Consider the following 144,179-nt stretch of genomic DNA (forward strand, 5'->3'; position numbering starts at 1 on the left):
GCAGACTTAGAGCCAATGCCAGCTCAAGAGAAAGAACCAGCTCTGGCAACAGCTCTAGCACCAACATCAGAGCTAGATCATGCTGTGCTACCAGCTCTACCACCGATTTCAGAGATGGAGGCAGCTCTATCACCAACCCCCCAGGCAGAGCCTGTGCTGCTCTAGTACCAGAATCTGCCCCAACACCAATTCCAGAGGTGGAGCCGGTGCCAGAGCTACAAACCAATCCACCACCAGTTTTAGCACCAGCTACAGAGCTAGAGCTAAGACTGGTTATACAACTAGAGCCACAAGAACCAGGTCTAGAATGAGAACCACAGTTAGAGCCACTTACAGCAATAACTCTACACCAGCTCCAGTGCAAGAGTTGGAGCCAGCTCAAGAGCTTTATCAAACTGCAGAAGCAGGTCTAGATTATCTCTGGAGGTAGTTCCAGCTCCAGTGCCTTCCCCAGAGCTAGAGATACTGGCGGCTATAGAGATAGCGCAACTCTAACACAGGCTCTCGCATGAGCTGCTGAGATTGAACCAGCTCCAGCTTCAGCTCCAGTTCTAGAATCAGAGCCATGTTTTGAGCTAAAGCAAGCTCCAGCACCAGCTCTAGCACCAGCGAGAGAACTAGCCCATGACATCACCATGATGGGTGGGGCCAGGTGTTGGGCTGAGGGGTGGGACATTTTCTGCCAGACAGCTCACTCCCAAGTACCTTGATCACATCCACTGCCAGCTCCTCGTCCTCCCTCACTCCATGAGGTCCCAGCCCCGGGGTCTCTGTGGCCCTGCTTTCCCAAAGAAGGCTCAAAGCTGACAAAGAGCCCTCTGGTGTTGGAAACTGGGGCCAGATCATTAAAAACAGTATACATTTTGACCCAGAAACTCCACGTCATGGATTCTGTCCTAAACAGAGATTTGTGGTTGCAGGTGTTCCCTTCAGCACGATTCAGAGAGTGAAAAACTGGAAATGGCCCCTGGTCCAAGCAGGGGGTCTTCATAAATTCTGATGCCAGGACAGAGAAAATACCAAGTGGAAGAGGATTGCCTGGTGGTGGCCATGCCTGGACAAATCAGGCTCTAGAAGAGCACACACCCTGGAATGCTCCGTTCCTGACACCCACAAGCGCACACACACATACGCACGCATGTGCACACACGTGCACACACTGTACAGACTTTCTGTGGGATGAAGTCCTGGGATCAGCACCGCCAACACAGGCGTGCCCCTGGGGGCTGTGATGGGTCCTGCAGGCTGGTCTCCAGAGAGGAGTGTCCTTTCACACTTGTCTCTAGGAGTCTGCTGGGGCCTCTGCTTCCTCACATTGTCACCAGGGCTGGTTGTCACCACACTGGAACCCTGCCCATCTGATGGGGCCCAGTGCCCTCTCCACAGTGTCTCCATGTACGCGTGTCCCCCTCGTGGAGCTCGAGCGTCTCTGACACATGCTGCCCCTGTGTATCACCTCTCATTGGCGTTGAGTGTGTTTGCTCTTTATCTCTTTTTAAAATACTGAATTTCAAGCATTTTTTGGAAGCGAGGGATGTGTAGCCTTTCCCTGGCCTTGGGTTATGAGGAATGCTTTCCGGTTTGTGGTTTGTCTTTCCAGCATTCTACCCTTGTCTTGTTTTTGTTTTGGCCACAGGCGTTTCATGCCTGGCTTCTGGCTCTGGTGTCCCACTTAGAACAGCAGTCTGTACCCCAAGATTATGCACATATTTACCGAAAGGGCTTTATTTGATACATCAAATCTAGAATCCACCTGGGATTTTCCTATCAAATTAGAGAAATTCTATTTCAAATAAAAACAGAAAAGGAAAACCTATAAGGCTCTGTGAAAATAAGAAGGCAGACACAAATGGCCAGTTATGGCATGATTTCACTTATAGGAAACATCCAGAATAGATTTAACAAAAAACAGTGACAGAAAACAGATTAGGGCTGGCCAGGGCCTGTGGGATAAATGGGGAGTGAGTGCTTTTAGAACAGGGTTTCCTTTTGGGGTGTGAAACTGTCTGAGCCCAGATAGCGGTGATGGATGCACAGCATTGTGAATGTACTTAATGCTCATAAAGTGTACAATTTAAAATGAGAAAACATAAATTTTAAAAAATCGAAACATTTAATTTAAATAATTATTAAGAACTAAACAATAAAGAAAAATCAAATAGAGCAACTAAGAAGGAAACAAACACATTAATGAGAGTAGGGAAGGAAATTTCTGGTGAGGGAGCAGTTTGAATGGGTGGTACAGGAGCTGCTGATGAGAGACATTGCAGAGCCAGCTCTCCCAGGCCAGATGGTTTGGCTTCAGGTGCCTCTTGGTCTCCTGCAGGACCCTCTTCAGGGAATGTGTCTCCCTGCTTGCATGGTGGGGCCTCAGTTGTCTCCTGGTCTCCTGCTGGAGCCTGTGCAGGGGATGGGTCTCCCTGCACGGAGGCTGGGGCCCCAGCTGCCTCCTGGTTTCCTGCAGGAGTTGGTGGTAATGATATTTGTCCGGGATGGATGATGGGTACTGAGGTAGCTCTGAGGCTTGTCCAACAGTCAGTGCAGACGTTCTCCCCACAGCTGCTGATGCAGTCTTGTGTCACAGCTGCTCATCCCTGGCGGTGAGGGATTGGATGTCCCCTTCTACCAGCTCCTCGCTGATCTCCTGCATGGAGCTCTGCAACGGCAGTGACCGGTAGCCGACCCAGAGGCATCCGAGCCCTGCCAGCTGCCCAGCTGTCCTTGTGCTGCTTCTGTCCTCGGGATCTAATTCTCCCAGATCAGGCACATACCTGTGTCTCCACAGAATTCCACCCCGGATGAAAGACATACACCTCAGGCAGAAGGGTGCCACTCTAGCACTCCACATCCCACCCAGCCGACCTTGACCTGGGCTGTGAACATGACCCACCAGGGTCATGTTAGAAGCCCACCAGGCTTCTAACACCTCAGCGACCTGCTCCTGCTCACGGTGGTCCACCCTCATGAAACCGCCCTTCCACACACACACATGGGGAGGGGATGTAGGGCTGCCCAGATGGGACCACAGTGCTGGTCTGGTCTGGATTGGCCTGCCCTAGGACTCCCTGTGTTACCTTTCTGTCCCTCCGGTTAAATGGCCACAATTGTCGGCCATGGGAAAGGAACCAGCATCTGCATTGCAGGTGGTCTTTGGGAGCTTTCCTGGGGCTCTGGTCCCTGACCATCGAGAAGAAGCAACTAAACACTTTGCTCCCACTAGACAAGTGCTAGACAAGTGAGCTGGCTTGGGGGCTGTCTCTAGGATGTGGGTGCCTAGTTACCAGGGTTCCAAGTACTCTTGGGCTCCATGAGGGTACTTCCTGGGGTCAACTTACCTAAGCTCCCTCCTCACACAAGACCTCCCTAAGGGCCCCCGGGGCTGCTGACTGCTCACTCTCCATCTCCACACCACGTCCAGACACAGTCACACCAACACAGTCCACCCCACAGCCTCTGGGGAGGTCTGAACGCAAGCAGGGCCCCAGCTTTGAGGACACAGAGTTGAATGCAGTCCCGCTCCTGCTTCTTGCCAGTGATGTCACCCTGGACAACCACGTGCCTCTCAGGGCCTCCTCAGTGTCCCCATCTGTGCAGTGGGGGTCATTCTAGCGTCTATTCCCTCGGGATGTCATCAGGTGCGATATAAGATATTTTATGTTTTCAAGTATATGTGGAAACCATTCTGGTTGGAACCTGATTTGGCCCGAAATGTATTTGAACCAAAGAAACCTGACTCGTGGCTTGTCAGACATGCATTGTCTGTGTGCTTTAATCATTACCCTAAAGTAAAGAATGTACTCTTTGAAGATAAAAAAGCATCCCTCCCTTCCTTTGATGTCAGCACCCTTTCAAGATAAGACTGAATGCCTCATTTACCCCAGCGCCGAGGCCATGGTGACTTGCTGTCTATGTGCTCATCAATAGCAAAATATCTCCTTGAATCCTTGAGAGAATGTGCACCTGTCATGCTTGATGTGTGTCTCTGTCTTTGGAAACAGGATGTAACTCTGCTGAAAAGCACTCTTCTTCACAGCGCTTTCTTCCCTTGCAAAGATGTGCTCCGGGCTAGAGTCCTCAAATGAAATTGGGCTCAAATAAAACTTTGTGCTACAGAACGATTATTGATTATTTGCGGCACCTTTTCCTGGCAACCACGAAGGGACTTCTGAGACACCCACATGAGACCAGGTGGAGCCTACTTTCAACCAACACTGGTACCACAGGGGACCGTTGCGTTCCACTACCCCTCCTCCCCTCGGCTTCACTGCACTTTTCAGGTGCTTTGGTGAGTTCTCCCGAAATCTGGACCTCCTTATTTAAGTTGACAGTCCTGACTTGTTATTCCAGCTGTTAAAACAGTCTGAAGACTTCAACATCTTAAGGGTGTGTTGGTACTCTTCCTAGGTAAGAGGAACCTGGGGGGGACATTTCCTAGGTGAGGGGAGCCAACAGGGAGACATTTCCTGGGTAAGAGGAACCAAGGGGGAAGTTTGGAGTGAACTGGGTTAGCTGACCTCTTTAATTTGGCTTTCAATTGAAAAAGAGACATGTTGATAAAGTCTGAACAAACTGACAGCAAAATGAGAGACTGAATTTTTTTCGTTCTGAAGAAAAGGGGCACTTGCTCTTTCCAGCCACAAGTTGTTCTCAGGTGACTGAGAACCTGGTGTAAGTGTCTGAGGACAATCTCCATGACATGTGGCAGTCCCATAGGGAACTCAGTCACCATCATTCACTTTAAATAATTAATGTCTTGTCGAGGGGCCCGCACACAAGGATTGTTCATCCAGTGCTCTGCACCCCTACGGTAGTTGTAGACTGCCCGCAGGAGAAGCTAAGACACGTGAGAGAGTGTTCATCACCTTTTAGGAAGTGACACTCACAAGCAGCACAGTTTTGACCAGCTACACTGTCCTTAGAAATTGTTCAGACTTGATATTAAAATGAAACTAAAAGAAAATGAGAAACCACACTTTCAAAGCCAACAATGCCAGATGGGCACCCACCCACTGGAACTCTGGCTGGCTCTGTGTACAATATGTATGGAGCCTTTACTTGCAAGTACTTAACCAAATGGGGATAGCTGTAATTGGCTGAATCTTTGGATCAGGGTAACCTGGGATAATTTAAAATTATACTGGCCACTTTGGGGCTCCTTTGAGCTTCCGAAACTTGTCTTTTTGTGCACTAGATTTGAGAACCGTGGAACAGACAGATTAAATGCAATCTTTAATCTCTAAAGAGTTAAGCATGCCACCTTCCAGCACACCTGCTCGAAAACTAAAGGTTGCAGAAGTTGTAAATATTTAAAACAACAGCAAAATCTTGCTACGCTTGTATTGTGTCCTGAGAGCTTGGCTTAGTAACCATCAGGTTGGGCGCCCCAAAATATGGTCAGACAGAATTGCGGGTTGCACCCAATTTGCAGTCAGGTATGGTTGGACAGAAATATGGGTTGAACTCCATTTGTGGCTAGGGTCCTACAAAATGCCACCAGCTTCAAGGGTGTTACATTGGCCATTAGAAGGAATGATCTAATTAGATAAGATTGCTTAAGATGTGCACTTAAAAGCAAAGCCTTCAAAATTCCAAAAGAGCCCTACTGAAAGTTTGGTTGCAAAAAGCTAATAAAAATTAAGCTGTAAAAGTTACCTAAAAGTCTATTAAATTATGGCTTTACAGACACCCCCATAATCGACCTTCAAAGAAGGGCCCAGTATGAGCCCCTCTCAGAGTTAATGAGATCATGAGAGATTTTCTGGGAAACTTAACGTTATTCCCTTAATCAGTCAATGGGAAACTTAAATTAAAAATTAATAGAGTTGTTTAATACTGCCAAAAACACAGTTTGGATCCAACTATTCTTTTTTAAATTAGTGAGTTTTGTATTGTACCTGATTCATAGGAAACATTTAATGAAAACTATTTAAGGTCTCTGCTTGTGTCTGTCTGTGTATCTATGTATGTCTATGTGTACGCGTTATATATATGTGATATTTTTCTACCTCTGGATGATGTAATTTCTAAAAGAGCTCCACTAGTAGGCTTAAAGTAAGCATTTATATAAATTGTTTCTAAATGTAATGGAAACTAACCCAAATGTTTTTCAAGTTAACATGATATCATCTTTAGTAAATGAAAGCTTATTTAAGTTTGTTGGTTTGATGAAAATAAGCATGTTTTCAGTATTCTAAAAATTATATAAAATTCCTAAAAATCTGATATGTCCTGGTATAATTCTAGTCGTTATCTTAAAATGTGGCTTATAAAATAACCAAATTTCCTTGTAATTACATTATCATGTTAAGTCTTTTGCCATTGCCAGATCGTCATTATTTTACTCCAGTGGTTTTACAAATACATTTCATCTTCAGAGAAATTCGCAACAAGGCCTCTGACACTCCCAACATTTGACACACATGGAGAGAAAGCTTCTACAGTACGTTGGTTGTGTGATTTATCCTTTTTTCCTGTGAAAAGTCAGTGTTGGCAGGCTCCGGGCTCCTGTCACTTCAGCAAGTGTGTGAGGACACCCTGAATGCAGTGACCACGGGCCACTGTGACGTGTCACCTGGCCGTCATGTCTTCTTACACTCAGACTCTGTCATTCCACCTATATTGGGGAAGAAGCGAGGCCAGTGCAGAGCCCGAGTGGCAGGCACAGCCTGAGAAGGTGGAGGGACTCTTGTCACACGGTGGCCACCACCGTCTCCCTCAGTGGACAGTCGTTGCCAGGGGCCTGTGTCTCCGTCTTCCATCCCCTGAGCCCCCGCCGGACGTGCAGGCTGCCACTCCATGATGACTTCTGGAGAAGGGGCTCTTGCTAGTACACAGACCCTGACATCAGTGAATAAAAGACACTTGGCCTGCCGTTCTCGTCAGGTCCGCCCCTGACACACTCAGGAGAGTCCTGTCCTGACCACGCTTGTTTCTTGAATATGTGGTTGGCTCACATTTTCAGGAGGTCAGGAAACACCTACTGTGCACTCACTGTGTTCATGTGACAGTCAGACGCTGAGAACCACGCTGCAGGAAGAGTGCTCTGACTTGGCACAGCAGGTGACAGTCTCGTTGAGCACCTGGCACAGGGTAGACACTCAGGCTGCATTTCTGAAGATCCACACTGTTCTCTCACAGATTACGCTCAGGTCCCAGCACCTCCTGACCAGCAGCAGAGTTACTCACACCTTCTGAGGGTCATTCTCCCCGCAGGGGCTGCATGGGAGCTGCTCAGGTGCCTCGGCCTACCGTGCAGCCTGACATTCCCACAGACCACTTCAGATGGCCTTGGCGGCCTTAGCACTGGGGTGGATCTGTGAGGCAGCCATTGTCCTGGGGCCTGTCCTGCCCCGTGGTTGAGCCCCAGGAATGTATCCCCTCCCCAAAGGATCCCACACTTGCCTTTCTCTCTCCCAGGGTGCATCACCCAGCTACCCTCAGACGCTCATGCTGTGGCGACCAAGAAACCCAGCCTTTCTTCCACACAAACCTTGATATTTCACACGGAGCAGCCCAGATTCAGCTTGAGCTGGAGACAGTGCTTGGAGTCCCTCTCGCTGTGCTTTTCTCAGGGGCCACACTGAGGGCATGCTGAGCAGTCAAGTTTAAAAAGAGTAATCCAGAGATTGTGGTCACCTTCTCAAACCAGGAGTCCATTGTCTTGCTAGGGAGGCAAACAGGTGGGATGTAGCTGGTGGGGGAGCTGCCCATGAGGAGCGGAGAGACTTGCTCTTGCTGTCGCTCTGGTAGGGTGGTGCCAGCTGAATTGCCAGAGAAGAGCACCGGAATCTGTGCCCATCAGAAAAATGCCATGTGTGCATCCACCCTCAGAGATGGAAAGTGAACAGGCTCAGGCTTGTGACCCGAAGCTGTTCCTCAGCTGCAGTCATCCACCTTCATTACAGCGAGAGAACACTGAAGATGAAGCAAAGGCCTGATTGAGTCCCTGTTCCTGACCGACTGTACACCAGGAGCTGCCAGGTGCTGGGGATGTGGTGGTGAGAAGCATGCATTCATTCCAGCTGGCGCATTTCGGGGCTGGCTGCCTCTCATGAGTCTGGCCTCAAACTAGGAAATCAAGATGAGGTCACCTGCCCCCAGAGCAGCCGAAGGAGGCCGTGTTCATGAGGGGATTCCTTTGGGCAGATTCAACCCCCCCCCCTGAGCTTCTCAACCTTGCCTGTATGATAGAATCATCTGGGAGGTTACTGATTGATTGTTTTGATGTACCGTATTCAACATTTGGTGGACATTTGGCTGGTTCCACATTTTGGCTATTATGAATAATGCAAGAACTTCATGTATGAGTTTTACTTGGTCCAGCATTTTATTTTTTGGATCATTCGCATACAAGTGTCTGTGTGAACGTGTTCTCAGTGTTCTCGAGTGTATACCTAAGGAGTGAGATCACTGGTGCCTTCATTTAATTTTTTAAGTTTGGACACTTTTACCACGTAATTCATGACACGCTCGGTGACCCTGAGTCCAAGACACCGAGTATTGATTTCCCTGAAGACACCTCGGGCTATTACCTACAGGCTCCTCAGAGGCTCTGCCTGCTTCTCTGAGGTTCTCCCTGGACATCAGGACCCTCCCGGTGCCCCATGCTCATCAGGGTGGCAGATGGGCTTGGGTCTCGCTGATGCTGCACAGCTTCCCGCTGGGTCAGCTCAGGTCCAGAGCTCCTGGAAAAACAGCTCAAATGAGATGCTCCCCCATCAACCTTTGCGAGGTGGGAGCTCCGGTTTCTTGCCTCCGTCCTCTTCCTCCTTCTCTGTGCTGCCTCCACCATGTTGATAGGGACTTCCTTTAAGCCTCAAGAGTGTCAGAATAACTTACATTTTTTCTTGGCCATCCTTCACACCCAGCATCCATTCCTGTTGGTTTTTCTACCACATTGATATTTTTAAAACATTGACATGTGAGTCACATGATGTAAGACCATTTTAAAGTGTACAATTCAGTGGTTTTAGCGTATTGTCTATGTGGTGCAACCACCCCCATGATCTCATCCCACACATTCCCTTTGGAGAGCTCGTTTTCACCATCATGAGCCCCCGTCCCCGCAGTGGAATGTCACATGATAAAACCAGGGGGGCCATGTGACCACAGAAGCTGCTCTTTCCTCCTGTAGCCGAGTTCTTTATGTTACCTTTTGAAAGAGGGTGGGGGAGGTTTTAAACAGATAGTTCATCGACGAGAAACTGAATCAGATTCTTGGGGGTGGAGTCCTGGCATGGGTAACCCCCCCACGGATCTGAATGTGAGCTGCAGTGAGAACCTGCTAAGAACCAGCCAGAGCTGCTCCAGGAAGAATTATACCCTGGTTGGGCGTGGGGCAAATTCATGATTCTGAGGGTTGGCTGGATATCTGCTGGTCCCCTGCATGCGCCACTGCCCCCACCACCCCAACTCTGCACACAGAAGACACTTGAACCACCAGGGACCCCTCCTGAGAACTGAGGCCAGGACCCTGGCAGTGCCCCTTTCCTCCACCTATCGGCCCTCTTCATAACCCAGATCACCACTCAGATGCTAAGTTTGGTCCCCTGCGTGGAAGTCCTCAGTGGCTCCCCATGGCCTGTAGGAGGGTGAGGCCCCTGGCAGACCTGAGCACCCACCTTGCATTTCAGCCTCAACCCCTACCTGCCCCATCCACTCCTCCCTCACCCGCCGCACTCGTCCATTCCAGCCAAGGTTCCCTCTGGCCCTCTATGACTTTGCTCCTCCCTCTGCTGGGTCCCCATCTTACCAAGCTCAACCCTAATGTCCTGGCTTCTTGGTCTGCCCCCTACTACTGGACAGTGGTCATTCCCTCCCCCTGGGCACAGCACACCTTTGTGGTCTAGCCTGGCCCTGCACTCCCTGGAATAGATCCTTTCCCTGTCTTCTCACCTCCTAGAGAGACTCAGGTGTAGGGGCCACAGCAGGTTCCTCGGGGTCCCCAGCACCTGGCACAAGGTCCAGCACCGCCCGAGTGACAGTGACTGTGAATGAGTGGCGGGAAAGGGAGGTCGGGCTCTGGAGGCCTTTGTAACTTTTGAGATTTTGGGGGAAATCAAGAGTCCCCGTAGATGTCCTAGCTCCAAGGGGGTCTCTGAAGGAATGAGGGGGGGCGTAGTCTGAAGACCCCAGATGGGAAAGCATTCACAGAGTCCAGAACTTTCTTGGGCTCAGGGTGGTGAGAAAGCTTCAGCGCCATTGTCACTCCCTTCAATCACCAGGTCTGCTTTTCCTGCGGACAAGGGTGAGGCGGGTGAGGATGGAGGTTGGGGGGTTCAGTGCAGGCTCAGGCCTTCAGCGCTGCCCTGCTCACACCAGCCATCCGTGGGAAATGTCAGAGAGGGGCAGTGAAGGGTGTCCAAGGTCCAAGACCTCTGTCCTGCCTGGGCATCCCAAGTGCCTGCCTGCCAAAAGGGCAGGAACCAAATGCCAGAGCCCTTGTGGGAGGGACGCTGGGCATGGAGCCCTCCCTCGTGCCCCTAGAGTATCTTGTTGGGAGGCATCAGCTCCTGGGCTTCTAGCACCAAGGACCTTCCTGGGGGTGTGACATCCACAGCAGGGCTCCAGGCTTGTGCCAGAAGCCCTGTGGCCCGGGATCCAGCCCCTGATCCTCCCCCTGCCACCAGCAAGGCCCTGTCCTGCTCCGCAGGCCCCCTAACCCCCAGGCCCACCTCTGCCAGAGGTTTAGGAGGAATGGTGGGCACAGTAGACAGTCTCCAAGATGGCAGCAGTGACCTTGGCCTCTTGGTTTCACACCCTTGTGTGTTCTGCTTCTGTGTCAAATCAGAGCAGGGCTGTATGGTGACAGAGTATGGTGGAGGCAGAGGGGTGTGAATTCTGAGGTTCGGGGCCAAAAAACCATTTTGGCTCCTATACTGGCCCTTGAATCACTTGCCCTGGGGGAATCCGGGCACCGTATTGTGAGGACACTCAAGCAGCCCCATGGGGAGACCCATGTGGAGAGGAACAGACTCCCTGCAAACAGCTGAGCCCAACTTGCCAGCCCTGTGAATAAACCACCTGGGAAGTAGATCCTGCAGTCCCAGCCAGGACTTCAGATGATCGCAGCATCCTGAGGGACCCTGAGCCAGCTGCTCAAACTGCTCCTGAATTCCTGACCCACAGAAACCGTGACAGGTATACAATCAATTTAATCCATTGCATTTGGGACAACTTGTTACCCTGCATCAGGTAACTAATACAGCCCCTCTCGCTCTGGGGATGTGTCCTCTCTCAGATGCTGGGTGTGGACGGGAAGGTTGTTCTGCCTTCCTCCCAGCCCCTGGCCATGTTCCTCGACCATGGAATGGAGAAGGAAAGAGATGAGATGTGGTCCTGGAGCAGCACAAAATCAGATGCCCTCAGCCAACATGATATTTTTCTCCGTTTTAATTAATACTTTACAAAGTACAAAATACATTGTCTTTTTGGAGAAACAGTTGGTATTTGTTTCTCTCCATCACACAGTACATGAATCTTGAGGGTTTCATGTTTCTTCAAGAAAGAAAGAAATCGTGAGTGTCCCCACCAGGGTGTAAGGCTGCCCACTTCTCCCCTCTCCAGACCTTGGGACAGATGTAAGTGCCACTGCTACTGCTGGTGACCTAGGGCAGGCCAGGTGAGGGCCAGACCCCCGAAGATGAGGTCCTGGGCAGCGTAAGGCTCCGCAGAATCCCACTATACCCCCAACTTCCCCTCACCCCATCTCAGGGTAACAGAAATGATCTTGGCATAGAGCAGGATCTTTTGTTTGTTACCCCCTGACCCCAGTTTTGGTGCCAACCCTGCTCAGTTCTTCCCTGGACCATTTCCTGAATAGCTAAACTGAGGCAGGGGACAGGGACACTCACTGGGCTTGGCCTGTGACTTGGGACATGAATTTGGCCTATTTTTCAAACCCCCTTCCCACCCCTTCTCCAACTTGCTGGACCCTCTCCAGGGACGATCCCCAGTAGGCGAGGGGGCACCAGCACCCAAAACCTCTCCCTGTGAACAGTATCCTCAGGACTGGACGCTTCTGAAGAGCCGGCTCAGCAGGTCTTGCCCCTTTGGGCTGCATGGACTGCCAGGCCTCGCGCTGCACAGCAGAGCCCCTGCTGGGGACACCTCTGCCCCCTCCACAGAGCAGATTTACACAGTCAAGTAGGCTGGGGCAGTCCTGCATGCAAGGCCTGCCACACCACCATCAACTCCATATGTGGCCCCCTGGTAAGAGTGCTACCGAGACCTCAAAATACTGGATGAGTCAGTCCCTCAGCTAGGATTTGGGCTCTGCACACGTGTGCTCACACACACACTAATGTGGATGACATGGCACATGCTCACACCTAACATGTGTGTGTTAACACACGTGTGGCTGTCCACAGAACACTGTCCTGACCCGAGGGCAGGGGCCACCTGCACTCCTGACTCTCTCAGCCTCCCACCCTCTTGAAGCAAGAGCCACAAACTCCCTCATCACCAGGCTGCCCACAGACGCCAGGGGCCGGGCCGCAGGCTCCTACCTCCACTCCAGCCACTCCTGGTGCCGCCTGCCTCAAGGCCAGAGGCTGCCTCAGCCACCAGCCCCTGCCTTTACCTTCCCAAGAGAGCAGGCTTCATAGGAGGGGTGGACATCAAAACTGAAAATATGGAAAGGGGATGAGAGACAGGTAAGCTTGTCCTTTTGCTGCCTCTAATTTGAAAATGAAAGAAAGAAAAGAACCAGATGAGCTCTGAGAGGTAGGAAGAGGTCTCTCTTTCAGCAGGGCTCCACTCCCCTCAGGACAGCCCCGCCACTCTTCCCAAGCCTGCCCTCTGCTGGGCCGATCACCATCCACCACCCTGGTTTCTCCCCTCCCAGGAGGCCTCTGTGAATGGAGGGCTGCTGTCCCTCCCTCAGCACAGTATCCAGGAACCTGAAAGGCCAAAGCTCATGTCTTTCCACTGCTGGGAGACTCCATCATCCTCCCCCAGGTTACACTCACGAAGCCACACCTACTTCATTTCTCCATGGATGTGACAGCAGTGGCTGGCTGCTCCCCGCCCTGGCATACAGTAGGCACAGATATATTGGGGGTATTTTCTTCCTACCCCTGCCCAGTGTCCACTCAGAGAGTGGCATCAAAAATTCCTCAGTCACGGGGCTGGAGTGCTCCGCTCTCATGTGGGTGCTCCCCAAGTCTCCTCTCTTCGCTGGGGCCGGCAAGGGCCCTAGTTGTCCCCACCTCCAGATCCAGAGGCTCAGATAGGCGGCCCAGGGTGGCCGTGGGACTCCTATACTTCTTCCAGGGAAATGCTGCCAGTTGGGTGGGCCAGTTCATCTTTGATTATCAGGCAAATGGTGCCTTGGCTTGGGGTGGGAGCCTGGCCCTTCCTATCTCCCCAGAGCCTTCTCTCCTGACCTCCATGGCCTCCTCTGTCCTCTCAGAGGGGACAAGCCCCACAAGACCAGTCATCTTCTTCTGGACACTACACTGGTCCCCGAGGCCGTGTTGCCTGGTGTGGGAGGCCACAGTGGGCAGCTCTGGGTCACCAGGCTCCCTCCTTCTCAAGGGGCCTGTGGCCTAGAGTTGGTGGGAGGGGGAGAATGCTGGTTCTTGAGGGGCTCTGGACCCCCTGAATCTTGGGGAGGAGAGTTCTACATGCCTCTCCAGCTCAGATGTGTGCCCTGGGCTGAGGACAGTGGCATGGGCAACACCTGCTTGGCGGCTTTGGAGAGCCCCGTGGAGTAAGGAGGTGCAGAGGTGGCACTGCCCGTCTCTAATGGATTAGCGTTGGGGGCTGAGGGAGAAAGGGGTTTCTTGGGAACCAGGGGAGGCCATGCTGACGGTTGAGCCAGAGCACATTTTTCTAATTGGGGGTGAGGGACAAGGGGTGGTCAGGGCTCCCTCGTCCCTCACTCTCCCCTCCTTGAGCTCTTATCACTCTGGAATGTACAGGGATGGTGCAGGGACGAGCGAGGCGTGAGGGTTGTGCAGAGGGTCTGAGCTTTCTTCACCAGGGAGAAGCACAGAGGCAAAGACACACCCGGGAGCCCAGGTGGGGGCTCCAGTCACTGGCCCACCCCGCCTCTCGGCAGCCGGACACAGGAACACCATTGCCCTCCCATGCACGTGTCTGTCCAGCCATGGCCCAGAGATGCTCAACACCAACAGGACACACTCCTCAGGCCTCCCTGAGCCATTGGCTGCCCTCACTGCCTTTGCCTTCAGCCAGTAGGAAATGTGGCCATGGGCCCTTCCACTGGGGAGTGAGGGCAAAGGTCATGCATGATGGCGGTGCCCAGGAGAACTGAGGCATGAAGTAGAGAATGGCACTGGCAGTCCTGGCATTTTGCTGATGTGGGATTTCCACCCCTGCGCAGATGGCTGAGCTTGCCAGATGCAGGTCCCCTTGTCAGCCCAGCAGAGTGAAGGAGAACAGCCTCAGATCACTGATGGTCCAGCTCAGGGCTGCCCCAGGTGTCCTGCACCAAGCACAGAGCAGAAGGGACTGGGGACCTCCCTAACCACCACCCAGATGAGAAATCTCCGGGAAAACCTTGGCCCTGAGTCTCAGAACTCCCTGGTCCCATGAATGGCCCAGAGTAGAGTTCACAGGGCTGTGGGGAGGACAGGATAGGGGCTCAAGGTGGGCGCTGGTATTTTAGATGAGTGGGAAGGCATGAATTTTACCACATTTTATCCTTAGGAGAGTTGGAGGAGCAGGTGCAGTCGTGTCTACATATCTGCCCTCCCTGCGTTGATTCTACTCATCTTGACAACTACCGCTGCACTGCCTGCTCCACGTGCACTGATCTCATTCAACGGCACAGAATCCCCACCCTGGGAGCAGCATTGTCCCCATGTCATATGGGGAATTGGAGGTGCAAAAAGTGTCACCAATGCCCTCCTTCAGCTAGCAAGTACACCTGGTGTGGAACTGACGGTAAGGAAAAGTGTTCCTGGAGTTTCTACCTGCTGAGTTTGGCCGGGTTCTCACACTGCCCTGGGCGGCACCGTGTCTCCCGAGTTTTGGGAAATGTGTGGAGGCTCTTTGGGCTGTTCCAGTGAACGGGGGAGACCACTGTCATTTAAGGAGGCAGAACATGCCACAGACTGAAGAATTGTCGCCACCCCCAACCCACACCCAGGGTGCCCAGGTAAGAACCCCTGGGAAAACTGGGGAAGGACATTCTAGCTCTGGCCTCGCTTGGTCACTGGGGATAAAGAAGGTGCTCCTAATCAGCACAGGGGGCTGGTCCCTGAGGGCATGGGCACTCTGCACTTGGAGCATATTAATAAAGACTTTGAAACACTTAGAACCCCAGGGTGTTCTGATCCTTTCACCTTCTGTAAGGAAGGATCCCCTTGGCCTTGGAGCTGGGTTGAAGGCCACAGGGCCAGGGGCCTTGTGTGACCTTGAGGGAGACTCTTGTCAAGGGCAGCCCTGGGAAGTTTCCTTGAGCCCCACTGACCCCACTGTGCTCCTCAGCATCTCTCAGACATAGCCCTGCCCCTTGGCCAACCCTTGGTTCCTTTGCTGGGACTCCCTCCCAGGCCCCTGCTCTACTTTGCCCCAGCCCCTGTCCAGCCTCCCACCACCACTCTCCAACTGAGCTACCAACCCTCCTCGGTCCTGCCCACCTGTGACCAAGATCACAAACTAGGTCCTGCTGGTCAGTCAGAGGCCACCACTCAGCTGGGTTTCACCCTGATGGGGGCCACCTGCAGCAGGAGCCCCACACTGGTGGGGCCTGATGGACACCTGAAAGGCTCTGGGGAAGGAGAACCTGGGCCAAGCAGGGTCAGGGCTGCCTGCACTGCCCACTGTTCTCCCTCCAGCCCTCCTGGGGCCAGGAGGGATAGGGGTGCACAATCTCATCTCTCCACCTTTTGTTGTGACTCACAATTGCTGCTGGTTTTCTCCTGGTGAAGTGAATGTGCTTTTAAAAAATGTGAGAAATTGAGAAAGGTGTAAAGAAGAAATTAATAATCGCTGCTAATCCCTGCCCGTGTAACTGGGCAAAGGCTCCTTCTGCTTGCTGCAACCTTGAAGCCAATCAATCACAAGATGAGTCGGTGGTGAGGAAAGGGAATTACTCGATTAGCTAGCAAAGTTGGAAGATGATGGACTCATGTCCCAGAGACCATCTTAAACAAGCACATAATCTGAGGCAGTTCTGTAGGGACTAGTGGGCTGTGAAGGGGGCTCAGGAACATTGACCATCTGGCATCGGAGACTGGAGACATCACACCAGGTCTTTCAGTTGTCATCGATGATGGATGCCGGTATAGATGATCTTCCTGAGGAGGTCGTCATGTTCCTAAGAAATTCAAAAGAATAAAGTTATCATCTATCACTCTTGGGATGTACGTGTGTCAGCCAGGATTATTTCCCAGACCTGTTTATCTCCTAGGCTAAGTGCAAGGTAAAACACACAGAGCTTGAGTGAGCTAGTCAGAGGTTACTCTAAGTTACAACACGGCTTCCCTCGAGTCAACTTGCTCTAGGCCAGTATCACCCACGGGTAACATTTGGCAAATTTTCTCCCAGGCCCTGCTGCATTTGTGCTTTCACTTCTTGTTTTCCTCATTCACATTAATTCGTAAGCATTTTCTGAAGTCAGCACAAATATTTTTCCAGCTGTATTGAGGTACGATTAACAAAGAAAAGTTGTATATATTGAAGGTGTACAATGTGATGATTTCATGTATGTGCACATTGTGAAATGAATACCACAATCAAGCTAATGAAGAGTTCCGTCACCTCCTGTAATAACTCCCCCTTTTTTTAATGCTGAGAACTCTTAAGATCAATTCTCTTGTGTATACAATGCATTATTATTAACTCTGGTCACCTCGTTCTATATTAGATCTTGAAAACATCCTCATGTTATAACTGAAAGTTTGTACCCTTTGACCAACATCTCTCATTCCCCTCGCACCCACCAACCTCCATCCCTTGTAGGCACATTCCACTCTCTGTTTCCACGAGTTTGACGTTTTTGATTCCACGTGTAAATGAGATCATGTAGTGATTGTCTTTCAGTGTCTGGCTTATTATGCTTAGCATAATGTCCTCCAAGTTCAACTGTGTTGTCAGAAAAGGCAGGATTTCTCTCATATTTAAAGCTGGATAATATTTAATTGTAGATACATGCAATGTTTCTTAATCTAATCATCCATCAACAGACACTTAAGTTGTGTCCATATCTTGGCTATTGTTGTCACCAACTAACTGCCCCGAGTAATTCAAAGGCAATTTCGAAAGCACTTAACTGTTTCTTTTTTGTTGTTTTGGTGAGGAAGATTAGCCCTTACTTAGCATCTGTTGCCAATCTTCCTCTTTATGCTGAGGAAGATTTGCCTTGAGCTAACATCTGTGCCCATCTTCCTCCGTTTGATATGCGGGACGCCTGTCATGGCATGGCTTGATGAGCGGTGCATAGTTTGGCACCATGGATCCGAACCTGCGAACCACAGGCTGTTGAAGCGGTGCGCCCAAACCCAACCACTACGCCACCAGGCCGGCCCCTTAACTCTTTCTCAAAGTTGTTTCTCTGTTACTTTAAGAGACGCAATCACCAACCACCCTGAACCAGTCCAAACCGCACTGCAAAAGCAACGCCTGCACAGATGGGCCAAGAAGTCTCCAAAGTTACTTTTGCTTCATTTTAATGTTAAGATCTCCACCCCAGGAGGAGCTTAAGCCTTATTAGCATAACATGAAAGGTAGGGGAAAGCACGTTTTCAAACTACGCCTGGGCTGGCTTATACCCACCTCTATACGTGATGACGAAACTTTCCTTTTGAATATTTATTCCCTACCAAAAATAAAAGGCACTTGTTTTCCCTTGCTGAGAGGGCCACAGCTTTGGAAGTGATTCCCTATGGTCCCCTTATTTGCGGCAAATGAATTGTACTTTGTGTGAGAACAACTTCTAGTAAAGGCTTTGATTTCAACTCACCAAATAGGGAACTCATTTTGGTTCGGTAACATTGTGACAAGTGCTGCAGTGAATATGGGAGGGCAGATATCACTTGAAGATACTGATTTCATTTCCTTTGGAACTATACCCCGTAGTGGGATTGCTGCATCATATGAGAGTTCCATTTGTAATCTTTTGAGAAAACTCTGATCTTTAATCTTTGAGAAAACACTGTTTTCCATACCGGCTGTACCAACAAAAATCAATTCCAGGTGGATTTTAAATCTAAACGGGGGTCTTTACAACAACTTCTCTAGTAAGTACCTTAGAAAAACAGTTTCAAGATCTTGGGGCAGCCAAAGATTTCGCAGAACACAAAGAACAGTAAACATAAGGAACCAAAAGATAAACAGGAAATTATTAAAAATGAGAACTGTCAGTGAAAAGAAACTTTTAAGAGAGGAAAAAGGGCAGGCACAAAGGGGATAAACACTTGCCATGTATTTATCTGACACAAGACTCTCATATAGGATATTTGACTAACTGGCATAAATTTATAAAAATATTACAGACAATCCACGAGAATAAAAGGGGAGATTTCACTAGGCACTTCAAAAAAAAGATAACCAAATGGGAACAATGAAATGGAAAAGGGCTCCACGTAATTACTCAGGAGGAAAATGCAAATTAAAACCACAATGAGCTACCACTACACATACACCACCACGGTTAAAATCAAACCTCTGACGGCACCAAGGGTTGGTGGAGATGCGGAGCAACTGGAACTTTTATACACAGCTGGGAGTGCAAACTATGTAATCTGCTTTGATACTCTTTGATAGTATCTCCTAAAGGTGGATGTACACATACTCCATGACCCAACAATTCCACGCTTAGGTATATACCCAACACAGATATGTTCATATGTTCACCAAAAGATGTACAAGATGTCCAGAGCAGCATTTTTTGGCATATCATCAAATTGTAGACAACCCATTCCGCATCAGTAGTGGAATGGATAAATAAAATGGGTTATATGTTTTATAGTGGAATACTATACAGAAATAAAAATTAACTACAGCCACATTCAAGAATATTGATGAATCTTACAAGCAAAATGAAAGAAGCCAGACACCAAAGAAGACACTCTGTATGATTCCATTTAAATCAAGTTCAAAGACAAGAAAAACAAATTCAGAAGTTAGAATATTGGCCCTCTCTCTCTTGGGAGAGAGAGGGAAGTGACCTGGGAGGGGCACATAAGAGGGCCGTTGGAGGGCTAGTCATATTCTATTTTTTTGTGGGTACTGGTTAGCGGTTTTGTTCCCTTTGGATAACTCACGGATCAATGCAAGTATGAATTCTGTACTTGCTGGTATGTATGCTATGCTCCAGTACATTAGTTCTCAGTACACGATGGTGACTCACGGTTACGTTCGTTACCATCACCACCATCTTTATTGTGTTGAGTCTGCTAGAAAAACCAGCACATTAATAATGTAGAGGATGTTGGATTAACTTGGCAGGCTGCGGCCTGGCTCCAGAGCACAGGTAGGGGGTGAGGCCTGTTTCCAGGACCCCAGGCTCAGGATTGGGGAGCTTGGAAGTAGGAGGGGAGGGAAGAACACCCACATGATGAGCATCTTGAAAACCAAATGACCTTGAAGTTCATTGTGAAGCTGAAGGGCAGCAGGGCTGATGCCACTTTTCCTCGAGGTTACTGGTCTAGCCCAGGGCTTTCTATACCATTTTCCTCAAAGCTGGAATAAAGGGATGTCTGTAATAAGGGCTTTAGGGAGAAAAATGCAAAAAGCTGATAGAACTGAGCCCAGATGTCTCTCAAATGACTAACATCGGAGCAGATGTGCATAGCTCAAGGAATATGGACTGTGAAGTTGGATGAAATAGGGAAAGAGAGATCAAATGGTTGAGGGAGCTGTGGGAGGCAAACAGCCATGTGTCCCCACACTTGGGTTCACCCTCCCATCTGATCAGCATAGGAAGCTGACACTAATAGGAAACGTCCTGTAAGATTTCCATAGGAGCTGCCGTGGCCCTAAGATCCTGAAGAGGAGGGGCAGTTAATGGGCCCTTTGAGAGGAGAACTCCAAAAGAAATTGGATACCTCTCAGAACTGGACATGCCCCCAATCCAGATCAAGGAAGGTGTGAGCAAGCAAGAGGAGAGGATGGAGCAAATGTGCATGGAGCTCACAGTGATGGTCAAGTGGATCTAGACCCCATTACTTTAGAGGTGTCCATGTGTGCTTTATTTATCCTGGCCTCATAGGTATCCATCGATCCATCTATCCATCCATCCATCATGCATCCATCCATGATCCATTCATCCACCATTCATTCATCCATTCATCTATCCCTCATTCATCCATCCAACGGTAAACCACACATCCACCCACCCATCCATCCATCCATTCACCCATCCACTCACTATCCTTGCATCAACTACCCTTTCATCCAACCATTCATCATCCATCCATCCAGCATCCATCCGACCATTCATTTAATTGAGGAACATGGGATGAAAATTATTATGATAATGTGTCCAGACCTTCCTTTGTCCTGACAGGGTTGAAGGCCTCAGGTCCTCTAACCATTACTATTGCCAAACCGTTTCCCCTGAAATCAAGTACAGTTTCATTCTGATGATGAGCACACATTGCATGATATTCCCCAGGTTTTGGGTGTGACCAACCACCAGGATCTGGTTTCCCAGCACCAGCTCCCACCTCACTCCTGGGTCTGCTGGGAATCACTTTCTTTGAGAGGCTGAGGACAACTCTCAGAACTGAATGAGACCAGTTTTTTCAGGGGTAGGGGAGATGGAGGACCTAGACATGGGCATTTAAGAAGGAAAAGGCAAAGAGACGGGAACTTGGGTCCTCAGGCCCGGGTGGACAAGACTGAGGCCGGCATGTTGACCAGCTCCGAGAGAGGGACAGTGGGCATAGGGAGGCAAATGGGCAGACAGGGGGCAGGAACCTTGCACTGTACAGTTGGGGATGCCTGGAGCCCAGTACTGAGTGTCAGGGATGTCCAGGTCACATGAGTACCAACAAGAGGCACAGAGGGCTCACAAAGAGGTGAGGCTGTGACGGTCCCTGTGGGAGGGTAGTGACTAGGGACTGGGTGGCACCTAGACATTTGCAGACCTCAAATATTGTTCCAACAGCACCATGGATTTTTGAAGTTGATAACACGTTTTGTAACAATGTGTTTGATTTTTAATGGCAACCCCAGCGCAGTAGTCTTGCAAAATATAAACACATAATAGGGACAACAGTCCTCACATTTATAGATGGGCTTATAATATGTAAAGTTTCTTCCAAAACATGACTTTAGCCTCTGAGGGAACTATGTCTTAGAAAAGCTACCTGACTTGCCTATAACTTCACCAGGAGTAAGGGGTTAGCAGTGACCCATTGTGGATGGAAATCTGTCCAAGGCCTCACTGAGTTCCCCTCTCCCATGCTGGGCAGGAAGATGTCCCGCTCTGCCTGGGAGACACCATCAAAGACACAAGAGAGCAAATTCTGGCCCAAGTCCAGCTGGGGTTCTGAACAACAGGACTGAGACCCTAACCCAGTGCAGGTGGCTGACCTGGGACACACACGTGCCCACTGCCCAGCCCACCCAGAGACTCTCAAATGACCTTCACAGTGTGGTTAGGAATAAACTGGGTCCCTCAGCTCACAGCACGAAGAGCAGACTCAGTCCAGCAGTCACAAGGGACAGCTGCAGGGCTGGGTGGGGGACCCTACACCTCCTCCCTGCTCACCTGTCTGGCCCTGGGCTGACCTGGAGACAGGATCCTGCCCCTCCCTCATCTTCATAAAGGCCCCTCATTTTGACTTGTAGGTGGTGATTAAATCATTTTTGGGGGGGATCCTGTGAATTTATGTTCTTAATTTTGCATAATTAGCCATCATTACTCTTGGGTTTGATTTCTTCTGAGAAAGCTTATCTGGAAGGGAGAATGTTATCAGAATGGGAAGCAGTACATCTCTGCATTAAGAGCTAGCAAGATAAAGCAATGGCTTCCTCGTATGTACCCCCTACTCCCATGGTCTTTGCTGCCCCAGCCCCAGGGATCCTGGACCAGCCCTGGTCACTCCAAGCTCCCCTGAGAGAGCTGGTCCTAGTCCAGGCTCCAGCTCCAGCCTTGGAGCTGATGTCACCACCCCGCCCTTTCCTACCAGACCTCTTGAACTACAAGCAAAGTGTCCAGCCTGCTCTAAATGCCCCCACCAGGATGTCCATGGCTCCCATTGCAGTCCCCTCACCCCTTGCAGGCTGAATTGATCTCCTTTCCCTCAAATGTACCCTGGCTCCTGTGTTCTGTACTCCCATCAGTGCCCTCAGTGACCCTGGGGGGGGGACCACATTGACCTTCATGTCTGCTACCCATACCACCAGGTCTGCTGGCCCCACACACGCCCCTAATCCACCTCCTCCCTCTATTACTGCTGCTCTTCCCCCGTTCCAGACTTGTGAGTACTGGGGTGACTGCACTGACTGACACACCCTGAGTGGTCTCTGCTTTCCCTGCCCCTCGTTCCTACTCCATTCTGCTCCCAGAACTTTCTACCAAATGCAAATGGCATCATCTTGCTCCTGTGCATGTGTGGGTGCATTTGTGTGTTTGTGTGCATGTGGGTATGCCTGTGTACACATGTCTTTCTGTGCATATGTTTCTTTCTATTTGTATGCAGCATGTGTACACGTGCATATGTCTTTTGTGCCTACACATATCCACGTGTATGTGCATAGACGCATGTGTGCATGTGTGTTTTCTGAGTGTGTGCATATGCAGAGTTGTGTATGTGTCTCTGTGTGTGCATATTGTGCTGCATATGTGTCTGTGTGTGAGTGCATGTGTATGTGTGTGTGCTAGTGCATGGCAGGGGGAAGGTTCCAGAACATTCCCACTGCTACCAAGTTCTTGCTCCAAGGGGTGGGTGAATCCAACTTTACCAGGCCCCATAACCTTCTGTGAACCCTCTAACCCCAACCATGCTGCACCCCTACTGGGGTGCATCACGCATATGGTAATCACAAAGCTCAGGGCTCTCTTTTATGAGACTTCTTCCAGCTGCTCCTGAGGAGGGTCAGCCACCCTGTTGTGTTCCCCTTTCATGGCTCCTCACACACCAATGACTCCATCCATGGCTGCTGTAGGCAGGAAGGTATATTTGCATTCTGTGTGCACTGCCCTATCCAGAGGCCCTTGGAATTGTTCATGTCAGAGAGACGGATCCTCACTGATTCTCTAACAACACTACATGCAATGCCCTTCCCATCCAGTCAAGGGCCAGAACCTCTGAATATGTTAGGTTTCAAGGCAAAGAGACATGAAAGTTCTCATGGATTAAGGGGCTGGTCAGCTCACCTTGAGATGGGAGACATCCTCGATTGTCCAGGTGGGCCCGGAGTAATCATATTTCTTACAAGTGGAAGAGGGAGTCAGGAGGGTCAGAGGAGAGAAGACGTGAGGACGGAGGCAGAGTCAGAGTGATGTGATGTGAGGAGAACTCTGCTGGACACTGCCGGCCTTGAAGTTGAAGGAAGAGCCCAGGAGCTAAGGGATGCAGTGACCTCTAGAGGCTGGAAAAGGTGAGAAAATGGATCCTCCCCAGAGCCTCCAGAGGGAACCTGCATGAATTAGAAAAACAACACTGGTCTGTTGAAATTGGTGATTTGAGCAGCACCACTTCAGCTGAGTCAAGAAGGCGTCCCGTTGTCCAGCAGACAACGAGGCAGGGGTGGTCTGCACAGAAAAGGTACAGGAGGTGTGTCTATGTGAAGATACCTGGCCCAGCCCCTGCAGGACCACAGGCAGTAGTTGTTCTCCAGTCTTCAAGTGGGCGTTTCAATGGGTTGTGATTCAGCCTGAGGTGGAGAGCACTACCCCTGGGCATGAGATTGGCTTGTGTGAGTGTGTGTGTGTGTGTGTGTGTAAGTTTCTTAGGACTGTTGTAACAAATCACCACAATGTTGGTGGTTTAAAATAACAGAAACATTCTCTCACGGTTCTGAGACCAGGTGTCTGAAATCAAGGTGTTGTCAGGGAGCTGTGTTAACACAGCACACATCCCAATGAGTGATACCTGTGGCCTCAGCCCCATGTCTGAAGGCCCAGGGTGGCCTACTGACTGAGCTCTTCCTAGGGTGGGGCTGGGGTGTCCCACGGCCCCCTGCTTCCTGCACATTCTCCAGGCCGATTGTCCAGATATTTGTGAATTCTGTGAACTACAGGATCATCTCCTTGTAGTTTATTTCTGCTTAAATTAGCTAGAGTTTCCTCTGGTATTTGTAGTCAATTACCCTCATTGGTCCAGATGCTCATAAAGAAAAAATTCACCCCTGTGACCCTTGCACTTTGAGATCGATGGCAAAACTAGCTTTCCAGTGTCCTTGGACTGGGTCTGCCAGACAGTAGGACAATGAAACGTACAGCTTGTGAAGGGAAATAGAAAACTCCTAGAAGGTGCATTGAGAGCCTACAAAACTTGTGTGATCCAAAGAATTGCGACAGGGACTCAGACAAGTCCATGAATGAGCATGTTCATTGCAGCATTATTCACAATAGCCAAAGGGTGGGAACAACCCAACTGTCCACCAACGGAAGAATGGATAACCAAAGGTGGTCTCTCCAAGCAATGGAATATCATTCAGCCATAAAGAGGAATGAAGTTCTGACACACACTTATAACATGGATGAACCTTGACAACATCATGCTAGGTATTTTCATATTGTAGGATTCCATTTATAAGAAATGTCCAGAGTCAGCAAATCCATAGAGATAGGGAGTAGATTAGTGTTTGTCAGGGGGTGGGGAAGGGAGGGAGGAGTGAGAAGTGACCGCTAATAGGCATGAGGAAGCTTTATAGGATGATGAAAGTATTCTGGATTAAGACAGTGGGTGGAGGAGGTGTGGCCGGGGGCTGTGCATCTCAGAAGGGGCAGTGGAGGAGTTGAGTGGACTTTCTGAACTTGATGTGGAGCAAAAGTGCAGTGATCAGCGACCTTAGCTGGCCTAGTGGCCTTTGCAACCCCCATCTATGGCTGGGACCTCTCAAGGTTGACCCCAGCAAGGTTAGGGTTGAGGTCAGTGAGCCCCCACAGGGCCAGCTTCTTGGCTGTGGGTCATTTCCTTCTGTTGAGTTGGATGGCAGGGCCTTTGAAGTGCTGGGCAGACTCAAACTGAGTTCCTCTGGGAGGAGACCAGCGTGACTCCTGCTCCAGATGGTTCTTCCCAACACTTTCGTAACTAGACTTCAGTGGGCAGGCAGCTCGTATGTGCAGACCAGTTGCTCCTAGGCATAGTGACCATGAGTGGACATGCACCGCCCTCTTGACCAGCGTGTGAGCAGGAGGAAGTCTGGCATCACCTACCCGGGGAACGACTGAGATGAGGGGGTCTCAGGGTGAGTAGCATTGAGAAGGGACAGCTGAGGGGAGGCAGTGACAGTCAGATTGGCCCCAGGACCAGCTGCAGCAGGTCGGGGCTGTGGTTTGACCACTGACCTCCCTCTTCTGAGTGTCCCCTCAGGAGGGACATTTCCTGGACCCGGAGAATCTGCTCCCCAAAGGTGAGCAGGGGCATTTACCTGCACACATGACACGGCAGATGGGCTGTGTTGTCCTCACAGAGCACCGCTCAGAGCCTCTTCACAAGAGAGCTCGCCACTGAGCTGCAAGACCAGCAGCAGGCTGAAGGCCACCAGTGGCAGTGCCCCAGGATGGAGCACATGGGGAGATTTGGGGAGGAGGGCGCTGGGCTGGCCTTTCCACTCTGCAGGCTCGTCCAGGGGCAGCCATGGCCCCCACCTCCCTGCTGGGCCAGTGAGGCTCCTGGGAGGGTCTCCTGCCTCTTTGGGCTTCCTTCTCCTTCATATCAGGCCTCAGCCCCCACACCCCTCTCGCTCTCCTACACAGCTCAGCAGCCACTTTCCAAATGACCCAACTGAGTAAGAAACCAAAAAAAGGCGCCAGGGGTAGAAAGGGAGAAATAGAAATGTTGTGTCTGCAGGAAAGATGAACTCTACATAGTCAAACCCCTTGGGGTCCCAGTGTCTCCATGATGAGCTCTCTGGATGTCATGTGTGTTCCTGGAAAAAAGGCTTTGCTGTATTGCATGTGTAGGGAGTAACTTGTTCTTGCAGACATAGCGTGAATGTTCCAGTGTGAGAATGAAGAGTGCGGCCAAATGGGGCGGCCACAGAGCCTTCGGCCCCAGGATTTCAAAAGGCAAGCATATGCTTTGGTTCGTACTTTTTGAAGCTGAGGGCCAAGTTGTCACTGCTAGAAAAAGCCCCACCCCAAAACTTGAGAGTATGGGCGTTGACACCAAGTAGGTCAAGAAAGGATCGGATGCCCATAGACAGCACGTGCTAGCAGTGTGTCCTGCCCAACCAGCAGGCTCAGAACCCCACATCTTGGCATCTGGGTCCTCAGCCACTGGCAGCAAGTCTGGTATTTCTCAGGCCTGGCACTCGATCAAGGCCCTGCAAAGATGAGACCCTCAGATATGGAAACCCGTGAACACAATTCCTACAGGGTTATTTTGTCATATTGTTTTAATAATGCGGCACATTAGCACCAAAAGTCTGTCTTATTTAAGGACATTTGGGGACATATATTCTAAAGACTCAATCCATTCCTGAGAACTCCACCCTCTACTTTTCCACGCCTCCTGAGTAGTGCCTGCGATGGGTCTAAAGTATTCCTTAGCATCCTTTTCATCATTGCCCCTCTGGCACCTGCCACAGGCAGACACTCCAGAGACGCAGTTGCACTGAATCCAGCCCAGCATCTCGTCTGGGGTGGGGAAAGACAACAGCAATCAGAAGAATAATAATAAGTGAGCATCGGCACATACTATGTCTCCCTGAGTCCCCCTATCCAGGAGGCACTGGGCCCATGGTCACATAGCTGGTCGGGCCCGTCTGACTCCTAAGGTCCCAGCCTTGGCCTCTGCTCCCTGGGACTTCAGAGAGCCCAGAGCTGAATGGGAGTGAATGGGGTCACAGGAAGTGTGCTCTGGTGTTGCTCACACCGGCTAACCCAGCAATAGCTGTCATGCATCTCCAACTTCCCCTCTCCTCTCAGGACTCCTTCACCATCCATTTGGTCTCAGTTGTAAAGATGAAATGTGTCTAGTCAGGAGCAATGAATGACAGATGGAACATGTTATTTTTCCCCCCCAAAACATCCTCTGTTCTTTTGGAATCCCTGCAGTGCAACTTGGACCAGCAGGTTTGGGGAGCAGCTAAGCACCCTACTGGTTGCTGGTCTCCTCTTCCATCAGGCCGAGTGGAGGTGTTGGGGACAGACTGGACAACACCTGGTGTGGGCCAGGGACTCTGACACCCACTGGGGCCTAGGAGCACCCTCCTTCACCGTGCATCCACACAGACCAAGGCAAGGAACTGCCCTTGAGGATGGTGTCCAAGTCTTCATGGCTGGTTTCTCCTAAATTTTAAATGGCTCCAGGGGCTCAAATCTTCCCCCGGTGGCCCTCCCATGCCAGGGTGCAGGGTTTTCCAGTCTGATGTCTACAGCCTGCAGGGCTGCGTTTGGGCTCTGGATGGTCACCTGGATCCCACAGCAGCAAGTAAATCTCAGAAGGAGGTGAGGAGCTGTAAGAACAAAGGCTTATTTTTGTTCTGACATGTTAATTTTGTAAACGTGTATGAGCTGTGCATTAGACACCAGCTTTTAGTCACTCTCATCTGATCTTTCCACGTTTTTCTCCCCTCCAGATAACTCTTGTGTTGTCAAGCTACCAGACCATAGTAGTGTGTTTCCTCCTTCCAGGAGAGGTTCCTCTGCTGTGGGATCCCACCTTGCCTATGGGTTCAGAAGTCCAAAAGAGAGATTGTTTTTTGAGTGAGTTGTCAGTGTCTCTGCATTCTGCCTCTGTCTTCCCTGGGTGAGGTTGAGCTGAGGCATGTGGAGCATCCCTGGGGCTCAAAGTTCACAGAGACTGGTACCCGACACCTGTCCCAAGGCTCTAAAGGCAGAGACTGGCCAACTCCCAGGTCCTCAGGGCCACAGGGAGCTGTGTGAGGCTGTGCATGCTTCCCAAGCACCAGGCGTGAATGCTGGGAGGAGGCCTAGGCTGAGCTGTCTTCAGGGGGACTCTGCCTATGATGAGAGTGGACCTCAGAGGCCAGGCCTGAAGGGCTGTCACAAGCTGTCAGCTCAGAGCACCATCACCTCTGTCCGGGGCTTGAGGACAGAGACCATCAGCTGGGGGGAGGTCTGAAGACCCACAAAAGCACTTCCTTAGAAATGGGGTAAGCATTGGACCTCCACTGAGCCCAGTGGGCACCCAAAAGAAGAGTCAAGAAGGATTTTGCTTCTCTCTAGCCTTTCCTCTGTGGCCTGTGCTGGCCCCACAGGCTCATTTGGAAACCTGGTACGCGTGGGTGAGGGACAAGTACAGCAGCTGCAGCAGCACTGGTCTTTCCTTCTGTCCTGCTCCCTGCCCAGCTCCTGCCCCTCTGGTAACAGGACTAATGGGAGCAGACTCTGTTCTTCTGCTCCCTGGTGTGGGCATCGGCCTGGAATCATGTTTTAAACCTGTTACTTTCCCAGTAAATGACCAGGTTAAGTATCTGAAGAGGTTGGAAGGGACTAACGGCCAGACATAGTTGGGTATGAGATTGGACTTCTTCCTCTCTTCCTCCTGCAAAACTCACAGTGGTGGTCCCCAGGCTCACTGGCAGAGCCCAGGCAGGAGTCTCTGCAGGCTGGGGTGGGTGTCCACTACTCGCTCAAGGAGAAGGGTGGAAACCAGGTTGGCATCCAGGCAGGGTGAGTCACCAGCCAGATAGCCACCATGGACAGGCTGCTTAGAGCTAATGTCCCCAAATACGTGATCATAGAGCAGGGCGCCCTTGAAGACTCCAGGGAGGCAAGGCCAGTGTGCGCTTCTCATTGAGCTTCAGGTGCTGAGAAAGACAGGTGGATGGCACCCACAGACGCAGATGTGGCAAGAAAAATGAAGAGTCGAGAGCCAGGCAGGGCAGGGCACACTCAGAACTGCAGGACAAATTCCCTTTGATTCTACTATATGCAAAACATCATGTATCAGTTTCTCTGAGATTAAAACAAGCGAAATCAGATGTCCTGTGCTGCTGCGGCTCCAAAGACTCTCTGAGGCACCACATGTGAAATGTGGCCTACAAAAGGCTGCTGCTGGCCTTTTGTAGGCCTCTCCAACCAAAAGTGGACTCGGGTCACCCATCACCATAGCTGCCATCCTGGGTGCTTGAGCCCACCTGGGGGACTGTGGGGAGAGGGAGGCACCCCAGAAGGAGGAAAGAAGGAAATAACACCACCCTAAATCTTGCAGTTCTGCCCAGAAACCAGTGCTGAAGTGATATTTGCCATGACCGGCTTGCACGTGCAGCCTCCACCCTCAGGCCACACACACTCTGGGAAAAGAGGGGGTGTGCATTAGGAAGATCCTTGCTACTTGTTCTAAAACTGATCAAATCTCTGAAATCACTTAGTGAAGACTAACTAACTGCTCTAAGATTTCTGATGGATTTTTCTTTATAGTTTCAATCTCTTTTGTGAAAAAATTCCTGATTTCATTGAATTGTCTGTTTTCTTATATTTCATTGAGCTTTTTTATGATAGCTATTTTGAATTCTCTGTCATTAAGGTGATACATTTCTGTGCTTTCAGGGTTGATTTCTGGGTGCTTGTCGTTTTCCTTTTGGTCTGGAGATTTAATATATTTCTTGGAAATCTTTTCATGTCAGTACATGTGGATCTACCTTATTGTTTCTAATTGCTCTATAATATTCCACAGCATAGAATTACTATAATAGTTTGTGTAAAACTGTCATAGAAATAGTGATATTTTTGAAATTTAATTTTTTTAATAATATTTTCTTTTTTTTAATAACGTTTGAGTGTGGTTTTTTTGGTTTGTTTCCTGGAAGTTGGAATTTTCTTTTTCTTTCTGTGTTATGGTTGGTTTCAAGGAGGAACATGAAGCTTCTTTGGTCATCTTCAGCCAGGTGTCTTCATTTATTTACTCGTATCTTTGCATAATCTAATTGCAAAGAAATTATGTTGTATTTGGCAGCATTTGGGAACTGTTTTATTGAAGAGATTATGAAATGTAGATTGATTTGTACTATTGTAAGCAGTCACTTGTATGACTGTTTTTGGAAATTTTTTTTGTTTTGTTTTGTTTTTTTGTGAGGATGCTCAGCTGTGAGCTAACATCCATGCTAATCCTCCTCTTTTTGCTGAGGAAGACTGGCCCTGAGCTAACATCCATGCCCATCTTCCTCCACTTTATGTGGGACGCTGCCACAGCACGGCCTCAGAAGTGGTGCCTCAGTGTACATCCGGGATCCGAACCCAGGCCGCCAGCAGCGCAGCGCACGCACTTAACCACTATGCTGCGGTGCCGGCCCTGGGATAGTCTTCACTGTACACGTACTTGTGCATTGAGACTTTCGAACTTTAAAATTATACCACTTTTGATTGTTACTGTGTCTTTTCAAACAGAAACATCAATTTTAAGCAGTTTCTATGAGAAAGGAAGCAGATACCATCTCTACTGGGACTAAGCACTGGTAACATTTGATTTAAGTTGCATGAGAAGTTGATGATTGTATCTAAAGTACCATTGTTGCTACTAATATTATTACTAGTATACTTACAACTCTGATAACGATACTAGTAGTATAGTAACAAAAATATTTGTTAAGTATTTATGTGCCAAGCACTTAGCATAGTGGTATCTCATATATCTAAATAGGCATTTTTACAATATCATCATTTACTTTCTCATTATTGATATTACACAATAATAGTCATGAATAGTCAAACCATGGTATAAGCAAAAGGTTAAAAACAAGCATTAGATTTACAAAAAGGAAGCTTTCCCATTCCTTTGGGGCTTCCTTAACCCTTCTTGAAGGAAGACAAATGCATCCTCTTGTGGGTATCACCAGTACTGCTTCGACTGGCTGACATAATTAGCTGTGTGGCTTTGGGATATTAATAAATGTCTTTCAGCCTGTTTCCTTACAGTAGAATGGAGACAATATTGCTTACCTTGTAGGAATGTTAGGGTGAAATGAGAAAATATACATAAAGTGCCTGAGAACTTTTAGGTATTTAAAGTGAGCAACTTGAATTTTACCCATGTATAGCAATGATTGTCAACTGGGTTGGAGGAGAGGACATGTTCTCCTATAGAAACCTATCAGAATTTCTTTTTTTTAAATTTTTTTGGTGAGGAAGATCGGCCATGAGCTAACATCCTTTGCCAACCTTCCTCTCTTTTTTTTGCTTGAGGAAAATTGGCCCTGAGCTAACATCTGTGCCCATCTTCCTCTATTTTGTATGTGGAATGCTGCCACAGCATGGCTTGATGAATGGTGTGTGGATCTGTGCCCGGGATCCGAACCTGCAAACCTGGGGCCACTGCAGCAGAGCATGCAAATCACTACACCACTAGTAATCAGAATTTCTGAGTGAGGCCTTTTTAAAATCATATATGATCTCCCCCAAATGGACATTCTTTTCTCCTCTTTTTCTTTCCTCCCCCTCTCAACTCTTGAACTATGGCTATGTCAAACAACTTTTCCTGATGAAAGACTTTTATGTTGGGATAGAGTGGAAGAAAGCTTGAGAACTTTTGATAAAAGTAGTAGTTTCCAACTTCCCTGTATCAGATCACTTGGGGATTTTTATCTAAGCAGATTCCCTGGCTGAACTACCTAACAGAAATTCTCAAACTGTAGTATGCATGCACAAGAAGTGCAACTTCCTTTGGATTGCTGAGAGTGAAAGGGAGAAGGGAGGGGGAGAGAGGAGAGAGATGAGTTTTGTCTTTAAGAATGAAGAATCCAGTTGACTTTCTGTAAATTTTTAAGGGTCGCATTCTGCTTTACTATGTCTCCTTGTAACTAACTACTCACATTTATGCATTGTGAAAGATTGGATCTGTGAAGAAAAAATCACAGGGACTGACGCCCTGTTAAGGGAAATGCTCCTGACTAATAATGCCAAAAACCACTCTCCTAAACAACTCCAAGAAGGTATAGTAGATTGATACTCCTTTTTCCCCTTTAGTAGTGCAAAGAGATGTTAGGCTCATTGAAATCTTAAAATCATGCAGAATTTCCCTGGGGATATAATAATGTTTTCGTGAATATAATTTTAATAATTCTCTTTGAGTTTAAGGAGTTTTAACCATTTATTTCTGATATGCTTGTATCTGTTACCTCATAGGTCCTACGTTATATCACTGAACAGGTTGTGTGAAAGGTCGATAGAAAGAAGTCAGAAATAAGTGCCATGGAATAGAGCAACGGACTTGCGGTTACTGGATAGCGTTCTAGATCACCACTGTCAAATAGAAATAAGACGCAAGACACACATATAATTTTAACATATAATTTGAAACTTTCTATAGCCACATTAAAGTAAAAAGAAAGGCAAAATTAATTTTAATAATTGTTTCATTTAACCCAATATATCTAATATATTATTTCATCAGGTGCTCGATATAAACAACGATTAATGAGATATTTTACTGTTGTTCCATACTAAGTCTTAGGAATCCAGTGTATATTTTATACTTACTGCACATCTCATTTTGGACTAGCTACATTTCAAGTGCTCAACAGCCAGATGTGGTTAGTGTCTGTTCTATTGAAGAGCACAGGATTGATATTATTGAATAACAGCAATCTGCTGAGTGCTTATAACCTATAAAGGGGGCCACCTTTATAGGTATCAACAAACTCCCATCTTTCAAATGAATGTGACTACCAAAGGCAATACTTGTGTATATTTTCATATTTCAATCAATTTTTAAAATCTTTCTGAATCACCAAGGAAATGAACCTTGTCTTTGGGTCACTAATGTGATTTCTTAAATGAGATATGTTTTGTTCTTTGTGAAATAACTACACCTAAATGAATTTTTCTTAAGGTCCTTATTTTAAGTATGACCAAAACTATGGCTAGGATTGAAAGTTTTACGTTTAGAGCAACGTTGTTTTCTTGATTTGTTTGGCCTGTAGTCTGATAGAGCAATGTTACTTCTTATTTGCTAAGCTGTATAGAATTTAGATTATGACTGCTAAGTTTCCCCTTTAGCATTTTCAGCTGTCCCAGTAAGACATATGGAAACGATACAGATTCTAGAACGCTTGACTCTACTCTCTGCCAGTGAACTTATACCATAGGCAGAAGTATTAACATCCAATATGAACCAGCTATTGAATTCAGGGGTTCTGTGGAGAATGCTTCAAACAGTCAATAAACTATGGATGGTTCTTAATACTGTGATGCCTAGAAGGTAATTTCAGTGTATTGTTACACGTAATAGATAAGTGTATAGCAGTGATTATATACAGTAACCTAAACTTAATGGTTGAAAAAAATTGTTGAGTGTTTAACAATATAAATCCCCTCTGAAGACTACTAATTAAAGAGTCATTATAACTTTCAGAAAAAGCATAAATTTGATCTTAAGAAACAGAGAGAAACTATAAAGTATTTCCAACTTGAGAAACTTCCTTAAAAGTGAGTTCTCCTCTATAGGCATCTGTCATTTGTGGCTAATTGTGATTTAAATCACTGTGTGTCTTGCATCATTGTGGTGGCTCCAAATTTTGCTGCACATTAAAATCACCTGGACAGCTGTTAAAACTCTTGTTCCCCAATTGTAACCCATGCCAATTAAATCAGAATGTCTGCGGTTGGAGTCAAGCATTAGTATTTTCTTTTTTTAAGATTCCCCAGTTGATTCCATTATGCAGCAATGTTTAGAGAACACTTGATTAATTATTTCTTTAGTCAAATGGGTCTCTGCTGGTCCATAGATTGCATCAGAAACACCTGGTCAGCTCTGAAAACCAGGATACTGGGCTGGCCTTCCCTGAGATATCAGATGCTTAATGTTCAATCAAGTAAGTTCGATGTGAAAAATAAAAGCATACACTTAAAAAATACTGTAAGAATTTTCATATTTTTAAACAAGGCTGTTTTGTAGTCTTCTAAGATTAAATACAGCGGTTCTGTGTTTTTTTGTTTTGTTTTATTTTAAACTGAGGCTTTGGAATATTTTATGTGAGTAGGAAACCTCTAGGAGTTCAAAAAAGGTTGAAATAAATGGTTTCTAACTAAATGCAGCGCACATTCTTGGATCAGTTTTCAAAGGCTGATCAAAACCTGCTGTGTTTAAATAACAACATGCTGTTTTTCATCACATCCGTTGATGATGTAAACAAAATGTGTAACTATATTAGTAAATGTTAATATTCATGTATTTTAAGTTAAGGTTACAAAATTTGTCACAATGTGATTTTTTTATTCCAGTGAAAACAGATGTGTGCAGCTATTTTGAATATTGGTTTATAAACATGCATATTCTTTATCAAATGAACTTGTAGTTTATTTATGTTTTCTTTCACTACTGTTCACCTGAAAGGAACAGTTCAAGGGACTGGAATCCAGGACTGTCTGGCTCCAGAGCCTACGTGTATCCACTTCTGTTAACGCCACACACGTCAAATGGCCATACAAGGCTAGAGTCGGTTGGGAGCCTTAGGAATTGAGTGGAGGAAAATCGAAAATCGTAGTAGTTTCCCTGGAGCAGTTACTTAAAGGATTTGATATTTAAAAAAATTGTAAAAGCAGAATAAAAATTTGAAGATATTTTTAAGTATTGATAAATTATCCTTCATTCCACTGTTTTAACAGTAAGTTACATTTTTTATACTTTCCCTCCATCTTTGCTTATGCATATATATTTTCACATAATGGAATTCATAATACCCAGTAGGGAGTCTGCTTTCTTTCATTTAAATTTATATGAAATCTTTTTTGCAAGTTGTTTACTTTTGATAATTATTTTATTGGCTTCCTAATGATCAAACTGATGTATCATAACCGTATAGGGTGCTATTACTAGACCGGGAGGTTGATGACTTTTTTCAGGATTACAATAGGCAATGTTATCAATTTAGGTATTTTTACTTTTTCTTTCTTTTGGATTACTCTTTTAGGATGAATTTTTGAGCCTGAGATTACTAAATTAAAAGGTAGAATTTATTTTTAGCACTGTACATTTTGCAATTGGGGAAGATGCAGTAAAACTGAAAGGGAAGCAAACAAATCCACTCTCCTCCCGCTGCTCCGCCTGCATAAAACATCTCCCCAAACTAGTTGCTCAAACTTGAGAAACTGTCTCACGTTTTACTTTTTTGAGACACTAGTATCGGAGCCAAGCTTAGGCTATTCAGAAATTGACAAAATCACACTTTGGAGAGATCACGATTAACTCCCTACCTTTGAGGAAACTGAAGTGTACTTCGTGGCAAAGAATAATAACCCGGTTTTAGGAGGGACAGAAGGCGGATGAGCCTTGATGGAGCAGAAGTGACCGGGGCGGGAGCACTCTAGAGCGTTGCTCTGGTTGAAGTCGCTATCCGGGGAAGCCTGGAACATCCTGAGGGTCTGCGGCCACTCGTCAACCAGCCTTGTCGCCTGGCCGGGCTCAGGCTTCTGGCAGTTCCCGCCTCCGTCTGTGCGACACCCGGGCCGACGTGAAGTTCGGAAACGTGAGCTGAGCGGCACTGACGGGCGCTCTGGGAAGAACTCGGCAAGGTTTTCCTTTCGCTTGGTCTACAGACCTGAAGAATGAGACTGCGAGTTTTCAAGGAAACGGATACATGGGTTAAGTCGCCGGTTTCAAAATCTCAAAATGGAGAAGACTTTTCCTTTAAACGCTGCGCTCTGCTCCCATCCTTCGCTGTTCAAGCGTTCGCCTCCGGGCCACGAAATACTTTGCGTTGGTTTTCATTGCGGAGGCTTCTCTCGGGGGCCAGCGTTCTCGCCCCCTAACCTCATGCCGGGACTGGTTTCTTGGTTTCTGCTCTGGCGGGTGATTGGGTGCTGGGAGTCGAGGGGGCGGGAGGCAGGAATTCGTCCGCAAGAGCGCTTGCGCGCGGCCTGGAGAGAGCGGAGGAAGGAGCGGGTGAGGCGCCGGAGTCCCCACTCGGCCAGGGTGAGGAGGCGAGAGGTTTGGGGCTTCTCCTCTCTGCCAGGCTCCGCAGTGTGTGCTCGCAGATACCATTTCCTTTTCTCCCGGGACTCGGAGCCCAGGCAGCGCTGCCTCGGTTTTCCTCAGAACAGGCCAGCCTGTCTCTCCTGGGGTGGCGCGCAGCCTGCCCGAAGAGAGCCTTCTGCTCTCGCCTGACCGCCATGCGGGCAGTCGGGGTGACCGCGTCCACGGGCCTCGGGGTTCTGAACACGCGGAGGCCAGAGGGATCCTGTCCTGAACCCCGAGGAGAGGCCCCGGGCCCCCTTGAACCTCCGCTGACTCGTGGCAGCGGGGACGATGGCGGGAGGCGGATCGGGGCTCGTCCTTTATCCCCTGGGGGGTTGTGGTGAATGCAGGCGGGATGGATTCCTAGGCTGTATCTGAGGAACTAGCCGGCGTTGTGTTATTGGCTGGGGTGAAGGGGTTAGAGTCCACCAAATCTCTACTCAAGAGTTGCACAGATAGAATCACAGAATAGTAGAACTGGGAAATACCTCAGAATAGTGGTTCTTAGCTTGTTTTGGAACACGTAGGCTAGGGGTCAGGGTATAATTGGCTTCATAAGCTGTTGAATTACTCTTTTAACCATCCCTCCATCCCCAGGTCGAATTTGCCGTTTTTTTTCACTATTGCAAGGAAGTCCTCAGTTGATAACAGTGCATATCAGTCTCCCCTCTGTTTTCAGTTATTTTATTAGGATATAGTTTTGGGAATGAGAAATCCACGGACTTTCTCTTCAGAGAAACGCAGTCATGTACCAAGACTTCTGCATGCAATAGCAAGAGAGCACAGTCTCTGACTTCCGTCTCTGGATCCTAGATTAAGCATAGGTGGTTTAGAAGAGGTGGGGATTAATGTAGATCACCTCCTCTGTGTCAAATACTGGAGTTTAGGCACGTTCTATCCATTAACTTACTTAATTCTTAACTCAATGCCTGGCTAATTTTCGTCAAAACTCTATCGGGTAGATAATCTTATCTCCATTGCACAGATGAAGAAACAGACTGAGGTTCAGTGATTCACACAGTGGGACTCACACTTAGGCTTGCTTTACTCCAAAGCCCATCTTCTTTTCATTATACCCTTCTGACCTTTAAATCAGAATTATCAAGCACCTACTGTGTGCCAAGGCATTTTCTCCCTTACAACAGTTTTTCAATTAGGGATTATTACAGATGAGGATCCTAGTCTAGAGAAGTGAAGACATGATCAAGGAAACACATCTGAGTTGTGGGAACCTGATCTAGACCTCATACTTCTACCTCCTGGTCCACAGCTTTGGCAGAGTAGGGATACAAATCCGGATTTGTCAGATTCCGAGACATGTTCTAAACCACTGTGATGGTTAAGACTAGGAAATTCTTTTACTTGCATTTGTTTTGTTGATACATTTAGAAATCCCCTTTTTATTTCTAGACTTCTGTCCTAGTCTAGTTGGGTATCTGGTTTTCTTTGAATGGCATTGTTTCAGTCTTGATTTTCATTTCTGCTGCAGTTAGGAATCTAAGTAAACAGGAAAGCATGACTCTTCAATATGGTCTGAATGTACAGTTGGTGGGGTGAAGATGAACTTTCCTTGTAAAGCTTGTCCATCATAGCTTGCTATAATGAATTCTGCAAGTATTTTTCAGCAGTTAAGTCTTCATTAAGATAAAGATGCTGATAATTCATAACGTATACTGAATCTGTGACTACATTCATTTTCTCAGATAGTAAATGGATTGAAAATATTTGCTGGGTTCATGGAAGAACATGTAACCTTTCAAAAAATAATCCTGATCGCTATGAACTGTATGTGGCTAGGAGGCAAAGGAGAATATTCTGAAAACTATTCTCAGCTCATTTGGCACTTCTATTTACTTTACGGAATTACTACCTTCTACAAAGTATTTACTGTCTTTTACACAGAATACTATATTTCTCACCATATTTTTTGAGATGTTTCAATCATTTAGAAAATTAATAGACCAATGAGTAAGCCAACTTTCCAGAGTTGTTCAATCTTAATATTTTGCCATATTTACTTTATACCTTCTTTGCAAGTAACATTACTAGTATGCTGAATTTATTCTTTTTCTTTCCTAGACGTGTTGTTATACTTTTGTTACATATGTATGTATCCGTAAACAATATAGAGCATTACTTTACCTGTTTTTAAACTTTGTACAATGATATGATACTGTACCCATATTTGTTCGGAAGTGTTTTTAGTTGCTTAACATTATTTTTAAGAAGTAGCCTTATTGATTGTTCATCTATTTTAATTGCTGTGTAGTATTCCATTGTATGAATATACCAGAATTTTTTTATCCATTTTCCTTTTGACAGACATTTAAGTTGTTTACATTCTTTTGCAATTCTAAACAATGCTGCTATGAACTTTCTTATGCATGTTTCCTTATGTTCCTGTGGGAAAGCTTTTGGATATATACATAGGACTGGACTTCCTGGTGTTGGGTATCTTCAACTTTGCTAGAAATTGTTAATTTCTGTCCAAAGTGGTTGTAGCGATTTACACTCCCCTTAGCAGTATCCTCCATTAAGTTTTCATCCAAGATATTAGTGTACTCTAGTTTTAAAGAAATGACGGTGCTTGCATCATTAAGGCACAAATTGCTTTGTTCTTTTCTTTTATGCCTATATGCTTTTAAGTCCAACATAATTTTAGGGAGAAAGATAAAGGAATAAGGTCTAGATTGAACTAAATACTAATTCTCCCTTCTGCTGTTGTACAACCTTACTTCTTGTTGTGTTTGTACTTGTGATGGAGACAGACCCTAATGAAGTAAATTGTTTACTGAGTTTTTTTTATTGTTTTTGTGTCAATAGATTGTCCAAGGATTAAAAAGTAAGCAGCATTGTTTGTTGGAGAGCCCTACAGAAAGTGGGAAAAGCTTAGTCTTACTTTGTGCTGCTTTAGCGTGGCAACAGTCTCTTCTTCGTGGTAAGTATTTGGTTGATATATTCAGCTTGATTATTGGGACTTAAAAAAAATATAATAAAGTACTTTTTATCCAGAATGATTCATTTAAAGAAATAGCAGTAACTAAGAATATACTTTTGGTCTTTCTTTTAATCCTCCCTGCTTGATATTTTAATAAGTCTCAATATAAACGAATACTCAAGTGGTTGTGCCTTTATTACATTATTAATCTTTGACTATTATCTTTTTGTAAATTAGGCAAATTGATGATAATTTCTCTATAAATGTCTCTGACACCATAAGTGTTTCTCTCCTGTCCTAATTTGATGTTACAGATGGGGTGACCAACTTGTCCAGATTTGCCAAGTACTTTCCCAGGGTTAGCACTGAAAATCTTACAGCCTGGGAAACCTACCAATCCTGGGCAAATTCGAGTAGTTGCTCACTGTATCTGCAGAGGATGATTAATGTTTTTTGAATTAGAAATATTATAAATAGAGGTTCTTTCACTTTTAGGGAAGCCAGTGGATGAAAGCTTAAGCAAAATAGCTGAAGTACCGTTGTCGAGTCGTTGTATGTGCCATTCAAAGAATTTTACAAATGATGGCGAGGACCGAGGAACTTCACGTCATTTCAACAGTCCAAGTACGCCACCTTCTGAAAGAAATGGCACTTCATCAACTTGTCAAGGTAGGTTATAGTTTTGCCTGGGTCTGTTGGTATCTGTAACAGGAAACATCATTACTGTTGTTATGAGACCTAATTTGATAAATTTGATGAGCATAATTGATTAGGTACCTCCATCTAATTTCTCTGGAATTATTTTTAGATAACACAAGAGTGGTCAGAAATCCTTGGACTACTTTATTCTTGGTTTGGCTTTTAATTGATTTGGACATTTTGCTAGCTTAAATCATTTTTTGAAGCAGGCAAGACAAAACAAATGATATTCAGAAATTGATGTTATTTGTAGGCAGGATTGTTAATTATAGGTTAGAATTTTAGAAAACATTGATTTGTATTGTAAGACAAAATCTAGTTAGCCTCATTCATTCTTGATAAGTCTGCATGAACTTCTGAAGCCAGTATCCTGCATGAGGATGAGATATGTTTTAGGCATGATCCTTGACTAGTTCTAATTAGGTTTATTTAAGAGAAATATATTAAGAATAACATAAGACTATTCATTTTTAAAAAATATTTCTCTGGCTTTGACTATATGGAAAAGATTGATCTTTATTTGCCTAAGCCAGAAACCTAGGAGACATCGTGTACATGTTACTCTACCTTATTTCTCCGGGCAAATCTCTATCTCCATTGACAACTCCCTGGTCCAAACTACCATCTCTTGTTTAGAGCATGCAATAACTTCTTTTCCTGCTTTCACTCATGCCATTCTTTAACTAATCACTGGCAGGGAGAAAAGAGGTGGCCATGACTGACTTAAGTCGCAACAGTATCCACTTCCTAAAATCAAGAATGGAGTCATCTTCCTCTAAAGCACGTGACTATGTGTGGAGGAGGGTGGCTGCTGGAACCTAAGTGTGATTCTGTTAGGAGTGAGAAAGAGGAGATGGGATAGTACTGGAGAGGTGACCAATAGTGTTGTCTACACTGTTTTGACCCTTAGCCCTTTTGACTTTCTTTCCATTCCTTCAAAGGGTCATGCTTTCTTCTGCCTCAGAGCCTTTGCTTGTGTTAGTGTCTCTTCAGAGGAAAGTTACATCTTCAACTTGTTATCCTCCTCTTCCATTAGGTGTTGCTTAAATGTCGCTTCCTTGAGGGAGCCATACTGACCTTTCCGTTAGATCAGATTTGGTTTCCCTGTTATTTTGTGTCATCTCACTGTGCTTGTCTCCTTGACAGCACTTGTCTGTGAAGTTTTTATTATCCATGTGTCTGTGTGCATCTTTTATTAATCTCTGCTTCCCCTAGCAGACTGTGTTCTCCATGAGGTCAGGAACCATGTCAGTTTGCTCACCATTGGAACCCTGGAACCTAGCAGAGTGCTTGGCATATAGTAGGTGCTAGATAAATATTTGTTGTGTGAATGAATGGAGTTGATTTTGAGCTAATTATAAGAACTCTGGTTTACAATATTTATATACAACCTGTATTATTTTTAGAAAAGCTTTATTGTAATATACTTGAGAAAACAAACTGCATTTATTTAAATGGTATGCTTTGATAAGTTATGACCTCCACCATAAGGTGTACCTCTATGAAAATTTCAGTCAGTGTCAAGATAGTGAACATATCCATTACCTTCAAAAGTTTTCTCATGCACCTTTGTTATCCCTCCTTCCCACCCCTCTGTGACTTCCTCTCCCCCAAGAACCACTGATTTGCTTTCTATCACTGGAGATTAGTTTGCATTTTCGAGAGTTTATATAAATGGAATCAGACAATTTGTACACTGATTTTGTCTAGCTTCTGTCACTTAACATAATTCTTTTGAAATTCACCCATGTTGTGTGTATCAACAATTTGTTCCATTGTGTTGCTGAGTAATGTTCTGTTCTGTGGATATACTACAAATTGTTTATCCAGTCACGTGTTGATGTATATGTGAGTTGTTTCTAGTTTTGGGTTATTGCAAATAAAGCTGCTATGAACATTTGTATGTAAGTCTTTGTTATGGACATGTGCTTTCCTTTTTATGGGCAAATACCTAAGAGTGGAGTGAGTGGATCACTTATGTTGAACTCTTTAAGAAACTTCCAAACTGTTTCCCAAAGTGTTTATACATTATACCATTTTACATTCCCACCAGCAGTGTCCAAGAGTTCCCATTTCTCTACATCTTTGCTTACACTTGGTATGGTCAGTCTTGTCAGCCATTCTAATAGGCATGTAGTGTTGTATCTCATTGTGGTTTTAATCAGCATTTCTCTGATAACTTATGATGTTGAGCGTCTTTTTGTGTGCTTATTAGCCATCTGTGTATCTTCTCTGATAAAATGTCTGTTCGAATCTTTTGCCTGTTTTTTTTTTCTTATTGTTAAGTTTTGAGAGTTCTTTATATATTTTGAATACAAGTGTTTTTCTATCAAATATAGTTTTAGGTTTTACCATTAAGTCTAAAATCCATTTCGAGTTATTTTTGGTATATGGTGTGAGGTATGGATCCAAGTTCATTTATTTTGCCTATGGATAGCTCATTGTTCAGCACCATTTATTGAAACGGCTACCCTTTATCCACTGCATTGCCTTTGTGCCTTGGTAAAAAATCAGTTGTCAATATATACAAAACTTGCATTTTAACATCATTGTGAGTTAGGGCTAGAATAGGGTTTAGAATAGTCTCTTGAAGCATCAGATGCGGTAAATCAGGGTTGTATTCTTTATATTTTTAAGCAAATTCTTTAATAAGATATAAGCTAAATACAGAAAAGCATACAAATCCTAAGTGTATAGCTTGATGAATTTTCACAAAATAAACACACTCGTGTATCTACCACCTAGATAAAAATAGGACATTCCCAACACCCTACAGCCCCTTCTGATGCTCTTTTCTAGTCACTGTCCTTTCTCTGCGCAGGTATTTGCTCTCCTCCTTTCTGTCACCATTGATGAGTTTTGCCTCTTTATAGAAATGGAGTGATATCTGTACTCTTGAGTCTGCGTACTTTTGCTTAACATTGTATTTTGGGGATTCATTTGTGTTGTTGCATATAGTAGTAGTTCTTGTTGTGGTATATTATTTCCTTCTATGAACATATCACAGTTTATTAATCCATTCTGCAGTTATTAGACATTTGGGTGGTTTCTCCTTTGGGCTTTTAATGCTTTTATGAACATTCTTGTTCATTCTTTTGCAAATAGGTAAGTATTTTCTGTTGGATATATCCCTAGGAATGGCATTGCTGGTCATAGTGTATGGATATGTTCAGCTATAGTAGAGACTGCCAACATTTTCCAAAGTGGTTGAACCAGTTTATGCAACCCCTTCACTACATCCAGTTGTATATGGGTATTATGTTGTTCAGCATTCTTGTTAACACTTGATATGTCCAGTCTTCTAAAATTTTAGCCATTCTGGTGCATGGATGGTGTTCTCGTGAGTTTGAATTGATATTTCTCTGGTGACTAATGAGGTTGAGAATCTTTATATATGTTTATTGGTCATTTGAATATTCCTTGTAGTGAATTGTCTATTCAGATTGTTCATATTTCTATTGAGTTGTTTATTACTGATTTCTATGAGTTTTTTTTTTTAATAACTTCTGGCTATGTCTTGTTTCTTTATAACTTTGTATTTTAAAGACTTAACCCCTCCAATAAGCTTCCTGCCAACGTCACTGCTATAGAGAACAGGAAGATAAGCCTTTTGGTCAATGCAAATAATATGATTTTTTTTTTAATGAATTGGGGTAAATCTCATTGGCATATGGCAGTTCAGTTTTTCTAAAATTAAATTATTGTTTTTGGTAGACATTCCCTGGCCTTTAATGGGCACATGCAAATTTGCCCCTTGATTTATTTGGGACAGGGTTTCTCAAAAGTGGCACTATTAAAATTTGAATGGGATAATTCTTTGTTGTGGCAGCTGTCCTGTGCACTGTGGGGTGCTTAGCAGCATCTCCCAGGCCTCAACCCACTAGAGGCCAGTAGTACCTACCCCCCACTTTGTGACAACCAAAAATGTTTCCAGACGTTGCTGAATGTCCCTGGGGTGGGAGGTGGGGGTGTTAAAATTGCCCTGGTCGAGAACCACTGATCTAGATTTGTTTTGTGGGTATTTTACCAGTTTGCCAGGAAATTAGGGAGCTCAAAATTACGTGTGTTTTCTAAAATACATATGGAAATACAAAGGACTAAGAATAGTCAAGATATTTTTTAAGCAGCAGGTCAAGGTGAGAAGACTTGTTCTATGAGATATCCTGATTTATTATATATAAAGCTATAATAACTAAAGCACTTTGGTATTAGCACAGTATTAGACCAGTGGAAAACAGTAGAGAACCCAAATCCAGTTCCGTGTGTATCCAGAAACTTGATTTCTTTTAATAGTAGTGCTCTTACAGAGCAGAGGGCAAAGAAGGGGCGTTTCTATAAGTGGTCCTGGGACTATTAGATATCAGTATGGAAAAAATTCAAATTGGTATCCTACTTTACTCCGTACACAAAAATCCATTCCAGGTAGATTAAAGACCTAAGCATGAAAGGCAAAACTACTAAGATGTTAGAATATAGTGGTTTTCAAACGATGTTCTTAAGAGTCTTAGAAAAAACATGGCTTGTAGTGGGAAGGGGACAGTGGATCAGGGAAGTTCTAGGTCTTGAGTGCTCTTTTGGAAATTTTAAACGCTATTTCTTAAAAAACTGTAGTCCTCCTCAGAAAAGGCTTGAAAACCTGTGCTGTGTGGCATAGAATGCCTTCTGTGTTTTTGCAGACTCAAACCTTATTTTTTTTTTGAAAATAGTATTGGACTTGCTTATAGTGCTTTCTCCCCTAGTAGTCTGTAAATCCTTCAAGGCCAGGGACTGGTTTTTTTTCATTGTTTTTCCATGGGGTCTGGAATTGTATGGACTCAATAAAATAAATGCTTGTTAAATGAATTCAAGCACTGGGAGTGGAGGGAATGTATAGAGAAGAGCAGAGAGGAAGGAAGGTACTTTGAAGAACACTCTCATTTACAGGAAGCGAGAAACCACTGCATTGCAATAGTTAAGAACCGTGTTACAGACATTAAGGAAAAAGCAAATGCATTTATTCTGTTGCAAGAATACAGAGTGTTACGTTTGGCTGTATACCTAGAGGTTATGCTTATGGATTTTAGAATCAGACAGCAGGAGTCAGTCATATCTAGGCTCTGCCTCTTACTAGCTAAACAATATTGGGCATGAACTTGACTTCTTTCAAACCTAGTATTCGCACTTATAAAATGGGAATAATATTATTCGGTGATTTAAGAGGTCATTGATGACCTTGAGATAGAGCTTTCCGGATTGTGGGATTAAAAGCTAGATTATAGGAGCTTGATTCTACTATATTGTTAAGCCTAAAGAACATTGAGAAGCTCAGTAGGAAACAAACATTGAGACACTGTAAAGAACGATTTTTATAGAAATGAAATACATTTTCTTGAGAGAATCTTACAGTTATATTTTTTAAGCCACGTTATTGGGAGTGGTCTACAAAAGCATAAAGCTACAATTGGACTTTCCTGTTGAAAGTATATTTCTCAAAATGTTTGCTATATCTTTGTTAAGGTAAACTGAGTGGTAAAGTGCTTTTAAACATGTTGAGCATTTCATGTTTTAAAGTATGTTATGAAATTTTTAGAAATAAATCATACATCTTGATTCCAATTTTTTTCTAGAAAAATTTCCTGGAGCAACCCCTGATGGCCTAGTGGTTAAAGTTTGGCACGCTCCGCTTCGGCGTCCCAGGTTCAGTTCCCAGGCGTGAACCACACCACTCGTCTCTCATTGACTATGCTGTGGTGGTGGCTCATATAGAAGAACTAGAAGGACTTACACGTAGAATATAGAACTATGTACTGGGGCTTTGGGAAGGGAGAAAGAAGAGAGGCAGATTGGCAACAGATGTTAGCTCAAGGCAAATCTTTCCAAGCAGGGAAACGAAAAAGAAAAAGAAAAATTTCCTAAGTGTAAGTTATTTATACCCATTTTTTATGACTTCTTATATAAGACTCTCCCGAAAAAAACTATACTGGCTGCAAAGCTATCTGCCATTAAACAGGTATCCATATGGAGAGATAAAAATGGTGATTTTCAAGTAGAGAAGAATTCAACCCTTATAAACTACACAGCAGGTAAACAGAATTTGTTGGCAGTGAAATATTCCCGTTAGTTCTAGTAGAACAAGGTAGCCAAGCATCAATCAAGATTTCAGTGGTGCTTGTAGAGAGTAGTTGGTTCATGTCACAGACATAAATTGTAAATTATTGTAACTTCATTTTATATAGTTACTCATTACAAAGGAGTTTATTATTATACTAGATTATTGAGGCTAACATCATTAAAATGTAACTGCATGGTGCTTTCTTATATAAGAGGAATTTGACAATAAACTATTTACTTAAGGCATATACTGATAGTATAGCTACTTTCTACTTTTAATTCTTCTGTTGTTTTGATCTAATAATGGCATTTTGGGGGGTCAAAATACCTTTTTTTAGAAACCTTGATACAACCATATGTTGTCTTCAAAATCTTACTTCAAATAAAGCAATAGAGGCAAGTTGGAAGTAAAAGCATGGAATACATAAACAAAATAATAAGGGAATTATGGTGCCAGTTATCAATGGGTTGCCCCTGTGTAACAACATCAGAGTGTTGACCTCTATTGTCTGTTCTGCAATAATGGAGCTGCACCCAGTAGACATTTCTCTTTTGCACCTGGCAGGGGTTAAGCTTTGTCAGAGAAGGTTTAGGACAAAGGGCCTTCCTTCCTAATTCCAGGGTGCTTCCATTCTTTTCTTTTTCTTTCTCCTGCAGTACAACCAACAGTGGCACAATTCAGGGGTGTCTACAGGGACTCACCCACAGTGGGTGATCCACAGTGGATTCAGTGGATCCCCTTGGATGGCTTAATAAGGAGAATGAGTGGCACCCCTGCAAGTGGAATCCCAGTGAATCCAGTAGGCATCCCAGCCTCAGCCTACCTGCACCTGGGAGGGGACAGGGCTTTCCTGTTTGCCAGTCTCAGCCTGCTGTTCCCTACCTGCTGAGCTCTGCCCTGACCAGGGACCGGTACTGGCCTTGGGAAACATGACAATCTTCTCTACCATCCCTGTGCTGCAATCATTCCTTCTCCAACAAGCCCTGAAGGCAGCCTTGGCGAGGGGGGTCCTCTCCCAAAATTGTTTCTTTCTTAACTACTCTACTGTAATTCTGGGCTATTCTCTATAGTTCCCTTTAAAGGTTTATGGTTAATTGTTCATTATATAAACTGTCCCTGCTCAATCTATTGGTTGGTTTCCGTGTCCTGATTGAACCCTGATTCTTATCATTATATATTATTTTATAGGGTGTTAGTGCTAAGGGGAAAAATGAAAGGAGAACAAGTTGGATAGGGAGTGTCAGGACAAGAGGATAGTTTATATTTTAAATGACATGGTCAATACAGCCTCAGCAAGATGACATTTGAACACAGAATTAAAGATAGTGAAGAAGATGAGGCATGAAATCATCATGTGGAAGAGGATTCCAAGTGGATGGAACATAGAGTGCAAGTCTACAGGTGGGAGAGTGCCTGGCATGTACCAGGAGCATAATGGAGTGCAGAGGTACAGGGGATGACTGGCCAAAGATGATGTCAGAGAGAGTGTGGGACCAACTGTATGGTGCTTGAGGTCCAGCATAAGGACTTGAACTTTCCCCCTGAGAGAAATGGAGAGCCCCTGGAGAGATTTCACAATGTCAGGGTGTGACATCTGGTTTTAAAGGGTCACTCCAATTGGTGCATTGGAGATAGATTGTGGGTCAAATATAGAGGCAGAGAACCCAGTTAGAAGGATACAGTGATAATCCAGGCCAGAACAATGGTGCAATGTGGTCCACCCAGCCATCAGGGAGTAACAGGGTGTTGACTTACATACTCACCGCAAGCAAAGAAAAAACTAGTCAAAATACGTGATATGATTATTTTGCTAATGATCAGTCTACAAATGCAGTGGGTGAAAGTCCACAAGGCCAGAGAAAAGCAACCTTCGTGTAAAGAAAAATTCTGAGGAACTGTGAGTCACACCACCTGCAACAACCACAGATTCTAGAATTATTTGAGATGCCAGGACAATGAGGAGGGAATAATCTTTTCAACAAGTAGTGCTGGGACAGGTGGATATCCACATGTGAAAGAATAAAGGTGAACCCCTACCTACACCATATACAAAAATGTTACATCTTCTTACCATCAAAGATGTAAATGTAAGACCTAAAACTATAAAACTCTTGGAAGAAAACATGGCCCTGGATTAGGCAGTGTTTTTATAATTATGGCACCCAACACATAAGCAACCAAAGGGAAAACAGATCAATTCAACTTCATCAAATTAAAACTTGAGTGCTTTGAAAGACATGATCAAGAAAGTGAAAAGACGACTCACAGAAGGGGAGAACATGTTTACAGATCTTTACATATCTGATAAGGGTCTACTATTGACAATATATAATACATTCTCCCCTTTCAACAATAAAATACAAATAGCACAATGAAAAATGGGCAATGCATTTGGATAGGCATTTCTCCATAAGAAATACATGCCTGCCTGGTGCTGTGCTGTCACTGCCCGAGGCTGCAGTTCCTGTGCTGGCCATCAGGTGGCAGCCTTCTGTGTCAGTGGTGCCCACTGAGCTTTGTTGGAGCAATTGGAGAAAGGAGGAGTCATGCAGAAGTCATGCTGACCCTCCGCCTGCCTCAGGACCCACTTGCACTTCCTATTACTAGTGTTCCTCTTCACCGACTGAGTGGAGCAAAAGCAGGAAGGAGGGATCCAAGATGCCCCTATTTGTTCATTCGGCAGCTATGTGCCAAGCCCTCACCCTGGGCCGGGAGCCCTGGTGGTCCCAAGGGTGGTACTGAAATCTACCCAGTGGTCCCTGCCCACCAGGAGCTCAGTCTGGAGGCAGATGGACAAAAGCACAAAATCAGAGACACGTGAAAGAGAAGAGCATGAACTGGAATGAAAATAAAGAGTGTCCTGCAGGGAGGGTTGGGGTCTCACTGGGTAGGAGGGTCTGAAAGGCCTGACTGAGGTGACATTTGCTGTGACCAGAATGACAGGAGGACCCAGCGCTGCACTCACCTGTGATCAGCGTGCCAGGGAGAAGGCACTGCTGGTGTGGAGACACCCAGGCAGAAGTGAGTTTGGCCAGAGGAGGTTAGAGAGGTGGGCACTGTGGCTGCAGATAGCCTGGAGGGGAGAGGAGGGAGAAGGGCAGGCCAGACCCAGGAACTGGGAGATGGTGTGAGGTGTCTCCTCCTCTCTGAGAACACTGCTCCCCACCCTGCATCTTTAAACCGCAAATATTCTCTCTCTCTCCATCTCTGTGGACCAGGAATCCTGCACAACTGAGCTGGAGCCTCTGCTCATGACGACTTCCAGGTTGGGGCTGTGGCCTCCACTGAGGCTGGAACAGGGTGAGATGTGCTGTCAAGCTTACTCTTGTGGGCTCGGTCAGGAGCAGCTTCACTGAGAGCCCGGCTCCTTTCTGTCTGTTGGCCAGGGCACTCCCTTGGTTTTCTTCTATGTGGGCCTCTGCATAGGGGAGCTCAGGACATCCATGTATGTCCCCAGGTCCAGGGGTTAGACAGACTGAGAGAGGGGAACAAGGGAAGAGGGAAGAGGGAACACAAGAGAGCGAGTGAGAGAGAATGACAGCCTCGGTGATGGAATCTGAGAAGGGTCGTCCTGTCACTTGTGCTGGGTCTGTTGGTCAGAAGCCAGTGCCTAAGCAGTCAGTGGTCCACAGGGACGTGTAGAACAGGCAGGGAGATCATCCCTGCAGGGGCACGCTGACCTTGACTCGAGTGTCCTGGTTGCGAAAGGCTTCCTTCCTACCTGGGCTGATCCTGCGTTGAGCTTAGATCCTCCTCCTTGGGAGTGTTGCTCATCGTGACCCGGGTGTGCTCTCCCGGGTTCCCTGGGCTCCTGTCTCCTCCAGGAGGGAGATGTACACTGAAGAGGCTGAGGCCAGAGCAAGCAGGGACCACTCCACCCTCCCAGCTCATTTGCTTCCTTCTCCAGGTGGGCCAACCTCTCAGGAGCCTCTCCTCACTGCTCACCATCTTCTCTGCTCTGAGAGCACCTCGTTTCAGCCTCTGAAGAAGACCTGGGGAGAAGTTTGCAGGTGGGAAGGCCTCTCTCCATGGGAGCCCCAGAGTGGACAGGGACCTTCGACAGGGCTGGGCATTGTCCCCTCAGTCAACTTGGACTTCCTGGGAGGCAGCAACACCTGGGGGCAGGGCCTAGGCTGGTGGAAGGTCTCTAGCATCCCCACAATGCCCATCTTCCTGGTCTCACCTGATTGGGCACAGGCCTGCACAAGCACACAACATTTCAGACCCCCTGGGGTCATGTGCAGCCCATCAAGGCCGCTGTGTCTGTCTCATTGTGTGGTTGTCCGTCTCACTTTCCTGGCTGATTCGCTGCTCTGTTCTAGATCCAACCTCAGGCGGCTGCAAAGTTGACCTTCCACGTCAGCTTGCCACTGAGATGGTTACTGTTTCCAGAAATGCTTAGGGGCCGGGCTTTGCCCAACCATGGCGACATCAAGTGGGCAACCTCTGACAGTGAAGCCACCCCCTTCAGTCTTGCGCCACTCACAGGGCCGTCACACTGAGGGGGTGGGGACGGGACCTGCCCTGGGCCAAAACACCACGACTCTCACTGTTCTTCCCTCAGCTTCAAATGCTCCTCAGTTGGTTGTATGTCTTTGGTCTCTTCCCAGAAGTTGTTTTCTGACAGCGCGTCCAGTGTGATCATGGCTTTCCGGGAAGAGGATTGGCTGAATTCCTCACTCAACCATTTGGTGTGTCCTGCCGCCCCACCCCGATCACTTTCTAAAGGCTCATCCTTTCAGCAATCTGAGGACCCAAGATTGTGAGTCTTTGTCCCGGAGAGATTTTGAGAAGAGCTGGTGGGATGGCAGTATTGCAAAGCATAAAGTCTTGCTTCCAGAAAGCTCTCTGGGATCCTCATCATCTTGCTGTTTTGGAGTCAAAGCCCTGAGGTCTTTAAAAAGCCAGCAATGTTAGAACATGGGCAGGACAAACAAAAGTCTCTGGACTCCAACACCAACTAAAATATTCTGAATTTCTAGTAACCTGAGACGAGTGGAAAGGAATTGGGAGTATGGAGTGGAGGGGCGGTTTGGGCCAACTACGCATCTGGGAGGAGAAATGCCATGCAGAGCAGCCTTTCTGGGGGCATAAGTGTGGGACATGTGTGCAGACCCCCGCTGCAGACATTGCTGCTGCTGCCCTTCAGTTCCCTCAGCCCACTTGAGTCCCTGCAGTCCCTGGGAGCCAGTCCCCAGCAGGCCCACAGTGTTCCCCTGGAGCACCTGCATCCACTCTCTCTCTGAGGGCTCTCTCCTGCACCGGGAGCTTTCTCTCCTGCAAGCCTGTGCCAGCCTGTAGCACAGAAACCTTCATGACCCGGGGTAAACCCTCCACCCACAGGGACAGAGCCAGTCCGGGTGGGATCTCGTCTCCCAACAGGACTAGGATGGATGCTCACCTCAGTGCTCCCTCGTCAGGCCCGCACTGGCTCTCCTCCGCCAGGCTCCCTTCCCCCATGGTCTCCCTCGGGCCTCCTCCATCACCTGCAAACAAACCACTTGCCCTACAACCTTGTCTGCTTTGGGGGCCCAAACCCTGCCGAGGCTCCACGCTGGCTGTGACTTGGAGCAGGTCGTCCAGCCTTCTGGACTTGAGCTTCCTCACCTGTAAGATGGGGACAAAAGGCCTGCCTCCCGGAGTCTTCGGAGGAGACACAGCATGGGAAGATGCAAACCGCTGCAAAGAAAGATGCCAGGTGATCACCCAGTAAAACATCAACCTTGCCAAAGCAACAGGAGCTCGTGAGGCTGAGGGAGGAACGCGGGCAGCCTGTCCCAACAACGTGGAGATTCACTGACGAGTGTGGCCGTGCAGGGTAGGCCCCTGAACAGTGGAAGAGCCATTAACAAGGAGGGTGACAGGACAGAGGCTTCCAAGGAGAAAGATTTAAGTGTTAGAGGATCACAGAGGCCTTAGGAAAATCGTGAGGCCCTGGAACATGTTACTGAAATGCTATTATTGGCCGTAAAAATGTGTTACAAATACCCAGTCCACTCTGGATTACTTCTCATTGGTTGTAGGAATGAGTGCACACTTGTGATTAGAACCCACATTTTGTTAAATATAGGATATCTTTATTTTACTTAACTTTTAATTTTTTTTTTGTCGATGAAGTGCCAAGCATGGGTTTTCTCCGTTCTTTTCTTTGCATGGGTGACCTCTACTTTCAGAAGTGGATTCCTGGTGCTCATCACCACTACTATCCCAAAGGACAGCCCTCTTTCAGGTCACACCGTGGATGTGAGCTCCAGGTGGACAGGGACCACATCGGGTCATACTGGTGAAGTTACAGTGCTCGGCCCATGGCAGGGACCAGAGCGTATTGGGTGAATGAGTGAGTAAACAATGAACGAATGCATGAATGAGTACATGAGTGCAGGAGTGAGTGAGTGAGGGAATGAGTGAAGGAATGACTGGGTGAATGAAGCAATAAGTGAATAAACCACAGCAGCTGGATCCACACAGGAGGAGGCTTTATCTGTGTCGGGCTCACAGGGTGTCACAGCACAAGGCCTAGACGGTGGCATGGAGCATGTCCAGCTCTCCTTCCAGCACTGAGCCTCCGTCACCTGCAACACAGTGTGGTCCTGGTTCTTCTTCAGCTCCACCTCAAACAATGTTGAATGTTCCCGGGAGCAGAGCAGCAGGAAGGGAACCTGAGGAGGGACTTCCCAGACCCTGCGCCCTGGAAGACCACTGTGACAGCCTGGCAGGGGGCTCTTAACACGCTCCAGGCACCAGGCTAGAAATACTCAAGCCATTCCTCAGGGAAGTCTCCCAACAGCCCATCAGGAGGCCAAGTCATTTCCTCATTGTACAGATGGGGAAGCTGAGGCTGAGAGCATCACCTGCATCACCAGCTAGAAAGAGGCTGAGCAGGCACTAGGACCCCTGTTTCTCTGACTTTGGATCATTCCAAACCACTGTCCTGCACTGCGGCCTCCTCGGGCTCAAGGGTCCTGGCCTCCCTGGGACCGGCACCCTTCTGGCCTCCAGCCATCACTGAACTAAAGGGACAGGGCCACTCCGTCTGCCTGGGGCTGGGTATGGTGGCCGGGGAATGGCCAGCCGTGGGCGCTGTGGGATCTCCCAGTACCAAGGACCAGCCTATCCCCCCGCAGAGTGAGGTCTTTCTGGGCATCAGGACCAAAAGTTGTCAGAACTTTAGGGAAAAGAGGTCCCTCCCTCAGCATGGGGGAGCCCTTCTCAGGCAGGCCCCATGGGGTCTAAGAGGCACTGGGTTCAAATCCCGGCTCTGCCACTCTGCAGGGCACAGAGGGGGCAAGTCTCTTTGAGCCTCAGTTTCCTCATCAGTGAAATGAAGACAATAATTGCTCCTCCCCCAAGGAGTTGTGGGGAGGATTCAAGGAAATAGCTCAAGAGGAGAACAGAGTCCCCGGTAAGTGCTCATCACCGTGAGCTGTTCCTGCTGATGTCACCCCACTGAGAGGCCCCTGGGGCCCTTCGCCTCTGCCCACTCTGATCTCCCCCCAGGCATGCCCTACTCGCTCTGACTCCGCTGTTCCTCTGGAATGCCTTTCTCCACCCCATCTTGTCCCACGGGAGTCAGCCAGCCAGCTGGGGATCCAGGACCCAGCCCCATCTCTCCTCCCGTGATTCCTCTTCATTACAGCTAGTAGCTGTTGAGCTCTGAAAAGGTGCAGGACACTCCAGGTGCAGCCTGAGCAAACTTGTCTGACACCACCATGAAAGGTCGGCTGCCACCCCACTTCACAGTTGAGGAAACCAAGGCTCCAATGGCAGTTCCTCTCCGAGGTCACCAGGGCTCTCTCGCTCATCCCCACTGAGCAGGGGCCCTCCATCGCAGAGGCTGAATGTGCTGGATATGTGGGCTGGGGCTGGCACAGTGCCTGAGGCAGCCATCACTCCTGGAAGACCCTGAGGTGTGCTTTGGCACAATGACCTTCTCCAAAGCCTCCAGCCCCATGCTCTGACCTTCTGGCACCTTCTATGACACCTCCACTGTGTCTTGTCAAAGTCACTTCTGCTCACACAAGCTCAAGTGGGTCCTGCTGTTGCAACTGAGAACTCCCCCTGGAGGGAGTATGTTCAAGGAGGTCCCTGTGACTCACTGCTCTGTCCTAGATGTGCTTTCCCTACTGAGGATGGAGCTCTCTGCTTGGAGGGAGAGGGAGCAGGCAGGAGTGTCCAGACCCTCATCATCATCTGTCCTGGATGGCAGGCCAGGCTGCTCAGCTCAGGTGAGTTAGGGAGCAGGAGGGGCATGGGCAAGGCCAAAGCGGAGTCAGGTGTGGTAGGGGCGGGGCCAGGGGTGAGGGGAGTGGTAGGGCCAGAAGGAACAGGAGCGGGGCCTTCCAGCTGGGCAGGTCACCCCAGGTACCTTCATCCCCTGCATCCTAGCTGCTCCTCCTTCTCCCTCCCCCCCTCAGGTCTCTGCTTCAGGGTTTCTGGAATCCCCGTTCCCAAACAAGATCACAGCGTAGAAGGAGACCTTGGGTGTCAGACTGTGACCAACACCTTAACATCACGTTTACATTATGAGCCAGAATCTCCACCTCTAGGGATCGGTCCTAAAGAAGTAGAGATTTATGGATGCAGGTGTTCCTTTCAGCATGCTGACGGGAGTGAAAAATCAGAAATGATCCGTGTTGCCCAGCAGAGGCTCTTAGGAAATTCTGAGGCCGACGCAGGGGAGGAAGAGGATTGACTGGCCAGGGTCCAGCCCTGGGGAAATCAGGTTCCAGAAGAGCACACTCCCTGCAGTCCTTCCCACACGATAGCCGCAAGTGCACACCCACACACACTTGCACATAGACATACCCATGTGCATACAGATGCACACAGCTGAATGTGCACATGCACACACGTGCACACACACGTGCATACAAATGCAAAGGACTGAAACGGTGAACACTGCCTATTAAGGGCACTCCTCAGTTTCCACTTAATTCTTAATTCCCTTAGAATTCATTCTTTTACTATAATAAAAGTTCATTGTCTTTGTAATAAAAACTTTTACAAAGAAAAACTAAATAATGTACTTCAGTCCAAAGATGAGTGATAAATGGATAACATTAACCATGTGATTTTATTCTTGTTAGAATTATAAGAGGAATAGAGGCACATTCTATCAAGTTGAAACATCACGCAGGCCCCTAAAGGAGAAGAGAAGCGAGTGGGAATTCCCATCCCCAGAGGTGAACCCCGTGGATGATTTGGTGCGTATCTCTCTGGCTTTGTCTCTCTCTTTCTGTCTGTCTCTCTCTGTCTCTTGCTCACACACAGATTCATTTTCATAGATGCGTGTCTCCCGGCTGATATCACATATACGTGGTCTTACAGATGGGACAGATGGATCCCATCTCCTCGCCATGGACAGTAGCATTCCTTCCAATTGCTTGCTATTGCAACCAGTGCTGTGATGAATAGTCTGGAAAATACATCTTTGAAAAGTTGGGAAGGAATTTCTGTGGGATGAAGTCCTGGGATCAGCACCGCCAGTACAGGCGTGCCCCTGGGGACAGCGATGGGTCCTGCAGGCTGGTCCCCAGAGAGGAGTGTCCTTTCACACTTGTCTCTAGGGGTCTACTGGGGCCTCTGCTTCCTCACATTGTCACCAGGGCTTGTCGTCACCACATTGGACCCCTGCTCATCTGATGGGGCCCAGTGCCCTCTCCACAGTGTCTCCATGTGCGCGTCTCCTCCTCGGGGAGCTCAAGCATCTCTGACACATGCTGTCCCTGTGTAGCGCCTCTTGTTGGCGTTGAATGTGTTTGCTCTTTATCTCTTTTTAAAACTCTGACTTTTGAGCATTTTTTTGGACCACAAGGAGGCGTAACCTTTCCCTGGCCTTGTGTTATGAGGATACGTTCCAGTTTATGGTTTGACTTTCCAGCTTTCAATCCTTTTCTTGTTTTTGTTTTGGCCGCACGAAGAGCAACGCGTTTCGTGTGTGGCTTCTGGCTCTGGTGTCCCACTTAAAACAACAGTCTGTACCCCAAGATTATGCACATATTTACCAAAAGGGCTTTCTTTGATACATCAAGTCTAGACTCCATCTGGGATTTTCCTATCAATTTAGAGAAATTCTATTTCAAATAAAAACAGAAAAGGAAAAGCTATCAGGCCGTGTGAAAATGAGTGGGCAGACACAATGGCCACCTACGGCATGATTTCACTTATAGGAAACATCCAGAACAGATTAAAAAAAAAAAAAGTGACAGAAAACAGATCAGGGGTTGCCAGGGCCCGAGCGAGAAATGGGGAGTGACTGCTTTTAGAATAGGGTTTCCTTTTGGAGAATGAAATATTCTGAACCCAGACAACGGTGATGGATGCACAGCATTGTGAATGTACTTGATGCTCATGAAGTGTACAATTTAAAATGAAAAACAGTAAATTGTTAAAAGATGAAAGTTAAATTTATTTTAAATATTCAAGATATAAACAATAAAAACAAAGCAATGAAAGGAACCAAGAAAGAAACAAATACAATAAGCAGGGTGGGGAAGGAAATGTGTGGTAATGGAGCAGGTGGAACAGCTGTGATTGGAGGTGCTAATAAGGGAGGTTCGCGAGCCAGATCTCCCAGGCCGCAGAATTTGGCCTCAGCTGCCTCCCTGTCTCCTGCAGGCGCCTGTGCAGGGGATGGCTCTCCCTGCACGGAGGCTGGGGCCTCAGCTGCCTCCTGTTCTCCTGCAGGAGTCTGTGCAGTGGATGGCACTCCCTGCACAGAGGCTGGGGCCTCAGCTGCCTCCTGTTCTCCTGCATGAGCCTGTGCAGGGAATGGCTCTGCCTGAGTGGAGGCTGGGGCCTCAGCTGCCTCTCATTCTCCTGCAGGAGGCTGTGCAGGAGATGTCTGTCCCTGCACGGAGGTTCGGGCCACAGCTGCCTCCCTGTCTCCTGCAGGAGCCTGTGCAGGGGATGGCGCTACCTGCACGGAGGCAGGGACCTCAGATGCCTCCTCGTCTCCTGCAGGAGGCTGTGCAGGAGATGGCTCTCCCTGCACAGAGGCTTGGGCCTCTTCTGCCTCCTGGTATCCTACAGGATCCAGGGTGCGCCATCCCCCTGTACAGGGGTTGGCGCACCCTGCTTGGAGGCTGGGCCCTCAACTACCTCCTCTTCTCCTGCAGGAGCCTGTGCAGGGGATGGCTCTCCCTGCACAGAGGCTGGGGCCTCAGTTGCCTCCTGGTCTCCTGCAGGAGACTGTGCAGGGGATGACTCTCCCTGCACGGAGGTTGGGGCCTCAGCTGCCTCTTGGAGTCCTGCAGGCGGCTGTGCAGGAGATCTCTGTCCCAGCATGGAGGCAGAGATCTCAGCTGCCTCCTCATCTCCTGCAGAAGGCTGTGCAGGGGATGGCTCTCCCTGCACAGAGGTTTGGGCCTCTTCTGCCTCCTTGTATCCTACAGGAGCCAGTGCAGGAGATGGCGCACCCTGCTTGGAGCCTGGGCTCTCAGCTGCCTCCTGGTCTGCTGCAGCACATGGTGGATATGATTGTTCTCCCGGGATTGAAGCTGGGTCCTCTGGTGGCTCTGAGGGTTTTATCACTGCCACTGCAGACCCTCTCCCTGTAGCTGCTGATCCAGTCCTGTGGGACACCGGCGCCTCCATCGGGGAGATGGATGGAATATCCCCTTCCACCAGCTCCACGCTGATCTCCTGTCTGGAGCTCTGCAAAGACAGTGACTGGCTCTGTCCCAGAGGCATCAGAGCCCTGCCCAGCTGTCTTTGCTGCTGCTTCTGCCCTCTGGACCTAATTCTCCCAGATCAGGCACATACCTGTGTCTGCACAGTATTCCACCCCTGAGGAAAAACATACACATCAGGGGCTTGTGATAAACCTCAGGCAGAAGGGCGCCACCCCAGCACTCCACGTCCCACCCAGCCGGCCTTGACCTGGGCTTTGAACCTGACCGACCCCCCCCCAGGCTTCTAACACCTCACCGACTGCTCCTGCTCACGGTGGTCCACCCACATGAACCCGCCCTTCCAGGCACACATGAGGAGGGGATGTAGGGCTGTCGTGATGGGACCACAGTGGTAGCCTGGTTTGGAATGGCCTTCCCTGAGCCTCCCGATGTTACCTTTCCATCCTTCCGGGGAAATGGCCACAGCCGTCGACCGTGAGAGGGGCACCAGCATCTGCATCGGTGTTTGGGGGCTTTCCTGGGGCTCCGGCCCCTGGGCATCGGGAAGCAGCAACTAAACATGTTGCTCCTTCTAGACAAGTGCTAGACAAGTGAGCTCACTTGGGGGCTGTGTTTAGGATGTGGGTGCCTAGTTACCAGGGTTCCAAGTTCTGTTGGGCTCTGTGAGGTCACTTCCTGGGATCCCCTTACCTAAGCTTCCTCCTCACACAAGACCTTCCTAAGGGTCCCCCGGGCTGCTGACTGCTCACTCTCCATCTCCACACCCTGTCCAGACACAGTCACACCAACACAGTCCACCCCACAGCCTCTGGGGAGGTCTGGACACAACCAGGGCCCCAGCTTTGAGGACACAGAGTTGAATTCAGTCCCGCTCCTGCTTCTTGCCAGTGATGTCACCCTGGACAACCCTGTGCCTCTCAGGGCCTCCCCCGTGTCCCTGTCTGTGTAGTGGGGGTCATTCTAACATCTATTTCTTAGGGATGTCATCAGGTGTATAGACCTAGAGATCCCTTCAGAGCCTGTGAAACCATGGGCTGCTCCCACACGTAGCTCCTGCACAGACTTTGCAGTGCAAGGATGACAGAAAGGGCTGGCTGTGGCAGAGAATACAATGCAAAGAGGCTTGGGTCTGCTGGGCGTCTGGGAGAGGCACTTCCCCTCTTGCCTGTTTCCCAGTGTCCCTAGGGAGGGTTGAAATGAAATGACGTTCAGACATCATCTCCTTCTGGCTTGCAACCCTCCAGGGCCTACTGTTCTGTTTAGACTCAGGTCCAAGTGCCTGAGTGGCTGTCATCTCAGCCTATGTGGTGGGCAGCCCCCACAATGGCTCCCAGCGTTCCCACTTCCTAGGCACACATCCTTGGTAATCCCCGCTCCTCGAGGAGAATGGACTTTGCGGCTGGCTTCTAACCAACAGAATAGGACCGAGTGATGGGATGTCACTTCCATGGTCGGTTTAATGAAAAGTCTGTGACTTCTGCCTGCTTCTGTCTTTCCTGTGTTCATTCTATCTCTCTGTCTCTATCTCTCTCCCTGTCTTTGTCTCTCTCTGTCTCTGTGTCTCTGGCTTTCTGTATCTCTCTTGGTCTCTCCCTGTCTCTCTGTCTCTCTCTTTGTCTCTCCTCTCTGTCTCACTGTGTCTGTCTGTGTCTCCTCTTTTTGTCTCTCCTACCCATCTTTCTATCTCTGTGTGTCTCTGTCTCTCTTTCTCGCTCTCTTTCTGTCTCTCGGATCCACTATTCAGGAGAAGCCAGATCAGATATTATGAGCTTCCGTCCCTATGACACCCCCAAGTGCAAAGAACTGGCAGAGGGCCCCGGCCCACAGACAGAAAAGGCCTGAAACCCCCCATCCAAACTGAATCCTACCACTGCTCCGATACTTCCGAATGATCTCCGAGATGGCTCCTGCCTCTATCGACCTTCAGTTGAGAACACAGCCCCAGCCTCCTGCTAGACCTTGACAGGGAGCCTCCCAGCTGACCTGAGCCTGGACCCTGGTAGAGACATTGTCAGATGCTCAATGACAGGTCTTGTAAATGCTAAGTGAGGCTAATGCTGTCACCCAGCATAGACAGCTAGTACCTCCTTCCAGGCCTGGGTCTGGCCCTGCCATCCTCTCTCTCTCTTCTCTCCTCCCCAGCTCACTCTAGCCACACTGGCTCTTTTCTCACCTCCTCTCTCGTCAAATTCTCTTCTCCCTCCAAGTCTCTGTGCCTTTGAGCTTCCCCCCAGCACGCTGTTGGCAGACAGATGCAGGGCTGGTTCCTCTTGTCCTTCTGCTCAGGGCACAAATGTCCCCAGGGAGGCCCTTTACACCCACCTAGGGGCTCCAGGCCCTCCCTCCTCCAGCACCCTGCTTCATTGCCCTGTAGCACCTGCTCTTCTTTTTCGCATGGATTTGTTCATGATTTTGTCCCTTCCACCTCCAGGGTGTGAGCTCCTGGAGGGCAGGGACCATGTAGGTGCTTTCAGCACTACCCTCAGGACTAACATGGGCCCTGCTCAGAGTGAGTGCTGGGGCCACAGTAGCTGAAAGAATCATGAGAGGATCTCAGAACCCTCCCACCTCTGAGCAGCTCCCATTGTGAACGTGGATGCCAGTAATCAAAGGTTGCTTTGGACAGGGGAACACCCAGAACGAGGCCTGGGCGTCCCTTCCCTGCTCCACTTGCTCCATTGAGCACGAGTGGACACAGAACACCTCTGGTGGTCAGCCCTAGCCTTGCAGCCCCAGGCAGGAAAGCAGAAAGCAAAACACACACATTTCTTTGTTTGGGGTCCTCAAGGTAGTGGTTCCCCCAGGGCCGAGGGTGCAAAGGATCAGGACCCGTGGGCTCCAGGAGAGATGTGAGGGACCTCAGAATCCTCTCTTGCTCCCCACTTTCCTTACACTGGCCCTGGCGTGTCCCGTTGACTCACAAGGCATCCTCATCCCAGCCAGGAAAATGACTCCACCTCACTTCCAAAGGAGGACCCCGAGGCTCCAACAAGGATGACCTTGTCCCTGGTCCCCGGACAAGTCGACCAGTGCTCTGCCATGTTCTGCACTGCCTGGGTCCCCAGTCCCCAAGCTCTCAGGCTGCCCTCTGCAAAGCAAGACCTCGAGGGAATGGAATGCATTTTACAACGACTCAGAGAACAGTGGGTCATGGATGGAGAATGAAGGTCAAGAGACTCTTCTACAAGCCTGTGAGACCCTTAGAGTCACCCCATCTATGCATCCCAATTTACAGAGGCCGAAGATCAGGCCTTCTCTCATGTAGCCCCTCCCCCCTAGGGGGGGGTCATATCCTAGTTCCCGGTGCACAGAGTGGTGGACACAGGACGCCAGACCTGGTTCTCTGCAGGCTGCTCTAGGGATGGCCCGAACCCCTGCATCCCCCTGTGCACCTTGGGGACCCCCTGCCCACCAGTCTGGCATCTCTCCCCTTCATGCTATGGGCCTGGGCATGTGGCTAGGGGACCGGATGCCCCTGCCCTATGGCAGAGCTGCCTCCAACCTCTTTCTTCCTTCCTCCTGTCACCTCCCCAGTGTGCACTTCCCTTCTGACACAGGGCTGGGCAGTCAGAGTGTGTGTGTATGCTTGTGTGTGTGAGTGCGTCCACGTGGGGATGCATAGAGGAAAGGGCCCTACATGGGGGACGTTGGCAGGGGTCCCCCAGGATCTTAGGAGCTCTCATTCCCAAAGCAAACCCCTTGGAAGTGTTGAGGCTGGCCTAAGAGCTTGGAATGCTCTCTTCTCCTCTGGACTTTGCCCACCTCGTGGGCCCAGGGCCTGTCCCTGCTCCTCCTGGCCTCAGTTTCCCAACTATACTGTGAGGGTTGGACATGGAGCAACATCAGCCCCGATGAACATGGACATGACCCAGGATCTCTGCCCGCGTGAGTGTGGCAGGGATACCCTCATGGTCTCATAGGCCTCTCTCCTGTGGGGCAACCAGGCCTCCTGTCCACGGTCAGGCACACAGAGGGGCCCTGCAGACAGCACTTCTGGGTGACACAGCCCGCAGCACACACGTGTAACACAACGGTCCCCTGACATGGCTGCTTTCGTCTGTCCCCTCCCCAGCCAACTACTCGGTGACCCTCACATCCCCTACGTACCGGGAACACGCCACACAAGCCAGGTGGGCCACACGGTGCACAGTTGAGTAGGTTGGACATCTGGGGATGTGAGAGTCACTGAATATACACCGACCTCACTGTACTGGTCCACAGACTGCATCCCAGGGTCCAGCTCCATGCATGGCTGGTCCTGTGGACACGAAGACAGTGGTGGACACAGACCCTGGGCAGGGAGAAGGCCAGGCCACCCTTTTCCCTCCTCCTCTACACCCCATCCTGGCCACATGAGGTCCAGCCAATCCCTGCCTGCAGCCCTGGCGGGTGTAGGAGGAGCTGAAGGGAGCCCAGCTGGGCAACTATTGGAGGGAGTTACTGTTATTAGGAAGCCCCCTGGGTGCTGAGTTATTAAACCCCATTTTACAGATGACCAGTGGTCCCAGCGTTCAAGGTCACTCTGCTCTAAGTGACCAAGTCCAGACGTGAACAGGGGACTAGAAATCCTTACTTTTCACTACCATTGAGCCCAGCATTGACCATCGAGGCCTTGTCCTGCGTTGGGTCTCCTCCAGCCAGGCGACCTCCTGAGTCCAAGCACTTTGGGCACCTTCTTCTCCCTGCTTGAATCCCAACACACCCTCCTGAGGTTAGAGTCACTGACCCCATTTTTCATGGAGGAAACTGAGTCTCCGAGAAGACACCACATGAACTTGCCTGTCACAGGGCTGTGAGGTGACCCAGGTGTGGGTTTGACACCAGGTCAATCTGCCTCTAAAGGCTCTGCTAGCACAGGAGCCTGAGGAGGTGGCCTGTGAGCCCAGCACAGAGGTGAGTCCATCCTGGATGGGGGCTCGGGGGAGGGGCACTGCAGGCTAGGAGCTCTGAAGGGGGCAGGGGCTTGGCAGGGTCCTTGGGGAGGAAGGCTCTAGGGAGGGTGGGGTGCGGTGAGGGGTGCACTCTGGGGATGGTGTCTGGACCAGATCACCCAGGGCCGTGACGCAGGCAAGGAGTCGGGCCTCACTACAGGTTGCGTGGACTTGAACGAGCAGTCTCATCAGAGCCTCAGGCTGTTAGGACCTAGATTTGGAGGGAGCTTGGTGGGCACCTTATCCACCTCCACTCAAGCCCAGATCCCCAAGAACCAACAGGATGAGAAGGCTGCTTCCATTTCCTCCCATGTACAGTGGGCACTGTGGCGGTCGCCTACCTTCTGCCTGGGCTGGGGATGCTGCCTGGAGGGCCCAGAGAGGGCTTCTTGTCAAAGTAGCCATTCAGGACAGGTCTGTGCTCAGAGAGCTCTGAGTGATGGGACCAAGGGCATGTCCCACCAGTGGGCTAAAAAGACGCTCCTGTCCATGTCGCTGTTGTTTATTGCAGGTGGACAGGGATGATGCAGCATCACCCACTGGCTGGATGCAGAGGGCCAGCGAGGAGCTATGGTTGAAGAGCCTGAGACACAACGCTTGTGTGTGACCAAAGCTGCCATGGGTGTGGTGGAGGCTGAGGAGGAAGAGGTGCTGCTGGAGGCCAAGATGAAACCAGAGACCATCGGGGACCAGGTGGCGGTTGATTTCCATAACTGGGGGGGATGGCATGATCAGCAGAGTCTCTTGACCCGGCAGGACACCCTAGGCCGGCATCCAGCTCCTGGGCTTCTTGGCCCCTTTGTAGGTGTCGATGGGGAACAGTGGTCCCGGGCAAGAAGGGACTGGGAATGGGCTGTCAGGGAGAATGGGTAGGGCAGCCACCTTCTTTTCCTTGAAATCAGGGGACTCTGGGTCAATACTCATGTTGCTCTCCTCCACCTTGGAGCTGGAGGAACCAGCCAAGTGCTCGCTGAGCATTGGACAATGTCCCTGCCACTGATGTCCTGGCCCCACCTGAGGTGTCCCAGCACTTGGAGTGGGAGCTATCCCTGGTCCTGAAGCCTGTGTTGGGGCCTGGAGGCTTGGAGGCTGGATGGAAGGGCTGCATTTGCAGAGGTCACGCCCCCTGGGTGAGTGGGGACTCTGGGACACCTGAAGTCACAGATGCAAGTGACCCACACCTGGGAAGGTGTGAGGGAGGTGCACAGAGGGCAGTGCCTCAGTGGCAGGCAGGGCTTCATGCCCATGGGCAGCACTCCTTGACAAAGGTCAGCTAGTCCTTTGGACCCTAGAGGGCAGAAGGCACCTAAGGCTGCCAGTGGTCCACGGGAGGCCAGGACAGCCTGCTGACTGGCAGGCATCAGGCCTGCAGCAGGAGAGGTTCAGGGTGAAACTGCTCCTGGGTAGCCTGGGCCAGCAGGTTGGACAGAAAAGATGGCCACTTGGTTTTTGTCACTCTAGTCTGTACGTGATCGTCTCTCCAGCTAGCCAGACCCTGGGGAGGGTGGCCTGTGGCTGAACAGCACTAGGGACTGAGGAGAAAGTGCCCTTGGCAATATCGAGTCCCTCTTCTTCATGTGAAGCAGGGTTGAGCTGGCTCCATGCCTGACCTCACCCCCTTGGTGACAGTGGGCTTCTTCAGGTCAAAGTCATACTAGGCATCAGGTTCATGGCACTGAACACATTGGCATCCTCAGGGGTCTTCAACATGGAGGGGAGGGGCCAAAGGACTGTTGGCTGTGCTCAGGACAGCCATACCAGGGACAGGGAAATGCACAGAGACAGGAAGCAGATCAGTGCTTGTCAGGGGCTGGGAGAGTGGATATGGGGGCATGGCTGCTTCATGGGTACAGGGGTTCTGGTGGGGTGATGCAATGATCTGGAACTAGATAATGGTGACTGTACACAGCATAGAGGATGTAGTTAATGGCCGGCCCTGAATTGTACAACTTTAAGTGATGAAAACACTAAACTTTATTGAATCTAAATTGGAACACACAAAACATAAGAAATCATAAAACATAGAAAAGGGAAAAGACATCCTGCCCTCACAGGCAAGGTGAAGGACAGCTCTGGGGTGGAGCTGGAGCCGGCCGGGCCTTAGTTGCTGACGAAGAGGGTGGTGCTGCAGCTGCCGTAGTGCTGGAGCCACTGCTGTGGCTGATGCTGGAGATCCCACCAGCTCTGGCTATGCAACTGGCCCAGGAGCTGGACCTGATCTGGGGCTGGAGCTGGGTCTGTCTCAGGTGATGGTGCTAGACCTGCCTCTAGAATTGGCTCCAGTGCTGAGACCGACTCTAGCTCTGCATTGTTGACAGATTTGGTGCAGGAGCCAGTGATGGAAATGGCTGCTGCTCTGGAGCTGGTCAAGTGTGGGAGCTGGAGGGAGCTCTCCTTCTGGAGCTGGCCGCAACTGAGCTCTAGAGCTGGTGCCAGAGCTGTCACTAGTCCACAGCTGGAGCAGGATCTGGTGCTATGTGGCTCTAACTTTGTAGGTCGAGGTAACTCTGGCTCTGCTGCTGGTGACCGAGCCTTCTCTAGCTCCACAGCTGGTAAACAGCATGTCGTGACCTTTGGATAGGGTCAGTGACATCACCAACCAATCACGAGCTGTCCATCAGATGGTGGGAGCACTCCAGCAAATAACATATATTACATTAGTGTTATTTCATCTCCGTTCTAGTTACATATTTATTTTAAATATACTTAGAAGGAGAATAGGATAATAGAAACCATTTATTCTTTGCTCAGATTTAACAGAGCACACCTTATTAATGTCGTTTTTTAAGAAATATTACATACACAGTGGAAGGCACCATTCTTCTTCCTCTCTCTTTCCTCCCCAAAGGTAACTACTGTCTTGAAGTTAATATATGTATTCTATACACATTTTCTTTTGAAAAAAGACAGTTGTCCCCAATTTGCTGAGATTTTTTTATGTGTCTATCAAAGATATGTTTCTGAGCAGATGCTGTTAAAAACTTTGTCCTTTCAAAATAAAGATGACAAGTCAACCATTAGTTGAGAAAGTACCTGCTTTTTAGACATCATTTTTTAAAGAGAGGTTTGAAAATATCTCCATCATGTTACCATTGATCCTCCCTATTTGGAAGAGTTACAGTCTATCAATTTTTAGCAAACACTGCATGAGCCAGACTGAACCAGTGCTCCTAGAGGAAGGACAAGGTTAGATTCCTGCAGCCTTTGGTCGTGACATATTTGGGAACATATCAACACATAGCCTTGTTTTATGTTTGTCTCTTTTGAAAAGATCTTATTTAGTATACACTGTAGACACATTATTTGAACTCCCAGCCAATATCACTATCCATAACCCATGCCTGAAGGAATCTTATCTAACACAAGTGTTTTCTACATATGGCCCATCACAGGCTTCTTGTGCTTAGGAACACTACACAACACTTCAGCACTATGCGGATCATTACAAAGAGGAAAAACAGCAGCAAGAAGCAAAAAAGGTGAAAAATGTACCATTTATAATTTTATTTATTTATTTTTTCCCCCAAAGCCCCAGTAGATAGTTGTATGTCATAGCTGCACATCCTTCTAGTTGCTGTATGTGGGACGCGGCCTCAGCATGGCCAGAGAAGTGGTGCATTGGTGCGCGGCGGGATCCGAACCCGGGCCGCCAGCAGCGGAACGCGCGCACTTAACCGCTAAGCCACGGGCCCAGCCCCCGTACCATTTAATAGACCAGGAAAAGGACACTTGTTGACCTGAGAGCTGAAACAAGAGTGTCACCTTGTTCTACCTCAGCCGGGAATGTGCGCCTCAGGCAACTCCAACTTTCTGCCACTCTGCACCCATCCAGGAATTACTAGGAAAAACACAGTGTGTGTTGGGTTTGGATTCACCTGTAAATTTTAGTGACTAGGTGAATTCACGAATATCAAATTACTGAATAAGGAGGATTGACTCTGTTCTGTTGCCAAAAACAATGAGTGTATGAAACTCATACTTCAGAACTTAAACATGGAAAGCTTTCTAATCTGCTTTAAAATCTACATGAAGAGTTTCATTGTTTTGAGCCATTTGTTAAAAATGTCAAAAACATCTTCTGATTGGTTTAAAAGAACAACTGATTGACCTCAGGAATGGCTGTGTGTACTCACCATCTCTGATTTCTCTCATTCTCTCTTGAACCCATTCCAATGAACCCCCATCACTCCACTACAACTCTTTTTGCCAAGGTCACAAGTGACCACCACATTGCTAAATCCTACAGTCATTTGTCAGTCTGTGATTTACTTGATCTACCAGCACTTGACATAACGATTCACTATGTATGTTAATAAAGTCTGGTAATAGCCAATAAACGATTTTGAGACAATCAGATATTCATTTGACAAAACATTAATAAATATTCTATTTGGTCTCATACCACTCCTTAAAAATCAACTCCAAATTTGAATATAATAAACAATAAAAATGTAATGAATATTAAAAGTATTAGATTGTTTTAAAAAGATTATAGAACATCTTTATATCTTGGATAATAGACAGTCTTGCTAAACGAGACTCAGAAAGCAGAACTCTAGTCGATAAGATTCATAAAACTAACTACAGCAAAATACAACTTTGTAAGACCAAAGGCACCGTAAATTAAGTAAAAAAACAGAAGAAAACACTCCAACATGTAATCAAGGGTTTCTCTGCAGACTATATGAAGAACTCCTGTAAACTAATGAGAGATAAACCATCCAGTGGAAGTGTGGCAAAGGATACGAATAGCCAAACAATTCTCAGTGGAGGAAATATGAAATTCCAGTAACCAAGAAGTGTTCAACCTTCCCAGAGATGACAGAAATACAAAATAAATCAACAAAGAGACATGCCTTAGATATCAGATTGACAAACATTTACAAAGTTTGTTTCAGGTGTTGGTTACATGGAAAAATGAATCCACTCATACAGTACTGAAGCACAACTTTTGGAGAACAAATTGAAAATACCTGTTGAGTTTTTCAAATGAGCATTTTCTATGACTCAGCAGTTCGTTTATTAGTATCTGCCCAGGAGATACCTTCACACAGATGCAAAAAGAAACATGTATAAGAATATTATTCATAATATTGTAATAGCAAAAAATGGGGACAACCCAAATGTGCACCAAAAGAAGAATGGTTCAACAAGACGTAGTTTGTTCATAGTAACGTGTCAGAGTGACAAAGAATGGAGTAGATCCAAGCAAATTGTTACAGAATTATCTCCCATATAGTTTTGGGTGAAAAGAGGAGGCTGCAGAATGAGGTGCATATTATACCATTTTCTTTAAACACACAAAACAAAAAGAAAAGAATATTTTTTCTACAGCAACAGATATATGTGGGGCTGTGGTTAAAGGAGCCTTTAGCTTGATCCATATATAACTATAGTGTTTTACAAAGGTACTGCTTCATATATTATTTGTATAATGAAAAATTAAAATACATAAGACTAATTAAGTTCATTCTTTCCTACTAGAGAATTTCAGCTACCCCAAAGTAACTAAGAAATCAGAACAACCACAGGAAAATGTCAGCATAGGTGGGGGACAACTGAGCTTGGCTAACATGAGCAGACATTTTTCACACATTAGGGGAGCAGATATTTTGCTGTAGGACCATCTTTGCCATGCAAACCTTGGGACAAAAGTGCAAGTATTTGCCAGGATACAGCCAAGATATAAAACCAACAAGATCTTGAAAATAAAATGGAAAAGCCCAGTTGTCACTCTAAATCTACCTCTTCATTAGCCAAAACCAGCTTTGAAGCTGTTTTAGCCTGTTTCTCCACGAACAAGAGCCACAAAATTGACGGGCCAGCATCACCACCTCGTGGCTCTGCTTCCCATCGCAGGGTTCATCACCATACCCTTTGGCCCCCAAATCTCAAACCAAGAGTTCTGTCTTTTGGATATCCCTTCAAAGTTAAATGTTTTAGAAATACAAGAGACTCAAGTAGGGTTATGGATTTTTTAATTCTGACAAGGCAAGATTTTTTAAGAGACTACTATCTATCATCATTGCCAGTTTGTAAAAGAACAGCTATTTAAAACCAAGAAATCAGAAAGGCCATAAACTCGTATCAGAAGACAGTCCTGCTTATCAAAGAACAGTTGAAAGTGGTATACACATTTCATAAATACGTAAATATCCCATAACTATATTAATAATTGTGATCATTAGTTAGGCTGTTAAATAGGTCAACTTCACCAGGCCATGAGGTGCCCAGATCTCTGGCTAAACGTTATTTCTGAGGGTGTCTGTAAAAGTGTTTCTGGAAGAGATTAGCAGTTGAATTGGTGGGCTGAGTAAAGCAGATTGCCCTCCCTGTTGTGTGTGGGCCTCATCCAACCTACTGAGGGCCTGAACAGAACAAAAATGCCGAGGAACGTTGAATTATCTGTCTCTCTCTCTCTCTCTCTCTCTCTCTCTGCCTGAAGGTTTGAGCTGGGACATCAGTCTTCTCCCGCCCTTGAACTGGAACTTATACCATTGTTGTTCCTGATTCTCAGGCCTGTGGACTCAGACTGGAAGTACACCTCCAGCCTTCCTGAGTCTCCAGCTTGCAGACGGAAGGTCATGGCACTCTTATGTCTCCTAGTTGTTCTGTTTCTCTGGAGAACGCTGATTAACACAACCATATTTACATACTTCTCCTTTATCAATGTGTGTCTCAGCTTTATCAATAAAGGCAGAGCTGGAGACAAGGTCTTGTACATAGATACTTAATTTGGGAGGTACCAGGAGTGAGAGAGCAGGGAGAGGTCATGAGTAATACTGTCCTTCTCATGGAGAGGCAGCCTTCCTTTGATCCTCATTGATCAGACTGGCCAGACGGCTCTGTCGGGTTCCAGGCACCCCCAGGAAACCAGTGCTTGTCTGTCCTCACTCCTTCTTGTACATGGCCTGAAAATTGGCTCAGAGAACTTATGCAATTCACCAGAGATGTACTCAAGTCGGCCTGGCAGAAGAGGCATTGAAAAACAGGCTGACACATGTTCTGGTTCCTTTTACATCAGATTTTATTCTTCCCTTTACTCACTTATTCTTTCAATAAAAAATGTATCAATATCTACCATGTCTTAATAATGATAGCAACATTTATTGAGCGCTTACTATATGCCTGGTACTGTTACTGCTTTATAGGTATTATTTCATTTAATCCTCACAACAGTGTTATGAGGTAAGTGCTTTTAGTATCCCCCATTTTACAGATAAAGAACAAAACACAGAGAAGTTAAATAATGTGCTTGAGGCCACACAGTCAAGAAATGGTGACGCTCAAATATGACTCGGGAGTTTGGGCTCCTTCCTAACTGCCAGATGTCAACTGTGTTTCAGCTGCTCTGCCTCCAGGTTTCAGGCTCATGATGGGGCATAGAGAGAAAGAGAGAAAGGTGGGTGCCATCCCAACCCAACACAGTAAGTCGGATGGAAGTGGGCACCCAGGTGCCATCGGAGCATGGAGGGGTACTCTCACCCCAGAAGTTGGGGCCACTGAGCTGACTCTTGAAGGACAGAAAGTGGAGAAGGGGCGATGTAAGTTGGGGAGGAGTCCAGGCAGCAGAAATAACAGAAGAATACCACTGGGAACACCACAGAAGTGCAATGGTTTCAAATTTCAGTGCACACGCTCAGATGGCAAACCATGCCATTGCCTTTTTTCTTTGGGACCTTAAAGTCTATTAGGATCCCCCATTCTCTAGGTGTCAGAAATAATCTCCTTCAATTCAGAGGCTGAGTCCACCCTGGCCCTGGGACTGTGTCCTCAACTGGGGGCTTCTGTGGGGCCATGGTATGTATCTGCATGGAAGACAAAGGTGGAGAAACCATCGTTACTCATCATCAGTCCACATGTTTCTGCTGACACTGCCCACAAGAGGTCCTTGACACAGAATACCGACTTGCTTAGTAAGCCTGTCTTATCTCCTGCTTCCTTGACCTTCTGGCCTCCTTCAGTGATGGCTCTCTGCTCTCCTTCACTGACAAGCTTCTCCAAAGACTCTCATCACCATGTCTCCACTTCTTCCCCTCCCAGTCTTCATTCACTATTCAACACACAGTGATGTGTATTCTGTTCCTACAACACACCCAAAATGTTCTGCTAAGATCGCCACTGGGCTCCACGTTGCTAAATCCAATAGATGCTCTTCTCTTCATCTTAGCTGATTTCCTGGCTATATTCAACTTTCATGACCCAACACTTTCTTACTTTTCTTTCTACAACGTTGACCACCTCCAAAAGTCATCCCTGATTTTTCTCTCATCTCCTTGATTTTACCTCTCCCCAAACATTTAATCTATCAAGTTCTATCAATTGTATTGTCAAAAATTACACATCAAGTCTATCAACTTCTCTGCAGTTCCGCTGCTAACACAGTGGCATATGCTCCAATTCTCTCTCCCCTGGATGAGTGAAACAGTCTCTTCATTCATCTCTCTGCTTCCACACTTGCCTCCAACAATCCAGTCTCTGCACAGTAGACGTGGCATCCTCAGTTCTGTGCAACATCTCATCATGTCTGGCCCCAGGAAAATTCAGTTCTGTTTTTCTTATGAAAATCTTTGGTTTTGTAAAATATCCTTGATGTTTTCTGGCATATAGTTTTATTTATCTTCATTTTTACTGTCAAAAGACACATATAATCACACACACACAGAAACTCTCATTAAGGGCCTATTACTTGTAAATCATTAGCTTGATATAGTGAGACATAAAAAGTAACCTCATTCTTTTAAAAAGTAACTTGATAACAGGGACTCTGGCTTAAGGAGCTCATGAATTGTTTGGAGAAAATATAAAACAATGAAAATGTAAGCAAAGAGAAAGGTGTAAACAACAGTCCACCATAAAATATCATCACAAGATGGCACAAGATTAGTTGCCAAATTAAATATGAACAAATTATTTGCTACAGAAATTCACAGGAAGGAAAATACTGGAAGCTGGACTGGAAAGAAAAAACTTCAGGGAAGACAGAAAATAAATTTGAATTGGCCCCTGAAGAATGAGTAGGATTTATAAAAGCACAAAGAATTAAAAAGTCATAAAAGCTCAAGTAAACTAGTTTTGCTAAAGAAGAAAGTATGGTTTACTGAGTCATCAGAAAGAAGGCTCACAACAGAATGAGGTCAGCTCAGCGAGGACCATGAATGCCAGGGTGAGAAGTCTGACTGATTTTATAGGCAATGAGAGCCACATAAGCATTCGATGTAGAGCTTCCCATGATCAATGTGGTACTTTAGGAAGATTATTCTGGCATGGTGTGAGACTGAAGGATGAGAGGAAGCTGTCACTAATCCACTTAGCCTCCCTATAGGGAGCTCTCATTTTTTTTTACATAAGCTTTGTGAACAGTTATCCTCCAACAACAGTTTCTGGATGAGCATCTCCAGGATGGTCATGGCTGCACGTATCTTGTTTAATTGGAAGAGACCACAGATAACTAAATCACAGGCTGACACTTTTATGATGAGACTGAAGAAGACAAGTCTTTACTCAGCCTGTGTCCACTGGGAAAGCAGGAGGTGCCCTCCACTCTGCTCCCTCCTCCCTTACATCCAGACAAAACACCAGCATCTCCAGGCCACCTCCCTTTGTTCCTGTCAGGTTCATCTGATGCTGTTCCTTACGTTCTCCTTATATCTGACATCACTGGTCATGTTATTAGGTCCTAAGACTTTGGGACTTCAGCTCCTTTGGCCTTGCCTTTCTTTGGCTATGACAACAATGGTCATCACTTTACAGCTGAGACAAAGATCAATTATTTGCATCTTGGTCTCTCCTCTTTACCTTTTAGGGCTTCATCCTCTGGGGCAGATGCTACAGAAAGAAGAATGCTGAAATGCTTTTGCTATGTGATGACAATAAGTTATTTCTACTCTTCAAAGCCCTGTAGATCTATGGGCAGGTCTGTGCATTCCGTAGAACAATATCTTGAGAATGAAGCTCAAATTGCACTCAGTGCCATTCTGTGCCAGGCATAAAATATACCCGCCAGCAGAAAACTAGGGGATTGCAACTCCAACACTTCAGTCTCAGACTTACCTTTAGTTTATTAAACACTTTAAAGGATATAACAGTTAATGATGTATCTTCCTGCTCAAATATTATCAATATCTCCTAATATTTCCAAATAAAATCCTTTGAGAGGAAAGAAACTAATACTTTGGGGGATGTCTTAGGTACCAGGCCCTCTCCTAAGCAGTTTTCATACATTATTTATTTCATCTTCTAAACAACACTTTTAGGTGGGTACTATCCCCATTTTACTGATGAGGAAACTAATGTTGAAGAAGGTTAAGTAACTTGGCCAAGGTAACACAGAATGTAAGGAGTGGATTCAACTTAGCCCCATCTTCACTGTACCACCTGGTCCACTCTGCCTTCACATGGCATTCAGGGTCCGAAAAGTGTGGCCCCAAACTGCCTCTCCAATCTAGTACACATTTTCCCATCTTTTATTTTGTTATATATAAATCACAGTTGTTTGTCCAATCTAATTTCATGATTTCAAAAACATAACATCATAGAAAACCAACCAGCAGCAGTTGCTAAGCTGAAATACACATACTTTACAACCTAGCAATTCTACTCCTAGGTAAATACCAAGAGAAACATGCACGTATGTTCATCAAAGACAGGTACAGTACTCAGAGCAGCACTACTCACACGAGTCAAAAACAAAAACATGGGCATAACCCAAATATCTATCTACAACAGAAGGGACAAATATTTCTACAAGGAAAATATAAATTACAATGAGAACAAACTATAGCCATACACACGTATGAATCTCACAAACATAATGCTGTGTGAAAGAAGCCGGGCACGAAAAAGTATATGCTCTATGATTCCATTTATATGAAGTTCAGAAACAGGCAAAACTTAGCTGACCCACTGGAAGCTGGGACAGAGGTCATCTGTCCCCAGGTGGAGGGGAGCAGATATGACTGAAGAGAGATGACGCCTCAGCACAAATCAAGGTGGTGGCACCAAACTATATTAGAATCATCGTAATCTTCACAGGCATGACCTCACGCTGGGAAAAAAAAAAAAAAACAGTTTTACTAAAGAACATTCTTTTTTTTTGTGACGAAGATCAGCCCTGGGCTAACATCCGTGCCCATCTTCCTCTACTTTATATGGGATGCTGCCACAGCATGGCTCGACAAGCAGTGCATCGGTGCGTGTCAGGATCCAAACTGGTGAACCCCGGGCCGCCGCAACGGAGCGCACGCACTTAACCGCTTGCGCCCGGGGCCGGCCCCTAAAGAACGTTCTTGATGGAACAGTAACTATTATTTATTTTTTAATTTTATTTATTTATTTATTTTTCCCCCAAAGCCCCAGTAGATAGTTGTATGTCATAGTTGCACATCCTTCTAGTTGCTGTATGTGGGACACGGCCTCAGCATGGCCGGAGAAGCGGTGCCTCAGTGCGCGCCCGGGATCCGAACCCGGGCTGCCAGCAGCGGAGCACGCGCACTTAACCGCTATGCCACGGGGCCGGCCCGTATGTTATTAACTTTATTAAATCTTGACCTTGAATATACCTCTTTTTAGTATTTTGATATAGTACGTAGTATGTGATGAAATGGGAAGTAGGCGGGAAGCACTTCTGTTACGCACTGAAGGACAATGGCTGTCTTGAGGAGAAGCACTTGTGTGACAATCTGAGCTGACCTAGCCACTCTTGATAGAACGTCATTTTTACTTAAAAGAATGACTGACAAACTGAGGTTATTCAGTTTTGGGTATTTGGCACACATTTTCTCAAAAATTACCTCCAAGAGCCTATCACTTCAAGGAAAACAACTGACGGTATTTGTTGACAATGACAAAATTCAAGCTCTCAGCCAAAATTATGGAAAACTTACACTTGATACAAAGAGCTTGACAGCTTTCCACTATGTAAGACTTTTCTGATAGGTCGGGGGTAGTGTTAAGCACTGTATGGTATTTTGTTTTGTTTTGTTTTGTTTTCGTATAATGAAACGTGTCAACACTTGGAAGATCTGCAGAACTCAATGAGCAGAGGTCTAGAATAGTAAATCCTTAGAGACGGAACAGTGGTTGCTTGGGGCCAGGTCAAGTGATGGAGCAGGAATGGGGAGAGATGCTAATGTGCTCGGGGTTTCATTTTGCGGTGTTGAAAATGTTCTAAAATTAGACTGTAGTGATGGTTGTAAAACTGTAAATATACTAAAAACTACTGCACTGTGTACTCTAAGTGGGTGAATCGTATGGTATGTGACATATATCTCAAAAAAGTTATAAAATAAAAACTCTACCACCGTAATAATATTGTAACATCTGGAGTTTATTTAAAAAAAAAAAACAGGTTGTCAACACAAAGGCCACGGTTTGCTGACCCCTGTTTTATTGTACAATGTACCATCATCTTTGAGTTTATCATTCTAGAACATCTCTGGTGTCCAGTATTTCAAAGTCCATCTTTAATCTACTATTTTTTTATTCTCCCAACATGCCCTCCTTTTATCTGTGCATCAAAAAAATGTTCTTTAAAGTGAGAATTGCCTCTATTAGTAAAACGAGCTTACTTCTAACCAACACTCCACAATCAACACACACAACAACAACAATAAAAGATATCAGCTGAGGCTACAATCATCTGAAGACTTGATTGAGGCTGAAGGATCTGCTTCTAAAATCACTCATGTGGCTGCTGGCACGAGGCCTCGGTTCTTCACCTCAAGGATTTCTCCATCTGTTGCCTGAGTTTCCTCATGACATGTCAGCTGACTTCCTCCTGAGCAAGAAATCCAAGAGAGAGCAAGGAAGACACCTCAGTGCCTTTTCTGACCCAGTTTCTGAAGTGTACAACATCACTTTCACTTTCTTCTATTTGTTAGGAGTGAGTAGTCAAGTTTTGCCCACACTCAAGGAGAGGGGAATTAGGCTCCACCCTTTGAAGGGAATAATATCAAAGAATTTGTGGACATATCTTAAAACCACCATAGCCACCTTGGCAGTATACAAACAGGCTCTCATCTCCTCTGTGGGAAGGCAGAGAAACTGGGGACCAGGCCCAAGACTTAATGGTCAGAACAGCCAAACTCCAAAGATGGATAAATTCCCAACAAAGGTAGGTCTGCTGTACCAAGGTCAGGGCCCGGTTGGGAAAATATGGATGGAGTTATCTAGATTGATGTCCCTGAAGATCCTGAATCCCCAGATTCCCCTGAACCCTCTGAGCCTCCAGAGGCAGCCCACTCCTTTCCATTATGCACTAACCTCCTGTCTCCCACTTGCTTGGAGATGATGCAGAGGCTGCTTCCCCACAAGACAATGTTCACCCACCCACCTCCATCTCAGTGGGGTGTGGATATTCAGGATCTGCCCTTCCTGGCCACCAGGACTTTAATCCCTACAACTGTGATTTAATCTCAAAATTAGGATTGAGTCACAACATAAGCCAGCTGCTGACACATTGAGGCTCACAAGGGAGCAAAGGGACTGTGCCCCAAGGAGCTACAAAACCTACCCAGCATGGACCAGCATAAGTCAGGAGAGCGTGTGTGAGACTGGAGTCTAGGGTGCTTGATCAAGAGGACTGGAAGATAAGTTGAATAAGGGAGAGTTTATCCATTTGCAAGCTCTTTCCTAGGATCCAGGATTCAACATTACTCATCAAGAAAATGAATAGGCAAGCTACAGATTGGGGAAAATATTCTCAACACATGTATCTGACAAAAGAATTGTGTCAAGAATATATAAAGAACTTCTACAACTCAATAATAAACAGACAATCCAACTTTTTTAAAAGGACAAAAAACTTGAGTAGACAGTGAACAAAGAAGAAATGGCCAGTGAACACATGAAAAAGTTCTCAACATCATAAGTCATCAGTAAAATGCAAATTAACCCCATGAGATACTTCCACACACCCATTAGGATGGTTAAAATGAAAAAGACTGACAATACCAAGTGTTGGTGAAGATGAGAAACAACTGGAACTCTCATATTTTGGTGTGTAAAATGGTACAATCACTTTAAAAAAGTGTTAGTCAGTTTCTTAACTGAAACCCAGCAATTCCACTCCTAGGTATACATCCAAGAGCAACAAAAATTTACGTCCACAAAGCCTTGTACAAGAATGCTTGCAGGAGTTTCATTCACAATAGTACCAAAATTGAAAACAGCTCAGGCGTCCATCAATAGAAGAGATAAACTGTGGTATGGTCATATAACAGAAAACTACTTTGCAATGAAATGGATTGAATTATTAATACACACAACAATATAGATTAATCTCAGCAGTATTACGCTGAATGAGGAAAGCCCGACACAGACTAGTACATGCTGCCATTAGTACATACTTCCATTCAGAAATTCTAGCAGACAAAAGTAATCTATAGGGATAGAAATCAGAGTAATGGTTGCTTTTGGAGGAGGAACTGACTGGGAAGGGGCACAGGGGAACTCTCTGGGGCTGATGGACATGCTCTATATTTTGATAGGACTGTGAGTTACAAGGGTATATGCATTTGCCAAAATTGATTGAATTGTACACTTAAGATCCATGCATTTCACTATATGCAAATTATACTCTGATTAGGATAAGGAATAAAACTCATCATTTTTCCTTCCAAACCTCTTCCTCTTACCATTTATCTTAGTTAACACATCACCACCTATTTAGTATTCTTCAAGCCCAATTCATCCTAGACTTCTCTCTCCCTCTTCCTGCCACTGTCTCTCCCTCTATCACCAAACACTTTGGAATCCTTCTCCTAGAGAACTCTCAAATCTGTCACCTCATTTCCATTACTAATGACCCGGGCTTAGTTCACACCCCTGGACTAATGAAATAGACTTATAGCTGGACTTACCCTTTCCTAATTGACTCCTTACAATGCCAATAAAGTGATCTTCCTAAAATTCCTAATTTATTATGTCATTCCCTCACTAAAATCTTCTTCAATAGATTTACACTACCTGTGAAAGACTATCTAAATTCCTGGCAGAACAACATGGCAACAGTTACCTAGTCTAGTCTGTGAGCATGCCCAACAGATTTCATGTCCGAAGTAGTCTGGTCCCCAAGTAGAGGCCTGGCAGTCTCATCTTCTGTCTGATGAACTATGCATTTATGTGTCACGTTCAAGCATATAGCCTAGATTTCATAATCATCTCAGTTGAGTGACAAATTCTCATCCTCCTCCTTTAATGCCTCAGTGAAAGGAGTCCAACTCCAGCCACCAAGACTCAAACCCTGGAGGCACCAGTTCTCCCCACCCCTCATCAGCCACACCAGATGAGACAAAAAAGTCCTTCCAATTTAGCCTCAACAGCATCCATCGAGCTGACTGCCTGCCTTGTTCTAACGTCAGGACTGCAGCACCCCTCTGTAATTACGGCCGTTGCCTCTCAACCGGTTTTCTCCACTTTAAATGCAACTTAGAGGACTTACGCCCGACACATTAACATCTTGCATGGTTCAGATTTCAACATCCCAGAGATTCCCACTTTCCCTGGGTAGCACTATAACCGTTGCTTTCCTTGGAGTTTTGTATTACAAATTTCAAAAAGATTAGCTTAAAAATGAGGACTCCCAGTGATCAAATCAACTCTCCATTTTTATGACTCACTTTATCTCAAAGTTAACGTCAGAGGCTGGTCTAACATCCCAGCAAAGGCTTACTTTCATGTCATTGAAAATGTCTCAGCAAAAATTGAACTGCCTTTGTTGGGGCTGCTGTTTATAAAAGAAATGTCCACAGCATGGCAGGTGAGAAGATATTACCTCTGAGATGCCTTCTAACACAGATGTTTTTCTAATATTCAAGGTGGTAGATTAAAGATGGCCATAAATTGACACTCCTCCTATTAGAGGTGGGGTCTATGTCACCTCCTTTTAAATTTGGGCAGGTTCTATAACTGCTTTGACCAACAGAATACTTCAAGCGTGATGCTGTGCCAGCTTCTAGGCCCAGCACTTACGAGACAAGCAGCTTCCATTTCTTGTGTCTTGAAACAGTTGCTCTTGGAGCCCTCAGCCGCCATGTAAAAATTCCAACTGTCCTAAGGCCGCCGTGCTGGAGACACACATAGGGAGGTCCTGAGACCACACGATAGAGAGAGATGCCCAGCCTGCCCCAGCTGAGGTCTCAGACATCACGGAGCATAAATGAATCTTCCTCACTGTCTTCTGTCTGAATTCCTGTCCTACAAAACTGCAAGGAATATTTATTTATCCAATGAATATTTACTGGATATCTACTATGTGTCAGGTTCCACTCTGCATGCTAGAGTTACACTGGTGAACAAAACTAACAGCTCCTGTCCTCTGGGAGCTGACAATGAATGATAAATATAAAAAGAGAAAAGCCAATAAGCCCCAGTTGGGCTCAAGAATTAACAAATGGTCTCAGTGCACAAGGTACACATGTACGCAGTGGTGGCAGGAGGGCAGCCCCACGCCTACTGGGACCTAGGCATGGAGCCCAGCACTGGCAGCCATAACTCAATTCCTATGGGGTAAAGGAGTCTTGCTCTCTGCAAGACAATAGTCTCAAGCCAAACTTGAGGCTCGAGGCCCTTCTTCTTAAAAAGAAGCTGAAAAAGACAGCTGCCAACTGGGGCTAGGTGCCCTGACCTCACAGGAAGCCGTGGGCTTGGGGAGGCGAAGAACACAGAATCCGAACTAAACTGGGTCTGAGATTCCCAAATATGATCACAGAACAGAGCATCAAAATATCATAAGATCTGGTTCTGGGCTGGAGGCGGAGGACAACACGTGATGGCAACTATCAAACCATAAAACTGCTAGACAGGAGGGAAAGAGACAACTCATCCATAAAACTGTGCACCTGTTCCTGATAACATGTGAAACACACCCCACTGAAATGAAACACAGACAGAACCTCTCAAGTCCACCTAAAAGGTTTTGCCTACACAGAAGAAAAGCTGTAGTACTATTTTGTAAGCAAAATTTGTGTTTTGGTGTGTCATCTATAGAGAGTTTTTATTCTTGTTCCTATAGTGTTTGATATTGCTATGGTGGGGAAATAAAACTCAGCAGCCTGCCGAGCATCAAGAGAGTCTGACAGTCACGGCCACTTGTGAGTCTACTTAGCTGGCTGGCAGCCACCGTGCAGCCCTGGAGAGGACCGTGGGCCAGCTCGCAGTGAAGACGGGTCTCCTCTTTAAGGGAGCCACTGTAACTCTAAGGAATGGACAAAAGCTACTATAAAACTGCAAGTATTCTCACACACAGATTTGACTACCTTAAGACAAAAATGAAATAGATGAGTGTTTTCAATAGTAAGTAAGTTTTTCATAACGTGATCGCAAGTAAAATAATTTCCTAACATACGTCTTTTAAATTCAGGTATGAATGGAACACATCAGGTGACCCTGGGTGACTTTTGCCTCATCTATTAGTGACGCAAATTAGTATCCAGGATCCAGCCATTTTATTATTTATGAAAAATAAAGCAATTGAAGTAAATAAATGTCTAACCACAGTTTGACAAGAACGTAGCCTGGAGGCAATATTGAACAGGCAAGAAGCGCAGAGTTCTGAAGCCGGAATGTTGAGTTTCCGACCTTGACTCTGCCCGTAATAGGTGTGAAATCTTTGGGAGGCGACTTTGCTTCTCTGTGCCTGTTCCCTCATGTGCTCACACACTATATTGGCATTCATATAGTATATTTTACAGGGGTCTTCAGAAATGAAACTGAGTAGTAGAGCAATACTTTGATAAGAATGTATTTTATTTTGTTTTGCTTCAAGAAAAAATACAAGAACATACCTTTACTGTGGCAATCTAATGGAGGTGCCCCTAAGAAGTCATTTCTAGATGGGACTGGGGACTTTGTTTTAACTTTAAAATAGGTAATCTTTCACAAGCTCGGGAAGCAACAACTGTATTTAAACGGAAAACTCTCCACCCGGGAAGAAGCAAACCACCCAGGGGCTGCATTGGTTTTGCAAGTGCCCCCTGACGCCGGCGCAAGGATGCAGGAAGCACCTCCTGCGTCGTTGTCCCACTCCCGACAGGACTTGGGGGCTCGGTCCTAAGTGAGCGGAGGGACCCCGTCCCACTCTGCACCAGCAACGCCTCGCTTTCCCTTCCTGCAAACAAGCCGGTGCAAATAACCTGGGGCCCCTGCGACCGCCTCGCTGCACTCACCTGCCGCTGCACAGCAGCTCGCAGCCCGGCCGCTTCGCCTCCCCCGGGCGGCCCCGACCAGGAGGCGGGGATAGGGGCGTGGCTTAGGGAGGGGCGGGGCTAGGGGCCGGGGCTCTTCCCCCGCCCACCTCACTGCGCCTGCGCCCAAGGGTGCGTGCGGGGCAGGGTGGGAGGTGGTGCCCCCGTGGTGGTCGGTGCTGATGTGGGTCCACCGGGTGTTTGCTGCCCCTCCTGTTCCGATCCTCTGAGCTTTCCAGCCGTCACGGCGCCCAACTCTGGTCACTCCTGCCGCCCCTCCGCCCGCCTGCGTCAGGTGCCAGCAACCAGCCGGAGTCTCCCCCGCGAGGTCAGACTACCTCCCCCTGCTCCTTTGGAGAACGTCGTGACGCCTCCTCGCCTGTGTCCCTGGCGCCTGGCTGGTTAGGTGTATCGTGTCGTTTAATCACCTCTGCAGCTGAGACAGTGAAACCAAGAAGTGAAGGAACTTGCTTCAAGTCACAGACCCAAAATGCGCTCCAGCTTGAAGTTGATTGCAGGCTGCCTGCCGCCGCCCTTCCACCTCGCGTGGCGCGCCCAAGTTGAGTGCCTAGCCAAGTGCCATGGGCTTTACCTGAGTTTTCGCTGTTTCTTAAGCCCTGCGACGGCGGTATTATCTCTACAGAGGAGTCTAAGTGACTTGTCAGTCCAGCTTTGTCTCATGGCAAAACCTGGGCCATTTAAAACACCGTATGTGGCCTCTGTGTTCCTCCACACCTTTTGTCTTAAATGGCTTTATTGAGGTGACTTACAAAAAGCCTGTACATATTTAAAGTGTACAATTTGATTTTTATGTATGTATGTATATGCCCCTGAAACCGTCACCACAATCAAGAGTGAACGTAGCCACCACCCCCAAAAGTTTCCTTCTGCCCATTTGCAATTCCTCCTCCCAGTCACAGACTGCCATGACCACTCCTCAGATAACCATAGATCTTCTTTCTGTCACTATAGATTAGTTTGCATTTTATAGAATTGTATTATGAATGTTTACTGTGTGCTTTTTTGGGAGGAGGAGAGTCGGGCTTAATTATTTTGAGATTCAGTAGTGTTGCTGAGTGTATCAATAGTTCATTTCCTTTTTATCACTGAGTAGTAGTCCGTTACATGGATATACCACAGTTTGTTTATCCATTCACACATTGTTGGACTTTTAGGTTGTTTCCAGTTTCTGTTTTTTTTTTTTGCAAACAAAGCTATCAACATGGTTCTTCATTTTCTTACTATTCAGTTTTGAAAGTTCTTTACATTATCGGGATATGTCTTTCCAGTTATATGACTCAATATTTTCTTCCAGTCTGTGGCTTAAAAGCATGTTTCAGAAGCAGACTTTTTAAATACTTCAAAAGCAAACTTTTTAAATTTTGATAAAGTTTAATTTATCAATTTTTATTTATAGATTGTGCTGTTGGTTCCATATCTAAGAAATTTTTTCCTAACCCAAGGCCCCAAAGATTCTGTCCACTTTTTCTCAAGAAATTTTATAGTTCTAAATTTTAAATTTATGTCTGTGATCTATGCTGTATTAATTTTCATATGTAGTGTGAGATATGGGTAGAAGTTAATTTCTTTGCATGTAGATACCCAGTTGTTTCAACCATTTGTTGAAAAGACTAGTTATTCTCTACCAAATTGCCTTTGCCACGTTTTTGAAAATCAATTGATCATATAAATGTGAGTTTATTTATGGAATCTCTATTCTGTTCATTGATTTATTTATCTGTATTAGCATTGATATCACATGGTCTTGATTACCATAGCTTTATAATAAGTCTTGAAATCAGGTCATTTAAATCTTTCAATTTTGTTCTTTTTTCTCGAAGTTGGCTTGGCTATCCTATACCCTTTGCATTTCAAAATGAATTTTAGAATCAGTTTGCCAGTTTTAACAAAAAAAATTGCACAGATTTTGATTGAGATTGCAATGAATCTATAGATAAACCTAGGGAAAATTGACACCTTAAAAATATTGAGTCTTGTGATCTGTGAAAATGGTATGTATCTGCATTTACTTACGTATTATGTAATTTCTCTCAGAAGTGTTTTGTAGTTTTCAGTGTACAGGCCTTGCACATCTTTTGTCAGATTTAACTCTAATTATTTCATACTTTTTATGCTATTGCAAATAGTATTACTTATAAATTTTTAATGGTTTATTGCTAATATATAGAAATAAAATTGATTTTTGTATATTGATCTTATATCCTGAAAACTTGCTAAACCCGCTCATTAGTTTGAGTAGCTTTTTATACAATCTATAGGATTTTATTTGTAGACAATCATGTCATCAGTGAATAAAGACCATTATCTTCTTCCTTTTCGATCTGGACCTTTTATTTCTTTTTCTTACCTTAATTGTACTAGCTAGAACCTCCAGTACAATTCAGTGGGGGAATGGATGGTCTTTCCAATAAATGAGGCTGGGTCAATTGGATAGTCATACGAGAAAGCATGAACCTTGACCCCCATCTCACACAATACACAAAAATTAATTTCAGAACCGTCATGGACCTGAATGTGGAAAATGAGACAATAATACTATCAAAGAAAACATAAGACAATGTTAATTGTAAGGGCAGGCAAAGATTTCTTAAATGAGACACAAATAACAGTAGCTATAAAAGGTTAACAAATTAATTCAATTTAATTTATAAATTAAATAGGATTAACTTATACATTAATTAAATTAGTAGAACTTGTATTCATCAAGACACCGTTAAGAAAGTAAAAGGTAAATGACAGGCCAGGAGAAGATATTTGTGAAATGTATCTGACGAAGGACTCCTATAAATTGATAAGAAAACATCTGAATCAATTTTTTAGAGGAGAGGAGGGGCAGAAGGCTTGCATTGACCTTTACAAAAGAGGATAGCCAAAGGGCAAGGCATGATGAGAAGTCATTCAGTATCATTAGTCATCAAGGACATGCAAAGTAAAACCACAATTGAGATACCACTACAAACCAAGACTCTCAACCCCCACTGTGGTGCAATCACTTTGGAAAACTGGCAGTATTTGCTACAGCTATACTTACATGTTCATCCTACGACCTAGCAGTGCCATTTCTGGGTATATACCCAATGTAAATGAGTGCTTATGTCCACCAAAAGACACGAATGAGAATGTTCATAGCAGTTTTATTCATAATGATCAAAAACTGGAAACAACTCCAATGTCCACCAGCATTAGAATGGATAACTATATTATGTTATATTCATATAATAGAATACTATTGTATGGAATGGAATACTACAACAAGGAAAAAGAAAAACTACTGCTACTTGCTCGCACTTGGATGAATATCACAAATACAGTGTTGATCAAAATAAGCCAACCACAAAAGGTTACATCTGTATGATTCTATTTGTATAAAGTTCATAAACAGGCAAAACCAACCCATGGTTACTTTTGATGGGGGAGTGATAATGACTGAGAGAGAGCACAAGCAAACCTATTGGGGTACCAGAAATGATCTATACCTTGATCTGTGTGGTGGCTAAGCAGATGTATACACATGTAAAAATTCACTGCTCTGCACCTAAGATTTATGTGTTTTATGTATAGATGTTATATCAACATAAAAGAAAACTGAAGTGTTTTTTCTGAACATAATTATTCAGCTCTGCTGATACGTACACATATTTCTGAGCCAAAGCTGCACTTTTGATCACTATAACTTTCTAGTAGGTTTGATATCTACAAAATAAGTTCAAGTCTTTTCTTCCAAAATTTTCTTGCACCTGTATGCTTCCAAGCTAAACTTTAGGATCAGTTTTTCAAATTCCTTAGAAAAATTCTACTGGGATTTTTATTGGTATTATGCGATATTTGTAGTTTATTTGAAGAGCACTTACATCTCTCCAGTATTGACTCTTTCCATCCAATCAACATGGTTCGTTTATTCAGGAATTTTCAATCAAGATTTAAATTATTCTTTATGTAGGGCTAGAACATGTTTTGGTATATTATGTATATGATGTATATTAAGTCATTATGGTTTCTGTTCCTATTATAGGAGAAATATTTGTCCCATTACTTCTCTAATCATTGCTGGTATATAAAAAGGCTCTTTTTCCCCCTATCTGGCCACCTTGCTGAACTCCTTCATTCATTTTAGGAGTTTTCCATTCGATTCTTTTAATTTCTAGGTTGTAAGTAATGTATTAAAATCTTTTCTCCTTTATATGAGAATCTGACTTCTGATTAGTTTCCTAACTATGTTTTCCTGAAAACAGAAAGATGGTATCTGTAGACTATGTGACTAGGCAACTTTGCTTATAATAAAAATGACTCCTGGTTTGTAACTTTTGTCTGGACTGGGAGTCACCATGGCCTTAGGTTCCTTTTCTAACCCACAAGTCCCTTGTGGGGACCCTGGAAACCATGCCTATGGAGTTGTCACCAAAGATATTTTCGCGGGGGTCGGGGGCATGAGGTTTTTAAATCAGAGTGACTGCCTGGTGTAGCTCTTGTCTTCCTGCACCTGAGCCGTCTGCTGAGTGGACTGCAGTAAAGATTCCCACTGCTAGGAATATCTACACTGCCTTGCTAGCATGTGTGGTTCCTGCCCTATGGCCTTGAATAGGCCAGGATGGTATGTGGCCCGCAGTGGTCTTGTGAATCTGAATTAGTTGAATCTAAGAAGACCCACCCCCTGGGCATTGCAGAGTGGTGGAGCAGTGGGCTAGACTTTCAGACCCTCGATGCAGTTTGACCAATGGACTGTGAGACAGAGGGGTGGGGAAGGAAAGCTGACAAGGCATTAGATGTCTGAGAGGGAGAGTCCATCTGCCTGTTCTCTGAAGTTGAAAACTCTGCAGCATATGACAAGAGATTAGGGCAGAAGCGGGCTGGAGTAAAACCAGATTCATACCAAGAGGAGACACTGCTCACTGTTTATGAAGGGGACCTGGGCCAAAACCCACTGCAGCTGAGCTACCGGGATAGGTTAATGTCTCGCTGGGAGGGTTGGAGGGGGACTGAGAAGACAAAAGAATGAACCTGAAGACCCCATGCTTGTGATGGGCCGCCACCTGATAAAGCAGGCGGAACTGCCAAGTTGACTGCAATTCCACTCAAACTTGAATCTACATGAAGAGAGGTTTGAGAGCACCCAAGCAGACAAAGGGCTGTGCGGTGGCCAGCAGCTCCAGGCAGAGCTACAATGACAGCAGTTTAATATGGTTTGGGGTCACCAATACAAGGTTAAAGAAAGCTCTCCATGTGTGGCAAAGGGTAACCCCAGGCCACCTAAACAGCATCCTGGAGTCTGACAACAGCTTTGGACCCAGAATGCTTGAGTCAATTTAAGGCTGCACTGGAGCCTGAGCAGTGTCCTCTGCTGCCATCGAGTGAAAATTTATGGGAATGCAAACATTTTCAAAAGCGACACAGATTTTTAAAGCAATCATTGGTTATTGTAAAGGCCTAAGCTCTACTATTAGACTGGATAAAACTCTTGATTTGCGCTTAGTGTATAGGGAAAAACTACACTTTTTCTAAAAAGGTTAAATAAATTTCATTGTAGTATATTTGATTTGCTGAAAACTATGGTGTAATATCATTTGATATAAAATGCCTAGAATTCCCAGAATAAAGGGGGTATTTTAGGCATTATAAAGACAGATGGCCAAAGACTATTCCAGTTGCACAGGACATGGAGGGGACATCCTTACCCCACTGGTTAATACAAATCCTCGTGATCACAAAATGTACTAACTTGTCCTTTTCTATGTTGAAAATGTCAGCCAAAGTCGTGGAGGTGGACTATGGGCAAAGGGTTAACGAACACTTCCGCATGAGAATCTAACCTTAGGTTATCTCCCTGAAAGTATGTGTCAACTATTTAACTAGGCAACATTGCTTACAGTAAAAATGATCATTAGTAAATTGCACCTGGACTGGCGAACCTCTAACTACCCGATGGGGAAACGATTGTTTTGAGCTTCCTGCGTGTGAAACTCTTGTAACTGGGCACGACTCGTGCAGAGACCCTGGAAGCTACGCCTGTGGAACTGTGAGATCGTCTCTGTGAGGCATGGGGCTTTACATCAAAGCAGTTCTCGTAAAGGCCCCAGTGTGGATCTCGACTCCTTGCACCTACTGAATGAAGTGCAGCAAGGACCTCGCTGCAAAGAACACCTGAGGCTGCTCTGTGATTGCTGCAGGTCCTGCCCTGTAGCCTTCTAGCTGCGCCGAGGAGGCCTGGGTCGTCTTGGGAGTCAGCAAAGCCTAAGAAGACCGCTGCGGGCCTTGCAGAGGTCATTACATCCACTGCCAAAAATGACTTTTTTTTTCTTTTTCCTTTCCATAACTATACTCATGTCCTTTTCATTTGTTATTTGTTATAGTTTGTTGAATAATAGTGAGCACAATGGTGGGAGGAGGGGTGCAGTGGGTGAGGAGGGGAGACAGAATGCCTTGTCCCTATATTTTATTTTTCCACTTTTTATTTGGAAGTAATTTCGAACTTATAGAAAAGTTGCAAGAATACAAAGACATCCTAGAAAGACTTCACAGAGACTCACTGTTAACATTTTTCCACATTTGTTTTGTTTTTATTTTCTCTCTCTACATGTATGCATTTTTATTATCATTATTTGAGAGTAAGTTGCAGCCATCATATCCCTTTATCCTTATTATTTTATTGTGTATTTCCTAAAAAACAAGACATCTACTTACATTATCACAGCATAATTCTCAAATTGGGAATTAAAATGAATACAGTGCTATTACCTAATTAACAGACCTGTGAAAATTTTTCCAGTTGTCCCAATATTGTTTTTTTTATAGCATATTTTTTCCCTGCTCCCAGATCCAGTCTTGTAGTCATCTCACTGCTTTTAGTTGTCATGTCCCTTTACTCTTCCTTAATCGAGAATAGTTCCTTAATCCTTTTTTGTCTTTCATGACATGGGCATTTTGAAGAGCACAGGCCTATTGTTTTAGCAGAATTTCCTTCAGTTTGGGTTTGTCTGAAGTTTCCTCACGGTCAGATTCAGGTTGGGGTCTCCACCCTTTAGGGAACTCCACTCTGGCCTCCCTCTAGCCACATCTCTCAAGCCTGGAGCCAAGGAGGCAAGCCCATTGGAGCCTGCCCACTCCCACTTGGTCCAGAGAGTAAATATTTTAGGCTTTGCAGGCTATATGATCTCTGTCACAACTACTCAGCTCTGCTACTGTAGCAAGAAAGCTGCCGTAGATAATGTGTAAATGAATGAGCATGGCTATATTCAAATAAAATTTTATTTATAAAAACAGGTGGACGGCGCATATTTGGCCCATGAGTCAGTTTGCTTGACCCCTCTTCTAATCCATGCCCCAGCTACCAAGAAGTCCAGAATTCCACGCCCAAACAGCCTCAGCCCCGTTCCCAGAGTAGGCCTGTGAGGGCCTCTCTTCCCCGGGTCTGCCATAGTGAGACGTGGCATCTTGCCACTAAGGAGTGCGTTTCTCTAGGCTTGCGTGTGCCCAGGAGATGACAGTTTTGAGGAATGTGGACAGATTTGAACGCAGAGGTGGGGCCTTCACAGTATCAGAAAGAGCTGAGAGTGAGAAGAGAAGGGGCAAAGAGCTAGCCGGGTCGGCTCCCCTCCTCTCACCATGTCTGGTGCAAGACTCCAAGGAGCCTAAGAATTACATTCGCATCTGGCCTTCCTGGTCAGTGTGAAGGGTTAGTTTATCCAGAGAAAAAGGAGTGACATATGTTATTCAACCATTTGTTGCTTGATTTATATGTATATATATTTGAACATTTAGCTATATGGTACGTGGTCTCTATTTGCACTTTGCCCCAGCCCCATAGTGCAAGGGCAGCCTGTGTGACAGCATGAACACTTCTCAGAACAGCCTCAGCGGGCTGACTGGTCCCCACAGGTGTTTACCTGTGAAGGGAACCTGCAAACTGGCTCCTGGCTCCACTCTGCCCCGGGAGAATCAGGGACGATCTGTGGCAAGGCCTCCCAGCCTTCCTTGCCTGCAGCCACTTGGGTCGGCAAAAGACCCCAGGTTCAGTGCTCAGCTTCTAAGCAACAGAACAAGGAAGATACTAACGGGCCAATTCTCATTCTTCCCACTTTCTACTTCTAGACTGTCTTTTCTTTCTGGTTTATCTAACTGATTTCTTTGGACCTCTTCATATTTGAACAACCAATTCCCCTGACAGACTTCAGACCCCTGGAGGTTTCTGCATCTCCCTCTCTCATTCATGTAACACACCCCCACCATGACTGCCACCACCCCTGCCATCGCCACGCTGCCATAGCTGCCTCTGGTCAGCATGGGGCCTTAAGGCACCTGTCCCTTAACCAGAACACTCCAGAGCCAGGAGATGTTGTAGGGGTGCCATCTTACCAACACTAGTGCACACTCATGTCCAGACACTTTGGAATTCCAACCAAGTAAATAACAGCAATATGGTACCCGGATCTCGTAAGTAGTGAGGTGTATCTGGAAAGATAAGCAGTTCTTTAAAATGTTACCCTATGAAGTACCTCCAACTTTTAATATCTTTTAGAGGAAAGTAATGTATGTAAAGTATTAATCTAAATATCACTTCCAATAACATAATACTTTTGGTAAGGCATCCGATAACATCGAAATTTAAGAATTACTGCTATGCAATTTACGTAATTCCTATAATATGGTAGCATATAATTTACTGTTATATAATTTACTATTAGTTTGCTGATTTTTTTAACTTTTGTCCTAAAATTGTTTTCTATATATATATAAACTCTAAAAGTTGTTCCATTGTAATTTGTTTCTTTTTATAATGCTTTGAATCTCCAGAAAAAGGTCTTTTTTATGACAGTCTTTTGCAATAATATATTGATTAGTTACTCTATCATTTAAAAAAAAATTTTATTGAGGTCATAATGGTTTATAACATTGTGAGATTCCAGTTGTACATTATTATTTGTCGGTCACCATATAAATGTGCCCCTTCACCCCTTGTGCCCACCCCCCAACTCCCTTCCCCCTGGTAACCACCAAACTGTTCTCTCTGTCCATGTATTAGTTGATATTCCACATATGAGTGAAGTCATACAGTGTTTGTCTTTCTCTATCTGGCTTAGTTCACGTAACATAATACCCTCCAGGCCCATCCATGTTGTTGCAAATGGGACGATTTTGTCTTTTTTTATGGCTGAGTAGTATTCCATTTTATATATATACCACATCTTCTTTATCCAGTCATCTGTCGACGGACACTTGGGTTGCTTCCACATCTTAGCTATAGTGAATAATGCTGCGATGATCATAGGGGTGCATAAGCCTCTTTGGATTGTTGATTTGAGGTTTGTTGGGTAGATACTCAGTAGTGGGATAGCTGGATCATAAGGTATTCCTGTTTTTAATTTTTTGTGTGTTTGAGGAAGATCAGCCCTGAGCTAACATCCATGACTATCTTCCTCCACTTTATGTGGGACGCCGCTACAGCACGGCCTGACAAACAGTGTGTCACTGCACGCCCGGGACCCAGACCTGGGCCACCAGCGACAGAGTAAGTGCACTTAACTGCTACACCATGGGGCCAGCCCTGTTTATAATTTTTTGAGGAATCTCCATACTGTTTTCCATAGAGGCTGCACCAATTTGCATTCCCACCAGTAGTGGATTAGGGTTCCCATTTCTCCACAGCTCCTCCAACATTTGTTGCTTTTTGTCTTGGTGATTATAGCCGTTCTAACGAGTGTAAGATGATACCTTGTTGTGGTTTTAATTTGAATTTCCCTGATGATTAGTGATGTTGAGCATCCTTTCATGTGCCTGTTGGTCATCTGTATATCTTCTTTGGTGAAGTGTCTGTTCATTTCCTGTGCCCATTTTTTGATTGGGTTGTTTGTTTTTTTGTTATTCAGTTGTGAGTGTTCTTTATATATTATGGAGATTAATCCCTTGTCAGATTTATGGTTTGCAAGTATTTTTTCCCAGCTGGTGGTTTCCCTATTCATTTTGATCCTGGTTTCATTTGCCTTGTAGAAGCTCTCTAATCTGATGAAGTCCCACTTTTTTATTTTTTCTTTTGTTTCTCTTGTCTGAGTAGACATGAAATTCAAAAACATCCCTTTATGGCTGATGATGAGTAGTGTACTACCTATATTTTCCTCCAGGAGTTTTATAGTTTCAGGTCTCACCTTCAGGTCTTTGATCCATTTTGAGTTAATTTTTTTGTATGGCAAAAGAAGATAGTCTACTTTCATTCTTTTCATGTGGCTGTCCAGTTTTCCCAGCACCATTTATTGAAAAGAGTTTCCTTTCTCCACTGTATGTCCTTAGCTCCTTTGTCAAAGATTAGCTGCCTGTAGATATGAGGTTTTATTTCGGGATTTTCTATTCTGTTCCATTGATCTGTGTGTCTGTTTTTGTACCAGTACCATGCTGTTTTAATTACTATCACTTTGTAGTATGTTTTGAAGTCAGGGATTGTGAGGCCTCCAGCCTTGTTCTTCTTTTTCAGGATTGCTTTAGCTATACGAGATCTTTTGTTGCCCCATATGAATGCTACTATTCTTTGTTTTATTTCTGTGAAGAATGTCCTTGGGATTCTGATTTGGGATTGCATTGAATCTGTAGATGACTTTAGGTAGTATGGACATTTTAACAATGTTTATTCTTCCAATCCAAGTGCATGAAATCTTTTTCCATTTCTTTATGTCATCATTGATTTCACTCAGTAATGTCTTATAGTTTTCCTTGTATAGGTCTTTCACTTCCTTGGTTAAATTTACTCGTAGATATTTTATTCTTTTTGTTGCATTTGTAAATGGAATTGTCTTCCTGAGTTCTCTTTCTGTTAGTTCATTGTTGGTATATAGAAATGCAACCGAGTTCTGTAAGTTGATTTTATACCCTGCCACTTGGCTGTAGTTGTTGATTATTTCTAATAGTTTTCCAATGGATTCTTTAGGGTTTTCTGTATATAAGATCACGTCATCTGCAAACAGTGAGAGTTTCACTTCTTCATTGCCTATTTGGATTCCTTTTATTCCTTTTTCTTGCCTAATTGCTCCGGCCAGAACCTCCAGTACTGTGTTGAATAAGAGTGGTAAGAGTGGGCTCCCTTGGCTTGTCCCTGTTTTCAGTTTTTCCCCATTGAGTATGATGTTGGCTGTGGGTTTGTCATATATGGCCTTTATTATGTTAAGGTACTTTCCTTCTATACCCATTTTGTTGAGAGTTTTTATCATAAGTGCATGTTGGATCATGTCAAAAGCCTTCTCTGTATCTATTGAGATGATCATATAGTTTTTATTCCTCGTTTTGTTAATGTGGTGTATCACATTGATTGATTTGTGGATGTTGAACCATCCCTGTGTCCCTGGTATAAATCCCACTTGATCATGGTGTATGATCTTTTTAATGTATTGCTGGATTCTGATTGCCAATGTTTTGCCAATGTTTGTTTGTGTTCATCAGCGATGTTGGCCTGTAATTTTCCTTCTTTGTATTGTCCTTGCCTGGCTTTGGTATCAGAGTGATGTTGGCCTCGTAGAATGTGTTGGGAAGTATTCCATCTTCCTCTATTTTTTGGAATAGTTTGAGAAGGATAAGTATCAAGTCTTCTTTGAATGTTTGGTAAAATTCTCTAGAGAAGCCATCTGGTCCTGGACTTTTATTTTTTGGGAGGTTTTTGATTACTGTTTCAATCTCTTTACTTGTGATTGGTCTATTCAGGTTCCCTATTTCTTCTTGATTCAGTTTTGGAAGGTTGTATGAGTCTAGCAATTTATCCATTTCTTCTAGATTCTCCAATTTGTTGGCATATAGTTTTTCATAGTATTCTGTTATAATCTTTTGTATTTCTGTGGTATCTGTTGTAATTTCTCCTTTTTCATTTCTAATTTTATTTATTTGAGCCTTCTCTCTTTATTTCTTGGTGAGTCTGGCTAAGGGTTTGTCAATTTTGTTTATCTTCTCAAAGAACCAGCTCTTTGTTTCATTGATCCTTTCTACTGTTTTTTAAATTTCATTTTCATTTATTTATGTTCTGATTTTTATTATTTCCCCCCTTCTGCTGACTTTAGGCTTTGTTTCTTCTTATTTTTCTAATTCTGTTAGGCATAGTTTGAGGTTGCTTATTTGGGCTTTTCCTTGTTTGTTAAGGTGGGCCTGTATTGCTTTGAGTTTCCCTCTCAGGACTGCTTTTGCTGCATCCCATATGAGTTGGTACGGTGTATTTTCATTTTCATTTGTCTCCAGCTATGCTTTGATTTCTCCTTTAATTTCATCAATCATCCATTGGTGGTTTAGTAGCATATTGTTGAGTCTCCACAGCTTTGTCACTTTCCCAGTTTTTTCCTTGTAGTTGATTTCTAACTTCATGGCATTATAGTCTGAAAAGATGCTTGTTATGATTTCAATCTTCTTAAATTTATATAAGCATGCCTTGTTTCCCAACATATAGTCTATTCTTGAGACTGTTCCATGCACACTTGAGAAGAATGTGTAATCTGCTGTGTTTGGATGGAGTGCTCTGTATATGTCTATTAAATCAATCTCATTTAGATTTTGTTTGGGTCCATTATTTCCTTATTTATTTTCTGTCTGGGTTATCTGTCCATTGATGAGAGTGGGGTGTTAAGATCCCCTGCTACTATTGTGTTGTTGTTAATATCTCCTTTTAGGTTTGTCAATAGTTGCTTTATGTACCTTGGTGTTCCTGTATTGGGTGCATATATATTTAAAAGTGATACGTCTTCTTGGTGGAGTGTCCCTTTTATCATTATATATTGCCCCTCTTTGTCTCTCATTACCTGTTTTACCTTGAAGTCAACTTCGTCTGATATGAGTATGGCAACACCTGCTTTCTTTTGTTTGCCATTAGCTTGGAGTATTGTCTTCCATCCTTTCACTCTGAGCCTGTGTTTGTCTTTAGAGCTGAGATGTGTTTCCTGGAGGCAGCATATTATTGGGTCTTGTTTTTTAATACATCCCACCACTCTGTGTCTTTTGATTGGAGAGTTCAGTCCATTTACATTTAGGGTACTTATTGATATATGGGGGCTTATTGTTATTTTATCGCTCTTTTTCTGGTTCTTTTGCATTTCTCTTGTTTCTTGTCCCATGTGTTTCAGACTACCAATTTAGTTTGGTAGTTCTGTAAGGGAGTTCCCTTAGTTTTCTCTTTCTTTATCATGTGTGATTCTGTTCTGGTTATTTGATCAGTGGTTACCATGAGGTTCGTATAAAAAGTATCTTGTATGTGATAGTCCATTTTTTGATGGACTCTTATTCTCTTAGACTAAGTTGATTCGATCCCTTTCCTCTTCCCTTTCTAAGTTATTGCTGTCATATCTTATTCCTTCCTGTGTTGTGAGTTTGTGTTTAACATGATGAGGTTTTATTCATGCTTGGTGCTTACCTTCCCTTGATCTTTTTCTTGTGTGTGTGAGGAAGATAGGCCCTGAGCTAGCATCTGCCAATCTTCTTTTTTTTTCTTTTTTTGTTGAGGAAGACTGGCCCTGGGTTAACATCCATGCCCATCTTCCTCCACTTTACGTGGGACGCCTGCCACAGGCCACATGACCTGACAAGTGGTGCGTGGGTGTGCGCCTGGGATCCAAACTGGCAAGCCCCGAGTCACTGCACTGGAGCACGTGCATTTAACCACTTGCGCCACTGGGCCAGCCCCTGATCTTTGGTTTTATATTGAAGTGTTTGCTAATCTATTTTGATAGGGCCGGCCCTGTGGCTTAGCGGTTGAGTGCTCGCGCTCCGATGCTGGCTGCCTGGGTTTGGATCCTGGGCGCACACCGACGCACCGCTTCTCCGGCCATGCTGAGGCCGTGTCCCACATACAGCAACTAGAAGGATGTGCAACTATGACATACAACTATCTACTGGGGCTTTGGGGGAACAATAAATAAATAAAATTATAATCTATTTTGATAGAGGACTGCAATTTTTCTGGTTTTGTTGACCTATTTTCCTCCTTGTTCAAAACTTTGAATCCCCTTTCTCTTTTTTTCCTCAGGTATGCGGGCCTTCTTGAACACTTCTTGTAGTGGGGGTCTTGTGGCAATGAACTCCCTTAGCTTTTGTTTATCTGGGATAGTTATTATTTCTCCATCATATCTGAAGGATATTTTTGATGGATAGAGTATTCTTGGCTGAAAGTTTTGTCCCTCACAATTTTGAATATATCGTTCCACTCTCTCCTAGCTTGTAAAGTTTCTGTCAAGAAATCAGCTGAGATCCTGATAGGAAATCCTTTGTATGTTATTTATTTATTTATTTTTGTCAGGCTGCCCTTAATATTTTTTCTTTGTCATTGACTTTTGCCACCTTTACTACTATATGCCTTGGAGAGGGTATTTTTGTGTTGATATATTTAGGAGATCTATTGATTTCATTCACTGGTATTTACAGCTCTTTCCCCAGGTTTGGGAAGTTCTCAGATATTATTTCTTTGAACAAGTTCTCTGCTCCTTTTTCCCTCTCTTCTCCCTTGGAATATCTATAATCCTTATGTTGGATTTCCTAGAGTTGGATATTTCTCAGAGAGTTTCTTCATTTCTTTTTAGTCTTAGTGCTCTTTCCTCCTCCATCTGGAGCATTTCTGCACTGCTGTCCTCAATATTACTAATTCTTTCCTCTATATTGTCGGCTCTGATGCTTAAGGTTTCCAGATGTGTCTTTATCTCCTCTATTGTATTTTTCATCTCTAAGATTTCTGATTGGATTTTTTTTTACGGTTTCAATCTCCTTTGTGAAGAAACTCCTGATTTCATTGAATTGTCTGTCTGTGTTTTCTTGTATTTCATTAAGCTTTTTTATGATGGCTATTTTGAATTCTCTGCCATTAAGATTATACATTTCTGGGGCCGGTCCCGTGGCTTGGCAGTTAAGTGCATGCGCTCTGCTGCTGGCGGCCTGGGTTCGGATCCCAGGCGTACACCAATGCACCGCTTCTCTGGCCATGCTGAGGCTGGGTCCCACATACAGTAACTAGAAGGATGTGCAGCTATAACATACAACTAGCTACTGGGGCTTTGGGGGAAAAATAAATAAATAAAATTATAAAAACAAAGATGATACATTTCTGTGCTTTCTGGGTTGACTTCTGGGTGCTTGTCATTTTTCCTTTTGGTCTGGAGATTTAATATATTTTTGCATGGTGCCTGTCAGTGTTGGCTTACTTTTCCTCATAGTGAAAATATATGGTCGCAGTTTCCTTTTGCTGCTGCTGGTTGGGAGTCAAGGGGCGTATATTCTGGACTGCCTCAATCTGCAGGCACTCTCGTCACCCCTGGCTGATCTGAGGCTGAGTGGAGGCTGCTGGGGGGGTAAGTGTGGGAACAGCTGGAGCTGGAGTGTGGGAACAGCTGAGACTGGAGTGCAGGTAGGCTGAAGCAGCTGGGGCTTGGGTGCAGGTGGGTTGAAGCAGCTGCAGCTGAAGTGCCGCTCGGCCAAAGAAGCAGGGGCTGGAGTGCCACTGGGCCGAAGAAGCTGGACCTGGAGTGCACTGAGCTGAAGAAGGAGGAGCTGGGGTGCCACTGGGCCAAAGAAGCTGGAACTGGAGTGCTGTGGGCTGAAGTTGCTTGTGCCAAGTCAGCTGGAGCCTGAGCACAGGCCAAGCCAAAGCCACTGGAGCCAGGGAATGGGGGGCAGTCCAGCCAAAGGAGCTGGGGCCGTGACATGGGGAAGCCAGGAAAGCTGGGGCCGTGGCTTGGTCCAGCCAGAGCAGCTGGGGCTGTGGCCTGGTGGGGCCTGAGCTGCCACTGCCTCTGGTGCGGGGACACAGGTTCGCCTTGCTGGTGGTTGGGCCCGGGCACCTGGGGACCACTGCCTGTGGGGGTGGGGCATGGTCATGCTGCCCCTGTTGGTGGGGCATGGGCTCCTGGGGGCTGCTGATTCTGGGGATGGGGTTGAGCTGAAGCACCACTGTGCTGAAGCGCCAGTCGGGTGGGCCGGGTGGGGGAGGGGCGCTTACTTTCTCCTCCCCTATCTCAGAGGTTTCTCACCTTGCTGTCACTCTCTGCTCTCCTGAGGGGCTAGCTGGTTGAAACTACCCTCGCAACAGTTCAGCTCCCTCCGTAGGGGGATCCCTTCAGGCCGTGAGGGGTCTTGGAGAGCTCCAGGTTTTCACGCGGTGACCCGCCCCTCCCCCTCCTCTGAGAGCTGCGTGGTCTCAGTCTCTGGGACGCAGTCCTTGGGGAAGGAAAGGAGCTCCTCTAACCCCCTTCCAATTCCTCTGGGGATTCCAGCACCTCCATCCTCGGGTGTATGGCTGCCTGAGTGCCTCAGATGTCGCCTGTGTTGTGTGAATAGCTTCTGTTGGAATATGAATGCCATTTTTGTTGTGTCTTAGAGGGGGAGTGTTCAATGGGGGAAGCTCACTCCACTATGATGCTGACATCATTCAGTTGTCTTTTCATTTTGATCCTCATTTCCTTTGCCTTGCAGAAGCCCTTTAGTCTGATGAAGTCCCACTTGTTTATTTTTTCTTTTGTTTCCCTTGTCTCAGTAGACATGGAATTTGAAAAGATCCCTCCAAAACTGATCTCAAAGAGTGTTCTGCCTATATTTTCTTCTAGGAGTTTTATAGTTTCAGGTCTTACTTTTAAGTGTTTGATCCATTTTGAGTTAATTTTTGTGTATGGCAAAAGATAATGGTCTACTTTCATTCTTTTGCATGTGGCTGTCCAATTTTCCCAGCACCATTTGTTGCAGAGACTTTCCTTTCTCCATTCTATGTTCTTAGCTCCTTTGTTGAAGATTAGCTGTCCATATATGTGTGGTTTTATTTCTGGACATTCAATTCTGTTCCACTGATCTGTACGTCTGTTTTTGTACCAGTACCATGTTGTTTTGATTATTATACTTTTGCTGTATATTTTGAAGTGAGGGACTGTGATGCCTCCTGTTTTGTTCTTTTTTCTCAGGATTGCTTTAGCTATTTGGGGTCTTTTGTTGCCCCAATGAATTTTAGTATTCCTTGTTCTATTTCTGTGAAGAATGTCATTGGAATTCTGATTGGAATTACATTGAATCTGTAGATGGCTTTAGCTAGTATGGACATTTTAACCATGTTTATTCTTCCAATCCATGTGTATGGGCTGTCTTTCCATTTCTTTATGTCATCATCGATTTCTATCAACAATGTCTTATAGTTTTCATTGTATAGGTCTTTCACCTCCTTGGTTAATTTTATTCCTAGATATTTTATTCTTTTTGTTGCGATTGTAAATGAGATTGTATTCTTGAGTTCTCTTTCTGACAGTTCGTTATTAGAGTATAGATAATGCAACTGATTTTTGTAAGCTGATTTTGTACCCTGCAACTTTGGTGTCGTTGTTGATTATTTCTAATAGTTTTCTGATGGATTCTTTAGGGTTTTCTATATGTAAAATCATGTCATCTGCAAACAGCGAGAGTTTCACTTCTTCATTGCTTATTTGGATTCCTTTTATTCCTTTTTCTTGCCTAATTGCTCTGGCCAGAACCTCCAGTACTGTGTTGAATAAGAGTGGTGATAGTGGGCACCCTTGTCTTGTCCCTGTTCTCAGAAGGATGGGTTTCAGTTTTTCCCCATTGAGTATGATGTTGGCTGTAGGTTTGTCATATATGGCCTTTATTATGTTGAGATACTTTCCTTCTATACCCATTTCGTTGAGACTTTTTATCATAAAGGGATGTTGGATCTTGTCAAAAGCCTTCTCTGCATCTATTGAGATGATCATATAGTTTTTATTCCTCATTTTGTTAACGTGGTGTATCACGTTGATTGATTTGCAGATGTTGAACCATCCCTGTGTCCCTGGGATAAATCCCATTTGATCATGGTGTATGATCTTTTTAATGTATTGCTGGATTCTGTTTGCCAATGTTTTGTTGAGGATTTTTGCATCTGTGTTCCTCAATGATATTGGCCTGTAATTTTCCTTCTTTGTATTGTCCTTGCCTGGCTTTGGTATCAGAGTGATGTTGGCCTCATAGAATGAGTTAGGAAGTATTCCATCTTCCTCTATTTTTTGGAATAGTTTGAGAAGGATAGGTTTTAAATCTTCTTTGAATGTTTGGTAAAATTCTCCAGAGAAGCCATCTGGTCCTGGACTTTTATTTTTTGGGAGGTTTTTGATTACTGTTTCAATCTCTTCACATGTGATTGGTCTGTTCAGATTCTCTATTGCTTCTTGATTCAGTTTTGGAAGGTTGTATGAGTCTAAGAATTTATGCATTTGTTCTAGATGTCCAATTTGTTGGCATATGGTTTTTCATAGTATTCTTATAATCCTTTGTATTTTTGTGGTGTCCATTGTAATTTCTCCTCTTTCATTTCTAATTTTATTTATTTGAGCCTTGTCTCCTTTTTCCTTAGTAAGTCTGGCTAAAGGTTTGACAATTTTGTTTATCTTCTCAAAGAACCAGCTCTTTGTTTCATTGATATTTTCTACTGTTTTTTAATGGTGACAAAGGGGCCATACTAATGTAAGGTGCTAATCACAGGGAAAATTGGGCATGAAGTACATGGGAACTCTGTATTATCATCACAATTTTCTGTAAATCTAAAACTATTCTAACATTAAAATTTTATTTAACAATTTTTTAAAAATAAAGACAGGGCTCCCTGATATCAATAAGCCTCGTGAAAATGCATTCATTAATAATCAGAGGAAGCACCCCCCACATGCTTGTACATGCACACACACACACACACACACACACACACACACACAACTCAGGCATAGGGAGGGAGCCCAGGATCTGACTCTGACATCACAATGAACAGAATCCAAAAAGCAATTACACTGCCAAGTATTATGCTAAAACAATTATTGAAATTGCTAGTCGAAAACAGTTAATGGAATAATTAAGACAGATTGACCTAAAAGCTGATTTAAAATTAACCTGACACGTGCATGCTATCTAAATAAAGACTCTCTCCTATGAGCTAGCTTCTCATTAAAATCAAATTCCACTGGGAGAAATTACACACTTGCACCGTGATTGGGAAGAACAGGCCGCGTTCACTCAACCACTGATGGAACTGGAGGGTCATCAGACGAGGTAAATGGAAATGAGTGTCCTGTCCTTCCAGGTGCGCTGCTATCTGTCTCAGTAACAAGCCACCTCCCTCCCATTTTTCCCTTTGGAAATGATGGAAACTCATTAAAATTGCGTCAGCTCAGGACCCCAAACCACTGGGTGCCTGAGTGGGCACATCTGAAGCTTCCAAAGGGAAAGATCGGAAGGGAGGGGCCGTGAGCTGGGGTCCCGTGGATGCACTGAGGGCAGGGAAGGGAGCTGAGTAGATCTGAAAATGAGGTCCCTCAAGCACTCGAGGAAACTCGATGGCTTCCACCCCTCGTTTCTCTAAAGGTGAGAAAACCCACGCTTGTTGGAGACCAAACTCCAGGCGGGTGGCAGAGGCAGGAGCTCTTTTCAGCGTAATGCTTTTCCCCGCCCAGCACCTTCTCCTTTCCACTGCCGTATCCAGATGGAAAGAACTCATGGTGAGGTTTGTGGGTCTACAGGCCTGGATCACACCTTGCTCCTGAGTTTAGCCCAGGGGTGTCCCAGTCTGAGTGAGCAGTTTTCGCTTGTCCCCATATCCCTAGCTGGCTGCCTGCCACTGGCCAACCTAGGATCCTGTGGTGTGTGCGCCTATGCGGGGGGACGCACCTGAGAAGGCCCGCCCTGCTGGAGGAGGGTCATGGCCACCCCTCCCTCCGAGGGCCCTGGCTCCTTGCAAGAAGGTCTCAGCTGATGTCTGGAACACAGGGATGCAGGCTCCTTGTTCCTTGTAAACCCTTGGAGTTACCTTGATAACATTTTTTTAAATGGATCCCCTGCTCAGCATTTTTATGAGATAAAGAATTTCCCCTATTAAAATTATTCAAGTTTAGTAATAACATATTATTGGGACAAGCAGGAAAACACAGGATACTCCAAAACGATCCATTACTTGGAGGATTTTAAAATTCTAATGAGAGAAACCACTCTCTCTCATTGTTCATCCTCTTGGCCATCAGCAGGATTAGTCTGGGAGGAGGACAAGGCAGGAATTGGCTGCATTCCTTATTTATCCCTCTGATTTCTCCAGAGTTTTTCTTTTCTTCAAAGAGACATCTCTGGGCTCTGCAGGGCTTGTCAGTCGTGATGTCAGGCGACTCTGAGACTGTGCAGAGCAGGAGGATGAGAACAGGGGAGGGAGAGGAGGAAGAGATGGGACCATCACTTCCCATCACAGGCTGAGGCTGAGTTAATCTCCACCTAGGTCAGGATCCCAGGAATCGGATGTCATCAGCCTTGTCACACCGTGGGAGTTGGGAACAGGGAACAGCCAAGGTGCCACGGCCACTTTCAGAGAAATAAACAAAGTGGGAGGGCACCACTGGGAGCCAGTTTGAAAATGGTCACTAATGTGAAATAATAAGACACACTTTTCAGAAAAGTGAAGACAATTCTTTTGGTTCTCAGACTTGCAAACACTATGTGTTCTTCAGGAGCAGACTGAAGCCGTTGACCTCTAGGGTGATTGTGAAAGGAATCTGGGCTCCATCACTGTTTCTGAATAAGTCAGAACAGTCCAGCACTCACTCCTTGACAATGCGGAAGATGACCAGCGTCCAGGTGCTGTGGAGTCGAGACCTCTATCACTCAGAGCATCCTGCCAGGCAGAGGGGGCTAGCCTGGTGGCCACTAGACCTTTATCAGATGTGGGATTTGCAAATATTTTCTGCCATTTTGGATTGTGGATTATCTTTTTTTCCTTCTTAATATTCTCCTTTTATGCACAAAAGTTTTTCATTTTGAAGTAGTCCAATTTGTCTAATTTTTCTTTTGTTGCTTGTGCTTTTGGTGTTATATCTAAGAAATCATTGTCAAATTCAAGTCACAAAGATTTACTCCTATGTTTTCTTCTATGAGTTTTATAATTTTGGCTCTTTTATGTAGGCCTTGGATCCATTTTGAACTAATTTTGTGGATGGTGTGAGGTAAGGGTCCAGCTTCACCCTTTTGCATGTGGGTGTCCAGTTGTTCCAGCACCTGTACTAACTGTGGGTTTTTCGGATTTTTCCTCATGTATGATTCTATCTGCATAAAGAGGCAACTCTATTGCATTTCCAATTGTTGTGATTTTTATTTTTATTTTATTTCAAACTGTCTGTGCCTTTATATTTAAAGTGCAATTTTTGTAGATAGTATACATTTGGGTCTTATTTTTATATCCATCCCAAGAATCTCGGCCTTTAACTGAACTCTTCGGTCCACTAATGTGTAAAATGATGAGCAAACAAGATGGTGGGATAGGAGTTTCCAGCACAGGTTGTTCAGCAACAGCCTTGAACAAAAAGAACAAAGTTGGAGGCATCACACTTCCTGACTTCAAAATATACTACAAAGCTATGGGGGCCGGCCCGGTAGCATAGTGGTTAAGTTCACCTGCTCCACTTCAAAGGCCCAGGGTACACAGGTTCAGATCCTGGGCGCAGACCTACACACTGCTCATCAAGCCATGCTGTGGTGGTGCCCGACATACTAAAAATAGAGGAACATGGGAACAGATGTTAGCTTAGGGCTAATCTTCCTCACCAATATATATATATATATATATACTACAAAGCCATAGTAATCAAAACAGCATGGCACTGGCATTAAAACAGACACACAGACCAATGAAACAGAAGAGAGAGCCCAGAAATAACTCCATGCATTTATGGTAAATTGATCTTTGACAAAGTTGTCAAGAATAAACAATGGGGAAAGGATAGTCTCTTCAACAAATAGTGTTGGGAAAACTGGTTTTCCACACATGGAAGAACTGAACCCTTACCTCACTCCGTATGTAAAAATTAACTCAAAATGGAGTAAAGACTTAAATTTAAGACCTGAGACCATAAAACTATTAGAAGAAAATATAGGAGAAAAACTTGAGATTGGTCTGGGCAATGCTTTTTTTGGACATGACCCCAAAAGCAGTGGCAAAAAAAAGTATAAGTAGATAATGGGATGCATTCAAACTAAAAAGCTTCTGCACAGCAAAGGAAATCATCAACAGAGTGAAGAGACAACCTACAGAATGGGAGAAAATATTTGCAAACTGTAATCTGATGAGGGGTTAATATCCAAAATATATAAAGAACTCATACAACTCAATAGCAAGAAACAAGTAACTCAGCTGAAAAATGAGCAAAGGATATGAATAAACATTTCTCAAAAGAAGACATATGAATGGCCAACAGATACATGAAAAGGTGCTCAACATCACTAGTCATCAGGGAAATGCAAATCAAAACCACAATCAGATATCACCTCACACCTGTTAGAATGGCCATGATCAAAAAAACACAAAAAATAACATGTCTTGCTGAGGATGTGGAGAAAAGGGAACACTTGTGCACCACTGGTGGAAATGTAAATTGGTGTGGCCACTGTGGAAACCAGTATGCAGGTTCCTCAAAAAATTAGCAATAGTATCAATAGAACACCTTGGTATGATTGATAGAACCAATCATTGTACATAAAACAGATCTACACATATATGATAAATAAAAGAACATAAGGGAAAAAATTAACAGTAGAACTACCACGTGATCCAACAATCCCACTCCTGGGATATATCCAAAGGAAATGCAATCAGTATTTCAAAGAGATATCTGCACCCCCATGTTCACTGCAGCATTAATCACAGTAGCCGAGATATGGAAACAACCCAAGTGTCCGTTGACAGATGAATGGATAAGGAAGATGTGGTACATATACACAACAGAATATTATTCAATCATGAGAAAGAAGGAAATCCTGCCATTTGTGACAACACGGACGAGCCTGGAGGACATTATGCTAAACGAAACAAGCCAGACAGAGAAAGACAAATATGGTATAATCTCACTTATACGTGAAATCTAAAAAAACAAAAAAACACATGGAACTCATAGAAGCAGAGATTAGAACGGTTACCAGGGGCTGGGGTTGGGGGAGGAGATGGTGGTCAGGGGTACAAAGATGCAGTGACATGGGTTGAATAAGTCCAGAGATCTCACTTACAGCACGATGACCACAGTTAATACTACTGTGCTGAATACTTGAGATCCGCTAAAAGAGTAGCTGGGTGCTCTCATCACAAAAAAATGGTAACTGTGTGAGGAGATGAGGTGTCAATTAGCTTGACTGCAGTAATTATTTCACTAAGTACATGTACATAAAATCAGCATTGGATACTCTAAAATATATAATTTTTATTAAAAGTATGTAAAATTAAAAATAAATAGCTATTGACATAGTTTTGGGTCTATAATTTTATTTCTTTTTTCTATTCGTTTCCTCCAGTTTTTTCCCCTTTATTTGTCTTTTTAAAACTTTCCTATTAGTTTTTTCAAAGGAAGTAATGGAGGCATGATTCACATGCCATAAAAGTCAAGTTTTTTTATTTTACAGTACTATTTGTTATGAACACATACATTCATAAACCACCACAGAAATCGAGACAGAAAACAGCTCTGCTGCTCCCAAAATTCCCCGTCTGCCCCTTGTGGCAGCCCCTCCTCCCCACTAGCCAACACTGATCTGCTCCCTATCAGTAGTTCTGCTTCTTCCTGAATCTCACAGGGGTGGGATCACACACTGTGTAACAACTTCTTGAGATTTACCTTCTTTACTTAGCAGATTGTATTTGATATTCATCCATTTCGTCTCACATATAAAATGCTTATTCCTTTTCATTACTGAATAATATTCCATTGGATGGATGTGCCACTTATTTACTAGCTGAAGACCGTTTATATCTACAGTTTGTCTGTTTGGGTTGTTTCCAGTTTTTGGAAATTGTGAATAAGTCTGCTATAAACATCAACATACAGATTTTTGTGTGAACGTAACTTTTTGATTCTCTTTGACATATATCCAAGAATAAGATTACTGGATCAGAAATATTACATGGTCAACATTTCTTTAACTTTACAAACAACTCTCAAAAGGTTTTCCAATATGGCTGAAACATTCTGCTTTCCCAGCAGGAGTGTACGAGCATTCTGGTTGCTCTGCATCCTTGACAGTACTTGATATTGTTGCTAATATTTTAAGCCATTCTGAAAAGTGCACACATGTATCTCATTGTGGTTTTAACTTGAATTTCTCTGATGACTGATGATGTTGAGCATATTTTCCTGTACTTTCATTCCATTTGTGTATCATTTTTGCTGAAGTGCCTCTTCAAATCTTTTGTCAATTTTTTACGAGGTTGTTTGTTTTGTTATTCAGATTTAAGGGTTCTTCATATACACCGAATAAAAAGCCTTCACAGATATGTGTTGCAGAAATGGTTTCTCCCAGTTTTTGACTTGTTTTCCTTCTCTCAACAGTGTCTTTTGAAGAGAAGGAGTTCTTAGTTTTGATAAAGTTTAACTAAACACAATTGGTTATGGGTGTGCTTTTGGTTTCACACCTGAGAAATCTTTGCCTAATCCAAGGTCATGAATATTTTCTCCTAGAAGATTTATAGTTTTAGATTTTACACTTACTGCTATGATTCACTTTGAGTTAATTTTTGTATGTGGTGTGAGACGTGGGTCCAAGGATTTTGGGGTTTTGTTTTGCTTTGAGTTATATATTATGGTGGATATTTTTGCATATGAATATTCAATTTTTCCAGTGCCACTTTTTGAAAATACCATTCTTTCTCCATTAAGTTATTTTTGCAACTTTGTCAAATATCAATTGCTCATACAGGTGTGATTCTGTTTCTGGATTCTCTCTTCTGTTCCACTGATCTCTGTGTTTATTCATTCACCAGTACACTATTGATTATCGTAATGTTATAATATGCCTGGAAAGCAGGTAGTTTAAGGCCTCCAACTTTGTTCTTCTTTTCAAAATTGTTTTGGATATTCTAATTCCTTTGTCTACTCAAAAAAATTGTAGAATCAACTTCATAGTTTCTATCAAAAATATGCTGGAATTGTAATTGGTATAGATCAACTTAAGGAGAATTAATATTTAAAATACCGAGTCTTCCAATCCACGAACACAGCATATTTCTGCTGGGGTTTGAATGCTTATGTCCTCCCAAAATTCCCATGTTGAAATCCTAACCCCCAAGGTTGAGAGTGTTTGAAGATGGGGCCTCTGGGAGGTGCTTGTGTCATGTGGGTCGAGCCCTCATGAACAAGATTAGTGCCTTTAAAACAAAAGAGGCTCCAGAGAGAGCCCTTGTCCCCTCCACCGTGTGAGGACACAGCAAGAAGGCACCGGCTATGAACCAGGAAGTGGGCTGTCACCAGAATGTGACCATGCTGGCGCCTTGATCTTGGACTCTCAGCCTCCAGAACTGTGGGAAATAAATGTCTGTTTTTTATAAGCTATCCAGTCTGTGGGTTTTGTTATAGCAGCCCGAATAGACTAAGACCATTTCCCTGCTTATTGAAGTTTTCTTTTACTTCTTCCATCAGTGTTTTGTAGTTTTCAGCATAGAGATTCTACAGGCATATTATAGGACTTATTCCTAAATATGTTATGATTTTTGTTGCTATTGTAAGTTGCACTTTAAAAATGTCAATTTCTGGGGGCTGGCCTGGTGGCACAGTTGTTAAGTTCGCATACTTCACTTCCACGGCCCTTGGTCCTCCAGTTCGGATCCTGGGCATAGATCTACACACTGCTCATCGAGCCATGCTGTGGGAGCATCCCATACAAAGTAGAAGAATATTGGCACAGATGTGAGCTCAGGGACCATCTTCCTCAAGCAAAAGAAAAAACATGTCAATTTCCAATCATTTATTGCCACCGTATAGAAATACAAATGATTTTCGTATGCTGACTTTGTATCCTATGACCTTGTTACACTCATTTATGAATTCCAGTAGCCTTTTTTTTTGTTATATTCTTAAGGATTTTTTACGCAGTCATGTCATCTGTGAAAAAAGACAGTTTTACTTCTTCCTTTCCAATCTGTATTCCTTTTATTTGATTTTCTTGCTATTTCACACCAACTAAGAATCCAGTGTGGTGTTGACTGGAGACAATGAGAGTGGATGTCTCTGCCTTGATCCTGACTTACAGGGGAAGCCTTTAGTCTTACTGTCTGTGATAACTGCAGGTTCTCATGGATGCCTTGTATCAAGATAAAGTTCCCTCTACTTCTACTTTCCTGGACTTTTATAAATGGATGTAGAATTTCTTCAAATGCATTTTCTGCATGTCACATGATTTTCCTCTTTAATCTGGTGGTGTGGTGGATTACATTGTTTTATTTTTTGTCCTATTGTCTATTTTTTTTTCCAGTCATTTCTCCAGGGTTCACAATCTCCATCTCTAACTTTTCCTGTTCCACTTACAATGAACATTTTAGTACTTCAGGTAAAATATGGAAATATTGCAGCCATATTGGGCCACCCTGCCCATCCTTTATGCTGTAGTAACTGTATGTACTGCATCTACATATCTTATGAACCTCAGAAGAAAATATTATCATTTTTTAAAGACTTTATTTTTTTAGAGCAGTTTTTGTTTCACAAAAAAATTGAATGTTTGGTACATATATGCCCTGCTCCCATATGCACAGCCCCCCCACTATCAACATTGCCCATCGGATGGTGTATTTGTTACAGATGACGGACCTGCACTGACATGTCATCATCACCCAAAATCACAGTTTACACCAGGTTCACTCTCGCTGTTGTGCATTCTGTGGGTTTGGACAGATGTCTAATGACATGTATCCACCATTATTGTGTCATACAGAATAGTTTCACTGCCCTAAAATCCCTCTATGCTCACCTATTCATCCTTCTACCCTCCCCATAATATTACAGTTTTTACTGTAAGTTGTGTGTATTATACAAAAGTTAGAAGGAGAAAGCAGAAAAAGTGAGTAGCCTTTGACATTTACCTAGATATTTACCATTTCTGAAGCTACTTATTCCATTCTGAGGATCTGAGATTCCTTTTCTGGTATAATTTCCCTTCTCCTAAAGAATATCCTTTAGCATCTTCTATTGTAGAGATTTGCTAGTAATAATTTCTCTTAGTTTTTCTAAATCTGAAAATGTTGTCTCTCAACAGTGATTTTCAAAAGATATCTTCGCTGGATATACGATTCTGGATTGACAGGTCTTTTTTTTCTCTCTCTCAACACTTTAAATCTCTTTTCTCATTCTCTTCTGGTCCCCATAGTTTCTGATGAGAAGTCAGCTATTAATCAAATCATTACTCCACTCTGTGTGAAGTGTCATTTTTCTCTGTTGCTTCCAACGTTTGCTTTTCGGCCTTGGTATCCAGCTGCTTGATCTGATGTGTCTTTATGTGGGACTGTCTTCATTCTGCTTGGTGTTAGTTGAGCATCATATTTGCAAATGTCTATCTTCCATCACTTGGATAATTCCAGCCACTATTTCTTCAAGTATTTTTGTCTGCACATTCTCTCTCTCCATTCCTTCTTTGAAGCCGACCATATGTATATTAAAGTTTGATCTTACCTAAGAGTGACTGGGGCTCTGTTATTTTTCCACCCTTTTTTCATTCTATTTTCCATGTTAATTTCTATTGCTCTACTTAAATTCCATGTAAAGAATTTGTTATTTCTAATATTGTATTTTCCAATTCCAAAATTTTCTTTTTTAAATTTTTCTGCTGAGTTTTCCTACTCTTTCATTTGCTGCAAGCATATTTGTTTACCTTCACGGAGGATAGTTATGACAATCACTTTAAAATCTTTGTTTAATACTTATGCTTTCAGCCAAGATGAAATAACAAGGAACACATTTACCCTTCTTCCCACAACAACTGAAAATCTTGGGGAACATATATCAAACAGTAGTTTTCACACATTGGGTCTCAGGCAGCAGAGTTCAGTGATCCCTGAGAGATCTGGAACCGACAAGGTGGGCCCTGTGGTGGCCCTGCTGCCTGGAGAGAGAATTCCAGGCTCCAGCACAAGGAAGGAGAACCCAGGTGGACCCCTGAACTCTCCCTGAGTTGAAGAGATGGCACTGGGTGTCCTGGGAGGCTGAGGTGACTAGAGCACATAGAGAAGACCACCCAAGAAGAGAGAACTGCAGCAAGAGAGAACGTCACAGATTCTCAGTGGGCCCACTGCATCTTCCACTGAGTACTGACCAGTGCACTCATGTGAGGAAACTACCCAACACTACAGAATCAAACACCAAAAAATTAGAGGAAATAATTCTTGGAGCTCACACAGACAGGAATGGTTTGGGTTCAACTAGTCCACACATGGCTTAGGAAAGCCCCATAACTCACAGGAGATTGTGTCCAGTATTCAGAGTGGCCTCAGTGGTGGAACACAGTCAGCCTTGGACTAAAGTTTACTCAGATCCCACCTAACAAAGCTTAGAATCAGCCTGAATGTTTCAAATTGTTTCAAAGTAACACAACTCTGTCCCAGGAAACAGCTCAAGAATATTTTTAGGAGTACAAACTATCCAGGTTCCAACAAGGAAAAATACACAATGTCTACCAGCCAACCAAAAATTACCTGGTACGCAGGAAAACACATCATGTAATGAGGAGACAAATCAGTCAACTGATACTGACCACAAATAGCACAGATGACGTAATTCATAGACAAAGATGAGATGTTATTACTGTCATCATATTCCACATGTTCAAGAAGTTAGAGACAAGATTGACAATGTGGGGGGTTGGGAGTGGGTGAAATAGGTGAGGGGATAAGAGGTACAAACTTCCAGTCATAAAATGAATAAGTCATGGGGATGGAATTACATCATGGGGAACATAGACAATAATATTGTCATAACTTTGTATGGTGACAGATGGAACTAGATTTATCACGGTGATCACTTTATAATGTATATAAATGTCAAATCACTATGTTGTGCCCCTGAAACTATCATAATATTGTATGTCAATACTTCAGTAAAAAAAAGAAAAGGCTGATGATGTTAAGTAGAAATATGGAAGATATGAAAAAGACCCAAAAACTTTTAGAGATGAAATGTCTGTAACTAAACATCTGTAATGAAAAACTTACTAGATGAGATTAAGAGCAAATTAGTCAAAAGATTAATGAAATTGAAGACATATAATAGAAACCATTCAAAATAAAATACAGAGAGAAAATAGACCAAAGAAAATGAGCAGAAAGTTAACTGTAGGACAAATTCAAATGACCTAAAATATGTGTAATCAGAAAGAGAAAGAGAAGAAAACAGAAAAAACAATTTGAGGAAATAATGACTGAAAATTTTCCATATTTTATTAAAAAAAAACTATAAACCCACTTATCCAAGACACTTAATGAACCCCAAGTCTAAGAAGTATGAAGACGGCACATCATAATTAAATTGCTTAAATAGGGTGATAACAAGATAATCATGAAATCAGACAGGAGATAAAAAGACCTGCTGAGTGCAGAGAAACAAAGGTTAGGATGAAGGCAGATCTCTTACTGGAACTGAGGCCAGAGCAGAGTAGAGCAAGGTCTTCAGAGAATTGAGAGAAAAAGCTGCTAATTTATGATTCTATGCCTGGCAGCAAAGGGTACAAATAAGATAAAATATCAACTTTCTCAGACACACAAGAGCTGAGATAATTCATGGTCACCAGCAGATCAGCGCTGAGAGATGCTGAAGGAAAATGACACAATATGGAAACCTTATGTGAAGAAAGGGATAGAGAGCACTTTCTGTGGGGTATGTAACACGTCGAATAAAACGTGTGACAACGTGGACACGGAGGCTGCAGTGGGGGTGGGAGAGCACTGTTGTGACGTTGTTCAGACGTCATGAAGTGGTCTGATATTATTTGAAGATAAACTGTGATAAGTTAAAGATGTGTACTGTAAACACTAAGGCATGCACACACACGCACACATAGAGCAAAGACTTATCCAGAATAAGCCAAAAAAGATGATTAAATGGAAGCATAAAAAATACTTAAATTATCCAAAAAAAAAGCAGTCTAAGAGGAAAAAGGAAACAAAAAACAGATTGGTCAAATAAGAAACAAATCGCAGGATAGATTCAAATCTAACTATTATCAGCAGTAACATTAGAAGACAGTGGTCTAAAAACCCCATTTAAAAGGCATAATTTGTCAGATTGAATAAGAAAGCAAACTCAACTATATGCTGCCTACCCCAAACCCACTTTAAATATAAAAACACAAATAAATTAAAAATAAAGAGATTGAAAAAACATGCCATGCTAACACTAGTTGAAAGAAAGCTGGAGAAGCTATACTAATACTAGATAAAGCAGATTTCAGGCGCAGTGAATATGACCAGGAATAAAGGAGGTCATTGTGAAATCCAAAAGGATCCATTATCAAGAAGACATAATATAGACTGTTTATGCACCTAATAACCGAGCTTCATGGCACATGAAGAAAAATCCTTATCTGCCAGTTCCAACACCTGGGTCATCTTGGGATCTACCTCAGTTGGTCCTCTTTTCTCTTAATAATGTGTCCCATTTACTTGATTTTTGGATGTTGGGTGATTTTGCACTGTGTCCTGGACATTATGAATGTGGTGTGGTGGAAATTTTGGATTCTGTTATTTTCCACCAATAACTGTGTCTCTTGGTTCAGCAGGTAGTGATCTCAGCTGGTCTTCAACTGCAAACTGGCTCCTAGCTGCAGCTCCAGCCTCAGTTCAGATCTTCTGTTGTTAGCGGGTGGCTTGCGCATGTGTGGTTCAGTCCGTCAGAAAGGTGGGGGCAGAGTCTGAAGTTTCCCCTGCACATTTCTTCCCCTCCTGCAATCCCCCTCCCTCTTCAGTGACTATGTCCGGGACTAGGTGCCTGGAGAAACTCAAAGGTGGGTTTGGAAGCAATTAACTGTTTTTCCAAGCTGTTTCTTTTCCTTTTGTAGGTTAAGGAGATGTAACCACCAGCCATCCTGAAACTGACCAAATGAGGCACTCAAGGGAGATGTAACCACCAGCCATCCTGAAACTGAACAAGCCACACCACAAGAGCTATGCCCATGACCTTTGCTTTATTTTTAATGCAAAGATCTCTCCAGGAGGAGCTTAGGCCTCATTATGTGGAAGCATGTTCTCGAACTGAGCTTGTGGAAGTGAATACCCACCTCTCCCTTTTGAATATTATTCCCCAACTGAAATAAAATTTCCTGCTTCCCTTCGTTCTGGGACGCCATGACTTTGGAAATGATTCCTCATGGCCTCCTATTTGCTGCAAATACAGTTTACTTTGTGAGACAACTTCCACTGGTATAGTCTTGTTTAACTCACCAGGAGGTGAGCCCACTTGGTTTGGTAACAAGCCCACTTGGTTCGGTAACAACCACAGCCCCCCAGTTTCATTTTTCTCGTTCTTGGGCTGTGAAGACTGTGGTTTTCCCAGAGCCACTGCCTCCCATGCCCTGCTCTGACTGCACATGGCCCCAGACTGGAAGCCACAGAAATTCACTTCAAACTACTCCCCAGGAATCTGTCTGCTGCCGTTCACTCCCCAATGCCATCAAGCGGCTCCTGGTTGCATTATGTACAGATTTTCTAGTTGTTCTCTGCGGGGGAGGCAGTGTGGCATGATCTTACAAAATCATTACAGGACGCAGAACCAGCAATTACCTGTCCACTTTTAGAACTGCCTTGTGCACGAACCTCACATCCTTTGAGTCCCAGTTGGAAAAAGCGTACGTTTCATCTGTTTCAAAGGTCGAGATAGCTTCACTGCAGGGGACTTGAGGAACAGATTACCATCTTCCAGAGGACATGAGTGCAGCATAGTGAACGGAACCCCTGAATAGCCACGGGTGCACTAGACGGGGGTTGGGGCCGGCTACCACAGGAGGGAAGAGGAGAGGACAGCTGGAGCCTATTCTGTTTTCAGAGTCCCCATCTCAGCACAGCTGTCTGCTCCTGCCCAGAAGCCACCTCCCCTCCTTCTTTCTATGTCCTTAGAGAAAAATAAAGCCAACCTCCTTCCCCCCCGATCCCCACCAACCCGCCAGTCATTCAGTGTCAGCCTGACACCATGCCCACTGGTCAGAGTGGGCCCAGGATCCAAGGACACACCACTGAGCAGTCTGGTTTCTGCCTCACAGCTCAGCAGAGATAGTCATGCTAACAGACGCCAGGTGAGAGGGAGATGGGTGAGGGTCAAGACAGAGGAGGTTACACCTGAGGGAAGTTGGGGGGCCCCCTTGTGCCACGGAAGGAGGGTGGTCCTCACTCTGCAGGCAGCAGGAGCTGGGGCACCGAGGAGTGTTGTGCCAGGAGCGTTGTGATCCGACTGCATTTCACTCAACATTAACAAGTTCCCATCCAGCCTCAGCCCCTGACACGCCCAGTGCGTCTCCAGAAAGGGGTAGACGCAAGCCAGAAGGATCCCGGCAGCAGTATTTCCCCACCGAGTGCTGGGGGAAGGGCTGTGGTCCTGGGTTTGGAGCTGAGAGGAGGTGGAGAGATCCAGCATGGGAGGGCGGGGGTAAGCAGGGATTTGACGGGGAGCCCAGCCAGGGACATTAACAGGACAGGAAAGCGGGTGCAGGTCATGGTCCTGGGGGGCTCGGTGTTCAGGTGATGGTCTAAGGGCTGGAGGTCTCACCTGCACACTCAGTTCCTGTGGATGGGGCGGCAGGGCCCCAGAACCCGGACACACTGTTGTTAAGACAGTAAATCTTGTAACAGCAGCCACCGTGCATCAAGCGCATGCTCCTGCCGTGCTTCACCTGCACCACCTCCCCTTCTGACCACCTCCCGGAAGTGGGGATTCCTCTCCGTTTTTGATGCGGGGCAGCCATCAGGGTCCAGCTTGAGATGAACACATGGGGCCCACGGGAAGCCTAGATGCAGAGCCACCTCCGCCATCCCCGGCCTTAGAGGGTCAGCTTCCCCGTCTCCAACAAAGGGTTGACAGTACTGTGACCCTGTAGACCCCATGGGGTTGTCTGATGGTCCTGGTGAGCTGACAGGGTGACACGGTGGGAGGAGATGAGGGGGATGCTGCTGGCTCTGCTAGCCACGCCACAGCCGGGACTCAGGGCCAGGACACGAGCTTCGTGGGGGTGCTTGCCCTCCATACAGATGCAATGCCGTGACTGGAGCCGCTCAAGAACTTGGTCCAGCCATGTGTTTCCTGAGTGGGGAGCAGCCAGACTGGCCAGACTCGGAAGCTCCTGGAACATGCGTGCGGAGCCTCTGCTCCAACTGTCTGCATCCTGGTCCCCTCGAGAGCAGCTATGGGAACCAAGTGCTCTCTCCTTCTTGAAGGTTGACTGCACTTGTCTGAAGCTGGCGGACACAGTCAAGACGGTGGGAAACGCTGGGTATCGTGAGGGGGACTGGGCCCACCCTCAGAATGAGCACGTGTGTGTGTTGTGTGCCACTGCTGGCTTAGGCATGCTTATAAGTGACATACATGTGCGCACATGTACACACACACACACGCACGCACACTCACAGCTCACTTTCACTGAAAGTGTTTCCCAGGGAACACCAGCCCAGCCACGGCGTGTGTCCAGGTCTCTGTCACCGAGGACATGCAGCTAGAGGGCGTGAGCTGAGACAAGGAGAGAGAAGAGGACAGAACCAGGAGAGGAGAAACTGCCTGTTCCAGGAGGTGACAAGGAGAAGAGCGCCCCATCTCTGAGGAAGAAGCTGGGGCCCTCTTGGGTACTCTGAGGTCTTGCCCAAGTCACTTTCTACAGAGGATTTGGGGTATCCACAGCATGTCCAGGGCCACCTCCCTAGCTCTACTGAGAAAATACTGACTACTTTGGACGGCACCCACAAGGACCACGGTGAGACATATGTGCGGGGCAGCGGCCTGGAACAGGGCCTGTTCAGAGGGGCAAGGAGACATCACCAGGCTATTAGGAGGATGGTCTGGGAGGCTCAGAGCAGGATGTCACAGGGGGCCCATGCAACAGGTGCCCTAGGGAGAGGGAGAGAGAGAGAGAGAGAGACAGAGACAGAGAAAGAGAAGAGAGACAGAGAGGGAGAGAAGGAGAGAGAGAGAGAGATCCCTGACCTCTGAGTTGCTGCCTCCACCGCTGGCTGGTGCCAACTCACACGCCATCCCACTTCCGCCCATCACCCCCACGCCTGCCCCGGGGCCAGCCCCACCACAGAGAGGCTGGTTCCTGGTAACCTCTGTGCCGTCCCTTCCCGACCTGACCCCAGTGCAGGGGAGAAGGTTCAGACAAGTCTTTCCATGTCCCTCTGCATGACAATAGACTTCCTCCCCTCTCCCATTCCACAGGCCCATCCGGAACATCCACCTTAGTCATTAGCTCAGGAGAGGATGCAAGATGACAATCTCTGCTATTGTGTGGGGAGACTCAGTTTCCCGGGTTTCCCCCACGGACACATGTTCTTCAGCTGGGTCTGATTTTCTCCAGACAGCCTGTCTTGTTAAGGATTTGGCCAGCCCTAAGCACCTGAAGGGAAAGGGCGGAGGGGGGTTCTCTCTCTGCCCCCAACAGCCCCGAGCTGGGTTGGTCCCTCAGACCTGGCCAGGGGCAGCCCATCCCCTGGCGCCCTTCCCCGGGGCATCCAAGGGCAGGCTCGGCGCCAGCCCCACCCCGCTCGCCACTGCCCGACCATCGTCCTCCCTAGGGGGGCCTGGGCAGGACAGGGACCCGGGTGTGGGAGGCCTCCAGATCTCAGGCCTGGCACACCGTTTACCAGGCTGCTTCCTCCTCTGACGGGGGCCCAGCACACGCCCCAGGAGACTTGGCAGCCGCCCCCAGGGCTCTATCCTCTGGAACTCGTCCCCTTGGAAGGGGCCTGGCCCAGGTGCCAGGTTCAGCGGGTTGGCCAGCCTCCTTTGGAGAAAGCAGGCAAGCCGAGCCAGGCTTGCAGTGGCCCTGGCGTGACACCTGCGACCTCAGGCAGAGGGCCTCCCGCGTGCCCTCCATGGCGGATTTCTCCCCGGAGCCGTGGCCTGGGCACTAGGAAGGCCGGGCCTCCCCGACTCCCGGGAGGAGGGGCTAGCCCAGTTGCGCCCTGGCTCCCAAACCCTGCGGTGCCATCTGCCTGTCTTGGCGCTTCTGACTCCACAGAGCCTTTCCTACACCTGGGCTGGCTGCAGTGGCAAAGTGCAGGCATGGGGTGAGGCCATGGCTTTGTCTTTCCAGGAAAAAATGAGCCCCTGGCCGAAGCAGCTGGCCCAGGCAGAGACTTGAGTTTGCAGCCCAGTACGTCGGTGGCCATCAGGGCCAGAGCAATGCTTCCAAGGCTGGGACGCCTCCTCCAAGCTGAGTGGGAGTGGGGGAGGGGAGGGAGACAACAGCTGAAGCCGAGTCCAGAAGAGCAGCGATGGGACAGCTGCAGCTGGGTCAGAGCCTGGAGGGAGGGCGGGGCCTTCACTGAGGACCCCCCGAGTCCAGCCCTAGGCCCCCGGATGTCGCGCATGCACCCTTGGCCTGGGCAGTGTGTGGTGGGTTGAAGCCAAGCCCGCAGGGCTCCCGGAGCGGCCAGAGAAAGAAGGGCCCATGGAGAGGTAGGCGAGGTCTGCAGGGTGGGCCACCTGTGACCCCAGGCTCAGGGTCTCACGTGTGCCCTCCATGGCGGATTTCTCCCTGGGGCCTTGGCCTGAGCACTAGGAAGGCCATGCCTTCCCAACTCCCTAGAGGAGGGGCTTGCCCAGTTTGGCCATTGTCACACTGGCCACATTTCTGACCTTCCTTAGTCAAACTCACTTCTTCCTGTGAGTCTCTGCACCAGGGTGCCTTCTCCTTGTCACACTAACTGTTCCCAGACCTAGGCAGGAGTGCTAACACTTGTCATTCTGGTCACAGCAAAGTTCTGAAATGCCTCAGGGAGGCCTTTCAAAAGCACCTAGCACAGTCTCTACCATCACCGATCTCACATCAGAAGAGCATTACATGATTTCCGCATCCTTCCTCCCATAGAGATAAAATGAGTGCATGAGGAAGAGCTGTCTGCTTTGTCTGAAGCAGGTAATACCTGCTGGTAATACCAGGCACACGACTGTCTCTTCCAGGCCAAATTTTTCCCACCACGAGTCCACTGTTTAAGGAAACTGTCATTCCCTCTCTTTCATGGGTCTGGTTTCCCCCAAGAACACAGTGAACCATCCCCTCTCCCTGTGCTGCATCACCATAATCCCACAGCCAGAAGATATGCACAAGTTTAAATCACCACCATATCCTGAATTCAGGCACTGCTGAGACCTTCCCATCAATTTTGTCATTCAATGGTGACTCCTGAGGACACCTTTCCCCTGAGACCCACTCCCAACCTGTCCTTAGCTTCTTACAGTAACACCGAAATATCCTCAGAGTTCTCCCAACCTGGGCAAGAAACATTCTGAAATGTTCTCTGTATTAATTTTCAGGGACTGGGGATATTGGTAGATGTAATTTGAGTGTGTATGTGCAGTAGTTTCTACGCAGGTATCCTGTTTTTCAGACACATATAAAATAGTGTGGCTACTCAATGCACCAAGAAAACGGATAACTGATCAAATTTTTTCATGATGTGAAGTCTTTAGAGAATAAATGTCACGGTTAAGAGCGCAGACTATGGAGCTAACTCCTCATGTCCAAATTCCAGCTGCATCCCTTACTAGGTATTTGTATTGGCAGAGTTATTTACCTGATTGGTGCCTCAGTTTCTTCATCTCTCAGTTGGCAATAATGATCAGCATACCTACTTTGTAGGTTTATGGAGAGTATTAAAGGAGTTAATGTTTGAAAAATGTTTGGAACACCTAGTGTATTGCCAGTGCTGTACCTATATATTAGAAATAAAATTTAGAAATTCTTCTGACACTGCCTGTGTGCCCCAGAGTGTGAGACTGTTGCCTGGATGTATGTAGAAAGCACTCCATGACATACGATGAATGAATGAGTGAACAACATTGGCGAATGCATTACCAATGTCACCTATGTCACCCTACAGGCATCCCCAAGCTGAACCACATGCAGACATTCCTGCTCTGTCCTGCATCACATTCCCTGGAGGAATCACTGGGGCTTCTTAGACCCTGGTAACCGTGCCCACTAAAGGTTCTTTTCTGTCAGCAAACCCCAGTCTTTGTCCAATTGCTGCAGCTCACAGGGTCTGCACTCTGATCCTTGTCTTCACTCGAGGGAGACGTGCCATCCCCAGAGCTGGGCACACGCAGAGGCTGAGCCTTGGAGAAAATGATTCCCTGGCCCTGGGGCAGGTAGAAGAGCGCAGGGACAGAGTGGGATTTGGGGAAAATCCTCCAGGTGTTTTCAGAAGGGATGGAGGCAGGGGATGTGTCAGCAAGGACTGGTCTGGTTGGTGGGCCTTGGTGGTTAAATAGTAGGGGGGCTGGGAAATTTCCTAGGTTCTAGCATAATACAATCAATATAATGGTCATGAAATCAGAATCAGCCTAATTAAGGCCAAGTTAACCCAATGTCAGCTGTTCCCTGACTCTCTAATCCAGTAGTGACTTATAATAAAGGTATTAGTGTTCTATTATCTCCTTTTCATTGATTGGCTAGAGTAATTATTCTTTACATAGCCTGTCTGTTTTTACATAGTAAAGAAAAAGTGAGTTTTAAAACAACTCTCCTTGGAAAAGTCTCCCTAACATATTGAATTAATAACAGAAGCCACGACAGGAAATTCACCACATATCTTGAGCTTTAGTCTCTGGTTTTAGATCTTCCTAACTGGTAAATTACCTTGACTTCTGCCTTCTTTCTTGAGATTAGTGCATTTAGGACTAAGTAGGAGTGCAACCTCATGCCATGTGAGAAGTGGTGACTCTAGGAAGAGGTTTGTTTCTTTCTGTCAGTGTGTGTGCGTGTGTGTGTGTGTGTGTGTGTGTGTGTATGACAGTTTTTGCTGCATCTTGCAGTGTGGGCCAGTGTAGACTCCTTTTCTAGGGAAAAAAATTCCCTAGCCACTTTCTCCGGACTTTCTTTTCACTGGTGGCTTCCTCGGCACTGTCCAATAGTAACATTAAGCACTCTATGTTATAGAATTTAATTTTTTTCTTAGTAGCCACATTTTAAAAAATGAAAGCAAACAGGTGAAACTAATTTTAATAGTATATTTTAACCCACTAGAACCAAGATATTATCAATGTGGGTGCAATCTATACAAAAATTAATAATGAGAAAGTTTACCTTTTTTTCCTGGGTTTCATAAATCCAGTGTGTACTTCCCACTCTCAGCACAATCTCCATTTGGAAGTTGAGTTTTTTCATACATTCTCTGTACTGAGATTTAATGTTCACAGTCGTCAAATAAGAGTCACTAGGAGTGGGGTGGATGATAATTTCACTACTGATTTAAGCTCTAATGGAGCTATGAACACCAACTGGTCAATGGGTTAATCAAATGAATATAGTACAGAAGAATGGTACGATTTGGGATTTAGAAAAAGACTGGGGACCGTGTGTCCTGACAGGGAGCACCAGGGCTTTTCTTGTTGAGAGTGACAAGGACAAAAAGAGAATAAAGTCATACTCATAAGTGTCTAACAACATGGGGGAGAAGAAATGACCTGCCGTAATCCTGAGTTTTGACCTCGAGCTTTCTGTTCTTTACCCAAATCTCTTTGATGATGTCCCAGGACACAGGTCAGATTAATCCCCACAGGGAAAGAGGGAGGGTAGAAGTACAAGGCATCTGACATAATTGTCCTGGGAAAGCAGGCTTCATTTATCACTCTGATCCACATTCACAATTTATTTTTATAGGGTAAGAGGAAAAGAAGTATGAGGGTCAAATCATCACAGAGGAAGCGACATGATTGTGGAAACCAATCCAACCCAAAGCCTGGTTTGAGCATCTCCATCCCTTTGAGGATGTCCAGTTACATATTCAAGAGGCCAGTTACTAGAATCACATCCTATCCTGGCAATGAGGTCAGATGCCATCAATGGGAGGAAACGTTGGAGCAGCCCCAACAACTCTGCTGGCAGAAGAGACTGCAAGGTCTCCAGGCCTGCAGAGTGCAGGAGAACTGTTAAGACCTTTGGACCTTGCCAAAGCCCTGCTGAGTCTTGCACCTATTTGCACAGATGCATCCCTGCCAGGTGTGTTCACAGGTGGTCTGAACTCCAGCTCCATGCCCACCCCTGCCTGGTCTTCAGATTCAGCAGAGACGATCCCAGGTGCTGGTCTGTACATCCCACAGCTCCTTTGCAAACAACTTCTGGTGACTGAGGAGGATATCAGGAAACAGGAAAAAAAAGTGAAGACGGCAAGAGAGAGACTGGCAGTAACACTGAGGCAGAGAGACTCGCTAGCGAGGCAGGGAGAGTGAGGGGCCAAGAAGGACGTCCCGACAAACACGATGAAGAAAAGACAAGACGGTGCAGATGACATGGAGCTCACACTACATTAATGCCTCTGCAGGGCTCCTGATGTCTTCTTGCTTTGAGCTCTTGAGACTTTAGTATATACCAATAGTTTTCTTTTCTTTGATTCCTTTGCATGACAGAGAAGATACAGACAGTGATCCTTCTGAGGTGAGAGATTGGGTTTCAGGTGAGGAGAGAAAGGAGAGCTTTTCTTCTCATTTTGTTCTCTCATTTTCCTTTCCTGAGTGTTACGCATTTGTATTTTAAGATCAACAGAGAGTTATTACAGTCAGGGGATTCTTTAGAGTTTTGCCCTCACAGTCACAGAGAAAACCTACCTAGTCCAAATGGATTGTCCTTTTTGTGTAATATTCCAATAGATTCCAACATATTTCACTAAAGAGCTGTTATATCTGTCTTCTCAAAAAAGACACCTACTTCTGGGTCTCTATTTTTCTGGTATTTGTTGCATGTTGAATCACAGTTGCATATAATGAAATACTGGATCGTCCCTTTTTTTAGATTTATATGTGTTGGAAATTTGATTCATGAAAATTGATATGCCATTGTGGTATCATGCTCTCAGGAGAATGACTGTTTTCAGCATCACAAGTCTCACAATAAGCCAGTGTGTTGGGATTTGTCTATTTGCCTGATCGAGTACGTTGCACTCTTCAAATCCTCTTTATCATTACTTACTTTTGTCCCACAGATTTATCAGTTTCTGAGAGCAATGTGTTAAACAATAATAGAGTATCTTAGTACTTATATCTTCCCTAAAAAATGAGTTATTTTTTAGCTAAATCTTCTCTCCTCTATTCTTCCATGTGGTAATCATCTGGAATTTTGGTTCGAATGTGTTTTTAATGTCTTGTTTTAAAACTAATACTAAATTAGACAGACTGTTTTTTCCTTTCCTCGTGACTCCTGTTATGTTTTCCTGGGTTCACATTTCTTCTTCCTGATGTACATTCTTTACCGGTTCTTTCACTGCAGGCCTGTGGGAGGTCAACTTTGAGTCTGTTTGTAGGTCAGATAACGTCTTTCTTTCTTTGACACATAGTTTGAATAGGTATTTAATTTAGCTTTGGAGTAATTTTTTTCCTTCTTTGTCAAGTTATTTAATATATCTGAGCCTCCATATCTTTAGCTTAAAATGGGAATAAAACCCTAAAAATGGTGACTGTAACTGAGATAATACACGCAGAGCATGCCAGTCATGTTGCTTAGCAGAAATTAAATAATCAATAATGATTATTATTAATCATTATAATGATATTATTATAATAATGTAATATATAATAATATATTAATGTATAATAATAATACGTTAATTTATAATTATAATGTACAGTGTATAATGTATGCAATGTATAATAATAATATATTAATATTATTAATCATTATAATCCTCAGAGTGTGCATTCTCAGAGAATCACTGCCTAAGATTGAGAATATGAAGCTCACACACAAAAAGTCTGAGAGAGTGGCATGACCATGATTTTAATTCTCAGCCCTTGCGTATCTTCAGCTGTGGTCATCTGCACAGTGTGTGCAGATAATGTAATCTGTTCCCACAGACCCACAGCAGAACAGCGCAGCCTGCCTCATGCTTGGGATGCTCTGGGCTGCTTTTTGGGGAGCCTCTGCTGTGAGGCTAGTTGGACTCTGTACAGAGAAAGATGAAAAAAGACTCTTTCTTTTCCCTCAGATTTCTCCCCCCGAGTTTTATTCAGTTTTACATCCAGAGCAGATACTCTCTTCCCAGAGCCTTGGTGTTACTCTGGGATTCAGGCTTCCCAGACACCTAGTCATTTCAGCTCCCAAGGCCAAGGTGACTGCAGAGTCATGTCTCACCCACTCCTCCCATCTTGGCCTGTTTCCCGTCATGGAGGACCCATGAGTGGGGAGAGGAGCCATCGAGGGAGATTGATCTGGAAGTCCTGGTGAATCTGAGCTTCAGAGAATGAAGCAGAAAAGGGGAACTTAAGACTGCCAGGCCTTCAGTGGGGGAGGAATATGGAGGAACCGAGAGGGGTGTGATGGCTGCACAGAGTCAAGGGGAGGGATGTTCCAAAGTTTCCTAAGAGAAGGGAAACCTTGCACTGAAGTGGAGATTCGATTTTACATGATGGCAATGTCTGTGCTGGTTTCACCAATTCTGGTGTCCCTGAGGGATGAACTGGTGTGACACCACAGGACAGATGTTGCAGTCACTTTCAGGACTTAAAGAAGGTGAAATCTTTCAGCTTAGGCCCCTGTGAGCCAGTCAGGGGCCAAGTCTAGAAAGGCTTGGAGCCTGAGTCCATCCAATGTGATTTCGTTCTGTTTCAGCCAAGCTCCTCTGGAACCAAGCTGGGAAAAGGGGACCTCAGATCTAGTCAGATCTAGTCATCGCAGCTTCCATAGGTCGCCATGAGGCAGGTAATAGCCCAGGCGCCGTCACTGGACCTCATAGTCGCTCTCCTTCCTCCGCTGGCAGACAGTGACTTGTGAGGTGAGGAGAGCACATCAGAATGTTCCAGTCAGTTGCCCAGTATGGGAGACTCCAGGGGAAGGAGATGTCAAAGTCACAGAGACCCGATGCCTCCTGTGTCTCCCTCTTCCTTTTGTCCACTTAATTTTCACCCTCAGTCCTTCTTTTCCTTCCCTTTTCCCTCTCTTGGCTCTCTCTTCCTCTCTTTCCCCTACATGTTCTAACTTAATTGAGGTATTAACGACATACAATTAACTGCATACATTTAAAGTGAACAATTTGATACATTTTGATTATAACTTAGTCAACCAACACCACAATCAAGAAAAGGAATGCCCATCCTCCCCAAATTTCCTCATGCTCATTTTAATTCCTCCTTTCCTGCCGTTTGCAAACACATTCTCATTCCCAGGCAACCAGTGATCCGGTATATGTCCCTACAGATTTTCCTGTATTTTCCAAGAATTTTTATAAATGAGATCATATACTATGTACTCAATTTTTACTGGCTTCTTTCACTCAGCATAATTATTCTGAGATTTATGCTTGTCACTGCATGTACTATGAATTCATTCCTATCCCCATCCCTTCCCTGGCAGCACTGTGCACACACCCGAGCACTTCCCAGGTTGGCATGAGAGCCAATAGTACTGCTGCATCCCCAAAAGTAGGAAGGCGCCTTAGTGCAACTCTGGGAGGGGTTGGCAGCAGCCCTGGACCCACGCATGAATGCTTTCCTGGATGGTTGGAAAGCCCACCGTGCCACTGGAGTCCCAATGATTGGCCAATGCTCAGAACCCTTGAAGAAGACCCACCCACCAAGCACAGAGGCTGGCATGAGCATAAGAAAAGGCAGCATCAGATATATGTGCACATGCAAGTGCTTTCCCAGATGGCACAAATACCCGTAGTAGTGCTATGGTCACACAACTGGGTACGTGTCTCCGTGTGGCGGCAACTCTGAGCCCAGTGTGAATGCTTTCTCAGCGGGTGGGAACACCCACAGTACCCATGCAACTTCCAGCATATGGGGTGGGATCAGAAACACAGCTCATGCTTCCCCCACAGTGGTAGGAGGTGGAATCTGTGACCTGATACTAGCACAAATATGCAGGCAAAAGATTAGTTCATCAAACACCATAAGAAACTACAGTAAAAATTCAGAGCAGAAGGAAATGACAAGTCTCCAGAAACCAACCTTGAAGTCACAGAAATTTACAATCTAAATGACAGAGAATTCAAAATAACTGTCATAAAGAAACTCACCAAGTTACAAGAATGTTCAGACAGTTCGATGAACTCAAAATAAAATTAATGAGGAAAAGGAATACTTCAGCAAAGAGAATGAAACTATTAAAAAAAAAGCAGAAATTCTGGATATGAAGAACATAATTAATGAGATAAAAAAGAATCTAGAATCCTTAAAAAATAGATCTGATGTTATGGATGAAAGAATTAGTGATTTAGAGGATAGAAATATAGAAATGCTTCCAGTGGACGAAGAGAGAGGACTCAGATTTTTAAAAAATGAAGGAATTCTTGGAGAAATATATGACTCAATTATAAAAGCAGCCTAAGAATTATACGTATTCCAGAGGGAGAAAAGAGGGAGAAAGGAGCAGAGAGCTTGTTCAAAGAATAATAGCTGAGAACTTCCCAAATCTGGGGAAGAACCGGACTTACAAATACATGAAGCCAACAGAATGCCTAATTACATCAATGCTAAAAGACTTTCTCCAAGGCATATAATAGTAAAATTGGCAAAAGCCAATGGCAAAGAAAAAATATTAAGGGAAGCGAGACAGAAGAAAATAACCTAAAAATGAACCCCTATCAGGCTTTCAGCATATTTCTTGGTAGAAACTTTACAGGCAAGGAAAGAATGGAATGATATATTAAAAATACTGAAAGACAAAAACTTTCAGCCAAGAATACTCTATCCAGTGAAACGATCCTTATGATACAATGGAGAAATAAATGTTTTCCCAGATAAACAAAGGCTGAGGGAGTTCATCGCCACTAGATCTCCCATACAAGCAATGATCAAGAACGCCCTCATACCTGAAACAAAAAGAAGGTAAATGTCTACAAAGCTTTGAGCAAAGAGATAAATAGACAGACAAAATCAGAAAGCTACAGCTCTGCTTCACAACAGGGTAGCAAATACTTAATTATAACTTAAAAGAAGAAGGGAAGGAAAGCATCAAAAGTAACTATAAACACTTCAGCTTAGTCACAAATGCACAACACAAAAATAAATAACTTGTGACAACAATAACTCAGAAGGAGAAGAGGAAAGGAACGGAACCTGCTTAGACTAATGGAGATAAGAGTCTCTCAGAAGATGGACTATGTCATCTATGAGATCTTCATACAAACCTCACAGTAACCAGCAAACAAAAAGTCAGAGCAGAGCCATAGATCATAAAAAAAGATAAAACCTCCACAGAAAACCCCCAAAATGAAATGGTAGTCAGAAAGACAAAGGAAGAGAAACAATGGAAATATAGATTAGGTGGGATTAAGCCCTCATGTATCAATAATCACTCTAAATGTAAATCGATTGAATTCTCCAATCAACAGACACAGAGTGGTGGGGTGGATTAGAAAACAAGACCCAACAATACGCTGCCTCCAGGAAACACATCTGAGCACAAAAAACAAACAGGCTCAGAATGAATGGATGGGAGACAATACTGCAAGCAAATGGCAAATAAAAGAAAGTAGGTGTTTCCATACTTATATCAGACAAAGCAGACTTCAAGATAAAAAAAGACTATGAGAGACAAAGAGGGGCAGTATATAATGATAAAGGGGACTTTCCACCAAGAGGACATAACACTTATAAAGATATATGCACCTAACACAGCAGCACAAAAGAATATAAAGCAACTATCAATAGACCTAAAGGGAGAAATTAACAGCAACACAATAATAGCAGGGGACCTGAACAACCCACTTACATCTACGGATAGATCATGCAGAGAAAGGCAACAAGTAAATAGTGGAATTAAATGAAACATATGATCAGATGAACTTAATTGATATATAGAGAGCATACCCTCCCAAAACAGCAGAATACACATTCTTCTTAAGTGCACATGGAACCTTCTCAAAGATATACCAAATGCTGTGAAACAAGGCAAGCCTGAATAAATTTAAGATTGAAATCATATCAAGCTTCTTTTCTGACCATAATGCTATGACACTAGAAATCAACTACAAGAAAAAAGATGGGGAAGTCACAAATATGTGGAGACTAAAGAACACACGACTGAAGAACCATTGGATCAATGAACAAATCAAAGGAGAAATCAAAAAATACCTGAAGACAAAGGAAAATGAAAAGACAACCAAACAACTCTTATGGGATGCAGCAAAAGCAGTTCTAAGACGGAAATTCATAGCAATGCAAGCGCACCTCAACAAACAAGAAAAATACCAAATAAGTAACCTTAAACTACACCTAATAGAACCAGAAAATGAAGAACAAATGAAGCCCAAAGTCAGCAGAATGAAGGAAATAATAAAAATTAGAGCAGAAATAAATGAATTAGAGACTAAAAAAACAGTAGAAAGGATCAATGAAATAAAGAGCTGGTTCTTTGAGAAGACTGAAACAAAATTGACAGACCCTTAGCCAGACTCACTAAGAAAAAAAGAGAGAAGCCTCAAAGACCTAAAATTAGAAATTAAAGGGGAGAAATTACAACAGATACCACAGAAATCAAAAGGACAATAAGAGATGGGCCGGCCCCATGGCTTGGTGGTTAAGTGCGCGCGCTCCGATGCTGGCGGCCCGGGTTTGGATCCCGGGCACGCACCGAGGCACCACTTCTCCATCCATCCTGAGGCTGAGTCCCGCATACAGCAACTAGAAGGATGTGCAGCTATGACATACGACTATCTACTGGGGCTTTGGGGGAAAAAATAAATAAATAAAATCTTTAAAAAAAAAAAAAATTGTTTGGGCCGGCCCCGTGGCTTAGCGGTTAAGTGCGTGCGCTCCGCTGCTGGTGGCCAGGGTTCGGATCCCGGGCACGCACTGATGCACCGCTGCTGAGGCAGCGTCCCACATACAGCAACTAGATGGATGTGCAGTTATGACATACAACTATCTACTGGGGCTTTGGGGGGAAAAATAAATAAATAAAATCTTTATTAAAAAAATAATAAAATAAAAAGGACAATAAGAGAATACACTGGACAATTTACATGCCACCAATTTCGATAACCTAAAAGAAATAGATAAATTCTTAGATTCTTACAACCTCCCAAAACTGAATCAAGAAGAAATAGAGAAAATGAACAGACCAATCACAAGTAAAGAGATCAAAATGGTCATCAAAACCCTCCTAAAAAAACAGAAGTCCAGGACCGGATGGCTTCTCTGGAGAATTCTACCAAATATTCAAACAAGATTTAATACCTATGCTTCTCAAACTATTCCAAACAGTTGAAGAAGATGGAACACTTCCTAATTCATTCTATGAGGTCAACATCACTCTGACAGCAAAAGCAGGCAAGGACAGCACAAAGAAGGAATATTACAGGCCAATATCACTGATGAACACAGATGCAAAAATCCTCAACTAAATATCAGCAAATCGAACACAGCAATATATTAAAAGGATCATATACCATGATCAAGTGGAATTTATACCAGAGATGCAGGGATGGTTCAACATCCGCAAATCAATCAATGTGATACACCATATTAAGAAAATGAGGAATAAAAATCACATGATCCTCTCCACAGATGCAGAGAAAGGATTTGACAAGATCCAACATCCATTTATGATAAAAACTCTCAATAAAATAGGTATAGAAGGAACGTACCTCAACACAATAAAGACCATATATCACAAACCCACAGCCAACATCATACTTAATGGCGAAAAACTTAAAGCCATTCCTCTGAGAACAGGAAGAAGACAAAGGTGCCCACTCTCGCCACTCGCATTCAACATAGTACTGGAGGTTTTGGCCAGAGCAATTAGGCTGGAAAAAGAAATAAAAGGAATCCCAATTGGAAAAGAAAAAATGAAACTCTTGCTGTTTGCAGATGACATGATTGTAAATATAGAAAACCCTAAAGAATCCATCAGAAAACTATTAGAAATAATCAACAACTACAGCAAAGTTGCAGCGTACAAAATCAACTTACAAAAAGCAGTTGCATTTCTATACCCTAACAATGAACTAACAGAAAGAGAACTCAAGAATACAATCCCATTTACAATTGCAACAAAAAGAAAAAAGTGTCTAGGGATAAATTTAACCAAAGAGGTTAAAGACCTATACAATGAAAACTATAAGACATTATTGAAAGAAATCAATGATGACCTGAAGTAATGGGAAGATATTCCATGCACATGGATTGGAAGAATAAACACAGTTAAAATGTCCATATTACCTAAAGTAATCTACAGATTCAAAGCAATCCCAATCAAAATCCCAATGACATTCTTCATAGAAACAGAACACAGAATCCTAAAATATATATGGAATAACAAAAGACCTCAAATAGACAAAGAAATCCTGAGAAGAAAGAACAAAGCTGGAGGCATCACAATCCTAACTTGAAAATATATTACATAGCTATAGTAATCAAAATGGCACAGTACTGGCACAAAAACAGACTCATAGATCAATGGAGCAGAACTGAAAGCCCAGGAAAAAAACCACACATCTGTGGTCAGTTAATCTCTGACAAAGGAGCCAAGATCATACAATGGAGAAAGGAAAGTCTCTTCAATAAATGCTGTTGGGAAAACTGGACAGCCACATGCAAATGAATGAAAGTAGATCATTATCTTCCACCATACACAAAAATTAACTCGAAATGGATAAAAGACTTGAATCTAACACTTGAAACCATAAAACTCCTAGAAGCAAATATACGCAGTACAGTCTTTGACATCGGTCTTAGCAGCATCTTTTCCAATACCATGTCTACTCAGGCAAGGGAAAGAAAAGAAAAAATATACAAATGGGACTACATGAGACTAAAAGCCTTCTGCAAGGCAAAGGAAATGATGAACAAAACGACAAGACAGGGCCGGCCCCGTGGCTTAGTGGTTAAGTGCGCGTGCTCCGCTACTGGCGGCCCAGGTTCGGTTCCCGGATGCGAATAGACGCACCTCTTGTCCGGCCATGCTGAGGCCGCGTCCCACATACATCAACTACAAGGATCTGCAACTATGACATACAACCATCAACCGGGACTTTGGGGAAAATAAAAAGGAGGAGGATTGGCAATAGATGTTAGCTCAGAGCCGGTCTTCCTCAGAAAAAAAGTGGAGGATTAGCACGGATGTTAGCTCAGGGCTGATCTTCCTCACAAAAAAAAAAAAAAAGGAAAAGACAACCCACCAACTGGGATAAAATATTTGCAAATCATATATCTGACAAGGGGTTAATCTCCAAAATATATAAACAACTCATACTACCCAACAACAAAAAAACAGATAATCCAATCTAAAAATGGGCAGAGGATATGAACAGACATTTTTCCAAAGAAGATATACAAAAGATCAACAGACACATGAAAAGATGTATAACATCACTAATTGTTAGGGATATTCAAATCAAAACTACAATGAGAGATCACCTTACACCTGTCAGAATGGCTATAATTCCCAAGACAAAAAATAACAAATGTTGGAGAGGATAAGGAGAAAAGGGCACCCTCACACACTGCTGGTGGGAATGCAAACTGGTGCAGCCACCAGGGAAAACAGTATGGAGATTTCTCAAAAACTTAAAAATAGAAATAGCATACCTTTCAGCTATCCCACTACTGGGTATTTATCCAAAGAAATTGAAATCAACAATTCAAAGAGATTTATGCACCCCTGTGTTCACTGCGGCATTATTTACAATAGCCAAGACATGGAAGCAACCCAAGTGCCCTGCTACAGATGAATAGATAAAGAAGATGTGGTATATATACAATGGAATACTACTAAGCCAGAAAAAAAAGACAAGATCATCCTGTATGCAACAACATGGATGGATCTTGAGGGTATGAAGTTAAATGAAATAAGCCAGACAAAGACAAATATGCCTGATTTCACTCATATGTAGAAGATAAACATACACAGGGATAAAGAGAACAGATTAGTGCTTACCAGAGGGGCTGGGGGCTGGGGCTGGGGGTTGTGTGAAAGTGTTAAAGGGGCACATATGCATGGTGATGGATAAAAGTTAGACTATTGGTGGTGAGTAGGATGCAGTCTATACAGAAATTCACAGATAATAATGAACACCCGAAATTACACAATGTTAAAACCCTTTATAATTTCAATAAAATAATTAAAAAAGAAAAAAAATAATTCATTCTTTTTTATGGTTGAATAGTATTCCACTGTGGGGATATACCACACTTTGTGTATCCGTTCACCAGTAGATGGACATTTGGGTTGTTTTCCGTTTTTGTCTACTATAAATTGGTTGTTATCAACATGTGTGTACAAGTCTGTGTATAGACATACGGGTTTATTTCCCTTGGATGGATTCCTAGGGGAGGAATGGCTGGGTAGACGTATATAATTATTAAAGATGCATCCAAGCTATTTTTCACCAGCACTCGATGAGAGTTTCAGTGACTTGACATCTTCAACAACACTTGCTATAGTCAGTTTTTTTAATTATAGCCATTCTCAAGTATGGTGGAATCTCATGATGACTGTCACTTACATTTCCCCAATGACTCATGTAGTGAAGGAGAAGGCAAGCCACACACAGACTGGGAGAAAACATCTGCAAAACATATCCCTAGAAAAGGATGTGTATTTTTAATATATAAAGAGGTCTTACAACCCAATAGTAAGAAGACAAGCAACACGTCATGGCTTACCAGCAGACAGCAGATCAGGCCTGTGATGAGCACCAGGATTCCCACCAAACAGCTGAGGATGAGGGCCCAGACAGGGTGGTCTGGGGAGACATGTGCTGGGGTGAGCCACCTCCTGTCATCGCCCCAAGGCTCCTGCTGACCCCACTGTGCCTCAACCATCATTGACAAGGGTTGGCCAACTCTCCTCATCATCCAAGACGCTGTGCGCATGGTTCTCTTAGATGAGGCACAGCATCAAGATGCTCGCCAGCTACCGTGGGCTGGGGCTTCCTGCAGGTTTACCAGGCTTATCAGTCAAGGTGTCATCTCTATTGGGAGAATATTCTGGAAATGAATGAAATGGAGAAGGCATGTGAATGTGTTTCACTCTTTTTAATTAAACTATTTAGACGCAGAAAAATAAACGGAACAGTCTCATAAACATCCATCATCTAATTTAACCATGTATATTCCATCTAATTAAAACAATATTTCATCAATTTATAAATTATTAACACTTGCCACCCTTGATTCATCCCATGTTTTCAATGAAATATTAAAGTCAAGTAGACATCATGATGTTTCACCCCATTTTAGTTTCCATCTCTAAAAAGTGAGCACACTTTGCTACAAAATCCAAGACCATTATCACAGAACAAAAATGTAATAAATTAAACCAAATTCATACCTCTGGGCACAGAGGACTGCATTTGGGCTGGACTTTCTTATGACGGCCGGGGGGAGAATGGGTCATCACAGTTGGCAAGCTTATGGGATCTCTCTAAATTTGTAAATTCCCACTCAAAAGTGTTCTTCCGTGCCTAGAAACACATTCATCCCCTTCTCCTTTATCTATTTGCTTAATATTAATTTTCTAGGATTAAGCTACAATGTAATATCCTGCAGGAAGTCTTCTCTGATTTCCACCTGCAAGTATGAGTTTGTTCACATCAAATAATTGATAAATTTCAATTCTCTATTCTTGTTATTGCCAGCTACAACATAAACTCCAGGAGGGTAGGACACACAGCACCCAGTGGGCATGGGGGGAGGGGTGCAGGTCCCCCTACTTGTACCTCTATCCAGACAACCTCTTAGAGGTGTGCTGTCTGATATGCAGCAGCAACAAGTCTCTTTTTAAATTAACATTAATTTTAGTTACATAAAATACAAATTCTAGTACCTCAGTAACATTAAATATCAGTAACAATAAAGACCAGTCACAATACCATCCTTTGAGGACTCAACAGCCACATGCAGCTATGCACTGGACAGCACAGATAGAACATTCCACCACTGCAGAAAGTTCCAGCGCATTGGTGCTCATCTAGAGTGGGACTTGGCAAATTATATCCTGTGGATCAGGAACCACATGACCACCAAACCAGTAAGTCTGCTTCACACACAGCTGGAGTCCCTCACTGACCATCTGGCCCAGTGGCTCTCAGTGCAGAGATAAGGAAACAAAAGTCCAGAGAGGGGAGGTGATTAGTTTGAGGTCACAGAGCTGTCTAGGAGAAGGTGAGGGCCTCCTATACTACACTGGTGTCCTTTTCTCTCTCTCAATGGTGGGTAAAGACTGGGGGACTATGCCACCTCCTGCCAGCCTGAGAAAGTTCAATGATCTCTCAGCCCCAGGCATCCAGAGTCCCCAGAAAGGCCTCACTTCCTTTTACAATGACCAGGGAGCCTTACCATCCCCAAGGACACTCTTCCTGTCCAGAGTCAAGTTCTGCAGCTGGGTACCATTCTGGGTCAGCCGCAGGAATTCCTCATAGATGGCAACTCTGTCCAGTCTCTGTACCAAGGCGGCAAGGTACACAGGGAGTCCACTCCAGTGTGGTTACTGTGGGGGACAGACCTGGAAGGGCACAAAGGATGAACAAGGGTGCCTGGAATTCTACCCTGATTCTAGATTCCCTGCTTCTGGGTCCTGTCCAAGAGGACATTTTGCAATAATGTAAACACTTGTCTGCACTACCAAATACACTCATTATTAGCCCCATGTTGTTATCGAGCACTTAAAATGTGGCTAGTGTGTGTGAGTGAGGAACTGAATTTCTCATGTAATTTCATTTCAAGTAATTAATTTATAAATAAATAACTACAGGGAGAACATTTTTGAAACTTTGGAGTAAGGACTTCTGCAAATGCATAAAAACAATGAGAACACTGGTAAAAATGGTCGAAATCATCTTTTCAGAAGTCTAGAAATTAATCAAAGGCTTGTAAGAATCTGAGGGTTTAGTGAAGACACACGGTGGAATCTTGATAAAGGGAGCAAACTTTGTGGCACTACAACTTTCACTATTCCCATCCTGCTCTCACAATATCCTCCATAACTTTGAAAGCCATCAGTCTCAGAACCATGGTAGCTGAGACAACCAGCAGCCCAGCAGCCATAATGGGTTTGGAGCTCTGAAAAGACCCATCCCCATCGAACTCTCACTAGCTGACCTGCCTGGCAGCTCCCCGAAAAAGCCCCATGTTCAGGGCTTGACGTTACTTGACTCAGAGCTTGGCCAGGGTGGAAAGTCTGTCCCCAGGACACTTGATAAAAATATTCAGGGCTAATTGTTTTCTATTGTAGTTGCCTGAGGGAGTGATACCAGCTGAGACAGGCAAGAGGTGAGCCAAAAACTTAGAAGAAAAATTGGGGGAATGAGATGTCCACAGGGGGCTTTGAAAAGCTCCAGTGTATTTGTGGGCATCTAGAAGGCCACAAGTGCTCAGGGCTGTGGCACGCCCAGGAAAGACTTGAGAACATCTTAATCTCTCACCTCTAGTTGAAGGGTTAGCTTAATATCTGAAAACTTGGTTATGTATTACACAATATTAATAGAATACGGGCCAATACCATGCAATCTCCATCACATATACAGAAAAGAATTTCACAAAATACAACGCCCTTCATGTCTAAAAAAGAAAACACTCAACAAATTAGGAATAGAAAAAATCTTTCTCAACCTATAAACAGCATCGATGAAAAACCCACGGCTAACACCATATTCAATGGTGAAAGACTGAAAATTTCCCCCTAAGGCCAGGGACAAGACAATGATTCTTCCCATATCTCGTATGTTAATCACAGGTACTAGAGGTTCTAATGAGGGCAATTAGGCAAGAAAAAGGAATAAAGAAACCCAGATTGGAAGGGAAGAGGTAAAACTATTTGTTTTGCAGATGAGAAGATATTGTATATAGAAAAACCTAAAAAATACACTCCTCCCCACACATAATATGTCAATCGTATCCTAATAGGTGTATAAAAAATTTAAATTGCCCCATGTGTTTAGTGGCTAGACTATTGGAGAGCACAGTTAGACTGCTGATATTTGTTGAAAGTCTCCAGAAGAGGAGGAGGAGGAGGATGCTGGAGGTTGGTGACACTAAACGTTAATGCTTTCCTCATCCCCCCAAAACCTATGGAAGGAGATGTTAGGATTAGCTGACAGGGATGTGGGGCAGAATGGGCACGATGTAAGTGACTTCCAGATCAATGATGTGTCACGGGAGCTCAGAGTCATCAGCCACCAGCTCAGCCAATGCTTCCAATCTCCTCAACCTACATCAAGTCGGTGACCAGGCAGGAATGAAATATGTCTCAAAGCTGGCTGCCTCTGTAGAGCTTGGTGACCTAGAACAAACATGAGGGAGAGTGGGTGAGGTGGAGGTCTCCCGGGGACGCAGGGGGCCACTGGAGCCAGTGAAAGATCACAGACCTTGGGGCAAGGGAGACCTGACTTCTAATCCTGGCTCTTCCCCTAACTCACTGTGTGACCTTTGGCACAATACTCCCCTTTCTGAGCTTCAGTTTACCCATGCGAGAAATGGGGAAGGCAGCTAGGACATCACATCTGGACACTGAGAGAACCCAGACATGCAGGGAAAGTGAAGGGTTGAAACAATCACACAACAGATGTAAGTCAGACAGAGGAATGACGGTGCCCTCAGGGCAAGGAGAGACGGGAGAGGGAGACCCCACCTGGTCCTGGGTGTCCCTCAGCAGGGCAGTGTACTCCGAGGATGTGGGCTCCGAGTTGTTGAGGTTCCAGCTGATGATGTAGAAATGTAGCTGGTGCTCTTTCTTGATGGATAAACTCCAGGCTGCAGAGCCTGGAGCCACCGAGAGGAAGAGCAGACAGGTGGAGATTCTCAGCTCCCTGCACAGAGGCATGGTGGCCCACGGGGTCAGGGTGGTGGGTGCAGACAGCGTCCACACTGGTGGCTGGCCCATCCTTCTCAGGCCTGGGGAGAGAGGGATGTGGGGACTCTAGAGAGAGGTCCTGAAAGCTCTGGGGGTGGGGGCCAGACCAGGAAGGAAGAAATGGGAGGACAGTGGGGAGACAGAGAGGGGTGGTCACAAAAATGGTCATTAGGGGCAAATGCTCAGGGGAGGGTCTCACCTGAGGGAGACCAGTCTGCAACTCGAGTAGAAGGGACCCAGGCTGCTCTTCTTAAACAAGGATCCAGCTGGGGAGGAAGGAGGAGGAGCAGGAGGGACAGGGGTTGGGGGAGGGGCTGGGTGGGAATTAACCCACCAGGAGCTGCTGGGACCAGGGTCTCACCAGGATCTGCAGGAGCCTCTCAGTGGAGTTGAACGTGGCTGAGCCGTTGCTCATGTGTGATGAATACCGAAGGGTGGAGATGGTGACATTGACTGTGAGGGTCTTCAGGTTGTGCCCCAAAGCTGCAAGACGAGAGGGAGAGCGATGGCCATCTCTGAAAGCTGGCCTGAGACCACACCAGAGTCCTGTACTCATTATAATCTGTCGTCTTCTGTCCCAGTGGCACCACCACCCACCCGTGTGGTCACCCAAGTCAGAACCAGCATATCTGCTCAGCTCCTCCTCCCTCCCAGTAACACCCATTCACCTTGCACACTGGTCCTCACATACACTCCCTCTCTCCATCCCTGTCCTAGCTCAGGTCTTAACGTCCTTCACCCGGACCAACACCCCAGCAGACTCACTCGATGCTCTGTCTAAATGATGTTCTACGTGGACTACTAGAAGAATCTTTCTGAAATGAATACCTCACTAGGGCCACCACTGCTCTAGTACCACCCATGGCTCCCTATGGCCTTCAGTGTTTAGTTCAACCTTCTTGACCTGGCACTCAAGGCTCTACTCAATCTGGCTCCTGCTGACCTTTCAGTCTCATTTTATTCATCTTCTGCAGGTTAAACATTATGCTTCTTGCAACCCAAATTCGTTTCAATTCTCCCCATAGGGCATGTTGTTTCTGGCCGGAGCCTTTGCTCATGGAATCCTCTCTGCCAGGAAAACCCTTCATCCTCTATTTGCCAGGTACCCTCCTACTCATTCTTAAAGTCTTCATTCTGGTGTAACTTTCTCTAGCAAGCTCTTCCCCTCCAAATTATGCCAGGTGCCTCTCCCCAAAATATCCCACATTGTATTATAATGGTGTGTTAATTTCACAAGACTAGGGGCTCTCTGAGGGCTGGCCTCAGACTGAATCGTTGGTATAATCTTTGTGATCAGCATGATTGCTCTAAAACCAGAATTTCACACCCTGGCTTCCCAGCTCCTGGATCACAACTGGCTCGTGGGGGAGTGGTGCCAGAGAGCTTCTCTTGGGAAGGAAAAGGGGCCCCCAGATACCTGTGGTGGCTTCTGGTGGCACAGGTGATGATCAAGTATGCAGGGACGTGGTGGCCGGCTCGGGAGTTGTGGAGAGGGCTGTCAGCAGGGAGGGACAGAGTGGGAGGAGCCTCCAGGCTCACACGGGCTCCAGCACTGGCTTTCTCAGGACCACCATTCACAGGTGAAGCATAAATGAGAGTGAGGGGATGGGTGACTGTGTGAGCAGAGGGATGAACAAGCCTGTTGGTGAGAGGAGCCCAAGAGAGAGAGATAGGTGAACAAGAGAGACTGAACTTGGAGGAGAGACAGATAGACAGGCAGAAAAATGGGCAGATGGATAGGATACCTGGAAAAGGAGGACCAAGGGGGGGGCTTTAGGAGAATTAAAGTGAAAACCACGTGGGGTCAGAATGTGGTGGAGAACATATTTGTGTCTAAGGCTTTCTCACACTGGGCTGGGACTCTCCACCAGAACCTGGGCGGGAGAGAAGGGATGATTTAGGGCCCTTCCAGGTGCTTCCCTCACCAAGGACAGCAGGTGAAGGAGAACAAATGCTCCCCAACCCCAAATGCAGACGGGACACAGGAGATCAGGGCCAGGAATACTCATTGGTGGTAGTCGGGGCCACGGCTCCATAGGTGTAACCTGTGGAGAGAAGGCGAGAGGAGCTGAGCAAGAGTTGGGGTGAACATAAAGAATTAAGGGAGAGGAAGGATGTAGGGACCTTTGTGGGAAAAGCAGAGGGGAAAGCAGCGGGGACGAGTGGAGGGGTGTTCAGGGGGAAGGCAACGAGATGGAAGGTGGCTGGACCCAGTGATCACACAGTGATGAGAAGACTGAACCCAGACCAGGAGGATAGAGAGATGGATCATAGCTCACTTTAGAGCAACGGAGGGAACACAGAGCTCCGACTGGGAGAGAGAGTGTGGCTGTAGCACAGCCCCTCACCACCGACGTAGAGGCTGTCCCCGTCCAGGGTGAAGGCGCCCAGGTGGGTGACACACTGGGTCTCATGGCTCAGCTTCCAGTAGAGTCCCTCTCTGTCCAGCCCGGGACCTGTGGAGGTCAGAGTGGAAGGTGCAGATCATGTCCACCCCAGTGGCTGCCCCATCCTTCTCAAGCCTGGGTGAGGAAGATCATGGGGATGTGGAATACTGAGCAGGGTCATTCTGGGTGTGGATAGCGAGAGAGGGGAAGGGAGGAGGCTGATGGAGATGCTGAAGGGGCTGCTCTGATGCCTGCAGGGTCTCTCCTAGGTGTCTCCCGTGTGAGACACCCACCTCACAAGTAAGGCCTGGCTTCTTTTAGGATGTGGAGGGGGGCCTGTGAGTGGCAAAGAGGGGTGAACACACAGACCTGTGTGAGGGGGTGCCTGCAGGTCTGCACGGACAGCAGCGAGAACAGTCAGTGCCCTGTGCCATCTGACACATGCAGGCAAGAAAGTACCGTTATGTTCTCTCGGTTCTACATTCCAAGGTCTTTTCTTTCTACTTCTTTCCTACTCCACAGCCATCACCCAGGCCTAGGGAACAATCATCTTATTCCTAATCTTATTCCCAGCACCTCCCATCTTGCCTACTAAGTCTTCATTCTTAACCATGAAGTCCATTTTAACCCACGTGCTTAGACCAAACGCTAATCACATCATCCTTCTACTCGCATCTCTCCAGAGTCTTCCCACTGGTCTTAGAACAGAGTCCCAAGTCACCCCTGATCTGGTCCTGCCTGTCCTCCCCTCGCAAGTGTGGCTCACACCGCTCCCCCTGAGTTGACTCGGCTCGGCCATCCCTGTTCTCAGTTCATGGACACACCAGGCTCTCTGCTTCAGGGGTGTCCTCATGCGGGTCCCTCTGCCTGAAACGCTCTCTTGAACACACTCCCACACCCTCACTCCACTCTAACCCTCCGACCAGCTAAATCCAGTCCCAACTCCAGCTCTCAAGCTAAATATCAGTCCTTCTCAAGAGGGCTTCTCTGCCCGCTCATGTTGATTCCCCTTGTGCCAAACTCCCACATCACTCTTATCATTAACTTTTCAAAATCCAAATTCCCAAATACAATATAAATTCCATGGAGGTGGGACAAGGTCTCTCTGGTTCTCCAGGTCCCCATGCATGTGTCCCAGGGCCTGGCTCATGAGATGAGGAACCATCCCGGTTTGTCTAGGACTGCCCTGGTTTGAACACTAAACGTCCTGTGTCCTGGAAAACCCCACTGTCCTGAATAAACGAGGATGGTTGGTCACCATAAATTATACACTCAAAGACTATCTATTGCATGACAAGCACACATTCCCCTCAAGAACATCACAGGAAAGCTAGAATGAAAAAGGCACACACACATACACACACAATTAGTAGAGGCCAACAACTAAATACAAAATTACTTAACAAGATTCTCTGCAACGTGAATCATCAGACCGTTATTTCAGAAAAGTTTCAAAAACAAAGTTAATTCCCTTTAAAAGGCAAGGTGGTGAGGACAGTCTTTTTGGAGACTAGCGCCCTTCCCTTCAATCTACAGTGTTGTTTAGTACTCCTCCAAATGATTTGAAATGTCATAAAGAAAAAAAATGCTCAAAATAAATCTGGCTACTGGCAAATTCAATTTTAAATTTCTTATTAATACAAAGAAGTTCAAATCATCTTTTTCCCTGAATGCTCCTTTATTTCAAATTTTTGTGGATCATTTATAGGACTTTAGAACTCAAATTGAATGGGTCTAAGGAATGTTGTTGAGTATCCCTGCTAATATTTCATGGGATGTCTTCTAATACTACATACACATGCAAAACATTTCTGTATTTATATTATATATAAATCCTGACTTTTGAGTATTATGCAATGCAAGTAAATCTATATTTTCTTCTATAATACACATTTGCAGTTATTTACGTTTGTTTCATGTGTTTTTACTTGCATATAACTGTACTTACTGAAATATTTACCACACAGAACCACACACAGCTTACCATATTTCCATCCATCCAACATCAATAATATTTCTCAAGATACCCTCACTCTCAATGACTCCCTGTGGTGAGAACCTGAGCCCAGGAAAGCCCACTGGCAGGTCTTCTGCACAACGGAGGCTGCCGGAACCTGTTGGTACCAGGTCCACAGGGTACTCACCTGGTCACACAGAAATCCATGGATCAGCGAGGACAGGTGGACCCTGAGCCTGGTTTCACCTCAAACTTGATCTCCACGGATGCTTCTTGTGTCTGAGGGGGGAAAAAAAAGCACAAACAAGCTTTTGAGGCCTTTTATAGGGTGTTGGATGGAAAGTTCACCCCATTCACTTTTCTTTTTCGTATTTACTGATTTAACTGTAACCGTTGGTTGTGACTGGATTTTCCCGATTCCTATGCAGCCACCTGCTGCTCCCAGAGAGGGGAGAAAGCAGCTTCGTGCTGTGTGCACTTGAGTCGCTCAACTCACTTGGCTGGACAGAGACTTTTTGGTGACTCTGGACCCTTTAAACAAGCTTGTCATTTAGGGACCCTGTAAGTGACTCGCTGACTTGTCAACAATTTCCACACTTCATTCAGGGCTCGGGAGATTTTCAGACCCTGGAGCAGGTTTCCCAACCTCGGCATCACTGACATTTGGGGCTGGATAATTCTCTGTCAGGCTGTCCTGGGCCCTGGAGGACGCTGAGCAGCATCCCTGCCCCCCCCTCTAGATGCCAGAAGCGCCCCATTTGTAACAACACAAACACCGTCTGCAGATGCGGATAAGCCCTCTGGGGACAAAATCACACGGAGGACGATGACGGGGACTCTGAAGAGGGGACGGCGGCGCCTGGAGCCAGGAGGAACAGCAGCCTCGGGCGCCCTGAGCAAACAGCCCAGGGGAAATGGGGCTCCGGGAGGACGGAGGGAAGCCGGGCCCCGGCGGGGCTGCCCCTGGCCCAGGCCCCTCCGTGGACCGTGACTGGAGCCGGGACCGCCCACCGCTCACCGCGCTCCGCCCCTTCGGGCGAACATCCACGGGAATGCGGTCCGCTCCGAAAAGATGGAACACACCTTGCAGAACGCCCGCTCCATCCACGGCGCCGCACGCGCTTCCGGTTCCGGTCTCAGGCGGTCGTTCGGGGAGGACGAACGTTTGGGGAATGCCGGTTGAGGCGGCGGTTGAGGCGGCGGGCGAGGCGAGGCCGCGCACCACAACCTCGGGGTAGGTGTCTAGTTTCTAGAGTGAGTGAGAAGCTGGAAAGCGGTCTGGGTCAGCTCCAGGGACAGGGACAAAATCCAGGGCGGGGCTGTGTGCGGGAACCAGTTCTAGGGGCCGGCTGTGGGCGGGGACAAGGCTGTGAGTGACAGCAGGCCGGGGAGGCGCTTCTGTGGGCGGGAACAAGGCTCCCGGAGGGGCAATGAGCCGGGACCAGGCTGTGGGCGTGGACCAGGCTGTGGGCTGAGCTAGGCCCGAACGTTGTGGGCGGAGACCAGTTCCAGGGGCGGGAAGAGGCGGGCGTGTGGCTGGAATAATTCAGGCAGACTTCACAGGGGGAGGAAATCAGCTCCAGGGGTGGGGCTGGAGGCGAGGCTTTCTGTGGACCCCTAGACTGTACAGGTAGCTGGATGTTGAACAGCTGTTCTTCATTCCTCTCCCCACCTTTACACAGCCTCATAGAATGATGTGCCCATATTTAGAATTCTAAATTTTTTGTGCGTTTGCTGTTCTCAATTTCGTTAAAAAATTGGATCATATATTCACATTTGTCTACAACTTGCTGTTCCAAGCCAGTAGATAAGGATATAACGCTATTTTAATTTTAAAAATCTGGGGGGAGGTAGGCCCACGTCGTAGGTGCACGTATACGAAAACTTCAAAGAGTGGTGCAAAGTCAATAAAATATTCTCACTCTACCACTGTCTCCCGGTACTTTTGCACAGAGATAAACATCCTTTCCTCCTCTATCCTTCCAGACATACTGCGTATATGTGGGACTGTGTATATGTTCAAGCCCAAGAGGGATGTCCCCAAGCAAAACCTGAAGCCCATGAATTGTCTCATGCATCATAAGTTAATGAGAAGAGATTTAATTTTTTGGTGGAAGGAGATGAACCAGTGATGAATCCATAGGAAGACAACAAAGAAACAAGAGAATTTTACCATTTAAAATGTCAAAGGAAAAAGTGAGAAAGAAAATGTATTCATACTATCTGACGTAGCACATCTCTGGATAAGATTCATCTGCTATAAAATTGTAAACACTTATGTCATAAAACAGAGGACATCGAATTTTGAGTTATCCTAATTCATTAAATAGTTATATTGGGCAAGGGGAATTATGTTTTTAACATATGTAAGAACTCTTCATGCTGATTTTTTTCAGAGAAGAAAGAAACTATAAATAGTCAAAACCTGAAGAATGAAAAAGCTGTATGAGTAGCTAATTTAGAAATATAGATTTTCAACCAGAAAATTAAAGAAGTTGTTTTTGGAACCAGAGTCAAGAGTGGGGAAGGTAGTTTTTCATTATCAGGTTTGAAGTATTATTGGGGAGATGTGCGTATACATACACACATATGCACACACACGGGAGCCTGAATTTGTATTCCAAAGGGATCATCTAACTCTACAAAGAATTTGTAAAAAGGATTCACTTTACAACAGTAGAATGTATTTTGAAAACTACAGACTTGAAGCATTAAAAAAGCTGTCATCATCCCGGTGGAAAAATGAATGGGGCATCACTTTCCAACCCACATGGTGATAAGCATTTTACATACATTACTCTTGACTTTTCTCACAGCAACCCATAAGGAAGATGGTATTATCTATCTCCATTTTGCAGATGAGGAAATTGGTGACAACAGATTGCTAAAATTTTCATATAAGTTCTCAATAGATATTGTTTTATGTTAAAATTGTTTATTGAATTTTCTTTTCATTAATAAAATGATATGTGTCACTCTTACAAATAAGCAAAGGCTGTGTAAAAACAATTTAGCAAAACTACAGTTTTCTTTTGATATAATTAAATATAACAATCACTTTATTATATTTCTGCTCTCTGCCTCACATCTACGAAGATATTTCCTATCCTAAAGGCTTACTAGAAAACTCTACTAAAAATCAAGAATCAGGGAATACCCATATTATGCAAGGTTCCTGAATACATGCAAAAAAAGCCATTATAACAAATTTTTGTACAAAAATCTTAGATCATTCATGAACTGATAACAACACAAATCATGATTAGGCAAGGTATTTCTGTAGAATGACAAATATTTAAACTTTAGACATTTAGAAAGGTAGTTCATTACAGTAACTAATGTGTATAAGAAGAATTTTTTCAAACTCACTAAATGCCAGGAAATTATTTGACAAAATGCACTGCAATATTATTCACAATAGCCAAGAGATGGAAACTACCTAATTGTGCATCCGTGGGTGAAAGGATGAAGAAAATCTAGGGCATCTATACAATGAAATATTATTCAGCCTTAAAAAGGAAGGAAATCCTGTATTCAGAATTGCTTGCCTGGATCATTTCAGTAGCCATGTGCTTTCTTCCTTAGTACCCTCTGATCCATTCGCCAACCAGGAACCAGGGTGATCCTTTTACAATGTAAGCGCCACAACCTCTAATGGATCCCTAAAACAGATTTTGGAGGTGGACTGCCTGGGTACCGGTTGTGTGACCTTGGTCAATTATATAACCTCTAATATTCCTCATCCATACAATAGAGGTTAATAGTATTGTCTCCATGGCATTGTTGTGAGGATTAAATGAGTGAATTCATGTCAGATGCCTAGCATGTGCCTGGCATATGGTAAGGCATCATGAAAAATTTAACTGTAATTATAACCAAATTAAATATTGTGATGGCCTATTAATTAAGTTAAACCATATGAAATTTCTAATATTCAACCATTTTGACCCATTATTATTGTTGAATAAATGATAAAACTCAGTCAAGGCAGGTTGCATAGAGTCAAAAAGGATTGGATAAATGAAAATATTTTTAGAAAAAATAAGCTGAAATAGATTGCTTTGTAATTTACAAAGCAGTTTCTCATACTTTGTTTCATTTAATCTCTATAGAATGCTTTTCAGGGTATTATTACCACTGTCTCTGAAGGAGTAACTGACTTTCCCCAAATCACACCACATTAAATAACACAATTAGAGTGGAAACATCATTTCAAGTATAAATCCCATATGATATTTTATTTCCCCTTCATAATAACATCTGTCCTCTCAGGAAAGTGAGGAAATAATGCTGATTCATAGGAACTTAGTCTTAAAGAGACATACTCTCAGATGATAAACACTATGTCTTTGAAACAAGGGTGTTGAGAGAAGAAACTTGGGACCAATGCTTTCTGGGTTTTCAAGTCCATGATTAGACTTCTGGTAAACAGCCAAAGAAGGGAAAGGGTGAAAAATAGTCCAGAATGAAAAAAGTTTGACGTATATGTAACTTTATTGATCACCTCAAGATTCTCTTTTTGTTTATGGTCTGTGTCACCCTACTAGAATATAAATGCTCTCAGGGTAGATGACTGCTATCGTGCAGCAAGTGGTAGGCGCTGAGTAAATATTTATTAAAGGAATGAAAGTGGCCTTGAATACATCTGCTCTTTACTCACCAGAGAACAGCCCCATAGCAGGCAAATGGCATCATTAACAAAATTTTAAAAATCATATCCTTATTAGCTCATAACCATGGATACAAGGCTCCCATTTATTTCATACTTTCTAAGTACTTCAGCATTCTGTTTTATTAGGGAGTGTTTCCACAGCCTTGCTGTAAAATAAAGCAAGACTTTTTGGCCCATTGATTGCTGTTTCCAGCAGAGCCCATCTCTATACTTACCTCTAAACAATGAACTATAGATTTGTTATCCCAATGAACAGCGATTTGTTATGGAACCTGTTTTATCAGTGTCATGCGAAGGTAGACATTTGACATGTCTTTAAGGGGTGATATGGATAATAATGTTGATGCAGAAGAAAACTAAAAATTCTCTCTGGTCTTTGTCAAGTGCATCTGGGTGAAGGGTATCTTGTTGTCACTGGATTTGAGAACTCAAAAAGACTCGCCCAACTCTTCATGTTACAGGTGAAGAAAATGAGGTCTAAAGAGGTTGAGAGATTTGACCAAGACTAATTCCTGGGACTAGAGAAAGATCTTCTGATTCTCAGCTGGCCACATTGTCATAAGATCTCCAGCTCCAAACAGCCAAGAGACGCAAGTCTGTTGATTTCCAGGCAGAAATGATTCCCCTTCACGTTTTTACTTTTTCTCCCTTAGATGCCTGCTCTGCCCTGACAAGGAATTTATCTGATGTTTACGCTACACTTAAGAAGAGGAAAATGCTCCTGGCAAACACTACTGTGATTCAGTGTGGCATTGGAGAACCCAGTCATGAATAAACGAGAATCAACAGAATAAGAGGTAAATAAAATTAGAGAAGAAGAGAAAATCTATTATTTTAGTGGGACATAACTTATAAAGTTTAGAACTGGTAAATAAATGCAGTAATGTGTAAGGAAGCTAGATTTCTATATGAAACATCAAAAATACT

This window comes from Diceros bicornis, chromosome 31, assembly GCF_020826845.1.
Source record: "Diceros bicornis minor isolate mBicDic1 chromosome 31, mDicBic1.mat.cur, whole genome shotgun sequence".
Taxonomy (NCBI): domain Eukaryota; kingdom Metazoa; phylum Chordata; class Mammalia; order Perissodactyla; family Rhinocerotidae; genus Diceros; species Diceros bicornis.